We start from the raw sequence: 111,575 nt of genomic DNA on the forward strand, positions 1-111,575 counted from the left end.
ACAGAACAAACATGCATGCACACCAATTAGAAGAAAATGAGAAACCAATTAACCTTACAGTCATGTTTTTGGACTGTGAGAGGAAGTTGGAGAGAACCCAGGCATTCACAGGGAGAACATGCAAACTCCATGCAAAAAGAACACAAGCTGGGAATCGAATCCAGGACCTTCTTGCTGCAAGGCAACAGTGTTACCAACTGTTCTTGCTAATTGTATTTCATCTATAGTTGAAGAAAATAGTTAAATAATGTTATTTATTTATTTATTTATTTATTTATTTATTTATTTATTTACTTGCATTTATTGGAAAAGTTATAAAGTTGTACATGTCTACCTGAACTTTTTAATATTTTTAAAATATGATAAACTTGCCCCAAACTCCAATATATTTTAGTATTTTCATAATGTGACCAACGCAAAGTAGTATACAATTTTCAAGAAAAAAAGATAACTGTTTATTTTGTTTTACTGAAAACAAAAATAAGTTTGTTGTGCATTTGTAAAATTTAGGTCTGAACTTTGACTTGGTCATTTTAACACAGAAGTATGCTTTGATCAACTACACGATTGTAGCTTTGGCTATGTGTTTAAGGTTCTGGTCCTATTAAAAGATGAACCGCCAACACAGTCCCAAGTATTTCACTGCCTGTAAAATGCTGCAAATGTTTTTCTTTCGAGATTACCTTGTGTTGTCTCCATACATCCTCTCTAACTCTGACCCCCTTCCTTGTCCATTCTGGGTAGAATGGACAAGGAAGAACATCATCTCCACAGCATGATGTTCAGTGTACAGTGGTAATTTTCTGTCACTCATATCGTGAGTGTACTTGTAACGCATCAGTTTACACTTTTTTTTTCCTCTTTTACCAAGGCAAAATTTTTGAAAAGTTGAGTGGAATGATTTTTTTGAAGCCACTGCGCCTGAAGATGTTATTCAACTACCTTGCATTACCCAGTAGGGGGAGCTCTTAGTTTGGCAAAAAAGATGCCCAAGCTGAATGCTAAAATAAATTGTGTATTTTTGTATTTATAATATTCTTTTCTTCTGGCGTAACTCAAAAAGGAGGTATGTGAGGTTGTGAGGAGCCCATAAAAAGAGTAAAATGAACGTAAATAAACAACACCCTCCGCTCTAGCTCATATTATGTGCAGCTGAAAGCCAACCCCTGGGGACTTTTACGAAAGTTAACCCCTGCATGTACAGAGTATACAGCCTATATATGTCTGCCTGGTTGCAAGCTACCTTTACTTGCAATGCAATGCCTGCTGTGTATGTGCGTGTATGTGTAAGTGTAAGTGTGTGAATGGGGGTTGGGTGTGTAGAGGGGGCAGAGAGGAAGAAAAGGCACAAGGGAGCAAGCTGAACCCCAATTTGTTCGTGATTTAAACGTCCATGTTTGTCGCGAAAAAAAACAACCCCTTCGTGTTTTATTGTAATCACCAATGCCGACAGTTGGATTCACTTCTGGCAGCTGCTGCTGGAATATTTTTGCATGAGCTGGAGCGTTAACTATTTGCAGTCCAGTTCCGATAAGAGTGAAATCCACAATCCGTCTTTTCATGTTTTCCCATGCCATTATTTTATTTACTAAATGCCCATATCACTCCGCAGGGTCAGAGAGTATTTTGAAGAAATTGTGAAACGGTCTGCTTCCTATTATTTGCTGTCTCGTCTTATCGATAGATGAATACATTTGCTAAATATTTGAAATGCGTATTTTTCGACCATTTAAATCGATCTAAAAATAATCGTCCGGTGTAGTTCTGCTTGGAGGAGGTGGATCTATTTTGTTGGGAGCCTAGGGGGGCTGTGCTTCGGTGCCACTTATCATTAGATATGGCCACCGTTATAGAGTACACCGAAGCGTCATCTTCAACTTGGTTTTGTCATGTTTATTGCTGATATTTCTACTCGGTCCGTGTGGCAGACTGAGTGTCATTTTTAGGGAAGCCAATGTTTGTTTTTGCACATTTTTGGAGCCGGTTGTTACTGCGTGGCAGGCTGGTTACGAGAGTCTTCTAACTGGCCGCTTGGTCCCGCAGCTTGTCGCAGCTGAAGAAAATAGAACCAGTTGCCAAGCCAGCGGTCCGTACCCAACATTTGCTTCAGCCGCAGCCATACTTTCCCCGAGGATTCGCATTTGAAGTTTACGGGAAGCTGGCTCATAGGGCAGCCTGAATTTCGGATTTGAGGGCGTTTTGTATGTTGGTGGAGAAATTGCTGCTGGCCGTAGACTTGGGTGGCTAACAGCAACTAGCTGTATTATAACCCGAACTCGACAGCTGTCATTGGAGAAAGGAAAGTGATCCCCCGCAAATGAGCGAGCCAGCGAAGTGCTTTTCCTTTGGATTTACATCAGCTGCTTTTCCATCAAATGGGCAAAGTTGGGAATACCATTGCAACGCTGGGATATAATGATATGTGCTGTGCATTTTTGAGAACTGCAGTGTTGTTTCATTGGAGAGAGGCTAGCTAGCTCCATTAGCTCGCTAGCTTGCTGGCAAATAAAAGTACGACGTTTCATCCCCCCAGTATTTTGGGACATGACGAGGATAATTCTCTGTCCATAGGACTGGAAGGTAAGATGTAATCTGAACTTTCTTTCCTATCGCTGTTGGCTTGATTTCTGTAATGAATTTAACCTTTTTGAAGTGAGTCTGAGCCAACATCATCATCCTCCAGTCTGATGGAGGGGAGGAGGGGGGATTTGTCGCCGCCTCGGCTTTTCATGACTCAGACTATTGAACGGAACGTTAAATGGAAAGGTTCATTGGTGCTATATAAACCGAAAACGGGGGTTTATTCCGTTCCACACAGTGTAATACATGAACAACCATACACAACGATCCCAAGTTGTCTAAGAGAAGTAGAAATCAGATTTAGCGTCGTTGTGTAATGTAGCATTTTCACTTTTAGAGGGGCATTGTAGTTCTTTGGAACAGTTCCGTTCCATTGAATAGACCGAGCCTTTGTGTGCTGGGCACAATTCCGGATCATTGCCTGCTTTTCGATTGGTCGTTGATTATATGAAAAAAGTTGCATGTTATGTTTCCCGTCCTATTCAGACATGAAGAAAATCGCGTTCGTGTGAAATGTTTTGTTGTGGGTTGTAGTTCGGATGAGTTGGTGAACTATCTGCATCCACTGGTAACCTGTTTGCTCCTTTAGCCTCTTTTCAGAGTTGTCTTCCTGAAACTAAATCCAATCAGCTGTGTGTGGGTGGCTAAGACATGGTGGATATACTTTTGCAATTTTAGTTAAATTTGGTCGATGTCAGTGTCTCTTTAGTCTTTATGACCGAGGAAAGGCGACAGAGTTCCAACACAACAGGCTAGCTCTAGCTGTGGTTAGCTCCTGTGCAGCTGCTTTGTGCCCAAGATGTGGGTTAACAAAAGCTAACGTTAGCATGTTTTAATTTGCACCCCTGCTGCCCATAACCGCTTAAAAAAAATCTATGCATTGCAAGTCCCTCCAGTGCATGTCGGTATATTCACATCTAGTGTTGTTTTTTGTCTTGACTTATACTCTAAAATCTCAGTAATCCTGCCATTTTTGAGAACTGTCTCCATACAGTGCATCGCCGGGTAATAACCACCTGTTTCTTAAAACATGTCCATGCCAATAATTTTGTAATATGTATATTATATCATAGCAAATATCAGGTAAAAATATTTCGTAGTTTGAACACTGGGCTAGGCGAGTAGTAGAGGCAAATCCAGCTGTGAAAGGTGGTTTGGCTGTGTAATAATTGCTCTTTCAACACTTCACATTACTATGACGTGATGTCAATAAAATTTTGTTTTCTCTAATGTTCTGCGTGATTTTGTCCCATTCATCAGTTTAAAATTTCATTTCATATCCACATATTGCCATTTCATCTCTTTTCTATAATGTCTTATTGAATGCCTATAAGTGCATATCAGCAAATAAGAATATACTTGAAAAGTTAATGTGTTCTAGTAATCCTATTGGAAAAACAAACTGGTATGTCACACACAGACTGTTTTAACCATTCATTTATATTAGGTTTGATTGTGAAGGCTTAAAGCTAACAAAACCTCAAAATATAGCTACTCGGAATACTGGAATATTAAAATCAATTTAAAGAAATGTCTTTAGTAAATAAATGTTATGTCATAGCCTACGTAATCATGCGGAAGACTGCTGACCTGACAGTTGTCCAGCTCGCATTCATTGACACCATCTCTATAGATGGTAAGCCACAAAAGATAATTGCTAAAGAAGTTGTCTGTTGAGAGTGGTGTATTTTACATTTCATTGTATACTATCTTATTGGAAAGTTAAATTGAAGAAAAAAGGTTTGGTAGAAAATATTGCACAACCTTGAGACAGACATTTTTGTTTTGGAGAGGTTCAATCAGCACACGCCAACATTTTCAGGACATATCCTACATTCCTATCAAAGGAATTGTTGCATTCAGCTTCAGAAAGAGTCTTATCTGAACGAAGGAGAAAAAGAGCTGAGCTGTTGCCAAGCGGCCCAAAGTCATCCTTTTCAGATGAAAATAAAGAGTAATTTTTAAAAATCATTTCAGTTGAAATTCGTGATCCCAGAATCTGGAGGAAGTGAGGCTCAGAATCCATTTTGCCTGAGGTCCAGTGTATAGTTTTCAAACTCGGTGATGATTTGGTGATTCTTGTCATTTTGTGGTGTTGCAGAAGTGCCAGCTGACATTAAAGGAAGCTGGGCCTCCTTAAAACTTCAGCAGAACTATAGATTGATACTAATCTTCCATATTAAAGTTTCCAGAGAAATAAAATTTTTGTTAGCTGTAAAACGCAATCAAAAATATCTGAAACGTATTCATTTGAGTGTAATGGGTCATAAAAATATTAAAATCCCATAATGTAACTTGCCTATATTCAGTGCTCTTCCTGAACACCTTTTATGACATGCAATTTCCATTTATTTTGGTTCCGATTCCTGTTGGGCTAGTCGACACTTATGAAATATGACAAATTATAACCCCATATCTAACCAAAATAGCTCCAAGTGGCCTCAAGCTACTAGAGAATATTTATTGCAGTCAGATAATTACTTTTCCATTATGTAGTTTGTAGAAAATGGCTTGAAATCCTTAGTTGTCGAAGTGGGTACAAAATTGGGTTGTACAAATTGGTGTACAGGTGGTATGGAGCGTCCCGTTTTTAAACCGCTACATTTAATACCCCCACAAAAAGTTGAAACGATCAAAATGCATCTATATGAAATAGCTAAGGGCCAAATGGCCTATACCCTGAAATCTTTCCTCCATGCATGTACAAATGAGATTGTAATTGAATGACTGCTTTTGGTAAAAGTACCAATTTTATAATAATACGTTATTTAAAATGAGTTTTCAAGTGCTTATTGTGCTGAATAGTAGTAGAGTTGCAGAGCTATAACTGGTCGGGTTATTAATGGGGCTAGCTCTTCCGGTGTCCAGCAAACCAACCACCTTGTATGAAAATGGCATTCCATTAAGGAAGGGGATGGGTGTCCCTCTATTTGTTTCCACAACGTCACTGTTTCTTTCATAGCTGTGCAGCAACCGGTGGGGCAAGGGTAGCACTGTTACTCCATTCTCCACATAGTGAAAACTCCGATCACCCCTGTACTTTGTTAAAAAAAGACTAAACCATTGGAACAATATCTTCAAATTATTCAAGGCAATAAAATTGCACCTCTTTTAAAACCTTTGTATACTTTTGTAATTGTAACGCATCAGTTTACAACACTTTTTACCACGGAATCTTCAGACGTCTTAAGGGAAAAAGTAGGGAGTCTTGTCAGAATATAGTGTAAAACAGTGATGAAAATTGAGGTTTAAGTTTTTTTTCAAAATAGTACAACATCTTGGTTCAGCTAGCAAAGATTGAATTTGTTGTGGTTTCACCATTATGAGAAAAATATTTATTGCGGCAGTAGCCCTTCATTCTTCGTGTTGTTTTGGAAACAGACCCCATTTTTCACAAAATGATTCGGTGGACAGTAACAGTCAAATTTGTACACATTTCTCCTGTCTGACTTGTGTGTATTGGAATAAGCATTTTTGACAAACCACATTTTTTGGGAAAATGTGGTTTGTCAGAAGTTTGAAGTACATTGATGTATTAATTAAAAGGATGATATGCAAAGACCAGTATTTTTTTTTAATCTGTCCTTTCAGTTATTCTTGTGGTTAACCCTGGAAATAGTTCCAAGTACTTTGATTAAACCGTGTTCACAGTAAACAAAAAAGTCAAAATATTCAGTCAGCTCTGTCCTTGGGCATACAACAGCTAATAAAGCATTTTTGTAACTTGTTCCGCTATGTCCTTTGGTGATCTGAAAAATGAATAAATGGTTTCAAAAAAGATATTTGAGAAAATGTACAGTACTGTGTTGCACAATAAAGAACCTGTTACTCTGTAGTGATTCTGTTTGCGCCCAGAAGGTCGGTCTTGTAATCAGGTTTTTTTTTTCTTTTTTTTGAAACCACCTTCATTTCAGTGCATGCAACTTTGTTTTTTTCCATTTTATTGCACTGACTGTGTCTTTGGCAACATATTGAATCGGGCCTCAGATCATTTTTAGCAATATAGTAGGGAAGCTGCACTTCAACAAAATCACATCTGCTGCAGTTCAGCCCCTCACCTGCATCTCACGCATCCCTTCAAAGTTTGACAAGCGGACTTTTTCATTGTATTTTTTTCTTTTTTGAGTTAGCATTCCTACTCTTCTTCACTCTGTCACAGCAACACAGTGTACAAATTAGAGTTGCATTTAAAACATTTCAGATGACACTTTTATTTCTATTAAGTAACTCAATTCTAAGTAAAATGTATATATTTACTACACGCATATGAGTCCTAAAGAGATGCTGCCTCAAAACAGCATCTTTATTTTTACATGCCGTCCTCACCTGGAGGTGCCATCATTATTTTGATGTGGACCAGTCTCTCCTGTAGCATACTTACCCTTACCTTACCCCACCCAACATTATGCTACTTGTGAAAAATAAACAATGCTAAATAAATAGCACCTTACCTTTCACTTGTCAGTTTCTTTGGCAAAATGAAAAATATCTGGTGCGGGGATCTACTGCAGTGAGACTCCACCACGCCGACTACATGACAAAGTAAACATGAATTCCAGACGATTCCATTTCAGAGTCGTTGGTGTATGTCTTATATTTGGGATGTAAAGTAACACTACCTTAGCAACAGTGTTACGTTTATAGTGTTGTTGCTTTAGAAAAGTTTATTTTAGGCCAAGTTTGAATTTATTAATGCCAGTCTGTGCTGCACTACAGCACAGATTGACAATATTACATCGAATGTACTCAAAACCTAAATGTGTAGTTTAATTCCATGAATCTATAGCACCAAATCCCCATAAATGCTTACAGTACGGTACTTTTAAAAACTGATCCTGATCATATTCAGTTATGGGATTAGTTTTACTTTAAATTTAATCTTAACTAATCTAATTAATTCCAACACAGTCCATATAGTCGCATTCTGATCCAGTTATTTACAGTGCAAATTTATTTTTTATTTTTTTGGCTCAGCCGGCCTTTATTTGAGAGTGGTTAGACAGGAAAGTAGGTAATGAGAGAGGGGGAAGACATGTGCCAAAGGTCATCAGGCCGGGACTCGAATCTGTGTCGTCTGCGTCGAGGACTAAGGCCTCCATATTTGGGTTGTACTTTACTCCTGTGCCTCCACAGCTCCCCAATAGTGCAATTTGATCCTAATTATGTAATGGTAAAATTTAAAGTCAGCTGATCATAAAGTGCCAATTGGTTCAAAGTTGGTTTTGGTCAATATGTCCTTTTGCTGCCTGAACTTTCTTTTGTAAACTTCTGCTCTGGCTACTTTTGTTGACCTCTATAAGACAAAGGTCAACCAACATCATTCTGTCTCTTAAGCTTTTCACACATGATGCCAGGATGCGTCAATAACTTGGCCGAATTTGAAAGGTGATTTCTGAAAACTGATATTCCTCAAAGTGTAATAACTTTTTTTAAGAAAGCAATTGTGCACATCACTGTAAAATTACAATTTAGATTATAGTAACTAACAAATTATGCAAACAAAAGGTTAAAATACATGGGAGAATAATGGTTTATTAAAAAAACAATTCAAGCACAGATGAGTGAAATGAAGCATTTTTTTAAAAATAAATTGCAAATAAAAGACTTGTACAGTATTCTATTTCCTTTAGTATATTATATGTTTATACTTGGTGTGTGTCTATGCTGTGAGTGTGAAGCTGAAGTCAAATTCCTTGTTTACACAATCTTGACAAGTAAAGCCAATTTTGATACATTTTTTTATCCTTTTTTTTTAGGCAATATATGCTTAACATCCAAAGCAGTTGGAAACATGAAAGTTGGTTTTATTTTAAAAAAGGACCTGACAGCCAAAAGTTGTGCTTGTCTTTCCTGGAAATCAAAGCAATAACGAAGAGACAAAGAAAGGAAAAAAAATATTGTCAAGTTGAAATTGAAGATGGGTCACTCGTGTGTTTGTTCTGGATGTTTTTGAGATTCATAGTTTGCATTTGAAAATACCAGATTATATTTAATACCTTTGAAGAATTGGATTGAATAATTTTTTTTTTTTTAATTGCAACAAAAGCAAACACACCGGTGTTGGTGTTGCTCAGAGCTGTATGTTATGGTATTGTATCCATTTACTATTAAAATTGGGTTAAAATATATTAAGACAATGTACATAAAATGAAGATTATGATTAAGAAATTGTGTTCTGGTTAAGGCCAGATGCAATCTTGGGTCAACGCTAGTCATAAAAGGGACTTTATAGCGAACTGGCTGAACAACTGGGCTCCAAACTGATCAACAGTCTCTTGTGAAACACAGGTTAATGTCCACTAATGTAGCATTGTATACTCCTTAAATGCACATTTTTATTTTAAGTGTTCTTTAAATAGCTAAAATAACTATTAAACATTTGTGGCTGCCCTTTTTTTTTCATGCTGAACAAAACTTTGTTGCATTACCAACCTTCAAGACGTCAGCCTCATTCATATTTCAGTACAAAAAAAGTAGTCTGCTGAAGACTGCATGCAGATGAACATACACTTATTATTTGAGCATGATTAAAATTAAGTAGATTTAAGAAATTTCTTGTGTTTTTTTTATTGATTTTTAAAGGTCACACAGGCCTGACCATCATTGCTGCCTGTGTTTGAAGACAAAGGTCAAATTTGCTACAGAATAACTAATTATATATTATGGAGCTATATCTGATGTGTCACTATACAAACAGCTCTGGTAATCATCACAAAAATCAAGTGAATTATTTTGAATAGTGCATTTTTCTGTAATATACATTTACTCAAAGTGCTTGAAATTCCAGGTTTTTTTTTTAAACCTTACATGTTCTGTAAATCATTTGAAAACTCCCACTATTCATATGATATAAAGTACATTTTAAGGTAAAAGACATAAATGAAAAAGAATAACATGGGCAATTAAATATTTGTTGAACTGTTAAGTCCCAGGCTTTCATTCTTCGAGTCTTGAGCTGTAAGTCGTAGTAAAATGTTTTTAGCCTAATCAAAAAAAATAAAAAATATCAATTTTAGCTCATATGTATTCTTCATTTAAAGGTTGCAGGGGTGCTATGGTGGTGCAGGGGCAAAGCACAACCCACATATTGAGGCCTTAGTCCTGGTGCTGGTGGTCACAGGCTCAACTCCCAACCTGGTGACATTTGTCACATGTCTTCCCCCTCTCTCATTACCCTCTTTCCTGTCAAACTACCTTCAAATAAAGGCCAACAAAACCTTAAAAAAAATTAATATTATGGCATAGCGAAAGCAGCCATCAAGAATTTAAAAAGTAGAGAAAATAATAGTGACATAAAGAGACATTCTAAAAACTCTAATGTGTCCTGCAGAAAAGCTATTTTTCCAGATTGGGAATTTTAGAGAAATTAGAAAGAAAACACTACAGGATTTGCAAGAAGTGCTGGCTGTGTGGTTGAGGGCGCTTAGCTCCGCCTCCTGGCTCTGGTTGGTTCACTCCAGTTAGCACTGGGAGAAGGCAGAGAAGCTAGATTTTTCACAGATTTTCTATCTCATACCACACTACCACAAGGTCACATGGTGACAGTTTCCAAAATATGTAAAAGTTACGTACTCCAGCTTTAAGAGCATAAAGTTGATCCATTTCTCGAAAGGCTGTTTCTACTGCGCACATTGTCAGTTGAAGCACCAGAAACCCCTAAATAAAACCCATTAATAACAAGCAGAAGGCCTGAGTATTAACCATCATGTGCAGTCTACTGCCTCCTTCTCTACCACCTGCTATATGTGACACATTATAATTAACAACTGGAATGTAAATTTAAGCAAATACTGTTTTATTAACATTACATGATTGCAAATATGGTGACATAAGAGGTAATGGGATATATCAAAGTACATGCTGAAGTACAGCAGCAGTTTTTCTTCTGTTCAAGCACTGGTGTTAAACAAATGTATATTTGCATATTTAGATTTTATAACTTTATTTACTTTGTGCAAATGGATGTCTTACACGTTTCCAGGTTTGCCTCCAAAATGCATTTTTTACAGAAATCTGTTCAGTACACTGACTGTATTAGATGGCTGTTGTCCCCTCAGTATATTACCCAGCCACACTAGTCGACACTCGATGCTTAGTAACAGAGAGTGTGCTCATCTTCCTGGGATGTAATGAAAACTTCTCTATACTGTTTTATCACATTTGTTTTTACACCCTTGAATCCAACAATCTCCAACCATTGCGGTCCTCTTATGTGCGATCAATGAGATGGAGAGCTACTCCCGTACTATCAAGATGGCGACAGAGCACCCAGATGTAGGAGTGACATATTGTGGGAACTGCCTATTCCAAGTGATGTTGGCACAAAAACACTACACATCTCTGGAAGTGCACCAAACCCACAGTAAAAGATTGTGGCAGCATATCATCTTTTGAGATCACCTTTGTTTAGGTAGATCTTGCTTATTTTTATAAAGCAGAAGTTGAACATTGATTTTATTTTTGCATCATTTTGCGGGGCAAACATAAACCAAAATCAACAGCGAAATTACTTCATGAAAAGACATTTGAAGGTTTTAATTGCCTCGTTAAAATTCAGAAGTAAATCTGACCGGTGATCTATGAGGTCACCTAAAGAGCTGTAGACGAGAAATGTAAATAACTGCATAGATCACAGAAACTTAATTGCTTCGTGGGTCACCATAAATGTTCAAAATGTTTTCTAATCTGCATATGGATGTTTAAATTAGTGTAAATTTGTCTGCATTTGGGAAGGGGTACCCCACACATGCACTATAATGGTAAAATTCAAGTATCTCTTTCACTTGTTAGATTTTAACCATAAAAAAGAAAAAAAGATGCACATCCTATGATTTAGCAGCTTATGGAATCAACTTTATGATCTTCACTTTCACATTCCTTTTGAAGTTTCCGCTGTCAGGCCCATTTGTCTCGACAGTGTTGCCTCAGTTCATTGAGTTTGTTTATTCACAGCCTCCTGGACATACAGTCACAGCATTCCTGTCTGCTTTAGTCCTGGACTTTGACTGGACCACTGCAACACCTTGGCTATTTTCTTTTTTCACTCCTATTGTTATGGGTTTGATGCTATCTGTAGAGTCAGAATCTTGTTGCATGACCCTTTTTAGGCAAGGCTCTGTTGTTGAACAGATAATTGTCACTGAGGTGTAGAATACATGCAGGAACTGGTTCACAGTTGTTCTTTGGTTTTAGGGATAAATGCATTTCCACCGACTGGGAAAAGTCTCTTCATGTTCTGATGGAATTAAAACTACTACCTTTTTATAATGAACCTACAGAATGTTTTTTTTTGTTTGTTTTATAGCCAATTTTTGTTACATTTCACAGTTGAATTTAAAACAAAGTTTCCATGCATTAGTTTTAATATGTTATAGCTCTTGGATATTAAACCAGATATTGGCTAGATCATATTCCTCAGAAAACAAGAAATTGTTATACAGCAAATTAGGAGGTATTATTAATTTATCCAGGTAAAAAAAAAAAATCAGAGACTAAAATCTATTAAATATGTGAGAAAGACCTCAAATATTGAGGAATAGGAAATATAAAAAATATAGTAAGAGTCTAATTGGTGCATCTTGTTCTTTGTGGTGAAGCTTTTATATTTTGGTCTTTTTTACCACCGCTGGCCAGCTTCGTGTATAGGTTTTAAGATGTTTTAATCTAGATAAATATTTAGAAAATCAAAAAACACGACATACTGAAAGTGAACAGTGGTTTTGAACAACGGAGAAGATCATTGTGACTCCACTCCCCTCCATCCAGAACATTGCACACAGATGCTGCTTAGCCAGAGCTCACCAGATCCTCTCGGATTCCACCCACCCTCTCCATGGTCTGTTCATCTAGTTGGTATCTGGCAGGAGATTCCGCAGCATCTGCTGTAGAACAGCCAGACTCAGAAATAGTTACCTCCCATTGGCCTTCATATTGCTCAACATCAATAATCCCCCCACTAAGACTGTCTGAAAATGCTAAGTTATACATATTTAGCAATGCATTATTATTTGTGTATTCATAGGCACACCTATGATTTTTCTTTTTTTTTGTTGCAACATTTCGTTGCCAATTTCACTATTGTCTTTCTGCAACAACAACAAAATGAGCCTCTCTGACATCTGTTTAAAAATAATTGTATCTATAGTTTTTTTTTTGTTTTTTGCAAAGAATCAAAACGCTAAAACAGAACTACTTTTAGGTTCTACATTCACCCTTCTTGTTATCTACCTCTAATTTTACACTCACAGCCTGTAGGAACCGCAAATATGTCTCATCATGCATCATGCTGATTTTTTTTTCCTAAATACTTTCATACACCTGTGCTTACTGTGACTTATTTTCACAGAAACCGAAAAAGGTTTGATTCCTCCAACTTTAAGAACATCCATCCCAAATATTGTTTTTACTGTGAGCCTGAATTACTTCTGTAATTTTCACTTGTCAGGCCAGGGATCTGTTGGAGCTGATGAAGCCTAAAATTGTCAGATTCTAGTTGCCAGCTGGTGCATCTCTAGTAAAATTGTGTCGCAGTGGTGATGAAAACTGCCTAATTATGTTGACTTTTACACAATGTATTTTAATGCGAATCATTCACACTCTACCATTATGCTTAAGTGCATGTACTTTAAGGCCTTAACTGCATGTTTGAGATTAGTGTAAAAGCATGAACCAAATCTAATGTTTTATGACAGTCATTAAAAAATATTTGCAGTTTTTTGCATCCTCAAAGTAACATAAAAATTTGTGGTGGTAAAAAATTATAGAGAGGTAATGCTTCCTGGTTCATTGGCTTTTGGGGTATTGTGTGGCATGTATCTCCCACACTGGCAGAAACATTGCTTTGCTTTAGTATATTGAGGCTTGTGTGAGTAGATTTATTTTATCCACTGCTTGTCTTGCTATTTTCTTACATAATATTAGAAATTCCGGTGATTTTCAAGTAGCATATTTAGACCTAAATAGAATTAGGTCTAAATATGTAGTATGTTGGCTTCCACTTTCCAATTTTTAAAACTTAACTTTACTTCTTATTGTTTCAGAATGTCATCAGAGGATAAGACTGTGGAGACCTCTGACCAGGGACCCTCGCCGTCATCCAGCAGCGCAGGGGCCACGTCCACAGGAAGTCCTGCCAATGCAGACAAGCGACCACGTGGCAGGCCGCGCAAGGATGCTGCTGCGGCCGCCGTCCTACCACAACCACCACCCCTATCAACTGCTAAAAGCAAGAAAAAGTAGGTGTCCATTGTATTACCAGTGTTCAATGAAGTAACTTTACCTTTAGATCCTCTTAAGAAATGACTTTCTCATCAAAATGATGGAGCCGCTGTGACAAATGGAAAAGCAGTTTAGCAGTAATGTCAATATTTTGTTCAATTGGTGGTTAGTTTTGGTTGCATGCCTGGAACTGGAAGTCTTCCAATTACTGTGGCTAAAGTATTGTTGGAATAGATTGTAGTGCAGGTTGACCTATGTTTTATATAGCTATGTAGTTACACTCGTTTTTTCCCCCTTTATGAATACTGAAATAATAATAGATGAAATTTTCTTCTGGACAATGTTTTCCATTAAGTCTTGATGAACCTTTTGGGACATGTATGCAGTACTTCAAATTTCAGGCTTGATCTGACAATAAAGAATTATCATATTGCACTTGTGGGTTGCATAAGTTTGTAATGGGATAAAATGGGTAGCTTTGGAAGAAGCTTTCAAAAATTCATACCGATCTTTGGCAGGGCAACACGTTTTGACACACTCTGAATATGCTTCTGATATGAATTTTGAAAGCAAATGTACATTACTGCAGAAAATGTGAAGCTATTGCTGTGATTTGATTTGCATGGTATCAAGAATGTGTAAATATGAGTTGTTAGAACTTCATGTGAAGAGTCGTAGCGCCTTTATTTCCAGTAATTCCAATTTAAATGCTTTACATGGGATACTGGTAGGGTGTTATGTGTCTGACTATCATAGCGCACACTATGGACTAGGACTGCTCTGTAAAATGATGCCGTCTAGCTTCTTAACTCCTAAGTCTGTCCTCTCAATCAATCTTAATACCCTGTTCCCAATGGATTGCTTAATCTGTAAGCATGCAGATGATGTGTCAATGCCCCAGTGGAAAGACAACTTTAAACAGAGTTAAGTTGCTTGATCTTGATCATCTGAAAATAAACTGCCATTCAGCAAATATGTACTTGCTTCAGTTCCACTTTTAATGATCACTGTTGCTATCTTAGTTGGAGGTACATTCAGCTCAATGTTCATATGTTCACATCTGTCCAACCTTCCATTGTCTAAAACCCTGTGGTCATAACTGTGGAGGATTAGATTTTGCTCTTATCTCAAAGCCATTTATCTGCAGTTAGGAAACTCACTTCACATTTTAAAACTGTACAACATGTAACAAGGAGGATGTTGGATATTGTTCTCGTAAACCTGGTTGTTGGAAATTACTCGATTTGCCCACGCTTCATCTGCTGACCGGTCCATTTCAGAGCAGCATGATCCTGGTCTGGTTTTCCAGGCAGCACTGTGCTGGCTGGGACTACTTACCACAGCATTATTTTCACCTTTTTTTTTCTCTCCCTGTGGTGGGACTGTGGGGAAGGTGGGGGGGATTTGTGCACGATATAGGATTGAGCCCTAGTCCTGAGTGTTTTTCAGTGAAATAACTGGCAGTCTGAACACTGAAATCTGATGCTTCCAGTGTAGTTATATATAATTACAGCTGAATGTTGTGTGGGAGGCTATGTAAAAATATAAAAATATAACCACAGTTTACTACGTTGTGGCATACTGAACAGTTTTTTTTTTCCTTTTATGTAGCAGAAATTGTATTGAGTTAATTTGCTATTAAAATCCATGCAGATTACATCCGATAAAAAAACTGGAGGATTTGTGAGCGGTGTGCAAAATGGAAAAACACAGAGGCTATATTAAAAAGATGGCAATTTAATCCTGAAATATTTGGACATCAACATAAAACTAAAGCATCAAATGTTAAGATCTAGAAGATCATGATGATTCACTTTTCTTTTGTGAACCTTTGACATATTGTTACTACAGCAAGGTCCAGTCATTGTTTGTTTTTTACCATGACTATATTGTGATTTTGAGTTCATTTATTTATTTTAATACGCCTTTATTGCGCAAGAAATAACGCCAATAGTGGTGTTATTTCTTGTTATGAAGCTGAATGCATTTTTATTTTTGGGGGAGAGTGTAAATTGTCTTATAAGGAACGTTGTTCTTTTATAAGCCCCATGTAGAGTCCCCCCACCAGTGCACCATTGTAAGCTGGCCTTAAAGAGTTGTAATAGTTGCACTTAAAAATTTTTGTTCATAAAGGAAAATTTATCTAGTTTTCTTTAAAGATGGACCTAAAATAATCATTTTTAGGAGCTAACGTGGCACGCTCAGTTTGTGAAATACAAAGCTATAGACTTGTTCTTAGAAATTACAACTTGAATTTAAGTGTTTCTACTCAACAACCAGTAAAATATGAAACACGTTTTATAAAAGGTTCTGAGGCTTCTTGCTTTATATTTTGTTTTTGCCATCTTAGAAACATAAAGTTGCAGTTATCAATAAGGTGGATATTTTTTGTATAAGGTTGGCAGAAGACAATAAAACAAATGCACACATATATTCTCATTTGTCGCCTGTTTAACTTATGTCATTTTAACCTGCATTTTAGTTGACTCTGAGCACTCTTTAAATTACACATGTCCTGATGTGCAAATTGTGATTGATATTGATACCCAATATTATTACTGCTGGTGTGGCAGATAACCAATATTTATATTTATTGTAAAATTACCACTGGCATACAGTGGTGTGAAAAAGTATTTGCCCCCTTCTTGAATTTCTAAATTTATGCATGTTTGTCACATGCAGTACTTTATATAAAATTGCCACATACATTCTGTGACAAAAATCTGATTCACTTTTTAAAGGGGCAGTAACTTGATATAAAATTGACCTTTTGGAGCTTTACGTCATGTTATAATGTTATGGAGTATTGCCTTGAATCTTTCATGCATGTTTGAGAAATCCTCTAACCTCTCGTGTCAGCCATTCAGCTTGGGGGAGACCGAGCACCACATTTGAGGATGAAGCTCCTCCTCCGAGCTGCAGTTTCCAGCCCAAACTTCTTGCCCTCTCTTGCGACTCCCCCACTCAGCCCCTTCAGACTATTCAGCAGCAATTAGCAAACACCTGGTGGAACTGTGCATCTGCTGAGCTCATTAAGGACCTATTTCTCAGTTAAACTCTGGTTTAAAAAGTTACTAAAGGGTTAATATAGGAGCGCTGTTGTGATGACTTCCTGAAGGGCCAATGTCTCTTTATTTATTTATTTTGGTTTTTTTAAGAGAGAGGCCCAATTTCAAGGTGTTAATTTATGAAGTCAATTTTCTTAATTTTCTAACAACTGAAAGTAATATAGGAAATTGATTGTGCTATAAACTGGTACTCTGTGCCTGGAAAATAAATAGTTCTCCCCCTCTAATATCTTTCACTGCCACAGAAATATTTTATTTTTCAATTTAAATTCAGAAATACTTTATTTATCCCAAAAGGAATTTAAATGTGGGCTGCACAGTGGCGTGGTTGGTAGAGCTGTTGCCTTGCAGCAAGGAGGTTCTGGGTTCAATTCCCAGCCCAGGTCTTTCTGCATGGAGTTTGCATGTTCTCCCTGTGCATGTGTGGGTTTTCTCCAGTTTCCTCCCACAGTCCAAAAACATGACTGATTAAATGGCCTCTCCAAATTGTCACTAGGTGTGAGTGTGTGTGTGCATGGTTGTTTGTCCTGTGTGTCTCTGTGTTGCCCTGTGACAGACTGGCAAGGTGTACCCTGCCTCTTGCCTGGAATGTTAGCTGGAGATAGACACCAGCAACCTTCCCAACTCCACTAAGGGACAAGGGTGTAAAGAAAATGGATAGATGGATGGAATTTAAATGTTGTAACTCATTTATTTAAAGAGTTATTGTAGATGGTGATGGTTGTGGGCAGGAAAGATGTCCTGTCGGTGTTGCAATGAATTTTAAGATCCCTACATCAACATTAAAATACTAAAATTCTGTTTACCATAGGATTTTATGGTAAACAGGATTAATAGAAACATCCTATTAATATTTCTACAGTAATTGAAATAATTTTAATCAAACTAAATATACAATATATCTGGAAAGAAACTACAAGAAAATTTTAATGAAATAAAGCTGACTGGTGTGTTCATGTTGGGGAAAGCATTGTGCTTTAAAGGTCACAGAAGGCTAAACGAGCCTCTCAACAGGGGCTAAATGGACTGACTTGTCTGTGTGTAATTTTACTTTATTTTTTCAGAACAGTGGGAGTTTCAACCTTACCAAGATATTCATTTTCAGTGGTATGACTCAAGCTTTTTGGTAATTATGTTTTCAGACAAAGTTTCCTTGAGGCTTCTTCTGTCATTCTTGTGATTAAGGTTTGCTTCCCATGGAAGTCATTTAGAGGGAGGGGTTGATTTGGCGTATAGCCATTTGTGATTTTTCTCTCCAGTGGCACTGAAGATTACCCCACCACCCCCAATCTTTTCTCTCTCTTAATTCTATGTATCTTCCTGAGCACATAAGAAACATTGCTCTCTCTTGGACTGTTTTGGCTCTCCCCATGTATCATGCTAACAGTGGATGATTTTTAGTGTTGTATTTATGTTGATTGTCATCTCAGTATTCTCACCTTTACCATAAATGGTGTTTCCAGACTTAGCTTGGCTGATTCTTTGGTGGTAGTTGCCGAGGGTATTTGTACTGTTTATAAAGAAGTGTGTTAGGGTGTTAAAGTCTATAATATGCAAAACGTAGTGTTGTATTGTTGACTTAGTATACACCTACCTATTCTTTTCTTTGTTTTTTCACTTTCAATTATACTACAACCAGAGTCATCTTTTATGTTACTTTCCTTGATCAGCACAAAGTAGCGTACGGTTAGTAAATTCGTTTTTGAAAGTTTTCATAAATAAACCTCTTTAAAAGTCACCCTCCTTTTACTCGTCTACCTCTGAATAAATCTTAGGTCAAGTAATTGCCTTCAGAAGTAACCTGGTTGGTAAATATAGTCCACCCAGATGTAAGCTAAGGGTACATTCACACCAGCCCTGTTTAGTCTGCTTTAGTTGAACTCTAGTTTGTTTGCCTAGAAAATTTGCTTCATTTGGGTTCAATTGAAGTGAACTCCAGCGCAGTTCGAATTCATATGCGAAGAGACCGTTCCCAAAGCAGGAAGGTAACTATAGCGCAGGGCAGTCTGGTCAAATCAAAACAAAACAAAGCCTTTTGTCTAGCTGTTTCTCCTGTTAGGGGGAGAAACAGTTTGTAGTCTTTTGCAAAAGTGAAATCCTACAAACTGATGGCACTCCAATTTGTTTACATTTCGTGAGAAAGGAAGTTGCGCTCGATCTCTTCTTTAGAGGTTTTTGTGTCATTTCCTTCAGTGATTCTTGGTACACCGCTACCACAGGCGAGGAAGACAAGCAGGTTTTGCAAAGTGTTACATTAGTTCGAAACGGTACAGTGTGAAAGCAAACAGCATTGTCTGAAAATGTATCAAATGTTGGACTTTTGGTCCCCAGTCGAACCTACCGGACTATTGGGTGTGAAACGTCCAAAATCATAGTGTAGATGCATCTGTTCTGCTAAGCCCCAGAGGATTGTTGGAGAATGTTATTGTGCCAACATCATCATGAAGACCATGGAACAGCAGACACCTCAGGGATATAAAGTTGTGGGAAAGTTTAAATCCTTGAACGTCTTACAGATCATTGCTCAATTCATCCTCTCAAAGTGCAAAGTGTATGGGTTTTAGTTTAAGCCTACCAAAATATGACTATTCTTACTTAAAAAAAAAACAAAAAAAAAACTTAATGGGGCCTCTTCAGAGTAGAAACCAGTTGTGGCTGAAATTATTGAACATGTTTTTGAACATAAGTTCTATTGATACTGTTCAAGTGTCAATCACCATCAGTTATCAGAATAGTTAACTTTCACCTTTATATTAATTAGTCAAGTTTATTGTGAAGGAAGGCAACTTAGTCTGTTTTTTTGGGGCGACTAGTACAATGCAGCACTTTTTTGCTTTGACTTTAAAATGTAAGACCAGTGGTCAGATGGATCAAGTGCCCTTTGTTGAAAGCCTGGATATTTACTGCCAAATGACTGAACTAGAACTATTCTAAAACGGCACCTTGAGCAACAAAAACTTTTGCAAAATGTATTTGATAAGAAAAATTGTCTCAAAAATTAGAATTCAAAAGGTTTTTCTATAGAAATATTTTTTTGAAACACTTGTGGCTTGCTTTATATGTGTTCATATTTAAGTAGGACATGTGTGTGTATTTTAATCACACTCATGCCCACACTCATGCATTTAAAACACACACACACACACACACACACACACACACACACACACACACACACACACACACAGACAGACAGACACACACTACTATCTTTTTGCCTACCCAGCTTTGTCGTATTTGTGGTTGTATCTTGGGTGCAGTACATTATATATTAATAGAATAATTCTGTTTATAACTAGCTGTGGATTATACATAAAGACATCTTTTGATTCTCACAAGTTTCCACTGTGCTGCTGGAAGTATTTTATGTGGATACTTTCAGTGGTGGTTTGTGGTGTTTTCCATTTTGTTCGTGTTGATGATGACTATTGTAATCCCCTGTCACTACTTAGCCTCTGCCTTGCCCTGGGCTCTATTACCTCCATTAAATCACCTTCGAACCTGTGGCTATATTTAACCAATTCATAACCACACCATTAGCTTCACTTTATTAGCCAACCTCTGTTTTTGATTTTTGTTTTTTTTTCCCCCTTTTGATTTCCTCTGTTTGTTTGTGTGTCTTCCTTGCTATAGGGGTCGCACCAGGGGAAGGGTTGTTGTGGATGAGGAGGACAGCATGGATGGTACAGAGATAACGGAGACCACAGACCCTCAGGATGCAGGTAAGACTTTGTAGTCCCCCTTCTTGATCTGTTATGCACACATTGGTTTTAGTAAGCTTCTGCATCCAGGCAGCCCGTTGCCAAGAGTGCATCAAGAAGTGTGTCAGTAAAGGTAGCAGAGTCCCCTCACCAGGAGAACTATGAGTGAGAGCTTTTTCTTAGCACCCCATGCTTCGTCTTTAGGGCTATAATTGAAAGGGTTTAAATGGAACTGCGATGCTGCATTGGGTGTGCATTTTTTCTTCTCTCTCCACTTCCATCATTCCTCTTGCTCCGAGATTGGCATTGAGGTGCAGTGGGAAAGAGCCCAAGGCTAATGCCCTCTAAAAGCTTTTTAAAATCCCATCAGTCTCCTCAGACCCATTTATGTGCTTTTTTATGTGTACATCACATCACATGACCAGGCCTTCCATTCTCATACATCTTAGTGCTTCGCTGGTGCCGTGCCTGAGATATTGGGAAATTCTGAATCTGTGAACTGGCTCGTCTTTTGTTTTACCTCAAACCACAGTCATTTTTTATTTAGCGAACAAAACAAAGTATGCGCTTTTATCTTTTTGGGTTCTTTTTCTTTTCTGACTGTGGGCTTTAAAAATGACGAACTATAGTGATGTAATAAATTAGAATATATTCCAAAAAGTACATTTACTTATTTAGAAAGTGAAATGCATTATAGAGGTTTTTTTTTTTGTTTTTTTTAAATTCAGTGATATATTTCTAACATTTATTTCTGCTATGTTTTAATGCAGTTTATGAATACCCTAAATTCAGTTTCTCAAAATGTACCCCTTCCACACCAAGCCACAGATGGATATTGCCCTGGATGCTGGCTGTTCAGAATGCTTGATGCCAGCATAGTCAGGGTTTCCATTAAATAACAATTATCACTTATTGCTTTTAAGTTCAACCAATAAAACTTCATTCCTTATTAGTAAGTGCCACAAAGTCTATTTGTTTTGGCTGCTACAGCTTTAAGGAAAATTTTTTTATTTTTTTTTGGAATCACAACAAGGCCTGGTGTATTTTATTTTATTTTATTTTTTATAAAATGAAGCAACGCTTAGCCTATCGGTTATAGCTTGGCAGCCCACCAGGCTTATAATACACATGGGGAAACCCTGATAGTAATAGAAAGTTGACTGGAAGGAAAAAAACTGGTGCATAAGCAACAGTGATGACTGAGGGGAATCATGAAGGAGAGGCTATTTAAATGTTTGTGGGAGTGAATTTGGCTGGAGTCAGAGATTTAAGAGGCACCACGCAGACATATTCAGGACATTGGCTACAAATCTCACATGCATGTGTTAAGCCTCTCCTGATCCACAGACAGAACCAGAAATGTCTTAACCAGGCTAAAAAAGACAAAGAACTGGATCAGTGATTTGGGACGCCATGTCATCTGCTGGTGTTGGCCCACTGTGATTAATCGAGTCCAAAGTCAAACCCAGCCGTCTACTAGGAAGTTTAGAAAAATTAATTCTTCCCTCTGCAGACAAGCTCCATGGAGCTGCTCATTTCATTTCTTGGCATGGCTTGGTGTATACCCATGCTGCCAAAAGACACTGTGCTTGATTGTCCAGATTAAAGTCAAAAGGAGGAAACCAGCCCCAATAACGCAGATGAGCTAAAGGCTGCTATCAAAGTACCCTGGGCTTCCTAAACACTTCAGCTGTGTCAAAGGCTGATCGCCTCTATGTCACTGCATTGATCCTGGAATTCAAGCAGAAGGTGCCCTGACCAAGTGTTGAGTGCACAAGCTGTACAACAGATGAACATAGTTTTAGTTTTAAATCAATTACGGAAATAACCTTTTGTTAATATTGTTCTTTATTGAAACGCGCCTGTATGTAAAATATATTTGAATATTAACGTCAAAAACTGTTATCTAGTTTCTTGCACAACTCTTTAACTGACTTGATCGTTAAGCTTTTTGGATGTAACGATCTTTAAATTGTCAGTGTGAAATTTCACATGATGTCACTGAATGTTTGCTGCACTGACCTAGTTAAATGTTACTCCTAAGTAATAATACAGGTTTTCAGGTTTTTTGAATTGAGTCATCATGTAATGGTATTAAACACAGGATGTTGTCAGTCTTGACATGACTTATGAGTAAGCATTGCTACTTGAGAAATGTTTGTTTTCTGTGCCTCACTTGTGGGCGAGCTGTAATCAATGCTTGAGGTTTTGACCTCAAATCTGACTTCCGTGCAATTAACCTGCAATAGTTATTGGTATGTCTTAATATGTATATTTGTAAATCATGATAAGTTATTGGTAGATATTTGACAAACCAATTTATTGGTTTTGTTGTTTATTTCCACAGAAACACAAATCCAGCCAGTGGAGACTGTGGAAGTGGAGACCACTGAGACGCCAGAGGAGGAGAAATGCCCTTCCCCTCTGGCCCAGAGCCCCCCAGCAGAGAGTTCAACAGGACCATCTGTCCCGGCAAGTGGAGAAATCAAAAGCAGGTCAGTAACGGTAAACTTTGCCTGAACCACAGTTAATATTGGTTACATGTATGTGAATAAAAGAAACGTGCAGTTTGTCCGGTGAAGAATATTGGTTTTTGCCTTGCTCGTGCACACACGTGTGGAAGTCATCGGGTGGTGGATGCAGTCCGCTCTTCCCAGGTGTCACTTTGTTAAAGGCTGTAATCAATCTCGTAGCGTGTCTGTACCATTGATGTTAGTGACCGAGGTCAGATCACCAGCATCTCCTGGGATCTTATTACCAACGCAGCTTTGTCATTTGAACGATGGCTTTCTTCTTAAGAAATCCGAAACATTTTAATGTCCAGATGTGTGTACGATTTATGTTTTTCGGTTCAAATTGGGGAAAAAGAGAGCCATTTAAATGCCTTTTGCCAGAAGTGAAGAAAGTTTAAATTCACGCTCGCATGCATTGTTTTGTATTTATTCACAGTAGGTTTCACAGTTAAACATGAGCATTTTCTTGATTTCAGGGAGCGTCTCTGTGCCTTCTGTTACTGTGGTGGTCGTAGCCTTCTGGGTCAGGGGGAACTACAAGTATTCAGCACCACATCTCAGCATGAAACACCCGTCAGCCATAATGGTGAGGAAAGCTCGACAAGCGACGGCAGTGACGGCGACGTAACCGCTCAGCCAAAAGCGGCTGTTGACGACACCTCAGGAGAGAAGGAAACCAAGTAAGCCCATCTTCGAAATGTTTTTGTTTAAAAGATTAATCAGAAAGGTAGAAAAAAAACTAAACAAAAAATGTACCGTATTTTCCACACTATAAGGCGCACCGCATTATAAGGCACATAGAATAGACGCTACAGTTAGGGTTGCCACGCGTCCCGTACAAATGTGGATGTGTAATAATAAAGAAGTGGCTGCCCCCAGTCATTGTTTCACTCACGGTGTTGGTGTTGCGATATTGCGCCCAACTGCTTTCTGGGTAACACAGACCAACCGGCACGCTGCCGCCACAGTCTCTGTCTCTCTTCCCCCCCTCCTCGGTCGGCGAGGAGAGCCTTCCGTCACTGGGCCGGGGCGTGGCCTGACGATGGTCACCCTTCTCCGTTCGCGCACAGCATGTTCGTGGAGTACATGGTGCTAAATGATCTGCAGACGACCTGATTATTAGTAGGTAGATAGGTCAGTCAAACTTTATTAACACACCAGCATGCTGACAACTATCCCAGCATGCACCGTGCGTTTCTATTTCTACGGGCAAAATGAAGTTGGCGGCTGCTTAACGTAGTTGCTAGACCTGTTGTGGCTCAATATTGGTCCATATATAAGGCGCACCGGATTATAAGGCTTTTGAGGAAATTGAAGGTTTTTAGGTGCGCCTTATAGTGCGGAAAATACGGTAATTGGTTTGTAAATGTTGCTTCCAAATTCAAAAGTTTTGAACAACGTATTCTAAAACTTTTTCTTTTGTGGACAGGTTGCTGAATTTCTGACTGTATAATAAAATAAAGCTGAAGAGTTACTCTTATTTTTAAATTAATCACATCTTGATCCTGATTAAAGTATATTCTACCTTTTAGAACTGACACATTTTTAAATTACAGTATCTTGAATTTATTTCTTGCCACTTTGTCAACACTGACACTTTGGTGCCGCACGGTTGGGTCTGCATCATTATTATAGTGTTTTTTTTCCCCGGTGGAATTGAGATGGGGAGACTGGGGGCCATTTGCATAAAGAAAACTCATTATCCAACCAATCTGAAGGGTTCATGTTATTTTCCTGTTGGATGTTAGCCACTTTTAAATATTTATTTAAGTCACATCGGTACACAAGTGTTTTTAGGTTTAATCCCTTGTGGTACCGGAGGTTTTATTTTGTGACCAATTCATGTTTATTGATTTTCCTAATATCCAAAATCATCATAGTTCTATAATAAGAAAATTTATTGAATTAACCACCAATCTCCTTAGCCTTTGTGCTCATCCTTTTTAATGCTTGGAGTGCTCTTCAGTTTTTTTCTTTCTGATCTCTTAAGACATTTTCTGGAGATAAATCGATTATAGTTTGCCTGATTACTGATTTTTGTTAACTTAAGTTTGTGATTTTGAGCTATAAATAAAAAAAAAATCTATATGAATTTTAAAATATTGTAACATTAAAATCTATGTAGGTACATTAAAAATTGCGTAAAAAAGCTACAGAGCCGTCTCCCTCTGCATCACTGAAAATATGAAAATATAGGAAATCCTTATAGATTATTGGACAATTAAAAACCCCAGACCCTTAGTTTTAGCATAATTCCTCAACTTTCCTGAAGACTCCTGTGACAGATTGACAGATTTTGACTCTTCTAAGGATAAAACGGAGTATCCTTGCTATGATATGTTCGGCATTCCTGTTATCTGCTGAAGGTTTTCCACGTTCAAAAAGTAGCAGCCTGAAGAATCCGCTAACACGCCATCTGTGCCTGAAAGGAAAATTCAGCTTACTTTTCCACTTCAGTTTTGCTTTCAGTTTCACTATGGGAATCCCCTCAGCGTGACCGGCAATTCCCAAAGTGAAACACCACACTCTGTTATCGAAGAAGCAGGGATTACGCTATGTAACCCTGTGGTCTTCCTCCCTCTGTAACTTCTTCTTCACTGAATATTGTTGTTAGGGAGGGATTGGATCTGGCCGGTCACTGCTGTCTCTGACTTTCTTGCCTAGTATATTTGTTGACTTTAATAAGCTGAATTCTAGTTTTCTCAGTTCCTAATATTGTCATGAGAGTAGAGCGGTTTGGTCTGGCAGTCTGCCAGGCAGTAGGTACCTTTTATGTTTTTGTTTTTTTTCCTTTTAATTAGCATGATGGACAGACACGGTGCAGTTGTAAGAAGAAAGGTGAATATAATTACATAATTAGGCTGTAAATAAGGCGTCTTATAATGAGTGTGCAATCTTGTCAAAATCAATCTTTTTAAATATTTATTTATCTTTTTTGTCTGTTGATTGAAATGAAGGTCCCTTTGAAACACTAATGCTTTTTCATTTATTTTCTGTGTTGTATAACGTAAAGAAACATCCTTTTTAATCATTGTATAACTCAGGACAACCAGACAACTAGATGGCCAAATACTTTCCCCTCATCTCAGTTTTCTTGTCTCCTTATTTCAGCTTTTTGAAAGTATACGTATAATTATCTCGCTTTGAAATTTTTGAAGCTTCCTTTCTGTATTAAATTTCACCTCGTCCTCCCCCCTCCAGTGGGTCTGAAACCTGCCATGAAGAACCAGACTCTGCCAGTCGATTTTGGGATGAGCTTTCTCATGTCGGCCTTCCACAAGGTCTTAAAGTCCAGTCTCTGTTTGAGTCAGGTAGGATTGGTGATAACTTAATTTTTTTTGAACCAAGCATTTTTTTTTTTTTTTGCTCTGTTAATGAAACTTTGCATTTGAACCCCATTTGATTGCTGGTTTTTGCCTTGAAGGTTTTTATTCTTATACTTTATCACTTGAAATTTTTTAGGGCAATGTTGGGCACATCAGAATTGTGCCATGTGGTCTGACGGTGTTTGTGAGGGCGAGGGACAATCTCTTCTTAACGTGGACAGAGCCATTGACTCAGGGAGCACAAAGGTAAGTGGAGGGAGAACATCTGTAGATTAATCGGTGTTAACACCATCTTAATGCGCCAGGGCAGCAGGGAGGGACTGCTTCATTGAGTCACAGAAAAGCGGCTGGATCAGGCTGACTGGTAAAGGTCAGAGAGGCAGCGTGGATCTCTCAGCTGTGAAATGGAAAAGGTCATGCCACTCAGCAGCGCACAGCTCTCGTAGCCGGTTGGCTGTGTCTGGTAGCAGTGTTGCTGCTCAAAGTTCTCTGTTTGCAGCCCATCGGTCCAGCAGCTGAATAGCAATTCTGCCACTTGATCTCCACTGTGGCTATTAGTACACACTCATGGAGTTGGCGGACAATAGAAGGTGTTTGAGATTTTGTTGTTTTGTTCTTGAAGCTAAAATCCAGATTCATATATTTTTTTTCCCAGAAATGTTGAAGGATCTAAACCATCCTCCCTTTTTTTTTTAAGTCAGTATTAGACCTTTAATGAAGCTGGTATAATTAATATGCTGTTGCAGGCAAAGACTGTTTTTAAGAAAAGCTATTTTATTATTCTTTTTATTTTTCTTTGTCTCCACAGCACTGTGCATACTGTAAGCGCCTTGGAGCCTCCATTAAGTGCTGTGCAGAAGGATGTGCTCAACTCTACCATTACCCCTGCGCAGGGGCAGCTGGGACATTTCAAGATATCAGAAGTCTTTCACTCCACTGCCCAGAACATATTGAATTGGCAATTCACAAATGTAAGTTAAGAAGTTGCACAATTAGACAAAGAATATCATGTGCTAGATATTCACTGATGTGCTTGTTGTGTTTGGTTTGATAGTTGTAGACGATGTAAATTGCGTGCTGTGCGATAGCCCAGGGGACCTACTAGACCAGCTCTTCTGCACCAGTTGTGGTCTGCATTACCACGGGATGTGCCTGGACATAGCAGTGACCCCTCTAAAAAGGGCAGGTTGGCAGTGCCCAGAGTGCAAAGTCTGCCAGACATGCAAGTGAGTCATTTTAACCTCCCACCTAAATGAAGCCTTACAAAGAATCTGTCTCTTTCACTGGCAGTCCTTCTTAGTTTCTGCACCGCTCCCAGGCATGATGCACGTTGTTTTGTTTGCCTCTGTGGCTTGTGAAAAAACTAACTGGGAGTTTAACCCTGAAGCTTAATTCATGTAACCCCTGACCTTTATATAAACTGAGGCTTAAGTCATATATTTTGTATAGAAAGCCCAAATGTTATATTTGAAGTTACATTCAAATATTTTGTAAGAAACGTGAAATCGAATTGGATAATTTAAAAATGAAATGTACAAACCGTGCTTGTATATTTGTGCATAAAAAAACCGGCAAGCTAAAATGTGCAAATAATGGGACATAAACACGTTCTGATTCAGTTGTTTAAAAATTTGCAACAGCAGGAATGTAAACAACTTTTTGAGCTTGTTGGAATCAGTGATGTTGATAAAGTCTAACAGCTGCCACATAGAAGGTCCTGCAAATATCTAAAGCAGTATTTCTGTATTCATGTCTTCCAAAACTAGTGTTGGCATTTGTCTGTTGTTGTAACCGTTTGTGTTTCGACCTAAAAATCGTAATAAAGTGGCACACACTCACAATGTCCATGCAGATCAAGTATACCTGATTTTAGTGTAGTTTTGAAATATGACTCAGTGAGAGAAAATACTTTGAATCTGACAAAAGGTTCTGATTAGGACATCTCAAATCTTACACAATATCACTTGGTTTTCTGTTTTGCCTGTAGGAACCCAGGAGAGGACACTAAAATGCTGGTTTGTGACATGTGTGACAAAGGCTACCACACCTTTTGCTTGCAACCGGCTATCGACTCTTTGCCAACCAATGGGTGGAGGTGTAAGGTAGGAGTCATCCTAAGCTTCTCGATCCCCTGACTGATTGAAAAAAAAAAAGTAATTTTTAATTGCGACGTAACTGTAATGAAAGCAGTGAAACTTGATACACAATGTCAGAGTGAGAAATTTTTGCGGTTGATTTAAATCGTTGTTTTTACATAATGGCGCTCCATTTTCCTTCCTTTTTTTTTTTTTTTTTTTTTTGCAGAGTCATGTTGTGTTCAGTGTGTGTGTGTGTGCGTAGATGGGAAGAAAATAAATACACCAAGGCTCTGTTGCTGGGTAGAGCGACTTAGACCCAAAGGAATATGCACATTGTGTGTGAAAGAAATGACTCGCAGCAGCTGATCCCTTAAAGGTTTCAGTTCAGCCTCAACGCCAAAAGATAGTACAAAGGGTACTTGCGTGTACATGCACAAGTGTTGTGTTGGAGTAGGTCACAGAGAAGGAAGGAGCAGGTGAAGAGTTCCTCCACATTTTGGCTTCCGTGCTTGACTCGGCACAGAATAGTGACGCCAACACAAATCGTTGATGCTCACATCTCCTTAGCATGAGCGCCTGTCTCAGCGCCTGTCTCCATATGTGTGTCAGTTTTGATCTGAGTTGTGTGGTCTGTCTGACATACAGATTGAAAAAAAAATAGTCATCTTTCCAGTTTCATTGCTGTGTGATGTTCCTCTGACGTCGTCTTTGTTGAATTGAGTTGCAGAATCTTTTCTTTAGAAAGAAAAAATGAATAAACATTGTCGATTTATGTGGGTGGTTGGTCTCATAAACTGCAAACTCAGTTGTGTGATTGTACATTTCATGAATAAGCTTTAAGTGGATGTTAAAAAGAAATTAGGTGATGTTGTTTTTTAGAAAATATTTTCTAACCAAATTTTCTGAGAAACCTTTTATTTCCATCATTGGCATGTCTTTGCATATCAAATTTAACATAGCGGCTTAAAATCTGTGCCATACATTTTTGAGCTTCAAATGTATCTTGTCTACATATTCACACTTTCATGTTTAGATTCCTCATTCTCATGGACAATAGCAAAAAAATGCTATTCCTCATTCCCAAGCTTTAACTCCCATTTTCCTGTAAACGTTTTATTATAAACCATGATTGCAGATTTAAAACAGCAGCTTGTTGCTCTTTCCTATTTTCAGTCTTTCTATCAACTAGCCTGTATTTTTTGATGTGGCGCTTTTAAGTGAAATAAATAGTTAAGATTCAGCATAAAGCCAAAACAAATATAAATGAAACTATTGATATAATTAAGGTAGATTTAGGATTAAATAATCCTTGCATATATAATGAAATGACTTCTCTATTTTTTGTACTACACTTGGTCTAAATGGCTCTAGCATATTATGCCACTTTCTCCACAGAACTGCAGGGTTTGCATCCAGTGTGGAACACGAACCAGTGGACAATGGCACCATACCAGTCTGTTATGTGAGAACTGTGTCCAGAACCAGGACCCTGCTCTGTGCTGTCCAATGTGCTCCTGCATCCTGGACCCTGAGCATCACAAAGACTTACTACTCTGCCAGACTTGTAAAAGGTAAGGGGAAAAAAAGTGCTTGGCCCTTTTGCTTACCATTTGTGTTGTAGAAATATTTGTTGAACAATCCCTTGAATTCCTTTGCACTCCTGTCAGATGGCTACACCTGGAATGTGAGCGTCAGAACTCAGGCCTTGGAGAAATCCACCCCAGGGAGGACTACGTTTGCTCCAACTGCAAGTCTCCTGTTGCAGAGCGGGCGCTGGAGGCAGAGGACATGGACATTGGCCCAGAGCTCAGTCCTCAACCGGCCCCCATGCACATAGACTCTGAGTCTGGCCTACCGCCGGCTCAAAAGCACAAAGACCTTGAACCTGGCGTTCAGCTGTTCCCTGAAATGCACAATGATCCCAAACCGGAATTACTCGCTGTTCCATTGCACTCTGATCCAGAGCCTGCTCAAGCCACCGTCCAGGAGGAGAAGTTGTCCATGCCAGACCAAAAGCCTGGTGGGTCTTTGTTCAAAAGATTACACACACTTTAGTCTCTGATCCTCTCTATCTTTTTCTCCCTTTCTCTTTGTTGATCGAACAATCTCAAATTCGTATAAGATAAGCCCAAAAATTGTTGCATTTTTGAACATGTTGAACAATGGCGGCATCACACACACCGAGCTTCAGCTTGTGTGATTGAAAATGAAACCCAGGGTTTGTGGTTGAGAATTCATTCAAAGAACAGCTGGCCACAGAGATACAGTTCAGAGAAATGGTTTGCCATACCAGCTTGTTAATCAGCGTTAATTAAGTTGTGTGAAAGTTACTATTCATGAAGGTAAAATAATTGAAAGGAGTGTTGTGTGTACCGCAGCAGCACAGAAAGAAACACTACCTTATTTTCAAGGAGACATCTGAGTATTCGCACACTAGCATATGGTGTCCCACTAGTTGCAGATTAAAACAGTGTTGTTCTTCATAATTCTCTGGTTTTAAATTACTTTAAAAGGTCCTATTATGTGCAATTCAATTTTTGTACTTCCTTTATGGTCTCTACTGCTTCTAGAAACAATCCAAGTGCTTAAAAAAACAACTAACCATTTTCTGGCAATAAAGTAATGTTTTTGGTGTCTGGAAAATGAGCCATTTAAATACTTCTCACTGCTGATGTCAGTCAGTGGGCACCTTTCTACAAGCAGAGCTAGTCAGCTAGTTTTACCGCTGTATGCGCTGTACAATGGCTGCTGAAAAAGCAAGTGTTTTGTTGTTGACTTGTTCAGTCATTGATGGTTGTGCAGGAGCCCCCACTCATTCTGGGTCTGACTCGGGGGCTAAGATGTACAGCTGTACAATTGTACAGCCATTTTCATGTGTCTAAAGTGCGAGTGTAAGCGGAGTTTACGCTTCCACTGCTGTTGTGTGGCCAACAGTAACTTATTTACATAAGAGACAGGAGGCCCTTAAACAGCTCATTACAAATGGAGGTCAAAATGGGTAGAACTGTGCAAGTGAAATCTCATTATGTGAGAATGATTTTGTGGAAAAATGTAATGTTTTGTATAGCCTGTAGGTCTATCCTAACTTGTATAAAAGGAAGTATAATGGGCTCTCTTTAATGTATAGGGATGCTGGGATGGATTGCCTTTGAGCAAGAATGAAAGATTTGTCTTCTGTATTCATTTAAGAAACATACGTAGGTAATAAATGTCAAAAGTGTAGATTTCAGTTAAATCACTAAGTAGTTTTTCCATTAAGGTAAAGTCTACCTGTATTTTACTAGATAATGACATCTGATAAACCTACACTCAAGATTTATACTTGCCCCATGGGCATGTGGGTTTCTAATTTTTGTTAGAAACCCACAAGCCCATAATCTGATTTGCACCAAGAGTCATTTCAGAGGTGCACTTATTCCAAAACTAAGACCAACACCTATGGTTCGACAGTGCATTGCACTGCAATCTGGTCCAAGTGAGGTCAGCCAGGATTGAAGTGCAAAATTCCTCCCCAAATATGTACGGCAAGCGAGGTTAGGGATGTCAGTGGCAGCCCACTATCCTGCCCACTCTTGTTGAGGCAGCCCGAACTGACTGTAGAGAATGGATGAGAGTATTATGATTATATCACGGGTCCCCTGTCTGCTAACCTGCCTTGAAGCAATGCTGGCTCATTCATTACTACTCACACTGTCTGTCTGCTTGTTTTGCACACTAGGCACAGATGCTCACTCTTTTTCTACTTCTGGTCATTTACAATCCCCTTATTAGATTTGGCTGAAAAAGCACAGCTTTCCCCGCTTTTCCATTTTTTGAGATATGCTAGGCCTGTTTGGCCAATCTTAATTAAGGAAGGTTTATTCTGCAAGTGTTTCTCATACTTGTGAGTGTAGAGCTCGTTCAGCCAGATGAGTTGACCAGTTCATCACATCAACTGTCTCCTTCCTCAAGTGCCTTGGTTTGCTGTAATTTTGGCCCATTCCTCCTCACAGAAATGGTGCCACTGAGTTGGGTTTGCATGCTACCTTGCTCACACACACACATCTTTTAAAGTCTGCCCCTAAATTTTCTATGGGATTGGATTCAGGGCTCCAAATCATTAACTTTGCTGTTTTTAAGCCATTTTCTAATGAATTTAGTGAAGCTTGCGGTCTTTGTCTATTCGGAAGAAGCATTTGTACAAAGCTTTAACTTCCTAAATGATGCTTTGAAATGTTGCTTTAATGTTTCCACACACTTTACTTATGAAAAACACCCATACAACATGATGCTACATCTCCTGTCCTTCACAGTCAGGATGGCATTCTCAGTATTTCAAGCTTCACCATTTTTCTTTTGTTTTGGCCAAATACTTCACAGGACTTGTCTCCAAAAGTTAATGTCTTTGTGCCTCAGTGGATTCATAAAAGTAATCAAGTGTTTCTATGTTCAGTATGCCATAATAGCTTGCCTCTTTCTTTGTGGCTTTCCATATAGGTACAGAATTAATAATGTGAACAATGACTGTTGTCAGCTACAGCCAACATCTTTTGCTTTTATGTTCTGGGGATTCAAAGAGTCTCTGGGACTTGGAACACGACTCCTCAAACTTTAAGACGGCGGATCATTTCCCATTGTGTTTATTCTTGCATAATTGCTGGAACAGATAAACATGGCGACTTTAAGTATGTGGATATTTGTATCCAAGGATGAACCGGAGTCGTGGAGGCACACTTTTCCCTACCTAATCCCGGCTGGTTGCTTTTAATTTTTCCGTGATGTCACACAAGAAAGTGGTGTATTTGAGGTGTGGCTTTAAAACACATTAAAGTGTGCCTCCAAACAACTGTTGTGGTTTTGATTTAGTCTTAGCACAAAGTCATAAAATCATAATATCAGCTAGGCTTTCTCAAATTGTTTAAAAGCATGGCCGTGTTCCTGTATGTAGTATACTGACATTTAGCAAATAGAAAAAGTTGCATGACAACATTTACAACATAACGGTCCACAACAAAACAGTCTTTACTTTATTATACTGAAAACCGTGATGTTGTGATTGACCGTTGCCATTTGCTGTATTGCGCAGTTCTACTTTAGGCCACAATTCTTGTAATAGTCTTCAAAATTAATTTTATATTAATCTGCTTAATGACACATCAGGCTTGTCAGACTACAGCAACGACATCACAGAGCGCAAATGGCCTATTTTGATGTTCTATTTTAACTTTACTGTTTACCAGTAGCCAATATTTATATACTTTATGCTCTCTAGAAACCACTTTCTGGTGTTCTTACTGACGGATAAGTGAAAACGGTACAAATGTTTAAATAGCTATTGGTGTTCTCTTTATCTGTGCAGTAAGATTTAAGTAACTGAATCAATGCTTTAGACTAATTTAAATATTGTCTGTATCAGATGTAATCAACTAGCAGTGTAATACTGTAGATATACTACTGGTATTAATCAATGTAAAACTCTGATTCTCGCTCATGCAAACCTCAGTTGTATCGCTATAGATGGAATTTAATATGACATTAAACAAGATACCAGCTGCAATTATAACTCATCTGGCATACACCCAAATGGGTACTTTAATAAAATTCTTTATTTGAGCTGTTTGACTGCCAGTTTTCGCACCGCTCCAGGTTTATCGATGTTTAATAGATGCTATTAAATCTGCCCTGCATGTGCAAGTTAGTCCTGACTAGGATTTTTTATTGCAGAGTTTTAGTTATGTAATAATCTAAACTGTTTAGTTTGCTTATTCAGTGAGTAAAAAAAAAGAGTTTATTACAATGAATGTGTGTTCAGCTTGGTCAATAGCTGATGGCAAGAGATGGTTGTAGGCCCATCTTCCTAATTTACTTTCCGGCATGAGCACCGGATGAGCACCTGCAAGCTGCACAGTCATGAGCCCAGAGCACACAGACCCTGGGATGTTGGTTGTCATGGTTACTCCCTTCCCTGGCATTGATGCGTAGCAGGTGCATGCGTGTGTCAGGATCAGTGTGACATGGGAACTTGTGGATTGAAATAGTGGGTGCCTCCTTAAGACTAGGCTGTCTGTACTGTCAGATGCTGTCTGGCAGAATATTGGCTCGATGTGTGGATCCCTGATAGCCAGGGATGACTGGTTCTATTCATACAGCACGAGTTAAATGAATTGATAGCTTTTAAACAAAACAGACATGGGACATAAAAAAACTAGAGTAAGGGCATAGTAGTCACCAGTTTGTTAAAAAGCAAAACAATGATTTCAAGTGCATTCTGACCAGTAGCCCCTCCCAGTAGCAACCAGTTGCACGGTAGTTGCTTCTGTCTGAAGTAGTTTCTATTTAGTTTTTTGTCTTTTTTTGTTTTGTTTTGTTTTTTTTACTTTTCTATTGGTTGTTGTGGGTGTTATCTATCTCCTTAGGGTTCTCTTCAATAATAACGAGACTTACACTGATCAGAGATTTTGTGCTAGATTTCTGATTGCTGTTCTTGCAAAGCTCTGATGGACTAAAATCAATTTGAATCAATTTTATAGTGTCTGAGAGCAGTCAGTGTTGCGCAGGATTTCACTAATATTTCAGGACAAAGATGGAGAAATGTAAGAATTATTGTTTTACAAGTTTTTTAGCAACTCACATCAAATAGCTACCTTTAACACAGCAGCAGCTTGTACATTAAAGAGTCCTGTTACCGGAACAATTTGGTACTTCCAGGATGTAGTGCATTCACTGATTGGAAAATAATTGGATTTTTAGTGTTCGGCCTACGGATCTTTCATCAGGGCTAGTTAAGGCAGTGAAAACCTGAAACAATTCCTTTCATTAGCTCGCTTGTTGGTGATTTTCTACAATATGCTATTATCCTGTCGCTGAAGTATTTTTGTAAACTAATAAGTGTGTTCCACTTTCTCTCTTTAGAAGCCCAAGGAGGAGCAGATGCTGTTGAGATGCAGGGCACTGAACCCTCTGTCAACAAAATTACAGCAGAATTCAACCCAGGTTTGTACATTTCGACTTAATTTATTGCGAACATGACTGATTTAGCAGCTGAAAGGGTTGTTGGTTTTCATGCCCGTCAATTTTTGCTTTATTTGTAAATATTATGTTGAATACATTTATGTTCTTAACAAATATATTTTCCACACTATAAGGCTATAAGGTGCTTATAAATGTAGATGTGTAATAATAGAGTATGGAACAAACAACCCAAACTGAGGTCCATTTATATATATATACGTGGTGCATTTATATATAGCACTATAAGGCTATAAGGATTATAAGTTTTAAAATAGGCCAAAAACTTTTTTCATATATAAGGCGCACCGCATTATAAAGCGCATAGAATAGACGCTTCAGTTTGGGTTGCCAATTTGTTCCATACTCTTGTTGTTACACATCCACATTTATAAAGAAGTGGTCCCCGAGTACTTTATATAGTAGGCTGTGCCAGTCATTGTTTCACTCACGGTGTTGGTGTTGCGATATTGTGCCCAACTGCTTTCTGGGTAACACAGACCAACCGACACACTGCCGCCTCAGCCTCTGTCTCTCTTCCCCTGCCGTCCCCGGCTTTAAATGTATAGGGGCTGGTCCCTTGGTAACTCTAGTCGAAGCACCCCGGATGAATATCTAAAGCCACTTTGTTGACATAAAAAATGTCAACAAAACAGTCCGACTCGGGTCGGCGAGGAGAGCCTTCTGCGACTGGGCTGGGGCGTGGCCGGATGATGGTCACCCTTCTCCGTTCGCGCACAGCATGTTGGTGGAGAACGTGGTGCTAAATGACCTGCAGACAACCTGATTGTCAGGTCGGTAGGTAGATAGGTCAGTCAAACTTTATTAACAAACCATCGTTCTGACAACTATTCCAGCATCCATCGTGCGCTTCTTCTACGGCCGAAAATGAAGTCGGCGGCTGTTTACCGTAGTTGCTAGACCTGTTGTGGCTCAATATTGGTCCATATATAAGGCGCACTGGATTATAAGGCACACTGTCTGCTTTTTAGGAAATTGAAGGTTTTTAGGTGCGCCTTACAGTGCGGAAAATACGGTATGTTCTTAACACCAACTTTTGTTTACTCTTTTACAGAAACAAAACCAGCAGCTAGACCCCAGCTCACGTCTACAGAAAGTTCTGCGTCATTGTCATCTCCGAGCCAGGAACCCTTTCTTGTCCAGCAGCCCATTGAGGCCCTACAGACGCAGGATATCACATTGCTAATCAAACCAGCAAATACAGAGGCCTGCCCCGAGCAGGGCACGGTCGACCCCAGCACAAAGGATTTTAAGGCCATCATCTCAACCACCAAAGAACCAAGTACTACATCAGTAACTTTCATGGAACAACCAATGGAAGTCGCACTACACCAAACTTCAAGTATGGACGTAGTGAAGGCTTCTTTCTTGGAAACTGCTCCTAAGCAACCTAACAAAGAGAAGAACGAGGGTGCATTTCACATGAACTTGGCAGAGACTGTTAAGCCTTCAACTTCTAGTAGATCAGAGGAGATGAACTCTACACTGGACAGCAAGCCCAATGTGTTATTTCCTGGTTTGTCTTCAGAGGAGAAACCTGTCAAAACAGCAGTGGAGAGATTGGCCGAAATGGTCTCCTCTCCCTCGCACTCTTCTCCTCTGGCCAGAGGGATGCCTCTCAGAGACCCGTCACAGACCCAGGTCCTACCCACGCTGAGTGACCACAGCAGTATGATACCAACAACAAACCTCATACCGTTCACGCCGAAGATCGGCATGGGAAAACCGGCCATCACAAAGAGGAAGTTTTCTCCCGGGAGGCCTCGGGTGAAACAGGTATGACGCCAAACTGCTAATCATTGAGCTTACTACCATTCATTGGCACAGAGGGAATCACTCTACTTGATTCCCTGCTGCAATTCAGCTAAAACTTCAAAGCAATTTTAATAGGTATCTGCACCTAGTTCACCTTCTCTTTCTGTTTTACCTGTGAGTCACGCTCTTTGAAACATGATCAGAGTTTTTCTGTCACTGGTTTCTATGTGATTGAAGTAGCTTCAGGCCTGGGATAGTAACTTGTTTGTTTCTGTCTATAACATTACTTTACCTCTTACAGTGCCCTACACAAGTAAAAAAGTGGCTATTTTTCTACTCCTTTTGTAACACAGCGTTCAAAACTATGCGAGAAAGTCTTTTTGTGTGTGTGTGTGTAAATCCCTATAGGAGATGGAGGTTTTGTGGATTGAAGATATTTTGCTAACATTGACTGCTGGTATCCACCTCAAACATCATCATCATCATCATCATCTATCTTTCTATTCATCTCATGATCATGTCATAAACATGGCATTGGGTCATTGTCTGACTTAGGATGAACATCCACTGAGTCAGAAACAGCAGAAGTAATTCCTTTTATTATCTACTTAATATACTGCGTGTGGCTGAGGGAGATTAAACACCAAATATTCAGATTATTTTGATATTGGAGTCCTAAGTCTGCCTCATACAGAACGTAGAACTTTCTCAAAAAATATTTGGAATTGAATTGTGCCATTGGAGCTAGTTCAGTTGAATAAATGTATTTTTTTTCTCTTCTAGAGGTAGTATATCTTAACTCTTAAATAAGCATTACAGGGCTCAAATTAATTTACTACACCCAGTATGGGAAAATCTTTTCTAAAAAGCATAAATCAATCTCTTTAGTCAAAGCATGGCTAATGCGCTGATGTTTTGCTGTGCGAATGCAGCTGCTTGCTTGTCAGCATGCCAAACATATGATTGCCATAAAGAGACGTAACAGGTCTATTTCCCACCCTTTTCTACTTTATAATGCCACGCTATTGCTAGTAAATTCTTCTACACAAACTGCAACTAACACATTTGCTTGTCCAAGTTTTGCTCTTTAAACTAGGCGCATGGAAAATGAGGATTAGCTTTAACTGGTCGCGTCACTTAATGACTTGTAGATGTTCTGGCTTTTAAGATCCTCCCTTAAGTGAATGTGTATCTCAACTTAATCTAAAGTTACTACATGAGAACCTCACCACATTTCTTTAACATCCTTCTTCGTATGTTTTGGTTTCTTTGCCGGCTTTGTTTTTAAGTTGCTGCATTTTGTCGCCCTCCTCCCTCCCTCCTCTTTCTCTCTCTCACTCTCTCTCACTCTCTCTCACCCTTTCACCCATCCCTTCTTACCTTAGGGTGCATGGAGCCCCCATAGCAGTGTGTGCTCACCCTTTTCCTGGTCACCAGACCAGCCAGAGGGTTGGGACCCAAGGACCAGGCAGTCTTATGGCAGCCCCGGTTGGAGCATCAGAGTGGTAAATACAGTGGCTCACCAGAGATGGTAGGGCAGCAGCTGCCCTCTCTGACCGTATTTATTGTGACGCTCGCTCTCTGAGTATTCCTGAGCTTCACTGGTCTGTAATGCAGCCAGCAATAAATGATGACGTACACTTTGGAGTAAGAAGAGGCATAAGAAAGCCAATTTGTTTACTAATATGTGAGGAAGAAGATTTAAAATATTTGTCATATTGGAGTGGAATTTAGTGAACAAGGGTATTAGGTTTTTCACAAAATATATAATCACTTTAGCACTGAATTCAGACTGCCTTTGTCAACTGTACACTGTTGTGTTTTCTCTCTACTAAAAAATACCGTTGTGTCATGCTACTGACAAAAACAGAAAAGTCACTGTTACGGTTATAATAATAACCGTAACATTATTTGTCATTTTGATACATAGGCAGGAGCAAAAATAACTTGTGAATATCAATTCAAAATTATTTCACATTTCAAGTGCTGACTGCACAGATTTTTTTTTCCTGTTCTAGACTTTATAGTTTAGCACAAATATAGCAAGTATGTATTAGTTTCTGTTTGGGCTATCTACTCAAGTAGCCAGTCTGCTTCTGGCTGCTTAACAAGCATGCTCTGCTCATACGTTGCCAAGTGTGGTTTAATAATTTTTTTGTATTATCTATAAGAGTCAGATTTCTTTTTTCCAAACAGCCATGTTGACATTTTTCTTAAAGTTGGTAAATCTGTTGGCGTCTTCATTCAGCACAGCTGCCTGGCAATGTGCAGCAACAGGTGGGACAGGGCAGTGCTGTGTTGCATACAGCTTGAGAAAACCTTTGGAGCCTTTTTTATTTTTATTAAAATGTTTAACTGTAAGAATGGTACAACATTTTGGTGGATTTTAGACTTTTTCCTTTTTAACCTTTTTCATAAGCCTTTGTGAGATTTCCAGTTCAGGGTTAAATGAAGTTGGGTTGTCAAAAAGAACATTTGAAGTATGTGGCCAAAATGGTTTTTTTTGTTTGTTTTCTTTTTTGGAAAGATTTTTAGGAGATTCAAGCAGATGGAAGCTGACAGTCATGTCAAGCTTTCGAACCCCTGCGGGAAATCTGCCAAAGGCACTGTGAAACCTGTAGAGGAAGAACCTGCCTTCACTTTCTTAATCGCTCTGTATTATGAAGTCACTTTCTAACAGACGCGTAGATCAAGGAGCTTCACACAACCGCGATTCAAGAACAACAAAAAAAGATTATCAGCATCACATAGGCATTCATTTATGGTGTGTTGCGTTGGGACTTTTTGCTAAATGTTAGAAAAATATTGTGTTAACTATGTTTTCAATTTTTATTCATTCGTAGCTTCTGCATATTGTTGAAGGATATATCTCGAGCTTCCTTGTACCTTAAATTTGATACGCACATTATTGCTTTTACTGCCAGAATGTGTTCAATGTACAGTTTAGAGGTGGAAAAGAATGACGTTTCTGGTAATTTTGTGAAAAAAAAGAGCTTGCTTTTGAGGTTTGTCTACCTGATAAGTTATGCAGGCTTGACTTGTTGCAACAGCCTTCCCTTCAGTGATCATGTCAGGGGGAAGGGATGTTGAGTCGTCAGTGGGAGTCCAAGGTGCAGTAAGAGTGTTGGTTTATTTTACTACTGAATACAAATGACTGTTAACGGTCACCCCGTATTCATTCAGAGTGTTGTTTACAAGACTTTTGTTTGTTGTTTGTAATAGTGTAAAACAACAAACTGGGGGAAAAAAAATCACCTCGCATTGGTAGCCTTCTCATGCGAGTTACTCACTCTTTACTCAGTTTTTTTTTTTTTTTTTGGTCAGACCTAACTCCTACAGAAAGCCAACAGTTCAATCTGAGGACTGAGATGACAATAGAAGAACTTTGATTTTACGTCGGATAAACTATTTCTGTTGTTTTGGCTCATTATCCTGCTGAAAGACCATTTTCAGTTTCTGGCAGAGGACACCAGATTTTACTTGAAATTTTATTAGAGGCCATCATGTCATTACATATGGTGTGTAGATTGTGTCACTGTATTGAAAAGATGGTATTTATGGTAAAATTGAATGTAAAAATTGATTTCCTAATAAACATGTTCTGATTGATTTAGTCAAAACGGAAACATGGTTATAATAATGGATGTAGCATTTATTTTAGGTGCACGTAGATTGAATGTGTTGACGTTCACTGTGATAAAAAAGGCGCATTAGAGGTTTCATGTACTTATTTAGCCTTTTTTTCCTAAGAGAAAGTACAGTGTTGGAAGAATAACGCAAATTATAGGATTAATGCTGGCTAAATTTAGTTGAACATTTGTAAACAAATGTGCTTATTATTATGTGCTCTGCTGTTTTACTGTATAGAATAACACTACCAGCTATTTTTTTCAGGTTAATTAGCCAGAGTGGGCTTATTAGCTTAGCTTAACTGAGTTTGCTTAGCTTCCTTCCTTCCTTCTTCCATTCTTTCCACTCTTGCTCCTTTTCTTTATTTTCTCCCTTCTTTTTTTTTTTTTGTTTTGTTTTTTTTGTTTTACTTTCATGTATTTTGACTGGCTACAGTAGAGAGACCTCCACAGACTCATGGTGAACTTTAGTAGTTTATTAAAACAAATAGCCATAAAGGGCTAAACACAAAGAAAAACGTAGTATTTTTTTGACAACTGTTATTCCTACACAACATTTTTTACATGTAAAATGCTGTGTAGGAACAGTGGCTTTGATATATTGTGAAGATCCAGTAAATATTTTGCAGTTCTAATTTGAAGAACAGTCGCTGCCTTCATTTTTATTGAATGCAGAAGCACAGAGTGGTGTCGAGTTAAAATTAGGTTTGCTTTCTTGGAACCATACAATATGTAATATCAGTGTTTAATATTGATTTAAATGTGTCACCCATCATAAATAAATTTTGTTTTTATCCCCTCACCATGACATTCACATCACTCGTGAACCATTATTGCCTCAGTCAATCTGTGAAATGTGTAATTTTAGCATGTGGAGCAAATATGTATTGAAGAAGTGTCCAGTCGCTCCTTTGTCTCGTCAATGAGTGAACTCTCAGAAGAAGCATCTTGGGGAATAGTTGCACCTTTAGCTAAATGAATTGGGCATTTGGCATCCAAAGAGGTGTTTCAGAAAAGAAGCTGACTTTTACAATCAGACGGAGCTTGGGCTTGTCTTTTCAGTTTGTATGACAATAAATTGTGATTGCATGGTTAGACTGAATTGGCCATTTTGTGTTGTTTTTTTTTGTTCATCTGCAGGGTCGAGGATCAGGCTTTCCCGGTAGGAGGAGGCCGAGAGGAGCAGGGCTGTCGGGCAGAGCTGGACGGGGCAGAGCCAGAGGAAAAAACGGAGTGAGTCCCAGCATCAACCCTGGGGTATGATCTTTACGAGATTGTTTAAATACTTCGTTAAGCAAACAACAGCTATTTTATAAGCAGTGATGATGTTCATATTAAAGGTTATGTCATTTTTCTTTGAAAAATTACAGTATTATTTGACAGTAATAAAATATTGTTTAAAGCCTGTGCTCTCCTATTTGTATGTAAATTTTTTGTGTGTTTTTTTTTTCCTTCTTATTTGCAGATCACCACAATAGAAACACAATACCCACTCAAAGAAGAGGAGGAAAATGCGATGCACAGCACTGTCGTAATTTTCTCCAGCAATGACAGTTTCACGCTGAAACAGGTTTGTATGTGTGCCCATCTGTTTTGTGCACATTCAGATTTTAATTTGAAATTCCTGACCATGAATTTCTGTATTCACGCTAAATGGCCTCATAATAAAATGTTTGCTTAAAAATTTGGCCTCCGGAGTTTTTTTTTTTTTTTTCCCCCAACAGCACAGAAGCAGAAATAACCAAGCCTTGTTTTACTCTAACCTCTGAAACTTACTGGCGTAACTCAGCAATTTCACTGAAATTAGTTTACTCACATCCGTCTCCACTTTTAGGACATGTGCGTGGTGTGTGGGAGTTTCGGTCTCGGTGCAGAGGGACGTCTGTTGGCCTGTGTACAGTGTGGCCAGTGCTACCATCCCTTCTGTGTTGGTATAAAGGTATAGTTTTTTTCCCCTTTTTTCATCTAATACCTTGTTACTTTCTCCTCATTGTTCCGCCTTACCTTTCTTTTTGCCTTGTTTCCCTTCTGTTTACTTCCTCACTCCCTCATGTCTTGACTACTTTCCTTCAATGTCTTTCCTTCCTTGTTTTTGTCTTCCCAAACTTGAGTTCTATCTCTGATTGATTTGGACTTCCATCCCTTTCTTCCCCCCACGTATCCATCTTTCTCTCATTGTGGCTTTCCTTTTAAATTAGTTTTTTGTTTCTTTTGCGCATGTATGAACTTTTCTTTCTTTCTCTTCTCAATCTTTCTTTTCTTTTTCTTTATTTTGTTCTCTCTATCCCCTCTTTGGCACAGCTTTTCCATAACCCACATTATACGACTGCTCACTGTCGAACTATTTGTCAAAAATTAATAGAGGACTTCCTATTTTCTATAGGATAAAAATTTTAAAAGACAGCTTGCAGGGCAGAAACTACATTTCTCCATGTCTGTTACTGCTGTACTGTTTACAGATCACCAAGGTGGTGCTCAGTAAAGGCTGGCGATGTCTTGAGTGTACGGTGTGCGAGGCTTGTGGGCAAGCCACAGATCCTGGCCGCTTGTTGCTGTGTGACGACTGCGACATCAGCTATCACACATACTGTCTGGACCCTCCTCTGCAGAATGTTCCTAAGGACAGCTGGAAGTGCAAGTGGTGAGTAACTCTTTGATCATTGTGCTCAAATGGGCTTCAAGCAGTAAGTCTTTTAAATTAGAACTGAACTGGTGCCTTGCAGAGTCACATTCCGGTTTACTTAACTTCACTCTTTCCCAATTTATGACTTTTTTCTGTGATGCTTTCTTTAAGGCTAAGCTAAATAATTGTCTAATGTAACATATGTGGCCTAATGTTTTTTTGTTTTTATCTCTATCCTCTTGGAAATAATTTGGACTAAATAACCATTGTTTTTCTCCCATCTCCTGCAGGTGTGTGTCCTGCACGCAGTGTGGTGCAACCACTCCAGGACTGAGGTGTGACTGGCAAAATAATTACACCCAGTGTGCTCCCTGTGCCAGCCTTACATCATGCCCAGTCTGCCTGGTGGACTACAGCGAGGGCACCATCATTGTTCAGTGCCGCCAGTGTGACAGGTCTGTGTTGTTCCTGCAGAACTGTCATGGAAGGAATGCAGAACCCTGACTAACTCTCTGGAAACTATCTGAACGTCTTCTCCTCTCTGCAGATGGTTTCATGCTTCTTGTCAGAATCTTCATTCAGAAGATGACGTAGAAAAGGCGGCAGAGAGCAGCTTCGACTGCACCATGTGCCGAACATTTAAGACCACAAAAGGTGGGAGCGTAGTGATTTAGCACAATGTTTTGTTTTGTTTTAAATTAAAGCAAATGTGTTGTGTTTTTATTGCCACATGTTTAATAATTATTTTGTTAAATTACTGAGCTGCTTTTGTACTTCTTGGTTCTGCTGCAGTTATGACAAAGACAAGAGATATCACCGAGCCACTACTTGTGACACAGACATTTTCCAAAGCTAAAGATTTTGGTAAGTTTAAAGCAATCCGGAGGAGATGGGTATTTATTTTTGAAGTATTTAACCTGTTTTTCCGTTTTCTGTTCAGATCTGTCTCGGACCTACACCCAGGATGGTGTTTGTTTGACAGAGTCAGGACTTTGTCAGCTCCAGAGCTTGTCTGCTGCTGCGTCACGACGACGGAAACCCAAACCAAAGCTAAAGCTGAAGATTATTAACCAGAACAGCGTGGCCGTGCTGCAGGCCCCCGTGGACCCTCTCTCAGAACTGTCTCGAGACGAAGACATGGAGGACAACAGAGGTATCCATGATCTCATACATCCTGCATGTAATCCCGTTGTACCAACCCATTTTAGGAAATTAAATCTTTTAAAAAATGTGTTTATTTTTGTAATTCAAATAAAGAATCTAATCTTAAGATTAGATATGTTTCTTCCACTAAGAGGGACACATTTCAAGGGTTTATTTCTGTTCTTTCATAGCTTGTAAATAAAGAAGACCCATGACTCGGTGTCTAGCAAAAATAGAACATTATAGAAAATAGAGAAGCAATTTTTTTATGCAGAAATATTGGCCTAATGACCAGTATGTCTACGTATTGCATCAGTGTGTTGTGGCATGAAACACACTGATGCACTGCCATGCTGTTATGGAGGCCCAGGTACCTTTAATAGCAACTTTCAGTTTATTTTGATTATTGGTTCTGGTGTCTCCTGTCTTCCTTGTGATGGGAGTCCTCAGGTTCTCTATGGTGTTTAAGTCTGATGAGTTTCTGACTAATCAAGCACAATGATACTGTGTTCATTAAAGCAAGTATTAGTACTACTGACAGCGGAGGCAGGTGCTGAGTCCTTCTGAAAAATAAAATCAGATTGCTTGTGCAACTTTCTGCCCCAGTTTTTTCTTCCACTCAACTTTCCATTAATATGTTCGTATACAGCACACTGTGAACAGCCAGCTTCTTTAGTAATGACCTGGTGGTGTCGGTGACTATCTGCTTGACAAATGTTCAGCTGGCAATAATCATTGTGTGAAATAATCACGTAAAAAAAAGCAGCTGATATATTAGCATGTCCTCAATGTAACTAATTAAAATTTCACTTGTTTGCTATAGTAGTCTTTGGTCTGTCTTGATCAATGTACATTTAATAGAAAGATATTCACTCTTGGACCTTGTGCAGTTGAAGTTTAATCAGGTGAATATCTTGCTATGGAGTGGGGTTTGGACGAAACTGACCCTGTTACTGTTTTGAGGGGCCTGACTGGGGTGTTCTCAGCTGCTGGGCTGTCACTAATCATCACTTCTCTACCTCTTACAGAGGCGGAGCTCCTTGATTGCGAGACAAAGTCTGACTCAAGCCTGGAGCGAGAGCCAGCGGAAGATGACTCCAAAGGGGCCGACGGCGTCAAGAAGAGGAAGAGGAAACCGTACCGACCGGGTAGGGCACCTGATCCAAGGAGACAGCTCTCCTGAAGCATAAAATGGTGCAGTACATGCCCAGCGTTGTAGCTGCAGAGTTGTGCTGCCATCTCACGGCCTCAGATGCACAGAGGGCTCTGTCGGGTGTTTTCAAGCCTGCATTATTTTGCCACTTTACAGAGACAATAAAAGGCTAGGCTTTAACCTAGTCAGCCTCAGTTTTGAAGAGGAAAATTGCACTTAAATGTAAGTTTGCGAGCAAATCTGTTTTTGCTTTGTTATCAGGCATTGGGGGGTTCATGGTCCGTCAAAGAAGCCGGCCAGGCCAAGGCCCAAGCAAAGCGAAGCGAGCCCTCTGCAGAAAAGATTCGTCTGGCTCTGTGTCAGAGAATCCCATCGGTAAAGATGAAGGTCAGTGCACCAGAACTATGCATATAATTTAAATTTGTGTCGTTGAACTCATAAATTTCTGAAATAATGTTTTGTTTTCAGGTTGGACAGAAGCCCAGCCAGATACTCATTTGGAGGAGACGCCTTCTGGACAAGAGGTCCCGGAAAAGATAAAGAAACGCTACAGGAAGAAGAAGACCAAGCTGGAAGAAGCTTTTCCAGCCTATCTGCAGGTCAGTTATCTGGAGTGTGTAATGGTCTATTTTACAAAAAAATGGTGGTATCTACCACTTATCTGTGTATTATATATGTATGTATTAATCTTTTACATATATAATATGTTTATATTCTCCAGTTGCATAAGGTGGAAAGTAGAGCCACATGTTCTCATTCTATGTCATTGTGCACTGCTGGTCAGCTGACTTCTCAGGCTTTTCCCTGCTCACAGTAAAGTTTGGCTGTGAGGATATTTATGGCTCATAACATGTAGAGGGGCTGCTGGCTTGGAATGTCAAGATGCAGCAACCAGCACCGTTTTTAATCTGCAGCATGTCTAATTAAGAAGCTATCAGTTTATATGCCTGATCAGTATTAATTTTGATTGCACATTTTTAAATTTGTCTTGCCCTGTTTTTGACTAAAATCAAATTTAATTTTGGTTTATAATTTTAGTTTTTAAGATGCTTAATTCGAGCATTGCTAGTCATTTTAGTTGTTAGTCTAATTCTTTTCAATTCACTCTTTCTATATTTCAATCTGTTACAAGTAAGTGTCATAGTTGTGGAATATTGTACAGTACAGAGAAAGGTTTACTTTGGTCCCAGTAGCTACTTTCTTCACCTATGTTGCCTGTCCTGGATTTCATGTCCTGTCTTACTTGTATCTATTCTGTCCAAGTTTTTGTCCAACAGTAGCAGATTAATGTTGAAAAACGTGTCACATTCTGCACAAAGGCATTTTGAACCTGCTAAATTTAGCTGGTGTTCACGTACAAGGTTCCTACACAGTCTCAAAAAATGTAGAAAAGTTTGAATATTTACTGGCCCATTTTTTCAGATCTCATAGAAAATAAGTTAATTGAGTGTGGAATGATGTTGGATTTTCCATGCCATATTTCGGTATTAGAACTACAGAAAAATATTGATTATTATTATTATTGTAACTGTAATAATCCATATATAATTGCCATGGCAGAGATAATGTAGCTTTTGTGTTTCTCAATAAAACCAAGTAGTTTGTTCATATTTTTTTTGGAAATACATTAAAACGGTTGGTTTTTTTTAAACTCAAGATTATCATTGTGTGAGAATCTCTGCCTCTTGTTTATGCCTCCATGTAGCCAGAGTTGGATGTTGTAGTTTAATGTGTGGAATGTGTTGCCAGAATAGGCAACACATTCCATATTATATGAGTTTTAGTATGCAAATTAGATAAAAATGTCAGTGAATTTAACATTTGTTTTCCTTTTCAAATGTACAGTTTTAAGGGGAAAAAAATAAAAAAGTCAGTCTGTTTTGAGCTACGTCTTTCTGAAAATCGTTCTTTCACCCCTGGGGAAGGCAGGGAAAGCATAGTAAGTTGCATTGAAACTACTTTGCCAGTATGCGCCCTAACCCCCTCTGTGGGCTTTTTGGAAAAGATGGAACATCATAAAGTATCTCTGAGTAGAGCATGCTTGTCTGCTATCATAACTTTTTTAAATGGTTCCTTTCTTTCTTGTGAATTGACATACAAAGGCTTAACTGTAGATGGCTGCTTGTCCCCAGCCAGTATCTTAGTGTCACTTTGTGTTGCCCAAAACCTCGATAGGTGATGTGCATTAAGCTGTCACTGCCACTCTTTATCCCACCACATTAAGGAGAAAACCTAAAAGTCTTACACAGTGAAGCAGATTCCATTAATTATTGAGATAACACGTTGAGCTTGAGCGTCTCAGTGCAACAGTGAGCACTGTTCCATGTTCCTGAGGATAGCTGGGATGTAGCTGATTAGTGGAGGTCGGTCCTGAGGGGTCAGAACCATGTGACTGATGGTTTGGAGGAGGAGGACTAGAGGAGGGCTCTCCAAAGTGCAGCCTGGGGGTAGATGTGTCATGTGCAGCCTTTGACCACAATTTAAATATGATCTAAGTTTAGCCCACTAGCACAAAAGGTTGAGGCAGATATATGTATAGGTTTTAGGGTGAGTCTTTTCCCTGATGAGGGGGCTTTCGGAAAAGACACAAATTCAAATGTTCTTCAAATTGTAAATGTAATTTACGAGACAAAGTATTCATTTTTTTATTAAAATATCAATGAGTACTATTTTATAATTTAATTTTTGTGGTCCAGACATGCTTTCTACTTGACCTGCTTGCCAAAAAGTTTGCTGTGTTTAGACTTTCAGTACAGTTGTCGAGGGCCATCATTGTGTATTGCAGTACAGCAGAACAATGTTTGTTACTTTTTTCCTATACTGACCAGAAAAAAAAAAAACAATGATGCTGATCTTTTTACCTTAGTTTTATTCTATTTGTAAAAAAATTTTTCCAGCAATTTTTCTCTTTTGTATTGTCATTCTCATCTTTATGAAATAATCACTCGCCTCTGACGGTGCTTATCGTCGTCGCCATGGCGTTGACTGGTCCTGTTTGTTGTCTTTCTCAGGAGGCGTTCTTTGGTAAGGACCTTCTGGACAAAAGCAAGCAGAGTAGGCAGCAGGGGGTTGAATCAGGCTTGCTGGAGGACGGGCAAAGCTACGTGGAGAGGAAGCAGCCCATTTCAGGCTTCTTGGACTCAACATCAGACCCGCTGCTAAGTGCATCAGCAGCATCCGTTCCTTCCAGGCCGGCAGCACCACGTATGTATAAACAATAATTTTGTTCCAAGCGATTAGTGGTGATGTAATTCACGCAGTGAATGCAATGTTGCAGGATAAATGTTGAATATATGAAGAAAACGGGTTTGTTTTTGATTACAAATTTCTCTCCTCTGTTCTTAAATACACGGCATTCCATAACTACTTATAACGCTTGAACTTAAATCACTTTATTGCATCGTGACCACATACTTTAATGTACTTTATCGGGATTTTATTTGCTCACCTAACTAATGCATGATTTGAAGTGGAAATGAAATGATACATGATTAAATATTTTCTTACAAAGAGATTGTGGAGCCACCTTTCACTGCAGTTACAGTTTCAAGTTTTTACCAGCTTTGCACATACAGTATGTAGAAGGAAATGTTTCTTTTTTTGTTCTTTGCTAGAAAGCTCAAGGTCACTCAGGTTCAAGGCTCGTGTCAAATTCACATTAGATTTACTTCTGGACTTTGATTGAGCTGCTGTCACTCATAGCTCTGTCTGGATGTTTGCCTGTGCTGTACTGGTGGGACATAAAGCTCAGTTTTTAAGTGTTTTGAAGCCATTGATATGTTGTTTTCCAGGATTTGCCTCCTGTTAAATGGGTCCAATTTGCCCCCCTTTACAAAACCATCCTCTCTGCGTGATTCTGCCACCTTCAATATGGGAATTATGTGTTTGGAATAAAAGGCAGGGTTAGTTTCCTCCACACATAACATTTTGCTGGCAAAGTTGAATTTTGGTCTCTTCTGACCAGAGCATCTGGTTAATCATCTGTGGAGTTAGGCGAACAGTCATTTTTTATCTTGTAGGTCTACAGTTGGGCTGTGTTCATTTTCCAATGATATATCGGTTGGTTTTCTGTGAAATCATGAAAGTTTAGGATGTTATTTGATAGCCTGACCCTGCATCATATTTGTCCACTTTTCCATTGACCTTCTTTCTGTGTTCCCTGATCTCTGTGATGCTGTTGGATCCCCAATGACCACATAACAAGTTTCTGAGGCCTTCAAGTAACAGCTGGATTTGTGCTGAGATTAAATTATAGGACTCTATTTTTCCAATTACCAATTATTGGCAATGATTTACCAAATTGGTTGAACTGGATTTTTTTATGATTTCAAAGAATAGAGAGCTGAATACAAATGCACTCATAACTTTTCCAATTTTTATTTATTTGTTTTCTTTTTATTATTTAAAACTATTTTTTCAATTTTTCAAAATAATACATTCCACCAGATAAAATCCCAATAAAATACTTTAGAGTGTGTTGTTCTAATGTGACTTTCTTTCTTTATTTTAATGTGTGACGTAAAAAAAACAAACAAAAAAAAACTGGCTTTTTGTACAAAACATGAAGCCAGAAACCAAAATGATAATTTGTCTAAAAGAAAATAAAATAAAAGCTGTCAACATTGAGCAAACCTATTGTATGGTAGCATTTAAATAGTAACTTTTTGCAAGCGACAGAAATTAAGACGATCATGCTTCTACTGTTTTTTAATCTTGTGGACTTTACTGAAGGATGCTTGATGGTACTGGATTCCAAAAAGCTTTTTTTTTTATTATTATTATTATTTTAAGTGATCCCCTGTCAGTGCTGACCTATCAACCACCATTTTGAAAAATTATGATTTGATTTCAATCATTCTAACTGAACCCGCTGACGCCTTTTGTCAACATTTGTGACTTACAGTCTCAGTAGAGTTCAGCTATCTATCTTCAAACCTGTTTTGTATTTTTAAATCACATTAAACTCCATGTCAGTCAGATATTGTTACGACCTCTTCTGGGGGGGGGGGAACGGCTTTTGAAAATTTGAGCTCATCCAAGGTTTAATCAACAACAAGCTCTACATGTGACATCCCAACAAGCAGCTCAAGATCCCTCATGTCAGTTCATCATCATTTATTATTTGTGACACTTTGGTTTTCCTTTTTTTTTTTTCCTTTTATTTCTTTTCCTTCATCTGCAGAGACGACAGAGGAACCATTAGTTGATCTAGCTGATGTTCTGAACACTGGTGCAGACATCTTGGGAGTGCTCGGAAAGCCAAGCGGTGACTCTGGTGCGTCAAATATCTCACAGGCAGTGACAGTGACAGAATATATTAACAGTCACCTATGATGGGTTCATGTAATTCTCTACTACTCCTTATACAGAAATATCCCCAGGGGACATGTTTGTTTTACTTTCTTCACCTTTGTGATTTTCTTTATTGCCTCATTTTGATTGTTCATTTTGTTTTTTGTTTTTAATCTTTTGTTTAGTTTATTCTGTCTTCACCATTTTATTTTACTTGGTTTTGGGTTCTTGTAGGTCTTGATTTTTGCCCCTTCAAGGTTGACAGCTCACCTCCTCCTTTTGGTAAGGGTGCTTTGGCCTCCAGTTCTCTGCTTTAGTGCATTTCTCCTGCAGTGTGTGTCTCTGTTTTGGGTGTGCATGTTTAAACACTACAGTGACTTCATACCTAGCTTTTCTTTTTTTTCTCTCTCTCTCTCTCTCTGCCATTTCAGATTGCAATAACACTCATGAGCTGCTTAGTATCTGTCTAACACACCTTCAGTTTTTGCCCAAATGTATTTGGTGTGCCAGTCTTTGTGATCGTGAGCCTTCAAATATCCTCTCATGAATTCATATCTGGCTCAAAGAAGATTTCTTCAAAATGGGAAAAAGAAACTGACAAGGGCGTCCTAGCATTCAAAAATGAGCAGTCTAGAGAGTGAAGGGCCTTGACAAATGTTCTTAGTTTCTGAATCCAGTAAAGGGCCTCTATCTTCATGCCTTTGGCTTCCTGACAAAAAGCTGTGCAGTACATTTTGCGGGGTCTTTATGGAATGAAAATTGTGGCAATCTCTAATTTTAAGCGCTCCTGGGAGCTACAGTGCGTCAATTTCTTATACAAGTTTTATGAAATGATTTTTCAAAAGCAATCTTTTCATCACATGAAAAGTGTTGAGGTGTTTCGTAAAAACTGAGCTCGACTTTTAAATAGTTTAGTTTTAATTGCCTTTCTACTTAAACAAGTTCTCATGCATTGACTCATTTAAAAGCAAAACCTGTGGTGACTTTCTCCCCCCCCCCCCTTCTGTGTTACATCTTTCTTTGTTTGTCTGTCTGTGTTTCCACAGCTGGACTGGACATTGGGCCACTTGCAGATGGCTCCCCGGTAGCGCCCCAGTCTCAGACTGGCCGAAGGACGCCTCGAACCATCCCAGAAGAACCCCTGGACGGCATTCTTAGCCCAGAGCTAGACAAGATGGTCACTGATGGTCAGTGGATTTTTCTGTCAGATAAATTTCTGAGACTAAAAAAAATATCATAAGTTAATTAACAAAGGCAGCTTTTCTTCCTTAAGATGCTTTCTAGTCTTATGTCTTGAAAGGCTCTTTGAAATGTAGATCTGTGAATTGTGAATTTGACATTTGAAAATAACTTCAGCATCACTGTAACCACTAAACCAACCATAACCATATTAGTGGTTAGCATAGTTTCTATTTCAAAAACAGCTGTTTTCATGTATTTATTTTCGACAGGGTAGACATGTACTTTAACTCTGAAATTTCATAAACACTTGCAGTATTTGATTTATAAAATACTTTTTATCTGAATCTTCAGTGACAAGTTGAATAATGATGTTTTATGATTTTGCTTTCTTTTCAGAATCAATTCTCAGCAAATTTTACAAAATTCCAGGTTGGTACTTTTTTTAATTTAATTAAATTTTTTTTTTTACATTTTTGCCCACCTACATGTGCAACTCAGTGTTTAGCAAAGAAAGAGAACCAAAATAAATCAATGTTATAATATTATTAATATATTGATAATAAGTTATTTCCCAGATGCAAAGTAGCTAATGAGTTTGAAGAATAGACTAGAAATTTTACTTGATGAAATATTAGATGAGGTGCATTACTTATATGCGCAACATTGTGTTTGCCCCTCTGTTCCAGAGCTGGAGGGCAAGGATGTGGAAGATCTCTTCACTGCAGTCCTTAGCCCAAGCACGAGCCAACCACCTCCACCACAGGTGCCTCACCCTCACGTCCCAGGATCCCTCCCTGCTACACCTGGCACTGGTATGCCTCATCATAATGCAGGTACACTATCCAGTCACTTTGTATTTATTTCAATGCAAGCATCACATAAAGGTTTTTAAAACAATAAATGCTTCATATTTGTGTCTATTATGTGCGCAGGTAACCCAATGTTTCCAAGGATGCCAATGATCAATGGTATGAGGGGACCAAACGCACGCTTCCCTGCAAATCCCGCAACAGGACCTTGCATCCCAGAAAATTTCTCCCCTCTGAACCGCATGCCTTTCACTGACAATCCAAGGTAATGCTCAGCTTGCTGTTAATAAAGCTCTTATTTTGCTGTCTCTGACATTGAATGATATTTCTTGAGCCGCTGTTCTTTTTGTTGCAGGGATCGTAAATTTAATCAGATGGCCAGAGAGGCAGTTGGTCCTTGGCCAACTTCTACCCACGGCCCTGGCCCTCCACCTCCCGGGTCTTTGCCTGATGGGGAAACCGAAGCCATGTCAAACGCCCAAAGGAGCACACTCAAGTGGGAGAAAGAGGAAACGCTAGGGGAGCTTGCCACTGTTGCGCCCGTCCTATATACAAATATCAATTTCCCCAACCTTAAAGAAGAATATCCGGGTTAGTAGTTGGTTCAGAAGCTTTTATTTATCTTTCCAGATTTATTTATTTCAGATTCATTTATTTGAGCATGTTTTGCTACTGCATTATTTAATTTGCATTTAATTTCTTTGTTCTTCCAACAGACTGGTCTACAAGAGTAAAGCAAATTGCTAAACTATGGAGGAAAGCTAGCTCACAAGACAGGGCCCCATATGTGGTAAGATCCCTCTCCTCTCTCTGGCCTCCTGCTTTTTGACAGTGCAGTGAATAATCCAGTCAAACCTTTTAGACTCTTCAGACGAGAACAACAAAATTGCTTATCTTCAGCTTAAGTAAATTGCTATATTTTTGGAATAGTTTACCCTGATAATTAAGACTGTACTTTATCAGTGCATTTTTTCCTTCACGATTTGAGACTTTTGAGGTTTGATTAGAGAAACTGCTGTAAATGTGACAAGTATGTGACAAGTATGTTTCTACTGACCTTGAAGGCGTTTCATACTCACTTTTATAACTGAGGATCTAAAGTAGATTTCTGTAATTTTGCAAATTGTCTAAGGGTGTTCAGTTCCAGTACTCAGGAACCAGTATCCTGCATGTTTGAGATGTAATCCATTCACATAGCACATTAGCAGCAGATTTAAATGGCTGAATTCAGCAGAGTCTGTGGTTAATAAACCAATAATTTGAGTGAAGTGTATTGAACCAAGGACACATCCAAAACACGCAGGACACTGGCTTCTGATGACTGAAGTGGAAAACCTTCCCCTGTAGTTTCAAGCAAAGAAAGGGCGCGTGTGCTTCCTTTTTTATGAGCTATTTGTCCTGTCATCTGTGCAGCTGAACAATAAAAATTAGAATGACATGTTGACAGTCATTGTCTCCCACTGTCTTACTGAATTTTAAATATCTTTTGGGAAAAAAAGATTGTCATAAAAAATTTGATGTGTGTTAGTTCTGGTATTTAACTTTATGTATAATATACTAATGTTAATTCAATCTATAATTGTAAAAACAGGGATCAGATGTATTGTGCAGCCCTTACTTAGAAGTCAATGTCCTGTTAAAAACTCCACTTTAATCTTTATTTTTAGTATGAATGGACAGTGGAGCATACACTGGGATGTTGATGTAGCCACCCAAACAGAGTAACTGCATAACTTGGCTTCAAAATAAGTTGCTTTTTCCAATAAAAGTAGGCGTTCAGTTTCACATGTTAAATTCCCACTTCAAGCGGTTTAATTTCAGAAATTCTTTTAACCACCACAATGTCAATCCTGTGTCTTTGCTCGTCTATTGTTATTCACAAAAACAATGAAAGAAAAGAAAAACCCTAGTTTGATGGAAAACCTTATAAAACTTAACTTCGCCTGTTGGCATTAACAAAAATAAAAAGCAAACATCCTTTTTCTTTTTAGGTAAATAACATTTTACTAATTACCTAATAACATAGAAACTGTTTTTTTAAACACTTTCATTGTGTGAACCATATCATTGTGCTTTAATTTAATTTTTACACCTTTTCTACAGAGAATTTTGTCAGACCCGTAGTTATGAAATACTTATGTGACGCCTGTATTTGTCAATGTGATTGATTTTGCTGTTTAGCAAAAGGCAAGAGATAACCGAGCAGCCCTGCGCATCAACAAAGTCCAGATGTCGAATGAGACGGTGAAGAGGCATCAGCCGCAGCAACATCCCCCTGAGGTGTTTGATCCCAACATACCACTAGACACAGATCTCCTCTTTAAAGACCCTTTGAAACCAAAAGAGTCAGAGCATGAACAAGAGTGGAAGTTTAGACAGGTAAGAGTGTATGCAATGAAGTCAGAGAATGCAGCGCCAGGTCCACTTTATATAAAGACAGCTAAGAAGTGGTCGTTTATTAACGCTTCCTAAACATCTGCACTATCCTTCGCATTAACCGTGATGACATTGGTGGTTAGTAGGTCCAGTTCATTCTTGGCATGAGAATAAATTCTGCATCTTTGTTGAAGTCTAATCTCTCCTTATCTCTCTCTCTCTGTGTTCTGTCTTGACAGCAAATGAGGCAGAAAAGCAAGCAACAGGCCAAGATTGAAGCCACACAGAAACTGGAGCAAGTAAAAAATGAACAACTCCAGCAGCAGCAACAGCAGCAACATCAACAGCAGACAACCAGTCAATCAGAGGGAGATGGTACCAACAGTGGTAACCAGAGTCCAGCCTCTCAGCCCAGTAACGGCAGCTCCTCCCCGATGCAGCAGTTAAACTCGAAAGAAACTTTTGCAAGGCCGCAACTACAAGCAACCCCAACATCTTGTCCTTCAGAGGACGTTTTTGTGCGACCGCCTCCTCCCCCTCCATCTGGTCCATCGTCCCAGCCCCAGTCTCCACAAGTTTTCTCACCAGGATCCTCTGGTTCTGGACCATCTTCTCCATGGGACCCATATGCCAAAATGGTTGGGACCCCAAGACCACCGCCTCTCGGACCAAATTCATGTCGCAGAATGTCTGTGGAGTCTGGCAAATCACCCACCTCTTTGACAGAACCGCAAGAGAGAGGAAGACCCTCTCCAGCACATGAATCATTTGGTTCTCCCACCTCAGTGTGCAATGACCCTTATGCCAAACCTCCTGATACACCCAGACCTACGGGAGAAATGGATCCCTTTTTGAAACCCATAGGACCACCCAGGGGCAGTCAAGCGGCTCAAGGAAGATCCCCAATGGGTTCTCCTGGCAGAGACCCATACTCACGGCCCATGATAAGAAATGATGCCTATCAGCGCATGGCCCAGAACAGGATGATTTTGTCTGACCCTTACTCAAGGCCTCTAATAGCACCAATACCTGGAAGTAATGAATCTGGAGCTGTTCCTCTCTTTAAAACACCAATGCCCCCTCCTCAGGCTCAGGATGCCTTCAACCGACCAGGTCAACATCCCACTGACAGATTCTCCCAAAATCAACCAAATGACCCCTATGCACATCCTCCGCATACCCCAAGACCATCAGCAAATGACAGTTTCACCAGTCCACCTAGAATGGGTCAGCATCACCCTCAGGGGCACCCGTTTTCTCAGTCAGGACCAGTTCCTCAAATGTCTAGAAATCCTTATGCACATGCACCATCCACACCCAGGCCAGATCGTTTCACTTATGACCCCTTTGCCCAGCCCCCTGGTCCCAACAAGCCAGGTCCAGACCCTTTTTCGCAGCCTGCAGGAAACCAGCGATCCATGAATGAACACAGTATTCAACCTCGACCGTTTTTTGAAACCTACGCTCGACCACCAGGCACCCCACGTCCTCATGACAACTACGGTCAGTCATCAAACTCATCTAGTCCGTCCACCGACCCGTACTCACAGGCACCTACTACTCCTCGTCCTAGTGGGATGAACCAGTTTGCTCACAAGCCCCACATTGGACAACGAATGTCACCTTCCCACTCAATGGATCCTTTTGGTCATCCACCAGGTACTCTACGGCCCTCTGTGGGAGAAAGATTCTCTAAGTCACCAGGTAGCCAAAGGGGACCAGTAGAACCATTTGCAAGTACACCTGGACCATCTAGGATAGGGAGTAATGACATGTTTTCACAGCCAGGGGCCCACAGAACAATGGTTAATGATCCTTATGCCCAACCTCCAGGGACTCCAAGGCCTGGTTCTGATGTGCATAACAGACCTATGGTAAGGCCAGGACCAGGAGTAGGTCAAGATCCTTTCTCACCTCCTCAAACCAGGCTTCAAGAACAGTTTCCTCATCCAGACTCTCTCACACCAAAACACCCTGGAGTTTCTGAAGATGGATTTGGCCAGTCACCTTCCACAAGACCCAGTCAGACTCCTGGGCATGACCCATTTGAACAAGTGCCCATGGCGCCTTGTCCACAGTCAACAGAGAAAATGGAAATAAAAGATCAGACAACTGTGGGGAACAGTGGAGCGGGCCCCCAAGATCCCACCCAAATGCCAAACAACCCACAAATGCCTGCCTCATCTTCTGAATCACAAGGTGTGGCTCTCGCTGAGACCGAGGAGAGACTAAAACAGGTACCCCAGAACTGAAACCCTCCAGAAAAAATACTTTTTTTTTCTTTCACATACGGAAAACCAGCTCCTACTGTTGTAGAGTTATCTAATTTATTGTTATCAGGACTGATGAGATGACTCTACAGCAGCAAGTACTGGTTGTCTCTTTGATTTGCTCTTTGACCCTGCAGCTACATAGTCAATTTCTTAGTGAATAGGTATCCATGGAGATTATTGTAGATTTGTCATGGATTATAATGTATTTGATGAAGATGTGTTAAACCCTTCAAATCTTTCATTGCGGTTGCATAATCTCACATTGGAAAATTGTGGAAAAATGTTGGATTTGTATTTATTCAGTGGAAGAAAAATGAAATGATTAATAGTTATTAATAAAGTCACAGTTTTTGGTACAATTTCTCTTAATGCTTTGTACAACCCCCTTTTTGGTAATAAGACAGCAGATATTCTTCTGCTGTAACATTTAACAAGTTGGAGCTTGTAAAGACTGGGTTAGGAACTCTGATAGTCTTGGAAGAATGTCGATTTCCTATTTTTTGACCATTTTGAAAGACCCAGTCATACATTTTCAGTTTTATTGGCTTAGTACACCATCATTTTTTGCCATCCATTCTGTTTCCTGTACATTTGGAAGAGGAAAGGGGCCACAAAGGCATTGCCTTCCAACATGCTTTTCTACTGAGGGACGAGATGCTTTTGTGCTGAGGGCCATGAAGGGCTTTTCTACTCTCTCCTTTGTTTCACACCAACCCCAGCTGGAGTGCTTGTTGTAGAAAAGCTCCATCATTGTTTCTTCTTTCAAGATAAATCCCAGCAGAGTTTGGTAAACTCCACATTTTTATACTTGATAGTAAGACAGGAAATGCCTTCTTCTGGTATCACTCGCAAAGACCTGGTTGCATTTAATTGACCCCTAATAATTTATATGGAGACTTGGCGACCCGCAAGTTGCCACTTTTAGCGGGAGTACCCTATGATATTTCCCAATGTGTTCAATGATGAGAGAAATGTGGATCTTCATCCAGTTTTGTTGCTACTGGAAAAAAGAAATAAGCCTCTCACATGTTTCCTAGCAACCGAAGTGGAACTCCTCCCACTTTATCATTAGAAGAAGAGCATGTTTGGTTAGCTAGTGTTACCCTCTGTATGCACTGTACAATGGCTGCTGGAAAAGACAAGTGTTTTATTGTTATCATTCAGAAACAGCTTTTACATCCTTGATGGTTGTGCTGGAGGTTCCACTCCTTCTGCTTCTGAGTCTGACTCAGGGTGAAAGATGTCCAGTTGTACAATTGTAGATTTTTCTGCAGCCATTTTCACGTGTATAAAGTGCAAGTTTGAGTTGGGTGGGGGTCGTTACCAGCAGCAGCTTATTTGCATAAGTGAAAGAGGCTCTAAAACAGCTCATTCTGAAAGGAGCTCAAAATAGACAGAACTGAGCAGGTAAAAAAAAATCATGATATGAGAATGATTTTGTAGAAAAGAAATGTAAGAAACCTGTTTACTTTGGCCTCTGGAGCCACCTAACTTGCTTTAAAGGTCCCTTCTAAGACTGAATTTAAAAATATAATTTTACTGCTATTTTAAGGCAGTTTTTAGTGTCATAAACAATTTTCTGAGAACGTATCTTTTCTGCAGTGAATAAATGTTCTCAAATTAAAAGTTGGATTTTTCATTGTTATACTTTTACAAATTTTTGCCAATAAATCATCTCTATCTAGGGGAAAAAAATCCATTGTCAAAATGTTTTTTCTTTGCTTAATGTAAGTTTTGTTCTTTAGATCTTTTTACTTGCCTGTTTGCACAACCTTAAACAGAAAATGCGGAAAAATATCCACAATAGAAAATGGCAATGCTGTAAATACCAAGAATGAAATATATATATATATATATATGCATTGAAAAAAATTCTTTGAACATTTCATGTCCCAATAATGCTTTTTATTTTTCTCTGTTCTGTAGCGACAACGAATTAGAGAGCTAATCCTCAAGCAACAGCAGCAGAGGACTGCCAACAGACAGGAGAGGGGCCCTCAGGATCCTGCTGCCAATTTAACCCCGGGAACACCACGACCTTGGCCCCACGAGGGCCCTGGTCAACAAGGGGAAATGTTCAACAGGCCTCCTCCACCCTATCCTGGACAAGGACCCATGAGAGGGTCAATGCGATTTCCTGGAAATTTTCCAGGGGATCAGCGAGTCTGCTTCCCTAATGATGGGCAAATCCAGCGGGCACCACATCCTGGAGATCCTAATTTAAGACATCAGGGACCAAGGTTTGAGTTGCCATTTTGTTTTGTGCAAGAGTTTTTTTTTTGTTTTTTTTTTTTTTTTTTTTTTTTTTTTTTTTTGCAAAATCCAATATGCAATACAAAGCTTACACTTTTATTTATCTTTCAACCTTTTTAGGTTTGGATTTCCACCTGCAGCTTTAGGTCCTCATGGCCCTCAAGAGTTCTTCCTCAGAGGGGAACATCCAATGCAGGAAGTCCCTCCACAGATGAGAATGCCCATGCCCACCGAGATGACAAAAGTCATGGGAGGAAGCCCTATGGGTATGCCTCACCACTGCCCACCACGCAGCCTGCCTATGCAGCAACACAACATAATGGGTCAGCATTTCATCGAGCTGCGACACAGAGCTGTAGAAAGCAGGCCGCGCATGCAGTTTCCACCTGGCGCCATGCAAGGAGGCATGGACCCTAATCTCCATGGTCCGAGGCTGCCGAGCTTTCCCGGACCACATGACTCCAGGTTCTCTTTGAATCAGGGGCCTAAAATGGTGGACTCTCTTCCCGGTCAGTCTGGCCACTTGCACCTGTCTGCCAGCTTGGACAATCTTCATCAGCAAACCCAGATGCCAGGAATAAGTGCCATCAAACAAGCTCCTCTAATGAGATCAATGAGCCAACCTGCTTCAAATGAGACCCAAAACATGACATCATCCATCATCCTCTCTGCACCCCCTGCTGGACAGTCTGTCTCGGTGACTAACAGTGAAGCCGTGGAGGAGAAACTAGATGCAGAAGACTCGGCAGTCAAAGATCTCGAGGACGTGGAGGTCAAAGACCTGGTCGATGCTGACTTAGAAAATCTCAATTTGGATCCAGAGGATGGTAAAGACCTGGATCTGGAGACAAATGACCTACACCTTGATGACTTTTTAACATCTGGCAAATTTGACATAATTGCATACACAGACCCCGACTTGGATGATATCAAGAAAGACATGTTCAATGAAGAACTGGATCTTAGTGATCCCATGGATGATAACGCTGAAGCTACAGACATTCCTAAAAGTGCAATCCCTGAAACTGGGCCTTCATCCAGCTCAGCATCTGCTCCGTCAAAGTCAGAGTCCACAGGTGAGCAATCCGCCTCTGAACTTAAGCCGGAAGTACCTGGGAGTCACAACTCTGACTCGTTGGCACCAGATCAGGAAATTAAAACGGAGTTCAAAGACTGTCAAGGGCCACCTGAAGTGGTAGACCAGCAACGACCTGAAAACCCCTCGTCACAGCAGGGAGTGCTCTCCGACTCCACCCCAGTCCTTTCTAGTTTACTCATTAAACAGCAGCCTGAGGAGCAATCATTAAATCCAATCATCGACTCCGTCAGTCAGGGAGGTAACCTCATGGCCCAGCAGAACCCAGCCGGCGATAATCGGCATACCTCCGCGCTTACGGTGAGTCAAACGATAGCGGACACGGCCACTGCAGGACAACTATCTGCTTCTGGCTTTGGAGCCGACCAACAAGTCGGAGTAGACCAGACCGGTCTAAGCCAAGCCCAGCAGACTTTGTTGAACCAGAATTTGGGTCAGCACAGCCAGCAACAGCGTCCTCTCCTGCTGGAGGAGCAGCCCCTCCTGTTGCAGGACCTCCTGGACCAGGAGAGGCAAGAACAACAGCAGCAGCGTCAGATGCAAGCCATGATCCGACAGCGTTCCAGTGACGCCTTCTTCCCCAACATTGGTAGGGTCCTCGCCAGCCCTTGCAGGATTTTGTGTTAGACACGGCACCTGTGCTTCGATTATAAATGACCGTGCATTTATTTGGCAGATTTCGATGCAATCACTGACCCCATTATGAAAGCCAAGATGGTTGCCTTAAAAGGGATCAATAAAGTCATGGTTCAGAACAACATGGGGATGGCTCCAATGGTGATGAACAGGTAAAGGCCACTGATTTTACACAGCAGTAATGTTCATACTGAAATCAAAATAATTACAGGTGTGACTCGATAAATTAGAAAATCTTTAAGGGGTTTTAAGTCAGTTCAAACATTTTAGCTGGTGTTTTATTACACAGAGTGAGATATTTAAATCCTATATAGAATTCTCCAAAAAGTTACTTTCAATTGAAAAGAGGACAATTAACCAAGGATCTCTTTGATACAAAAACCTCTCCAGATTTCTGGTTATGGTGGGTTTCACTTTTTGAATTCAGCAAACAAATACAATTTTTTCCATTTTTTTCAATGATGCTCCAATATAAGATGCACCTCTACTTCATACTAGTAAATAAGTTACTCTCGCAAGGAGATTTTCAATGATTAGCATTAGCTGCCTAATAATAACAGTACATTCTCCAGCATTAAAATGAGAACATTAACAAGCATTTTATGATAACCTTGTTTCACAGATTCCCTCCCAGTCCTGCCCCACCTTGTCCTGAAAGCACACCCATCCCTCCACAAGTCATTGGACCGGTAATTAATTTTCAAAAGAAAATATCAAAAGTTGGTGTTGTCAGTATAATAATATATTTGTCGATGTTTGTATCAGGATGGCAAATTGACCCAAGTACCAAGACCAAATCCTCCAAACTTTGGACCAGGATTTGTCAGTAAGTTTTCCAAAGACTTTTTTTTTTTTTTTTTTTTTTTTTGTGAAGGATCATTTTTCTCAAGATATGTTATGACTGTAAATGTAAAGATATTTGTTTTTTTTCTGCTGTCAAGTTTTGCTAAGAAAACATCCATCTTTCTTCCATCAGACAACCCTCAGAGGGCTCAGTACGAGGAGTGGCTTCAGGAGACTCAGCAACTACTTCAAATGCAGCAAAAGTTTCTAGAAGAGAAGATCGGAGCTCACAGAAAGTCAAAGAAAGCCCTGTCTGCCAAGCAGAGAACTGCTAAGAAGGCAGGCAGAGAGTTCCCTGAGGAGGATGCTGAGCAGCTCAAACATGTCACAGAGCAGCAGGGTGTAGTGCAGAAGCAACTGGAGCAGGTAAAATGCAAGGCTTGATGAGCTCCACCACTGAGCTCTGTGTGACCTTTATATGCAGGTAGCCATCAGCATAAATATGTTTATCTGCAAGCAAAGCATTTAATTGTCAACGAAGGGATATCATTTATCTGGTATAGCTGCAGTCTCTTCTGTCAAACCTGTAAAGTAACCATACAGAATAATTCAAACAGAGAAGCATATTATATATGCCTCTGCTGGAAATGTCGGTGAGTTCAAAATTCCATATAGTGTAATAAAAAAAAAACTTGGATCCAACAGTAAGAACTGCACAGTCTTCAAATGGTCAAAGTATAAAATTTGATTGAATTATTTCCAGGTCTGGAAAAAGTGTTTTCAGACTTTGTCTCATTGAAGACAAGGAATCTAAACTGGTTGCAGCCATCAAAGTTGCCACACCTCCCTGTAATACAGCAGCTCACAAGCGTCAGTTCTGACCAGTCTCTAGATATTCAATTAGCTATGCATTAATCTGTCTGTCCATCCACCAATTTAAGTCCATTTAACTTACCATCCATTCAGTCAACCTTCCAGTTATCCCAGCCTTCTATCAAGCAACTTATCCTTCTGTCTGTCTGTTCATCTGCTCATCCATCCATCCCTTATTTATCACTGATTCATGTCTCAGGCTAGTCATCTGTTCATTCTGTCCAACTGAGAATACATCTATTATTTCTTTCTATCTATCATTTAAATCGCTGTCCATCCTTTCCTCCATACATCTCTCCAACAGCTTTTCATGTGTTCATTCTCCTTTCTATTCATCCACATGTCCATCTGCCATGAACATTCACTTGTTTTTTTTTTCCATCTTCCATCTTTCTATCCATTTATTTATCTACCCTTTTGGGGGTTTATGTAGGTTTAATCTCTTTATTCAATATCTAAAGCCTTCAAAAAATATTGTAGTCTGGCCAACTTTACCATTCTTACTTAAGCTAAGAATGGTAAAATACAAGTTGTAGCATATTTATACATGTACTGCAGTGTTTATAATGAATATTTTTCTAATTAAATATTAACCAGACATTGACAGGAATATCAAAATATTTTAGATGTATTTTTTTAAGAAGTCTGGTGAAGCACAATGTAGGGAACTCTGAATCCTTCATCACGGTGATGAAACCGTTTTCATCTTTCATCAGATTCGCAAGCAGCAAAAAGAGCACGCTGAGCTTATCGAGGAGTACAGAGTGAAACAGCAGCAGAACAACATGACCCCCATCATGCCCGCTATTCACTCAGCGGCGGGCAATCACGGCATGGTTCCTGGCGGCCCGCCGATGGTCCAGCCTCCCATGAACCCCATGATGCAGATGCCTCTTCACCCTGGCCAACCAAACGCAGCACCACGCATGCCCAACCCTCCGCCGGGCTGGCATTCTGGGGCTGCAATGCCTCTGGGTGGACCGGGAATGCCACCCATGATGCCCCCTCAGGTAGCTGCTCCAGGTTCGGCTCAGCCCCTTCAGATGCCGGTGGGTAGCATCTCTCAGCACTCACAGATGCCCGTTGAGCCCCAAGGCACACCTGCCCCGCCGGGCGCGGTTAAACCGATGCAGGCGGGTGGTGTGAAGTTTGACGACAACAACCCCTTCAGCGAAGGTTTCCAGGAGCGCGAGAGGCGGGAGAGGCTCAGGGAACAGCAGGAGAGGCAGCGCGTGCAGCTCATGCAGGAAGTGGAGCGTCAGAGAGCTCTGAAGCATCGCATGGAAATGGAGCAGCAAGGGTTGATGGCCCCAGATGGCAGCGGTGCACCTCTCGCTCAGATGCCGTTTTTCAATTCTGAGCTGCCGCAAGACTTCATGCAACCCCAGAGGCCCCCGCTGCAGCAACCACAACAACTTGGACCGATGTTTCCCCAGCAGCAGGCCATGCAGCGCAGCTTGGGCTCACCGCCTGGAACGTTCATTCAGGGTGACCGAAGACCAATGATGGGCAATGGGATGATGCCCCCGGACACGGGGCCAGGTTTAGGGCCAGACGGCGTCGCCATACCAGGACCTAACTTCCCCCACGCTCAGCCGAGGCCCCGCCAGTTCAGTGGACCAGGAATGATGCCTCAGATGCCCGGAGAGGGTCCTCCGTTTGATTCTGCCACACCGCTTCCATCCAACTTTCCAGGCTCAGGTCAATCTCTCATCCAACTCTACTCCAACATCATTCCAGATGAAAAAGGGAAAAAGAAAAGAAACCGCAAAAAGAAGAAAGATGATGACGCGGACTCAGTCAAGACACCTTCGACTCCGCACTCGGACCTCACAGCCCCCCTAACGCCGTGCGTTTCTGACACCTCCTCGACCCCGACCAGAAACACCCACGTCTTTGGCGATCAGGACCTGTCCAGGTCTCCGTTGCTGGGGTCTTCCACGCCCAGCCATTCAGAGCTGGAGAGGCAGCTTTCTGGTGGGCAGTCTGGTCATCCCACTCCAGCATCAGACGTGTCGAGGATGCAGGCTCAGGAGCACGAGAGGATCCTCAGTAACATAAAGCTGGAGCAGACCGATGCCGCTGAATGCGATGGGTCCTTCAACTCAGAGATGAACTCTGTGAAGGAAGAAAGGAACAAAGGGAACATGTCTCCATTCCCCGCTGGACAGAGTCCAAACAAGGGAGAGGCTGGCAATGAGCTGCTGAAACACTTACTGAAGAACAAGAACACACCTCCACCTGGCCTGTCACAGCAGCGGTCCGAGGACAGCCTGCGCTCAGAGAAGGAGGAGGCCACCGACTGCAAAACCCTGCTGAGGCAAAGCTCCATGGACAGCAACGGGGTCAGTGTTTGTTTATCCTATAGCTGTAGAGAACAGATCAACACAGTGAACAATATGCAGGCAAATGTTTTACCAATATTTTACATAAACCAAAAGTACAAACTTATATTTTAGAGTTTTATGCGACATGGAACGTAAGCAAAAACCAGAGGTCAGATCTGGTACTTTACCTGTTGCATTAGAAACTGACCAATTTCAGAGGAGGATCGAAAATGTTTCTGTGTGATTTAAATGAAATTGAAATGCACTTTTTGTTTCATTGTCCTTTTACATATGATTCTTAGAAACTGAGATTTCTTTTATATGGATGATGAAGATAAACTACACTATATTTGTATATTTCTCAGTATATTTCAAAAGCATGGCACCTTTGGAAGAGGACCAGAGCACAGAAGAAATAAACTACACTTTTAATGCAACTATTTTTCTTTTCCAAATTCAGGCTTTCTCTGACGGAACCTCGGAGTTTCCTGGCTCTCTGCTTCCTGAACAAGACAAGAAGAAAGGGAGGAATAAGAGACCACCAAAGGGAGGAGAGAAGCCCGCTCGCTACAAGAAGAGAAAGAAGGAAGGAGACGACAGGCAGCTGATCCATTCAGGTCCCGACACCGTTATGACACAAATCAAACAAGTAAGACTGCTTTTGCTGTTTTCTTTCTTCTAGTCATTTTTCTTTGTCAAACAGCTGAAAAAAAAGTTTTGAATTTGCATTTTAATGAATCAGAAAATAATTGAAAAGTGTATTGATTTTTAGCAAAACTTCCATAGATTAATTGCACACAAAGTGACATGTCATCTTTCTGGTCATTTTGATGACTATGTGGCCTAGCTCTATGAATACACCCACAAAAATTAGTTTTTAGGCATATTTTTAATATGTTGGATTGTAGCTTAAAGAATGCTAACTCCAGCTGTCACCGACTGTAAACAACAAAAGGTGAACAAAAAAAAGGTGATTGCTAAAGCAGCTTTCTGTTCACACTGCTGTATCTGAGCATATTGATAGAAAGTTGACTCGCAGGGAAAACTATATCTAAATGAGTTTGCTGTGTTTTCAGTAAAGCTTTGTTTTTTTGTCAACTAAATATACAGTTTCCATGTCCGTTGTTATCCTTAATCTCATAATTGTTTTGTCTCTTTGTCTTCACACAGCAGCTTTCCCTGCTGCCCCTCATGGAACCATTGATTGGAGTGAACTTTGCCCATTTTGCTCCCTACGGCAGTGGCCAGCTCAACGGCGAAAACCTTTTGTCTGGTACTTTTGGCAGCGCCTCGCTGGACGGAGTCTCAGATTATTACTCCCAATTGGCCTATAAGGTGGGTATTCATTCCTGTTGAAAAACAGTAAAACACAAGAGTTTGTGTTCATAACGTGTGCCGGTTGTGAATCTGCAGCAGAATAACTTGAGCAATCCACCAACACCACCGGCGTCTCTCCCTCCAACTCCACCACCTGTGAATCGACAGAAAATGATCAACGGTTTTGCGACGACTGAAGAGCTGGCCAGCAAAGCTGCTGCCATGGGTAAACAGCATGCAGCTACGTTTCTGGAGACGACTACATCACAGCTCACCATTTGCACCAGTTGTTTTTCTATGCACAGTGGACAACGAAAGTATTCGTACCACTCGAACACATTCACATTTTATCAAATCGCAACCACAATTGTCAGGGTGTTTGCATGCTGAGGTGGATCATAATTTGGAAGTGTAAGGAGAAATAAATGTCTTTTACTAAATGTTTTACAGATATAAAATGAAAAAGGTTTTACATTCATACTTAGTGGAATCTTTCACTACAGTTACAGCAGCACATCCTTAGGGGTGATCATCAGCTTTGCACATCTAGAGAAAAATCACCTCTTCATCTTTGTGAAAAAAAAATGCTTAATTTGTTTTTCCTTTTTCTCCAATTACTTTACTATTAAAAACTAATAATGCTTTCAGTGTTGCTATAATATGGAAGTTATTTTTCCATTAATTTCCAGTTTCCAAAGGTCTGGTGCCCAAGCCACTCCACGTCCCGTTTAGAGCTGAGGAAGATCTTTTAGCCCGGGCCATTGCTCAGGGACCCAAAACTGTGGATGTCCCAGCTTCTCTTCCCACCCCTCCTCATAACAACCAGGAGGAGCTCAGGTATCGAATCAGTAACAGTAATTTATAAGTGGATCATTCGCTTCGGCTGTATGGTTTTTGACTGTCGCTTTCTTTCGCGATACCAGCAATAGAGGACAGGAGCCGTGCAAGGAGAGGGATTCACCTGACAGCTTCGTTCCCTCCTCATCTCCCGAGAGCGTGGTTGGCATGGAGATCAGTCGCTACCCAGACCTGTCTCTGGTGAAGGAAGAGCCACCATCCCCATGCTTGTCTCCCGTGCTCCCCATGCTGCCTGCCCCCGACGGGAAAGGTGAACACCCACAACATCCTACATAATTCAATCAAACATAATTAATTACCTTGCAATTAATTAGAATTTATGAGGTAGTTTTAACACAGAACTCAAGCTTCTAAGCTATTTTGTGCAGTTTGTTTTCTTTTTGTTTTTTGTTTTTTATCTGGACCCAGTTTTATTCATTTTTCCGTTGTTGTTTTTTTTACTCTTCAGGGTCAGAGATCAAACTGCAGGATATCAAGACTGAACCTTCTTCGATGTTCTTTGGCTCCCCCTTTGGCCCCATGTCTAACGACTCCAAACAAGGGCTGGTTTCTGTTGCTATCACACTGAGACCAGCTGCAGCTGAGGTAAGCTGACTGTATGGCTGCTTCAGCTAAAATATTATCATCAGATTTAGTCATGATTTGCTCAGATGACGATCACAAACTCATTGGTCAGAATTGAAGTTCCGGTCTTTTGGAGTTTGGAGACTGTAGATGGGGAAAAAAATATATAATTTCAGGGTTAGTGGGACGTTTCATAGCAAATATTTATATGATTCTTACAAGATAAAATGATTTAAATTTGATTGTACATATGCGTGCCTCTCTCTTAGAACATCACAGGTGTGGTAGCGGCCATTTCAGACCTCCTGTGCGTGAAGATTCCCAGCAGCTATGAGGTCAGCAGCACCCCGGACAGGCCTCCTCTGTCTATGGGCCCTCGCATGGGTCCCCACGGGATGGAGTCGCGGCCTCCCATGTTCTTCCACGGGCCGGGGGACCACGGCGTGCTCCATGGCCGGCCCGGACAGATGATGCGTCCCAGCGGGCCACAGGGAATGATGCAGCAGCAGCATCCACATCCTTTCCATTTCCATCCCAACAGCCCTGGTGAGAGAGTGAGACCGAATTAAACAAGAGTGTCGCTGAGAGTGCTGTAATTGAAATGTCATTTCTAATTTAGCTGTACGTAATGAGTCTGTGTGGAAGAATGCAGCAGTCGCTTCGCTGTGTGTAGTTATTTATTTTCTTCTTCTTTTAAACCTGAAGGTGATTAAATTTTGCTTATTTCTAAGCGGGACTTGTACACACAGTAGTCAGACAAGTTCAAAAATGTTCAATTAAATTTGATTTGAGTGAATCGCAGCTGTGACGGTTTGCACTGCTTTCTTTCTTATCCTGAAAGTTCATTCTTTTTTTTTTTTGACATGTTGATTTTGTCTTTCCTACATGATGCAAACGGTGCCAAGGAGAAGTCCACTCACATTAAACATTAGATTAAATTTCAGCATTTTGATGTACTTGAACCATTTTAAATGGAATGATCATGGCAAACAGAATTTAAGCAATAATTCTGGTGAACTCCTGTAAATCCGCAAACTTGTCTTCTAGAGAAACCCGGCCCTTTTTGTCGTAAGCAGCAAACTCCTGGCATAACTCGATCTGGATAGTTGACCACTTTTCTCATTAGAAATAATAGAGCTCACTGAAAATGGCTTCTTGAAACAGACCTGCTTTTAAAGCAGTCGGGACATTTTAAACGGTTTGACGTGTAAGCCATTCCAGAAGCTTAAAACAACCACAACAAAACAACTCCTGTTACGCGTTTATGATCATTATTCTGTTGGAGAACCCAGCTGCTTTGTTCAATTCATTAGTTCTACTTGTAAGAAGATAAACCCTCGGCACGATGCCACCACCGTGCTTAGAAGGTTCATCTCGACTCCTTCAAATGTTTTCGCCAGAATAGATCCAGAATGTTCTTGCAGCTCCAGGCGACTGTTGAGTCAGAACTTTATGGGTTTGATTCCATCTTCTTCTCTACTAAATGTTGATGAGCGCTTGGGCAAGTTGCCTACCATTCTGCATATTGATGTGTGAATATAGAACAGAATAGAACAGAACAGTATATAGAGATTCTAACCCATACCGTCTCTGCTGTTGATTAATATTGATGCCAGAATGCATTTTTAAAAAATCAATATTTGTTGCCTCAGGTGCCGCTGTGGCTCGAGGAGCTGACCATAAGACTCCTGCCGGTGCTGGATGTAAACCCCACTGGTGCTGCCACTGTAAAGTGGTAGTTCTGGGAAACGGAGTTCAGAAAAACATCAGAGATCTCCCTGCTCGCATGAAGGTACCAAACAAACTCTCATCCTACACAAAATATGCATAATCTATCAAAAATTAACCTTCAAACGTGTTCAGTGCTGCGGTATCTAACTAACTTTAAATATTTTTTTTTGTTTGTTTTTTTTTACCCCTCCCTTTTCGGGTGTTAAATTTAATACGTATATCATGCTTGCTTTTGAAACTCAGCAGTGCTCTCTGGGTTAATAATATATCCTTCTGGCAATCAGACACTTGATTGAGATTTCAGCTCTCAGATAGGGAAAAAAAAGCCCCTCAAAAGGCTGCTTCACATTGATTTCATTTTTTTTTAAGAGCTGAATGTAAGATGGTCTAAGGGCACGTTTATTGACCACGCAAGCTTCATTGAATCCAAAATATTATCTGCTTTCATACTGAAGGCCAACATCTCTGCAGTAATACCGAACATATTATTTTATATTATTAGTCCTGCCTGCTGAAGTTAAATCAGTCTCAGATCTGTTGGCTGGGAAAGCATTCAGTTTCTTCATCTTTTTTGCTTTATATTAGGAGTATGAAGGCCGTTTGAGATCGGATGAAAACCTGGTCTTTTGTAGTCAAAGCTGTTTCCTTCTCTACTGTTCCTCATCATCCCCTCAGTCCAGACCCACCACAGAGACAAAGGTTTGTATCGTTCTAATCCTTGCAGTTTAAACCTGCGTGGACCGAGTAACAACTGTTTGCTTCTATTTCCTCTGACATTTTCAGGAGTCGATGTCCCTTCTTCCCGCCTCTGACCAAAGCGAGAGCTTTTGCAAAACTCAGCATCAGTACAACAACAACATGTCCTCGCTGGACGTCCATTGCCTCGCCCAGCTCCAGCCCAAAATGTCTCCTCCATCTACTCCGCCCATCCCCTTCCCTACAGCTGGAGAAACGCCCAAGTCTGAGACCAAAGCCGACGCCCTTAAGGTGACAGTGAAGCTCAAGGCCCGGCCAAGGTCCCACGACTGCTGGCACCAGGGAAAGAGACAGAAAGGTCTCCGCTGGAGAAAGTGGAGCGTTCAGGTGGTTTTACCGCCGAGGATGAATTCGCAACTTCCAGAGGAAGATAAGATTGACGAGCTTCTGAAGAAACTAGGAGCCTCCCTGCGCCCTCCGTCTTTGCTCAAAGATAAGAGGCGGTGCTGTTTCTGTCACCAGTTTGGAGACGGGATCACCGATGGGCCGGCCAGGCTGCTCAATCTAGACCTCGACGTGTGGGTTCACCTGAACTGTGCTCTGTGGTCAACTGAGGTGTACGAGACGCAAGCCGGCGCCCTCATCAACGTGGAGCTGGCGCTGCGCCGCGGCCAGACGATACGCTGCGCCTACTGCCAGCAAACCGGAGCCACCAGCGGCTGCCATCGCCTGCGCTGTACCAACGTCTATCATTTCACCTGTGCTCTGCAAGCCCAGTGCACCTTCTTCAAAGACAAGACTATGCTCTGTCACGCCCACAGGCCCCGGGGAACGGCAGGGCAAGCCTTGGAGCACGAGCTGCGCTGCTTTGCCGTGTTCCGACGCGTCTACGTTCAAAGAGACGAAGTGCGACAGATCGCCACGGCCGTGCAGCAGCCCGAGTTGGGCTACACATTTCGAGTGGGGAGCCTGGTGTTGCAAGCGATAGGACAACTCACCCCGTTACAGATGTCTGCCTTCCATTCACCGACCACCATCTTTCCCGTTGGCTACGAGGCTTGTCGCATTTACTGGAGCATGCGCCACGGCAACCGCCGCTGTCGCTATGTCTGTTCAGTTGAAGACAATGACGGGTTTCCAGAATTTACAATCAGAGTCGTTGAACAAGGCTACCAAGACTTGATCCTGACGGACACCTCTCCTAAAGGTAAAGAAAGTAACATTTTCTGGACTTTTTTTTGTTTTCTGAGTTTAGTTTGTTCTTAAGCAGTTTGTGTTTTATTTCAATTAGGAGTTTGGGATAAAGTGCTTGGTCCAGTTTCTGACAAAAGAGCAGAGTCTGGCACTCTGAGGCTCTTTCCTGTGTATCTGAAAGGAGAGGATCTGTTTGGACTCACAGTCCCCGCAGTCACCAGAATTACTGAATCGGTTTGTACCTAAATTTGTGTTCCTGTTGCTTTAAGAGTCAAAAATATTGGCAAACATCTAAACTATGTCTGTCATCCTTGCGCTGCATTGCTCCAGCTCCCAGGAGTGGAGGCATGTTTCAGGTACTCTTTCCGTTACGGGCGCAACCCTCTTGTGGAATTACCGCTCATGTTCAATCCAGCGGGGTGTGCACGCGCAGAACCAAGAACAAGCTCCTCCCACACTTTGCTGGTGATAAGGTAACTAAGTAAATGAGCTTTTATGCCCGTTTAAAACTGAAGAAATGAAAGAGAATTTTCAGTTATATTTTTGAAGTATATGTGTGTCTCTTTTCATGCATTTCCGTACAGAATAGTGAATACACAACGAGGCCAAGGGTGTGGAATTCACCCCTTTACTTTTGCATTACTTTTCTTGTTACATCACCATATTAAGGGATCAACTGGTCATCTTAAATAAAATTTCAAATCTCTCTCAGTGCCCCCAAGTGGTCAGACATTCATCTACCAAATCAGTCAGTCAGAAAGTAGGTCAAGCTGTCAGTTTCAAGCATCCAACATGCCAAGGTTAGTGGATTCTGAGCAGATAGAATACCGTGCCAAATGCCTTGTAAGCATCGTTTCCCAGTGCCATGCAGTCATTCCACATCACTGAAACAAAAGGATGATGCACAACGCTGTAATAAAGTCAGGAAATTGTATTTCCAGCAAAAGTTCAGAGTGATTCCGGTAAGTTATGTGAACCACACCCATCTGTTGAGGGGGAAAAATACAAGTGTTGTAGAAATTGAAGTGTAGGAAAAATGGAGGGAGCTAAAGGTAGTGATTTAAGACTCCAACTTATTTTAGTTATAAAAAACGTTTAAAATACCAGAATGCTAATAGCACGGTAGCTAAAGTTAATGAATATTTGCTCATTTTGGTCAATTTTTATGGAAGAAAATAATTATTGTGATCACGATAAATGTTGTTGGTTAACTCTAAAATGATAGGAAGCTGTTTGGGATTATAGCTTTTTCTTTCCACCGTGCCATCATCATTAAATATATTATTAAAATATGATTAAATCCAATTAATGAGTGCTGTAATGTAACCATCAAGTAGGCCATTTCTGTCAGCCTGAAAGAGTCTAAGCTAGACTTAATGTATAATTTTATAGCAGTGATTGTGCTTCTGAACCTCTGTCTGCAGTGGCTAATTTATTTCCCGAAAGACAAGCCAATTTAATACTTGTTGTTTTTATAACTATCGTGATGAATGCCACAAAATGTCAAGATAAAATGTTCTATCCATGTTGCTGATTCCCATTAGCTGCTGTAGTGTTGCATATGTTGGCATTAGCTGAATTGCAAACATTGGCCTGTTGGCCAATGGTATTTTAAAAGTAAAATTTTAAAGTAAATTGGCTGAAATAGAAAGTGTGCAGAAGTACTTGAATACCAAATAAACATATGAGAATACCAGCAGAACCACAATAGTATGAACGCTTTAGAAGATGAACTCAATGAGGCAAAACTGTAGCATTGGCGCTAATATGTCTCCTTTTTCTCACTCTGCCTCAAAATGCAGGCCTCAACCACAGGTTGTGTCCAGCAGCAGTGCCAGGTCTAATCAAAATGTGGCGCAAGGAGAAGGCGGTGTTCCTCACAGCAAGACTCCAGTTGTGCACCCCAGGTCCTCCCAGTACCGCTGGATGAAGAGCGAGTGGAGAAGTAATGTGTATTTGGCTTGCTCCTGCATCCAGGTGACTGAACTACATTTCATTGAAGCTTCTGGTTTTAAAGGGCTTTAGGGCTTTTGCAAGGTCTTTAAATTTACAGAGTTCCTGCACCGCCTTGAATTGCTTTAACAATTTTACAGATTTGGATAAGTGACTAAAGAAAAGATAATAGAGAATGTTAAAAGTTTCAAATCTACAGACTTTGTTGTTCTGGTATCCAAACTGTGAAATTTCTAAAGAATAAGGGTACGTACACTGATTTTTAATTCTTAATTTTAATTTACAGAATAAAATAAAAAAATTCAATTCTTGGACCAAGTTTTACTGTAGGCCCTTTCTTTGTATATTTAGGCGATTACATAATCCACTACTAGCTTACAAGTGTATCTTTAACAAGACTGGCTGGAGAACAATTATTTGAAAACTTGGCTAAAAATCAATCAAAAGTAACGCTTAACATGTAAAGTTGGTAACGTTGGTGTACTTAGCTTTGATCTCAGATACCAGAATAGAAAAGCATAGTTGGGCAGACATAGTTAGATGCATCTTACTTTTAATAGAACATATCTTAAATATAATTTTTAAATCTTGTTTTTTTTTTTTTGTAATGTAATAAACACTTAAAGACATAATGTAACATAATGCTAACATGATATCTACACAGGGCCTGGGGCTGTTTGCTGCTAGAGACATCGAAAAGCAAACCATGGTGATCGAGTACAACGGAACTGTCCTCCGAAATGAGGTCGCCATCAGGAAGGCAAAGGTTTACAGATCTCAGGTATAAAATAAAAATAAAAAAAAACATAATTAAGCCGAGTTTTGACTTAATCTTTAATTGAAAATTACAGTTTATTTTCATATTCCTTTACAGAACCGAGCAGTGTTCATGTTCCGCATCGACAGCGAGCATGTTGTGGATGCCACTCAAAGTGGAGGGCTTGCCAGGTCTGAAATTGATCAAATTATATCAATGTAGCTGTAAATCAAAAACCTTAGTTTTATATCTGCTTTTGTTTGATATTAGATTTTTGATGAGTCACTTTACATTTGTGTTGTGTGTGTGTGTGTGTGTGTCTGAATTACAATTTCAAAGTTAGAGACAGTTAAAGTTGATGTTGCTAAAGTTTTGCCCTAAAGGTGGATGTAGCTGTATAGAAGGCGCGCTACAACAGCGGGAACCATTTCCAGTGAACAAAGTAGTTTACTAGGTTGTTATTTTAACCTGGTTGTTTCAGCTGCTGGAACCAGAGCCAAATCAGGTTGCCGTGGTAGTAACTAACCCTGTAAACATCCCTGATTGGGAGGCAGTTTGCAAACACAACATTAAACCCATTCAGTCATACTTAATATCAGTATTTTACAAAGGTCTTCATTAAAATAGAGTGAGAAAAAATTACTACATTTATTGGAAGTATTATTTGCATGAAGTGTGGACTTCTACTTTAGGTTTACTATGGCAACAGAGAGAGTAAACATGCTCATTTAAGCCTGTGTGTAATTTATGCTTCTTTTTTTTTTTTTTAGGAGATGTGCAACGTAGCCTTATAAGGAATCTATAAATATTAAAAAGTTCATCCGTCTTTAGAGTGATCTGAATTCTGTTTCAAAGTGTGACCACGGGGAAATAATCATTGTGTGTAGAGCACTGGTTACAATCTCAGCTGTGATTTTCTCTCTTGTGCTCTAAAAGCAGCTGGAAAAGCTCAGGTTTAAGCGGCCGAGTTTAGGAACCTACCATGCACCATATTTATCAAACCCTTCGTGACATTATTATAGACAGTTTATAGGTCATTCTCTGTTTGCTTCCTCTGTAAAGCATAGCTTGAATTAATTGCCACTACAAATCGTGCTGATTTATCTCATGAGTGTAACGTTAAACTTTATCTGAGGTTAGAACATCTTTAAATGCATCTCTGTTGGCTAATATGTGCTGCGTACTGCTCTTCTTGCTTGTAACACAAACTAATGTTCCTGCAGCCACGCACTGAAAACAGGTGGTTTCAATTGTACTCTGTATAAAAACTCTCCATTAAGGTTCAAATAAAAAAAGTCAGTATTTTCCAGCTCTTAAGTACGGACAAGAATGGAAAAACATTTGTATTTGCAGATCTTAGACTCTATTCCACTGCCCTCCTCCTGTTCTAATTCCATATTTAAAGCCTACCCACTGTGAAATGATGTGGAGTTTTTATTTTAGTATTAGCAAATGCTTGTAAAGGACTGGGAGCTTGAAAGGTTGGAGAAGTGTGGAGTTCTTATGTGAAGATTCTTTAGGAACCATGTGTAAGAACAGATATTTTGTTTTATTATTCTTCCTCAGATACATCAACCATTCTTGCGCCCCTAACTGTGTCGCTGAGGTGGTTACATTCGAGAGAGGCTACAAAATCATCATCAGCTGTATTCGCAGAGTTGAAAAAGGAGAAGAGGTGAGTATCCAGAAGCTGCTGCACGAATACAGTATCAAAGCTCAGTAACAAATTTCCCTGCCTTGTTTTTCAGCTGTGTTTTGACTATCAGTTCGACGCCATCGAAGGCCAGCACAAGATTGCTTGCCAATGCCGAGCTCCTGAGTGCAGGAAGTGGATTAACTGAGCTAAACATCAAAACCATTCCTTGCTTGAGCGAGTGAGTGTCATGATCTCTGCACAGAGGAAAAATAAAAGCTCCACGCTGCAGTCGATGTAACAAAATAAAAAGAAATGTAAAAAAAAAAAAAAATTCAACAGAAGGGTTGAAGGCTAGTTCATGAGGATCATGGGAGTGGAGGGGGGGAAAAACTTGTCTGGAGGAGGAGAAATCCAACACGGTAGCAGGATGTGACTTGTGCCATATGTAAAAGAGGCTTTTGTCGTTCACAAGGCCTCCATCTGTCTGTATGTATCTGCTCGTATATTTGTGGTGTACATGGGGGTGCAGAATCCACCAGCGAATGAGAAAGCACTGTGCAGGGTGCGGCCTTACTGCTAACTAAGGGCAGGCCCTTTTTGTTATATAATAATGTATGCCGTTAGACTAAATGTAGACATCACTGAATGAGGAATGTACAGCAACGAATACCGTGAAGGGAATATTAACTTGCACTAAAGAAAAAGAAAAAAAAAAGAAAAGAAACAAAAACATACACACAGAAAAACTTTTAAATACTTGATTCCATGAGTCAGTTGTATCATAGGTCTCCGTCATGTGATTTGTGTGGAATTTGAGAGGTTTTGTATTTATTACTGAGTGAGTGAATTTTATTCTCAAAATGATGAGATTGAGTTTAAAGAAGGCTATTGTTTTTGAAGATTGAAGATGACATGCTGTTACTTTTGTACAAATGTATATAAAGAAAACTATAGGAATAACCGACCAAATACTACCTTAACCTTCTTGATGTTTGGGTGTTTTTAAAATCGTTTCTTTTTACTGTTTTGTTTTTATTTGTCATTGAAATTTATTTAAGATGGACGTTATTTCAGTTTGAGAGTATATATTATGATTATTCTGTACAGAATTTGTAAAATAACCACAATAATTCACAAAGTATTTTTGTTGTATTAAAAGTAAGGTATTGTAGCGTAGTGTTTTTTGTGACTTACACATACTTTGACCACTCGAAAGAAATATTTTTGTTGACTAACGAGTTATCAGTTACAGAATCGAGAAGAAGAAAAAAAAAAAGGATCATCGTGATCTGTTTGCTGTTAATCAGGTCTGATTTTAAAGAACTGTGAATTAGGAGTTACAACCCCCCCCCAAAAAAACAACAACAGCTTTTTAACTTTTTATCTTAAACGAGAGCAGCAAAGTGTTTTTACTTTACTTTTTCGGGGGGAAAAGGTGCAAACATCTAATCATGTATAACGTAGATGAACCAGTGTGCGACAGAGAGAATTGTATGTGGAACCGACGGTCGTTCTACCGTTTCTTGGACAGAAACGGAGTTCTGCTTAATCAAAAATATTTCTTATACTGACACTTCACAAGTCACATGCTTAGAAACAGGCGAGTTTTTGCGTGCACAATTTCAAGTCGACTGTAAAATTTTGCAGACAGTCTTAGAACTTGTAATGTATATGGCATGTATTTTTTTAACTTTCTGAAAACTCAATTGTATATATTTTCTCAATGAATGGTTGTAACAAAATTGTTTCTTGGATATTTTTCTTCTCTTGTATGATATTACATTATCCTGCCAGTGTGTTTGTGCTACATTTTCTTGGTCGTGTAAAGTAGTCAAGATTTTTTTTTTCTTCTTCTTCTTTTTGTTGTTTATTTTTGAAAATGCCTTTTGAAGTGTACAGAGTACGAAGTTTGGATTTTGTGGAATTTAGAAACATTTACAAAAATAAACTATTTTACATGTTACAAGTTGTGTATCTGTTTTTGGCTCCCCGGATGAATTATAAGTTAATCAAAAATCATTTTCATACCACATTAGAAGTGAAATAATTTGAAATTATTCTCTTAAATCTCAAAAACAAGGCTTGGATAATTGAGATTAATAATGCAAGAATTTTCATAAGGATTCAACATTACATTCTGTTTAATTATTCTCGTCTACATGGATTCAACCCAGAGAAGAAAGTTTGCTTGAGATTTAAAAACCAGGATTGTTAATGTTAGAAACTCCGGAATATTGTCTAAAATGTTTAGAGACACGGATCCTGAGTTTCTCAAGAATTGGACACCAAACCATTGACTTGACTGCAAAAGACTTGCATCAGCCTCTGAGGTTTCACATTCTTGTACGAAAACTCAGGCTGAGTAAGCGTACATATTAAACACTGAAGAGCTCCATACTTGAACTCCAGAAATGCATCATTACTGACCAAAAGCACAAAAAAATTCAGATTCTGTTTGCTCACAGCCATATAAATAAGCCAGGGAGATCTTGGGGATTCCTTTTTGCAGCACAATGAATCAATACTGAAACCTTTTTTTTTGTCAGTAAATCAGAGGAGGAAAAATAAAGATCACACTGCCTACAATGAAGTATGTTGGTGGTCAGAGATCCGCTGGGACTGGAAACCTGCAGCATTAGAGGCAATTCAATCAAGAATCAGAAAATTTCATACGCTTTGAGAGAGCTGGAACTTTGGGTGTCATTGAGGCTTTAAACATAATGATCCCAAACATCTGAAACTTATTTGTTCTGGAAAATGCTGGAGTGGTCATCTAATTTTCTTAACTAGAAGTCTAATGAAAATTATCTGGCAGGATTTAAAAAAAAAAAAAAGGTGGTTGCAGCACAATAGCTGAGTGTAATGTTAAATTGAAGGCTATTGTAAAAGAGCAGTGGGCAAAGATTCTCCAGGAACCCTGCCAGAAACAATCTGTCTACGAATTTTATTTACAAAAGCGGGTTCTAGCAAAAAGAAAGTTGCACAGAAAAAAAATTATTTACACTTTCAGATGTATCCCTGTTTGTTTTATGCATCCAGCCATAACTTTGTCCATAATTCATGCATCCATCTGTTGGTGCATCCATCTTTTGCTATTTGCTAGTTCCATTTTAAAAGCATGTCCTTGGCTGAAATATCAACTCCAAAGATAACTTTTGTGTTTGTAATTTAAAATAAAAAAAAGACAGAAAATAAAAGGTTTTGACATGAAAACCAACCAACCCAAGGTTAAAAAAAAACAACAGCAAACAAACAGTTATGCAATAAAAAGGAAAACATAAAATGAAATTAATTGCATCTTTGTAAATTGTGCTCTCTGCAGTGAATGTATTCTATCAACTTGTTTTAAAATCTAGCCTTGATGTTTCCTGCATGGCCACATGATCTAATGAATATCTGAATCATACTGACATCTGTTGGTGGGGAATTACATTAAACTCGGGCGGTGTTATGTCAAAATTAGTTTCCGTCAAAGCCAATTTTCCTGGCAGTGTGCCCTTGGTTTTGCCTCTACATATATATAATAAAAAAAACCTTTTAAAACAAATACACATATTGTAATAAAGGCGGTTCAAAGTGACCCTGCTACTTTTTCACAGTCTTACTCTATTGAGGAGTAAATTTGCTTAAAATGTTAAAAGCATAAATATGGTCCATTTTGATTCACCTACAGGTGACTGAGCGTCTGAGCCTAAAATGTTACAAAAACATGATTCCTACCTCAGCTTTGATTTAAAAAAAAGGCAGGAACAGGCTGCTTGTGTTCTTTTGGAATCAGGCCCGGAAACGCAGCAGGGAGCGCATTTCCTCTGGGTGACAGATTTCACCAGAACACCTGTAAACAATGTGGCGTATGAGGTGCGCCCTGCCTCTTTTTCACAGCCGAGCCTACTTCCTGGTGGACGAGCCTGCTTCTCGCTTGGTGTTGTAGTAAAGAGTAGAGGGGGCAGCTGAAGTCAAAGTAGGCACGGCTGGCTGAGGCTCTGCCGTCGAAAACAACCAGTTGGTTACTTAGTTTGGAAGTTTATCACACATTTTTGTTTTGCTTTTTTAAAAACAACGAGAAGGAGACAAAAATGGGAAGCACGTTGATGGAGTCCAGCAAGGCGAGCTCAGAGAAAATGCCAAAAAAGAAGAAAGGTCTCCGGATTAACATGCCAGTAAGTCGTTGAAATATTACCCAGTTTGTTTTGTATTGCTAATTTAAAAATATGTACTTTCAAGGAAGTTTTCAAATGAACTTTTAGGTGTTGTGCATTTTTTTTCAGCTGCATTCCGCCTCTTGAGTAACGTCTTCCAAGTTCATCAGTTTATTTGCTTTCACTACAAATGTTCTTAATCTGTGTAAAATGCAGCCTCAAGTTTGTGCAGAAACATCGTTGCATTGCTTGACTATTTCATTAAGCCATTTCTAACTTGTAGGCTGAGCTGCAACTGCAAGCATTTATTGTGATGTCACCGCAGGCAACTCCCACTACTGAGCTTCAATTGTTTACATGTGCAAATAAAATGCAGGTTGCTTTTTGTTTCTGAATGTTTTTGCTTTCTCCCAAACATGCATGGAATTTTCCAGGACGTGATGAGCAAACCTTTCCGTGCTTGTTTTAGTGTTTTGAATGCGTTCGTCAGAATACATTATAACAAAACAATTGGCGAAAGGATTATCATTTCAAAATACAACATATTTGAAATACCAACCCGTTTTTCTTTCTTTGTATTTGAAAACGGATGATTAGAAATGAAAATTTAATTGTAAATCAAATTTATTTAGATTTTCTTTTCATGTGTCACTTAAAAAAAAAAGAAAGAAAAAAAAGACTACATCAAAATAAAAAGGAGAGGAGAGAAAAATGGCTAGTTTTTCAGATTTCACATCAAGGACAGTTAACATTTGAGCCCTATGTAAAAAAAACAAAACAAAACAAAACAACGCTCTTCTCTGCCATATATGGGCAGTGACGTCACGGGGTGAAGAATCTACTTTTAAGTTGTGTACAGTTTGTCTGGAAATGCTTCTCTCCTTATTGGTGATTTCATGTTATTATTTGAAATATAAAAACAAATGGAAAACAAATTTTAATTCCTCTTCATTGACTACAATTCCCTCCTCACGCCCCCTCAAAAATAAAATAATCGCTTGTTATTGTGTATGTCATTTTCTGATTATTAAAAAAAAAGAACACACTTCCCAAAACAAGGATACTAAAGGTTACTTTATTTGAAGTTTTTTTTTTTATATATATACATCATCTTCTCCAGTTTAGAGCTTATACAGTATGACCGAAGATACCTGCGGACTTTGTTTATTTTCATTTTATTAGCCGAGGTTGATACACATATATTACTTATCAGTTTTTACAGTTGCTATCTCAGATTGTGGGGATAAGCAGAAGTTATTGTCAGGTTTTTTTTTTTTTTACTATTTGCCAGTTGTCTGGTGCTGAAGCGGAAAACGTTCCAGTGCGCTGTAATGTTATGAATGTGACACTTAGATGCAACATATTGGAATTACACAGTGCTGTGTGAACGTTTCCACCCTCAAGTTGGACAAGGAACAAAAGACAACAACTTATAATTGCCAGCCAGCTAAAACTTTGTAACAAAGCTGCTTCTTTGCCGCATGATGTCTCAGCTAAAGAGAGCAACACCTAACTCTTTGCATTTTTTTGCACAGGTTTCCACAGCAATTGCCACCTTAGGCCTGATTCCACCCTCAGGTCTAGATCTATTCTGTAGAAAAACAGGCTGTGTTGAAAATGAGCACATCATGTTACATGCTGAGACATGCACTTTATTTACTCTGCTGTATTTTCAGGAAGCTGACAGTCAAATCTCTGCTTTGTGCAGGACTTTGGTGATTTTACTGCCCCTAAATTGGAGACCAGTGCCTCAACCAAAAGTGGCCTTCAGAAGGTACATCTAATCCTGCTTCTGACACACTTTGTAAATCGCTTTCCAACTGTTTGTTTGCTCAAGCTTGCACTTTTCTCGCCCTCCCCCTGCCGATGATTTATGGCGTCTGTTTTGATGTGTTTGTTTGGCTTTGAACAAATTAACGTGGATTTGGAAGAGCAGGATATTACACAAGGTCGTCTTCTTTTTTCTGCCAACTCACTTTGGCTTACAGTAACATCACGCCCACAGTGCCCAGGCGCAGACTCGAGCGCATACAGCACATTGATTTTTTTTTGTAAACGCAATCCATGCTGTCTGCTTCTATCCATCATTAGAATAAGCAAATTTACAATCTGAAGATGCAGATTGTAAATTTATCTGTGGAATATTTGTGCAGCAGAGATAAAACTCCGTGCTGGCTTGTGTTTTATGAGTGCAGAATATTATCAAGGCAAAACCCTGATAGCTGGTTTGCATGCTTTAACAAGCTCTTGCACAATATGAGATTGAGATTTGTTGGCAAATAGGGAGGATGGGTGTGTGCTCTCTCATTCCTCCAGTTTGCCAAATGATTGGGTCAGGCTGAAATGTGCCCGTGAACCAAACAAACATAACAAAACTGCCCTTCCTTCTCCGGTTTACTTTGTCACAAATTAGGCTTTTACCATCTACATGTTTATTTCCTGGAGGACAGCAATAACACCAGGTTCAATAAAAGTAATATTTTGTTTTTCCACATACCGCATCAAAACGTTAATGTTTCATTTTAGTGTTTGCAGTAAAGACACTCCTCCCTACTGGAGATCTCTGTGTATTTTAATGTGCCAGTGTATCAGGGCCAACAAATGGTTAAATGAGTTGTTGTTGGTTCATTCAGTGCAGGCAGGAGGCAGTGGTAGGAGGAGGAGGCGCTCTCTGTCTCCTGGTCGACTGGCTTCCACTTCTCATGTTTTTTGTTTTGGTCTCTATACAGCAAATAGTGAAGGGTTTCGCCATCTGTTTGTGTTATTGACCTTGTGAAGAAAAACAAAACAAAAAAAAAGAAGAAAAAAAAGAGCTAGACTGAAATGTAATGTTTATACAGTTTAACTATATTGTCCAATTAGAGTTCTGTTTTGTTTAGTTTTTTTTTTTTAAAGTATAAACTAACCAACCATTTTATTTAGTTTAATAGCTTGATTACCCAAGTAGTCATTTGCCCAATAACATTTAATCATGTAGAAATAGTGAATATGGCTTAAAGTTTGCTCGGACCACGAGAATGAGGAAGAAACGGGATTAAGTGGTTCTGAATGTGTCACAGTTGTTGGTGCCAGATGGGCTGGTCTGAATTTTTCAGAAACTGATTTCCTGGGACTTTTTATGCACAAAAAATCCCTGATGTTTACAGGAAGGAAACGTCAGAAAATATCATACAATTTTGTTGCTGAGAATGCCTTTTTGCTTTCAAAGGTCGGAGAAAAATAAGTCGAGACACAAATGAAACGGTTGCTGAAATAGCCACTAATACATTCTAGGTAAACAGAATACCATCTCTGATTGCACAACTAGTCGAACCTCCCAAAAGTGTTTCAAGCTCCGGTCCTAAAGGGCCCTTGTCCTGCCACTTTTAGATGTGTTCCTAGTCCAACCCCCCTGTTTTCGATGAATGAGTTACCACCTCAGTGTGCAGTCAAGGTGTCCAGAGTTATACTAAAGACCTAATTATTTGATTCAGGTGTGTTTGGCCAAAGATGCATCTAAAAGTTGCAGGACATCATCCGTCAACGACTGGAGTGTGTCAACCCTGTCGGCCTAGAGCAGGAAACCGACACTAAGAGTCATACAGGCTCAGGAAAACTGAACAGTTTAATGATATTAATAGTATCATCATTATCTCTTAATCTGCAGAGGGAAATACCAATAAGAGATTAACACAATCAAAAGAAATCTCTGTGCAACAGGCGCAGAGCCAAAAAAAAAACAAAAAAACTTCCAACAATACATCCACGTCACAGCGCATTGCCTTCTATGGAATAGTTGGCATATTTTAAGAAACATGCCTTACTGTACGTGCATGCTGCTTTTCACATCAACGTGGAGACAATAAACACAAATTGTTTTTCAGATTTAAAATAAAGAAAATTGAAAAGGCTGCAAAAAAAACAAAAAACAAGATGGAGTTTTCACTGAGAGAACTTCAAGATGGCCACTATTTAGTGCTCCTTTGATAAAGTGAAGGACATCACTTTGATTAGTTCTAAGCCCGATCAGATGAATGCAATGTGATTATCAGTGCCTGATAAACGTAAATGTGCCGTCACCTTCATCTTGTTGTCACTTTGTCCTGACTCCAGTTGTTCCACAGTTATTTCCAGGTCATATCTGCAGGAGGCAGCTTAAAGAAGGGCTTTACTTGGATGTTATGTCTGGTTGCTCCAAGTCAAGCAGAGGCTGTTTACAGATTAGAGAGTCGATCTTGGCTTATTCTGTCTGCCCTCAGCTGCAAGAGAGATAACATTAGCTTGAAAGAAAATGTGTTTATGTGTATAAGGTGAAATGACAAAAGTCAGCCTTGCAGGTGCTGCAAATCTTTCATTAGTCTATCTTATTTTACCAACAAGTGGGCAATATTCTTGGAAAACATAACATGAGTACATTGTTCAGGGTTATTACTACAAGCATATCACAGCTTCGGTGTTCTGCAAATACCAACGAACCCATAAGCCTCTGTTTTTTTTACCCTCTGTTCATCAGACAGCACTATAATAAAGATAGACATAATTATGTTTTTCGTGCTGAATGGAAAGTCTCAAGTACACTGCAAACCAGTGTTACCTTACCAAACAGTTTATGACTACTTTGAGAAACAGAACTCCTTTTTATCACATAAAGTTAAACTATTGACAAAATTCTATTAAGATGGGGGTTTATTAGATGTTCAGATAGTTTAATATGAGCTCAAGTAAACAGATCTGGAGTCTGATGAACCAAAACCTTGAGGGTCTTCTAAAGATCAGCTTTGCTCAGGCTGAAATTTTTACTCCCTCATCTTTGCAAAGTATCTTAAACATAAGCCGTTTTCGCACTGCAAGGAAAGGAACGGTACGGAATGGAACGGTTCCAGCCCTGTTGTGTTTGCATATACACCGAGGGTGCCATCGAAACTGTACCTGACGTCATTATTTTTGAAACTAAACAATCGTTTCGATCTAGCGGTCGAAGCCTTTTCCTCAGAGATGCGGCGGAAAACTTTCTCTTTTCTCGTTGACCGATGTAGCTCATTCTGTACTCGTTGATCAGCGAGTAAGCGAAGGAAAAAAATTACCTCATCATTAGACCAGGTGATTGCACTATATTGAGACGAATCCATTGCTAATTAAAACTAATAACAAAAATATTGAAAAGAGCACTCTTTACAAAATACAGTTTAGTGAGAGCCAGCTGTCAACGGAAAATCAATGTCTGACTCCATAACAACCAGCGGCCAATCAGCTGCTGGTTCTAAGCAGAACCACTTGGCCGGCCCGATTGGAACCACAGCTCTTGTGGTTTCAAGGGGCCGGGTGGAACCGGTCGCAAGTTGTAATGCAAACACGGTCGAAACCATTCCGTACCGTTCCTTGCAGTGCGAAAACACCTATAGAAAGATTAGATCCAGGTCTGGTCTTTATCTAGGCCATTCTAGCCTTATATTTCTTATGCAAAACATTCTTTTGTACCTCTGGCTGTAGATTTAAGGTCCTTGGATTGTTGAACTGTGAACATTCACCACAGTGTCAGATCTTTTGCTGCCTTTTCTGTCAAGGTTTCCCTGTATTTGCCTCATCCCCACAACATAATACTGCCACCACCATATTTCACCTGGGATTGGTGTGTTTGTATTTGGTGGGAGACATGCAGAGTTAGATTCTCCACTACACAGCATTTTGCATCTTGGACAAAAAGTTCAATTTTGGTCTTATCCAACCAGGAAATCTCTCGTCACATGTTTCCTGTTTGTCTGAACTAATATTGTTTTAACTGAAAGTTCTTTCAGTAGTATCCTTCTTTTTGCCACTACTGACCAAAACCCAGATTTACAAGTAGTTGTTAACTAGTGGTTATGTGCAGCTCCTCCAGAGCCACTATGAGCCTCTTGGCTGCTTTTCTAATTAATGTTCTCCCTGCCCAGCCTGTCAGTTTTGATGGACAGAAATGAATTTGTGCTACACTTTTTCCCCTCTTTTGGACTGAACCGTACTCTTTCAAACGTTTGAATCTATGTCCCCTAAACTTGATATAAATGTCTTCAGAACTTTATCCCTGCCCTATTTACTTTGCTCTTTGTTCTTCAAAATGCTGTTTATTCTCTAATGTTCTCTAACAAATAAAACAGCTGGATTTATACCGAGTTTAAACGAGACGACGATAGATTGTTAGGCCTGTCACGATAGCACGTTTTCTGGTCGATTAATTGCCCAAGTAATTATCGCAATAAAGGATAATGTTGTTTTGAGAAATGGTTCAAGTAACAAATTCATTGTGGCGTAATAATGCAAGTTCAGCTTATAAAAACAGCAGTAAACATTCATTTTGTAAAGAACCATTAACACTGGAATTGGAAGACATTATAAATATCCAAAATAAAACACAACAAAAACAATAATGAAAACAGGAATAAAAACCACACACAACCAGAATTATAAATAAAATAGACTCTGATGTTTCTAAACATAATTCTCCTTCATAAAATGATAATCGGAATGGAAATGTTCAAGCTCATTGCAATTTATTATGCAATTAATTAATTACATTTTACAACAGGCTGACAGACTAGTGTTACTTTGTGTATATGTCAGTAGTAATATTTACATCCAGTATCTGAAATGTTTAACACTACCTCTTTTGCAATCTGACAGTCTGGGCTTTATTACAGGTTTCACATGGGACTCAGATTTGTACACAGCTTTTTATGAGGCACCATTAGCTGCTGCAGTGTAGAGATCTAAACAAAAGCCTGTGTAAAAAGGAGAAGTGACACAAAATGTGCCATCAACAGACCTTGTTTCACAATAAATCTTTTCCTGACTCTTGCTTTCTTCGCTTTCGTCCTTTGCTTTGCTGTTTGTGTACCAAGCAGCTCTGCAGCCTCTCGCTCATAATGAGCCACACATTCACTTAATTGCAGGAGAATAAAGCTGTCTCTACTTTTATTGTCTCTCAGGGGGATCGTCTCGTCCGCTCAGCCAGCCCCACAAAAGGGGTTTCTGCCAAGAACCCGGCCAGCAACCCCTCAACGCCCCACTCTGCTCCGGTGCCGTCAAAGGCCGTTTCGTCGTCGCCCAAAACCATTTTCCCCTATCCCTCCCATCAGAACGCCTCGCCCAAGTCCCCCCATCGCCTCAGCTTCAGTGGCATCTTCCGGTCAAGTCCCACGTCGACGAGCATCAAAATTTTCTCCAGAACCAGGAGAGGTAAGTGGATAAGTCACGGTCGTAACCAAGGCTCCGCTTGTGCGTTAAATGACGCATTCTTATCGTTAAAACTCTGAAAGCAAAACACTGATTTCATGAAGGAGAAAGAGCGGCGAACAGGAAGTTCAACTCAAGTGGGGAAACTTGTGTCACATTATTTGGGTTTCCTGCACTGGTTAAAGCCACATCCAGGCCCCTGGTGCTGCTTGTGATTGAGGTTACACAGAACATGTCTGCCTTCGTCTACTCTGCACTGCTCGACATTTGGCGCAGACTTAAAAGAAGAAACGTCCACCTCGAAGAAGAAGAAGAAGAACACCACTTCTCTTCTCTGTGGTTCTCTGCAGCTAAGCAATCTCATGACGGACAACCTGCGGAGAGATTTTCCGCGTTATTGCCGTCAACAGTTTTTCCCTAGGAAAAAGGAATCAGTTGTCTTTGCTGTTTGAAGGCCAGTTTGTTTTATGAAGTTTGGCATCTGAACCATTGGAGGCCTGCCAAAGTGCATTCACCAGCTACTACTGCAGCTCATTAGGGCATAATCAAAAAGCAGGGAGAAATGAGACCGAGTAGGTAGAACAAGGCCCGGCTTTATGAAGCACAGACCTAACTGGCAGACTTTAAGCTTTCGTGTCTCCATGCATTTGCGGGTTTATCGTTACATAACAGTTAACAGCCTTGTCTTCATGGAAACAGCCCTGCTGGAAGCTTCATCAAACAGCTACACGAATGAGTCATGCGTTTTTTTGGCGCGCACATGAACCCATTCTTCTGTGTTTCCTCGCAGAGGGTCAGTTTGGCAGAGGCTGGTGGAACATCTCGGCTCGGGCCAAACCTTATCATGCTCAGCTTCCTCTGGAGAACGGCATCGATCGTAAAGCAAACCAAAAAATAAATAAATAAATAAATAAGTAAACAAAACAAGAACACACTGCAGCTGATTCACTCCTCCAAAGGGACCAGCTTGGGTTTATTAGTGTGATTTGCTTCGAGACGCAGCTTAATCGCTGAATGATCAGCGGAAAGAGGGATTTAAACTGAATGTCAAAGACCGAGTGAGTGCGCGTTTCAAAATGTCTCTCTACATCGCTTTGAAAAACTATTCACACCCCTTGAATTCTTCCACATTTTGTTAGTTTACAGCCACAAACTTCAGTGCATTTCACTGCAGTTTTATGTGATTGACCAACAGGAAGTGGTGTGTAACCAGGATGTGCATTATTGAAATATTTTTCTGATTTAAAAATCTGAAAAGTGTGGTGTGTATTTGTACTCTGCCTCCCTGAGTCAGTTGGACAGATGTTTTATTGCATTTAGAGGTACAAACAAGTCTTTTGCCATGTGTCTCTACAAACTATGCTAGAGACTGAAATTTGTGTCTCTTATCTCTGTGAAATGTCTCCAAGTCAGTCAGGAGAGGAGGAAATACAGACGTTAATTTTTAGGTAATTTAAAAATTCTCAATTTAATTTTTAGGTCTGGACTTTAACAGGGCCATTCCAGAATTGCGAAGTATTGAGATCTCCATCCATGTCATCAATTCTAATCAGCTTCCTTGTCTCTCCTGAAGAAGAACATCCATCCCCACAGCATGATGCTGCCATCACCCGGTTTCACCAAAGAGATTATTTCATGCAGATTTTTCTTGTTAGATTTTTTTTTTTTTTTTTTTTTACCACACATCATTTTTACTTGTTGGCTAAAAAGTTCAGTAATGGTTTTATCCGACCTGATCGTCTTCTTTCACATTAGCCTTGTCCCCTGCTTCAGTTTTTTAACTTATGTGCTTCAGAACTGGTCATCTCATGGCTTTTCTACAATAAGGCCCTTTTTCTTGCTACTGTTTTGTAAATGGCAGATTTATAAAGTAAGTAGTAGTTGTCGTAGCAACAGATTCTCCTGTCTGAGTTGTGATTTTCTCCTGGTCCTCATGTTACCGTTGGCCCTTGGCCTGCTTCACTGACTAACACTCTCCTTGCCTGACTGGTTAGTGCAGGTGGTGTTGTTTTTTTGGGAGGTTTTACACTCTGCCATACTTTTTCCATTTTCAGATGATGGATAGAACAGTGACGTTCAGAGTTCAGCCTTCTTCCTAAGCTGACTCCTGCCTGTTCTGAGCCCTTTACAGAACAGCAGGATTTATACTGAGATAAAAAAAGGGACTCTAGTTTCTATTTAGATGGTTTCTGTTTACATTTGGTTGAACTTTTTTTTTTAATTTTATTTAGAGGTAGCAGAGTAAAGTGAGGCAGCATTATAACACCCTGGCATACTTAAACGTTTCCTTTCCCTTCTGCCTCATAATTATATACTACTTTGTTTCAGTCTACCCTAAAACATCCCATTAATAGATTGTCACTTGTGTTTGTAGCGAGGCAAAATGTGGAAAAGCTCAAGAAATTATTTTCCAAGTCATTGAAAATCAAGTGGAAGTTTCTGTTGATGCTTTGCTTTCACCACAAGGGGGTGCTGATAGCAAAGTCACTTCTATGGCACCTCCTCTTAACGCCACAGAAGGGTTTTTTTTTTCCAAGCTCCAGAGTTTGCATCTTTTTCACATGTCACTCAACAGACAACAGCATTGTCTTTGATATGTTTGTATATATTCAAATATGACCAGAATGTTGCCCCATTCTAGTCTGTTTCTAAATATGTTTTCCCCGTCGCCTGGACATTGTCAGCCTCTTGCTGCTGTTGCTCTCCCATCGCCTTATCTGGAAGTGACCAGACTCTCAGGAGCTCCCTTCACAGCCATGTACAGTTTTTTTTCCCCCTCCTTCACTCTCCCTTTTGGTTGCCAATGTGCCTTTTGTTGTCAGTAAATAAAGCAACTGGGTAGCTTTGACCTTCTTCGTTCTTGCACGCCAGCCCTTACAAGGTATTATTATGTTTCTTTTAGCTAAGGAGAAATCTCGCCCACAATGAAACATTTTCATTTTCTTGTGAATTTAATATCTGGATTTTTTTTTTAATTCTTGCTAAGAGTGTAATAAAATCCTAAAAGCATAAATCATTGATTAAATTTGAGCTCCGAAGTCATGTTGGCCGTTCACCTCTTGCATAACATGTTAATTGAAATCTATACTTCCCCAGATTGAACTATTACGAGCAGTTGGGGGGCATCGGCAGAGGGTAGGAGAGGGCACTAGTATTGAACTGCAGCTTTCTGATCAGCTGACAGAGCATGGGATGTCCCGCTGCCGTCATCTGACAGGGGGGCTGTTCTCAGCACTCTTAAAGGTCAGGTTACAGACACCGAGCCGCACAACTGTCCCCGAGCCGGGCAACCGCATTGTGTTAAACTGCAAGATCAGATGAATGCGTTTACCCCCAGTAGCAGCCTGACGAAGTGACCTCACGTGATGACTGAGCGAAGCAGATGTTCCTGTGCTGAATTTACTCCGTGAGGAAGAGGGAGGGCGGGGAGACGGCCCGCCTCGGCCAATCAGCAGGGATTTTTGTGTGGACTCGCCTCCTTTTACAGCAGTGGAGCGACTTGCTATATTAGAGAGATGCCACCCACAGCTGCACCTGACAATTTACAGCGCCAGCGCCTCTGAGAGAGAAGGAGAGGCACCCTGACCCAAGCATCACTCTGGCTCTCTGGAATTTACAGCTTTTACATGCTTGTCTTTTTATTTTGAATTTATGACCTGCATACCGCCTCCTGCTAGCTCAGCACTTACTTTTTCTTCCTCCTTCTTATTTACTGTTCACGCCATATTTTATATTGGAGAGTTTCTCTAATTAATTCCATCAACTATCGTTTTTACTAATCTGGATTTATTCTCGGCGAACAAACAAAACAGAGCAAAAACAAAGTAAATGGAGTGACTGTCACTCGGGGCAGTTTTGAGAGTGCGTTCCCATCGTGATGCGAATGGTCATGACCACACTGAGTCTTGAGTCAACCACCCATTGCTTTCCATGAAGCGGTTTGGCAGCCTAAGGAGGAGCAAGAAACGAAAAGAGCAGGATGGGCTAGAAGGGAGGCATCCGTCCGAGGCTTCGTGTCTGGCCGGTAACGTTCCACACTCCTCACTTGCCTCACCTATGACAGGATTTCCAGCTTTCTTAGACACTTTTTCTTGTTCTAGTGAGACTCTCATGTCATGAGAATACATTTTGCATCAAGTATTCTTAACATTGAACATCAGGGTTCATTTGTTAAAGTTTTCTAAACTGACATTCAGCTTTCACTAAGTCTGCCGCTATGCTGCTGTATTTGGCATCAGTAGGACTGCTGTGGTGTAAGTGAGCAGTGAGCTACAATGTCTGAAATGTGGCTTAAGGACTCACTGATGCAAACCAATTCCGTTTTGTTATTTTATGCTTTATCTGGGGGCTGAACTATTAATGTTTCTGTTTTATCTTGTGCTTATTAATCACGGTTATTGGGACTAAGAACTCTATTAGCTGAAAGTGCCAGAATAGAGAGCCACAGACTACAGCCTACAAAATAACCAGCAACATCAATATCTCAATGGAAACTATTTTGAGTCACTATCTGCAAATCTACTTTTATGCACAACAAGAACAGATCCACACACAGATTGTATTCAATGTTACAACATTTGAAAGTGAAATCTTTTATCTTTGAGGAATGCAAATGACTGACGCGTTGCTAAAAAAAAAAAAACAACAACTATGCCTGCCTCAGTCTGGATGCATTATGCCAGACCTTTTTAGTTGTCAGCTTTTGTTTGTTTTTTCTGACACAGGTGTAACATGTTTTTGTATGCTGGTCAATCTGAATAATACTGAAATAACTTTCACACAAGGTAACAGCCAAGCTCTTCTTGTAATCACTCTAACCTGGTTGTGTTTCTCTATCTTATTGCCATTTAGAAAAGACAAGAGGGCTGCAGATTGCATAGGTAACAATGCTGTTTATGATCACCATTACAGCGACGCATAGAGTTGAGGCACCACTGGTGCAGCTAATCTTTAATTTCACACGTGCCGCCATGCATCTGCATCAACAAACGCAGTACTGGGACACAAGCTTATATGCTATGGCTATGTGCACGGTCCAGGCAGTCAGCAGGTTGTTTTTTGTTTTTTCTTTGCTGCAGAGTTCATATTAAATGCACCTTTTGTAGTTTTTTGGATTAAATATTATAGCCAGCATTGTAGGATTTTGATAGAATGATGCAAACTGAAATCAATTAATCTGTTTTCTAGCACCAGAGTAATTAATAGCTACTCTACTTTGTGTCCCTTCAATGTCATTTTTTTTTTCTGTCCTGTTATCCGAGGGGAGTTCAGAATAGCTGCTCCACTTGGAGCACGTCACTAAAATAGAGTATAAGCTGTCATATCGAGATGAAGTAGATGCTTTTGGGTAAAGCAGCCTGCATCATGTTTTTCTTGCACATTTGGATATTTAATATTAATTTGAACAATACTTGGAAAGTAGAAGTGATATAAATAATAATAAAAAACGGACTTACGGATCTATTGAAATATTCTATAAATTACAAGCCACAAAATTCCAGCCTCTGTTTTGGCAAAAGACGGGAAACTGACTGTTTTCCCAGCTTTAAATGGCTAAAATTGCACACAGGCAAATCACATCGTGTGCACGTGAATGTATGCTAAGATTAAAAGAATCCTAGACTTGTACCAGCTTATGAGGCTCCCAAAAGATTTTTAAAAATAGTGAAATTAAGAATGATCAACTTTGTTGATATTGGTTGAACAACCAGAAAGAGACTAGGCAAGTTAAGCTCTGATGGAAGTTCTGCAGGGAGAAAACTTTTGCTCTCTGAGAAAAACACAAGACCCAGACGGAAGTTTGCCAGAGAGAACATTGACAAAGTCCAGAATAGTTCTGTGGACGAATGAGTTTGAAACTTAATTACTTGGACACAAGAACAGAGATATTTGGCAGATTCCAAATCCAGTTTTCCAGAAAAAAAAAACTCCTACCTATCATAAATCATTAAAGTGTGATGGTTCAGAGATGCTTTACTGCAGCAGGATTTGGTCAGCTCACCATCATAAATCCCACCATGAGGTCTTAATATGTATCAGAGGAAAAAGTGACCATCTCTGCAGCATGACAATGGCTCTGGACAAGAACTGTTTAATCCACCAAGCTCTGGCTGAGAATTAAGAGATGGAAAGCCTGGGATTGGCAGAATCAAAGCCCAGATATCCACAAATATTCTGGGATTACTTGAAATGGGCTGTACAACCCCTTAAATATCTCACAGCAGAAAGTGAGGAGCAGGGAACATTTTCCCAAGTGTCTCATTTTGGTTTTGTACAGCCAAGCCACCATCATGGAGGATGTTATAACAGGATGTCTTAACATCTTTTAGAGATTAAACAAAATCATTAGACATTGATATGTTAAAAAAACAAAACAAACAAAAAAAAAACAGAATATTAATGGGGTGTCCCAGTTTTTTGTTGTTGTTTCTTTTTTCACCTAATTATATGTGGGAAATATCACTTCCCATACATAGATTGTTTCCGACATCAACTGGTCTCAAATAACTCTCATAGCTTTTGAATGAAGTTTTTCTTTTATGAAGTTAATTCATTTGAAGAGTTTTTTTTTTTAATTATTTGACATTTCCAGGGAATTTGAATTTGAACTGCAATCATTAAGGAAAGGGAGGAGATGTCTTAGAATCCCTTCAGATTAATATTTATTTAAAGAACAAACACAGAACAGTCTACTGGTCTCTTGACACATGATTCTCACCATCCTCTTTTTTCCAGCGCTGCTGACAGAGGAATCTCTGCACAGCTGTTTAATCTGCCCTGATGGTCGTTGTGGGGAAACAGAGTTGGTTTATCTCTCAAGGCGTTTGATGGTTTTCCACCTTGAATTGCTCCAAAGAAAAATTAGACGAAGGAGAAAAGGTCTTCGAGAGAAGAGAAACAAAGCAAAATAGACTTTGCTGGAACTTTTTCTGAGAAATATATTGCGACCAAGTCTTTGACCAAGTCAGTGAGGCTGGATAAAACTGATTTGTTGAGGCCGTTTTCTAGTGTCTCACTGTCAATACCATTAATTAGCAGTATCGTAGAGGTCATCTTATCAGAATGTAATCAGACTGTGGAGTTTCATGAATGTGTTTTCATAGAATTATTACTCAGTCAAGGCCAAAATCCAGCCTACTTTTACGAATCCTGTTTACTTTTCAGAGAAGAAACAGTTCCAAGTCACAAGATAACAGTATCTTTCTGGCAGAAACCAGAAGTCTAATTCAAGGTGTTAGGGATGCACAGCAGTTCTACGAAGCAGAACCAAAGAATGCTCTCATTTCAAAAGCTTACTGTGCTCTAAATTAGTAGATGATTCACTTCAGGAAATCTCGACATGCATCTAATTAAATATTTATCACAGTTTTCTACAATGTCATGCACACTGCGTGATTTAACAAACACAGGAATGATATCTGTGGAATAAAAGATTTTTTTCAGCTCAATCCAATGTCACGATGAGCGTCGTCTTTATGAGACCTGGTCAGAGCATTAAATCTGCAAAAGTTCACATTTTGACAAGGTAAATATTCAGCATTGAACCTGGATTACTTAATTAAAGAAAAACAAAACGTTTATCCGTCGCAACCTGTTGTTCTTTTGCTAATATCAGAGAATCTGACACAGCTGCAGATTACTTTAACTTAACAGGACAATGGAGCAGCTGTGCAGAAAGTCAGAAAAGCCTCTCTTATTTTGAGAGACTAGTTTCTTGCTTTATTTTGGCTCAGCCAGGAGGAGAGGGGCAGAGAATTCACATTGCTTAAAGTCCAGTGAGAAGTTTGCACAGTCTACGATGGTTTGGGACGCCATGCCAACGGCTGGTGTTGGTCCACTGGGTTTTCTGAAGTCTGCAGTCAATACAGCTGTCTACTAGGAAATTCTAGAGAACTTTACGCTTTCCATCTGATGACAAGTCATAAGTAGTTGCTAATTTTATTTTCCAGCAAGAGTTGACACCTGTCCACACTGCCGAAGGTACCAGAAGCCGGTTCAATGGCCAGTGTGTTGCTGTTCTTGATTGGCCAGCAAAACATAGAATAGAAGATCTATATGCGGTTATCATTAGGAAGATGAGAGACAGGAGAGGCAGTAAAGCAGATGACCTGAAGGCACCTGTCAAAGCAATCTGGGCTTTCACTACACCTTTGCAGTGCTGATTTCCTCTATGCCGTGATGCATTGATGCAGTCATTTTTCCAAGATGAGGCCCAATCAAGCATTGTGTGATTGGAAATGTACGTATACATTTCAGAAGCCTGACATTTGTGCTTAAAGCATCTGTTTCTGATTGGTCTAATGTGATGTTCTGGTTTTCTGAGATTCAGAATTTTGGGTTTTCTTTACCTGTAAGCCATAATCATTAAAATTGCAAAAAAAATAAAACCTTTAAATTTTGTACTCTGCGTAAAGAGTCCCTATAAAGAAGACAAATATTGTCTTCTTGACTCGACGCCACTTCAGTCCTTTGATCCAGAGCCTGGGCACTGCAGAATCAAAAACCACATTCCTCCTATTGTTAGACAGCATCCTTTGGGATTTCATCTTCTGCATGTGAAAATTAATCGTGGCCTATCAGAAAGCGTCTTAGTACTTCTTAGTAATACTGTTTAAAAATCTGGTTGTGATACTGTTTTTATATTTATATGTATTCTAATATGGGGAAGTGATTTAGTGTAGCTGACATATGACTATAAATTATTAGTAAATGAGCCGCAGGAGGCCCTCCTACCTTTGCCCCAGTTTTAACTAGTGTATAGAAATGCTGTCCTTCTTGGACGACTGAGATTCATAGTGCAACATTGCTGCAGAAGTTTGCTCACTGAGTGACAAATAAATGACTGAAGCTTTAGTTGCTGGACTGAATTCAAATGGTAAGTTTCATATTGCTCCAAGAGTCAGGACTGTTCAAGGGCTGAGAGGATCCGCTTTTATGGGTGTTGCACTAACACGTCGCTGCTGTAAAACGTGTTAATACAGCCTGGGTACAGACCAATGCAAAACTGCAACCAAGTTGGATTTTGTGATTTTAATTTGGAGCTGCTAAAGACTTTAAGGCAATAACATTCACTAATAGTTTTGTTCCGAGATAATTTGCTTTTTTGATTGAAATTGTTGTACTGTTTATTGTCAAAATAGCTCAGGAATATTATTTTGTAAGAAAATTATTTGAAAAATGTGTCTATTTGATTTGCTTCACTAGGAACAGTAAATTGCTACCAGAATAATTATAATCTCATTTTATGACTTTTTCTAGTCCAACTAAGCATCCAAACGTCCCCCCGCCCCTCCCCTCATTAAAATAATCAACTTTCCATATATTTGAGAAGCTGAAATAATGTGCTCATCTGTATTAGGTATACCTTTCTGTTAGTTTTAACTAGCAGCCAACGTTAAAGCATAACACCTTGGTTTGATTTTTTTTTTGTTTTTGTTTTTCTATACAGTTAATTGCGTCAGAATTGATCTCCTCTTTGATAACGTTAAAGTTAAATTAGATGATTGTTTGCTTTGGATCAGGATGAATTCTTTGCAGCAACGCATCCATGTCCCATTTCCCGGCTGGTGCCTAACTGTCCTCTATTACCCAGACAGATGAGAGGGCTCGCAGGCCCGCTGTTATCTGCTCCTGTGGAATGTGCCTCAGCAGCGTGGCTAAAAAAAGACAGCGGAAGCTGGGCACACCAAAGAGGCCTGCTGAGCGCCAACTAAATGTCAAGAGATAGTGTTAAAGGGGAAAATAATCAGGATCTGCTTTGACTAAAATGTTTCACGACTTAATACTGTTATGTTTAAGTTTGTGTCTAAATATTATTTTAAACCGCTCTCTTTTGCGGTACAGAAACATGAGATGTTGCCTGAACTCACTAATATCCAAGTGTTTAAAGCGTTTATATCTGTCATAATAAAAAAAAACTAAACTCCCTTTCTTCTTCGGCTTTTCTCATTCCTTCGAAATTCAGGGCAAAGAGATTGTAATGTGAACCATGTAGCCCATGTCGTAGCTTATTGTCAGGTCTCAGAAATATGTCACGGGGGAGCACCCGTAGCAACGTGAGGGTCGCATGTCGCCCCACGCAAGCTTGCCAGGCCTGACGTGAAAGAGCAGGCAGGCTGTCATGTGATAAACGTCCCCAGTCTGACGAAGCCGCTGCGTCACAGACAGCTGACCATTACATGGGAATTTAAAGTCACTCTCTCAACAACAGGAGGCGGGATCTCCCCCGGTAGTGATTTATGCTCAGTTAATCCATTATTCATCACCTTTTTTGTTTTTACAGCACTTGCTTGCTTTTGTTTATGAGCTGACCTTTGAACTCCCTAAAGCAGATTTTTTTGTGAAAACAATCAGGAGGATGCAAAACTAACTAAAATAATATTTTAACATTTGTTTTAAGCAGATATGTTGACCAAAGTAGAGATTAAGATTGTTAAAGTTTATGTCAAATTTATTGGTTCTTTAAGAAAAAAACTAAACTTAATCAGACCAGTTGTCAAATATTGCAGAGAAAGAAAATACACCAATAGTGCCAACTAGTGGTCAAGTAGAGATGTTATGACTTGCTTTTGCAAAATATTGTGAGGGTAGCTTTATTTATAAAAAATACACTCATTTTTACCCAAGTCCATTCTGAGTTGGTAGCACTGTCACCTTGCAGCAAGAAGGTGCAGTTGTGGGTTTGATTCTCTGGGTCTTTCTGCATGGAGTTTGCTTGTTCTCCCTGTGCATGCACGGGTACTCCGGATTCCTCCCACAGTCCAAAAACATTCAGCTGGCACTGCAACAGACGGAACATTCAGCTGTTGCAGTGGTATGGTTTTAGGCTTAATGTTTATTTTGCAATTATTAATAAGTGATTGCTGTGATACGAGGAGAAAACTATAAATAGATCGCTGCGCTTAACTTTACTGTATGGCTAGCTCGCTGTTACTGTGTCTTACTCTGCAGTTGTGGAGGTACAATGTCTGGGATCATGAGCGCCCCCTGCCATGAGGCAAGAGAACTGCCTGCTTCACCTCGAATCTGTTCTCTGCCGTTTCTGATCGCTCCTCAGCACACGAAACATGTTACACACACATTTTGTGACAAAAAGCACTGTACATTATATACATAAGCTAAATTATGGAAAATCAGTTCATATGTTAAATGTTTTTTAACCATTTTATTGGCAACGTTCAGACAGGAGGAACATGCTCTCATTGAGAGGCAGCCAGCGCAGTTAGCGAGAGGTTGAGCAATCAAAGGTGAGGCTCAGCTCACTGCTGCCTCACCGGCTTTGCTTCCGAGCATTTGAATGGGAAAATGAGAAAATTTACCAATTTTTGAAGGAAAAAATGATCAGAATTGGTTAAGCTAAATAAAAAATAAATACTTTAACCACAGGGTGAAAATAGCAACATACATTCTTTTATTATTATATTTTTCCATTATGACAGGTGAGGCTCTGCCTCACTTGCCTCTCCTGACCGCACGTCACTGGTGCAGAAATAAACTGGTGGGCCGGTCTGTCAGTCAAACCTCTCTCAAAGCAAAAGAGGAGAGTGGTTTATTTTAGACCTTTGCTGAGATAGATAAGATTGGTGGATAACATCGGCTTCACATTCAAGTATCAGCCGATCACCGATCTCCCAAAATTGAGGTAAATCAGCTAGTCGATAAATCGGTGCAGTCCTGCTTAGGTATAGTATTTAGACAACTGATGTCCTCCCTGGTCATAACGGCAGCACCTCTGTGATGCATATCTACATTGTCAGCCAGCTTTGCTTAAAGGAAAAAAAATGGGTACAAATGCAAAGAAAGAAAAGATGAGATGACTTATCTGTCGTGAACCTTATCTCTCTCTCTGCAGCTTCTGGGTTCTCCACACCTCCCACCACTCCGACCCAGGCATTGAACCAGCCTGTGTTCAGCCAGGAGGCCCAGCAGCAAAGCGGCCCCAGCCCAGAACGCCTGGAGCCCGGTACCCTAGCCCGCTCCCTGTCCACGCCTCCGGACACAGGACAGCGCTTCAGCCTTCCCCACACCAAACCCCCGATCCCATCAACCAGCCCTGTGCCACCCATCTCTACCTCACAACATGTGAGTCATGCTAATGTAAAATGAATACTTCACAAAGTCCGTCTTTTATCTTTTTTATGAAGCCGAATTATTTCACAATTATCTGTGACACCCAAAGGACAAAACTAAAATCAAATGGCAAGGACTCTTGTAAGTTTTGGAGAAAGCAGCGTGAGATGAATGCAACAATTATCCTGCATGGGTCATGGGATGTTTACTCTAACCGTTTTCCCTTTTGGATACACAACAGCAGTCTTAAATTCTTCCTGTCTATGACTCATGCACTTCTTTCCTCAGACTCATAAAAGTTTATTTGGACAGTGGTGGCAGTGAAATCCGCCAATGCAAATCTCAAGCTCTGTTACTTGAGAGCAGTTCAAGTGACAAATATCTGTTGACAAACAGGACACCTTGTGACTATTTGTCCAGGCATGACAAACAGTCATGAGATGTTCCTCTTACAGTTTTTCCCCTAGCTATGAAGGGGACACAGTATACCTGTGGTAGAAGGTGCTTTGCTCAGATGAGCAAAACCAACACCGTACATCACCCTGAACACATCAACCTTGTGCTGACATATGGTGGTGGCAGCTTCATGCTGTGGGCATACCTTTCTCCAGCAGTCTAATGTGCTAGACTGACTGAAAGTACATATTCAGAGATACTCTGTATTAAATCTATTTCACAAAGAATTGGTAGAAACATACCCCAAAAGTTTCTGCGGTTCTAATTCTTGCAAAAGGTGATTCTGCTCAGGGTTTGCTGAATACAGATGCGTCCCAGACTTTTTTTTATTTTTATTTTTGCATTTATTGGAACACTTTGGGTTTTTCTATGTCATAAAAATGATGACATGTTGTCAAAACTACATGCTGCAGTCTGACTACATTGTGAAAACGTCCAAGGCTTTAAAACAGTTACTGTGTGCTCTCTTCTCTTCTCAGACTGAGTTAGCTTTAAGGTATAATAGGATTCCGGCAGTCTTGACAGAGTATTTCATATCTTATCTCCTTTGGCTAACGAGGAATTACTGATGACTCTCGTGGCTTTAGAATAAATAATTATCTAAAAAGCTGTCTGAACCCATCCGCCTGCAGTGATGGTGGATTCCAGCCAACCAAGGTGAATCAATATTTAACTATTAACGCCTGAAGACTTGTGGTTCCTCTCTGCCACCTCAAAAAAAAAAAATCATAATGTTATGTTATAATTCACCTTTCGCCATTTTCCATTTTAAGTGCTATTCGCTGAATGGGTGTGTGCCTCCCAGAGGCTTGCCGTAGTATAAAGCAGGCCACATGCCTGGCGTGGTGCAGCGGGATCTGATTTATGAGAGTGCAGGGGGAGATTTTGGCTGGAGAAGTGCTGTGTCATCATTACAGAGCACCGCTGGGGAGACTGTGGAGCATCCCAAAGCAGGTGTAGAAGACCCCCCCCCCCCCCCTTCCCTCTTATCCTCCCCTCCTGCTGCAGAGGGTTGCTGTGAAACTGCTTGGCAGCACATAGGGCGGACAAACGTGCATTAACAAGCAGACTTTGCGTATGCTAATCTCGCAGCATGACGCAGCGTATACCCAGCTGGGACCTGGAAGAGATCTAATTAACCCACTTTGTGTTACATGATGTCATAGCTGTGCGATCGGGAAGATGTTTCGTAGATCTAGGTCGTGTTTGTTTCAAGTAATGAACGCTTGACGAGGCATCCCCAGCTTCTTGCTGCTAGGCAACGGGAAGGATTTCCTAATATGGTGAGGCAGTCAGGTTGTCCTGCCTGGAGGGGCGTGTCGTCAGAGCGCGGAGCTTCCTGCTTTTTCCACCCGCTTCGTCCTTCGCTCTTTTCCATTTGGTGAGCTCCCTGTGACTTTTTACGCGTTGGACGACGTCTAAAGATGGTTCGTTGTGTCGGGGTTTAATTTACACACGTCTCTGTGAACAGTACAGCGGCCCCGCTCCCCGCTGCACCAAATAGATCAGGACCGATCCACTGTGTGTTGTTCAAGAGGGGGTGTGTACGCTCAAAATATTATGCGCCGCTGAAGATGTATATTTCTGACAGGTTGTCTGCTTGTATTTAGCACACTTGGGGAGTATCTTTGAGGCAATAGACGCCGCTCAGCTGTCTTACACTTGCTGGGAGTTTTTTTTTTTCTTTTTTTTTTTTTTTTCTCAGTCGGTTTGATCTGCTGTAAGTTGCAGAGAGGAAGAGTCGGCGTCAGCCTGCTGCTCACTACCAATTTACTGCAATTTTTTTTTTTTGGCTGCACTGACCCGCTGCCGCGCTCCTCACTCCCAACTTCTTGCCTGTTTTCTCCCACAGGTCTACGGCTTATTCGAAGGTATGCTGGAGAAACTTGAACTAGACGATGATGGTGAGTGTCCCGCTCAGCCTGCGCTGCTCTTCACCACTTTTAACGCTGTAAATCTTTGCTTTAACGCGGTGCGAAAGTGTTGGAATCTAGCAGGTATTGCAGTTGTTTCCAGTTTCTTGTGTTGGTCCAGGCAAAAAAAAATTTAAAGGGTCTTAACGCACATAATATTGTAAATTGTCTGTTCAGAATTGTTTCCAATATATATTTTACACTGTATGTTGAAGTTTTAACGATACTAACCAGTGCTATTTTATGTACAAATTTAGACTTGACACATTTGGGTAAAGAAAAAAAAAAGGGGTTCAATTACAAGATTTTGAAATGACACCAAGTTTGTCCTTATGTGTGCCAATGACATCACAAGAGGGAGAAGTAAGATCAGCTGGTATTGGTAAACACTAAAGCGGATGAATGACTGGGCTTATTTCCACATAGGTTCCGAGACATTTGAGTTGCAAGGTGATTAACCTTGCAGGTCTGAGTCATGGCTTGGTGGGTTAGAGGATTTGACAGGATGGGGGCAATGCATGCAGTTTGAACAATTACTTATTTAGCTTACACAAACTTAAGACACATTCAGTAAATTGGAATACTATTGAAAAGTCTTTTTTTTCAGCATCTTTATCACTGAGTGAAACACTTTTATATAGATGATTTAAACACCAATTGTTTGAAAGCCTTTATTTCTGTAAAGTCATCTAATTATGGTTTTCTGTCCACATTTGATGAAAACATGACCTTTTGAATTAGATTATTACATCAGAACAATAAAAGAAAAACATTTAATACAGAAATGTACCCTTAGTAAAAGAAAAAAAGTTTAATACCTGGTGAAAGATTTCCAAAGGGTGCTTTTAAATCAACAAAATGAGTCTCATCAGAGCGCATATTCTAATTTATTGAATATAAATGTACTTAAGGGGAGATTAAGCACAGTCGGCCTAACTCAAGGCTGACCTAACTAAGTCAGGCTTGGGTCGGGTTGATTATTTTCAGCAGAAGTAGCAGTGGATGCAGCAGTTCTGCATCAAGCCTGGCCATTTCTGTCTCCCCTAGTATTCCCAATGTCAGATTTTCCCAACATCCATGCAGGATTCTCGCATCATATGGCTAAAACCTTTAGCTGCATTCATACAGAATACAGTAATCTCCTAAAAATGAAGAGTTTGATATAAAAACAAGAAAAACGCAAATGTACAGACAAAAAATAATGCTAATCAGATGCTATATGCCTTATTATGTCACAATAGGCACATGTGTGTGTGTGAGATTATTTTTCAGGTGATATATTTAACCTGATGTACAACAAAAGTAGCAAAACAAGGAGACACCCAGCTGTAAAACATTCTACATCAAGTTATATTTACAGTTTTGTTATTACACAAAAAGCATGGGTAGTACAATTTTTAAAATGGAATTTAAGCACTGTAAAATACAAGGAAAAGAAGGTAAAAAAGAATGTGTAGTGAACTGAAGTAATACAAATAAGGGAGTATATTTTAGGACTGTTTGCATTTAAAAAAATTTCATGAAATAGGAAAGTCTTAACTTTGATCAAATGTCCTACAATCTCATAAAGTGGAAAAAACATCTGTCATTTATTCACTTTAGTAGCTTTGTGTGATATCATCGAATATTGGAAAAACAATTTTAATGTTTCTCGCTCTCACTGTTAAGACTTTGAGACCACAAGGACTTTTCCTTCCCAAGATTTTCCACTGTTTGTTTGTTGACGTTTAAAGCAGTGGGTAATTATCAGTAAGCTGGAGCAGGGAAGTGGCAGTAAGTGGTCCGTTTTGCTCGTAATGGCTGTTTAGGCTGTTTTGCGCGTGCGTGTGTTGTTTATGTGTGTGCATGCGTTGTTTCCAAGCTGTCATTACGCATTCCTCAGGAGATTTTACCTTACTTACAAAGTATTTTTCTTTCAGCTGCTGAACCCGAGAGTGATATTTACATGCGCTTTATGAAATCCCACAAGTGCTACGACATCGTCCCCACAAGCTCCAAGCTGGTCGTGTTTGACACAGCGCTTCAAGTTAGTACATTTTTCTCCCGACTTGAAATGCGTGCTCCGAACCCCATAAATAAAAGCTTTGTTTCCGTTTCTTTGAAGTTTTCGTCTTGGGAATAGAAACAGACTTCCGGTTTTAGTTAATGTACAACAAAATGCAATGAGTTTACCTTAGAGCAATTTCTGTGAAATGTTTCGCTGTATTGCCTTGAAGCTGTTAAACAGTAATCCAAGGAGAGTAGGACCTCGTTGACTTGTCAATCTTTAACCGCTGAGAGTTGAGATCGCCTATCTGAAGGTGTTGGAGGATCAACCCAAAGACATAAAAAAACGCAAGACCAAGAGCTATGTTACAGCCCCAAGTTTTTGACCATTCATTTTGCCATTTAGTTTGTTTTTATAGTTAGTGTTGTCATGATGCACTCACATTTTTACATTAAACGTTTATTATATTGGACAGTTGCTTTTTTAACTTTAATAACAGAATGAGTAGATAAGTTTTTGGTTAGTTTGTTTTCCTGAAATTGGCCGGAAAATCCTGAATGTCCTTACACAAGTTGGTGACTCAAGTGTACTTGGGTTGTGAAGCAGAGCAATGACCCATTGCAGACCAGCAAGTCCATTTCTAGGTGGCTCAACTTAAGGGTTTGTAGTGACATAATCAAAATCTGGACTTGATATGTTCAAAACTCTTCCACTATGTCTCAAGTAAAGCAATTCTGAAAAGAAAACTGAACCAGGATTCCTCCAGAAAGACGCAACAGACTCAATGCCAGCACTCCGAACACTTGGTTGAAGTTGCTGATGTTAAGGGTGGAAGAATCATTGTTTGTTGTTTTTAGTGAGCAGATTCTTTTTCAAATAGGGCCAGACGGATTTGGAAAAGAAGAATTAGGATCCCTCACAAACTAAAATGATTCTGACCAACCTCCTCTTTCTAAATGACATTTAGTCACGTAACCAAATCTTCTAGATGGAAGGAGATTAAACAAAATAGCTTTAAATCAATTAGGCTCAACCTGAAAACAGGTTGTTTTCATACTTGAAGCTAATAAAATGACAAACGGATGAAGTGACCAGCATGTGACGTATGTGTGGTTGGCAATGTGTTTTTTTTTATTGGATAATTAATCTTTATCTCTTCTTGGCAGGTTAAGAAGGCATTCTTTGCCTTGGTGGCTAACGGTGTCCGAGCTGCTCCTCTATGGGACACAGAGAAGCAAAGCTTTGTGGGTAAGTGCAATTAAATGTGTCAACAGACTCACATTAAACTGTGTTTAAATGATTTCGTGTATTGAATTAAATTAGAAAATCCGTCAAAGGAGACAGTGCGTTTAGCTCTCTTAGTTTGCTGGATGAAGACAGTACAGTGCAAAACATAAATGTAAAGGAAAGATGGTTTTATGCCTTTAGGTCTATATTTTATTTAAGCCTCATTGGGATCTCTTAATTATTTCCTTTTACTGAGACGGAAAATGTCATTGCTGTTCTGGTTTTCCATAAATAAACAACGAGGCTGCGCTGTGTGTTAGCGGTCATGGCTGGCAGAGCGTGTCTCCTTATTGAGTGGAGAACACTAAAGCCATCCCAAGCTATTAAAGCGCAAGAGATGACTCATTTATATCGAGTGTAGAAATGTCAAAGAAGCATCTTTGTCTGTTCTCCGGAGTCGAAAGAGGAGCAAGTTGTGAATTGAGTTTGAGCTCTGCTGCCTGTGATGAATAATGAATGTCAAGTCAACGTGAGAATAAAGCAAAAAGGGGAACCAGCGCCGTGCTTGAACGAACCACGCCCTCTTTCCAGCTGCATGATGCCTGCAGGCGTTCCTCTGAGGTGTTTATTGACTTGATCTGTTTTCGCTGCAGGAATGCTGACAATCACAGATTTCATCATCATACTGCACAGATACTATAAGTCACCGATGGTGAGTTTAATCAGCATATATTTAAATATGACTTTTTTTTCCTAAGACTGAGATCGTTTTGTTTTTGTTTTTTTAGGTGCAAATTTATGAGTTGGAGGAACACAAGCTTGAAACTTGGAGAGGCAAGTATCTCCAAGTGTTGACGCACGCTTACAGTAGTAATCTTCTGATCTTTGGGGGGTTTAATAATCCAGTATTTGCCTCATTCTCTCCTCTCAGAGGTTTATCTTCAAGCAACGTTTAAACCTCTTGTGAACATATCACCGGATGCAAGGTTTTCTAAAATCCTGCTAAACTTCACACATTGTTTTTATTCTGCACCTCTTGATTGTTGCTCTCATGATGCGTTTCTTTGTTTTCCGTTTTTGCAGTCTGTTTGATGCAGTGTACACCCTCATCAAAAATAAAATTCACCGCCTGCCTGTCATCGACCCTGTTACAGGGAATGCACTTTATATTCTCACACACAAGCGGATCCTAAAGTTCCTCCAGCTGTTTGTGAGTTCAGAAATGTTCTCGGTCATCGCATTCTGCTTAGATGAATTTACAGGATTATAATCTGTAAAACCTAATTAGGTGAAATGTAAAGGTTCAAGTTTTTCCTCATTTTCATATGCCTGGCTCCCCCTTGTGGTCAATGTTGGAATTGATCAAAAGTCTTTGGATTTATCCTCCCATATCAGAATATCAAGTTAATTCTTCTTAGTTATTCCTTAAAAAGAGACCTCCATATTTCTCTCTCTTTTTAGAGATATAATATAAAACATGTATCAATGCCTTTTACAATGCAGTAAAGTGACTTTTCAAGAAACAAAATTTTTGAGGTGTGTGTTTAAAATTCCCAGGTGTGTGAAATGCCAAAGCCAGCGTTCATGAAGCAGACCCTAGGTGAGCTCGGCATCGGGACGTACCATGAAATCGCTTTCATCCACCCAGACACGCCTATCATTAAAGCCCTCAACATCTTCGTGGAGAGACGGGTGTCTGCTCTCCCTGTGGTGGATGACTCGGGTAAAACAACAATGATCCATCACCAAAAAAATCCCTTTAATAATTCAAGATTTTACCTTAATTTTGATTTTGTTTTGGGTTTTTTTGTCTTGCAGGCAAAGTTGTGGATATTTATTCCAAATTCGATGTGATTGTAAGTTTACGCATTTTGCTTTTTGAAGAAATGCATAGTTCTCCGTGCTGACCCGCGTCGTAATTGTGTCCGCGTGCAGAACTTGGCCGCAGAGAAGACGTACAATAACTTGGACATCACGGTGACGCAGGCTCTGAAACATCGCTCGCAGTACTTCGAAGGAGTTGTTAAGTGCCACAAAATGGAAACAATGGAGACCATTGTGGACAGAATAGTCAAAGCAGAAGTGAGACACAAAGACCCGTTTGTGCCTTTAGCCGCTCAGGAACACCTCGAGGACTGGTTTCAGCTGCATCTCTCGTGTTTGATCCAGGTTCATCGGCTGGTGGTGGTTGATGAGCGCTCCAGCATCGAGGGCATCGTTTCCCTTTCAGACATCCTCCAGGCACTGGTGCTCAGCCCAGCAGGTATAGACGCTCAGCATTGGTAGCCCTAATCCACCCCACCCCCCCCACCCCCCCACCTTCTCTCTCATTGTCCTGGACCCTGAGCTTCCCATACCCACCAATCCTCTACCCCTGCCCCAGGTAGGAATAGCACCCGTTTGCCTCGTGGCTGATCATAGCCCGCAGAAGGCATGATGTTTGTCCACTTTCTGCTTGTCCTGCCGGATCATGCTTTCTGCACCGGTGCTTGTTTACACAGAAATCAACTCTCTGCACTTTACTAAAACATACAGTAGGAAAGAGATCTGCTAGTTTTTCACCTGGTAAATAACTATTCCTCGTGTTTAAAATTCAACTCCTGGAGGTCTTGGCTTGTACTGTCCATGGCTGCGTTTTGTTTATCGCAGACGGCTCTTTGATGCGAAGCATGTTTGGTATTGATGTGCTTGGGTAGAAAATAACAAGCTAGCTGAGCTTTAACCAGCTCTGCAGGGCAGCTCTGGGTCTGGGCCTTAAACCCCCAGCAGATCAGAATTGGTGGGATGCACTTCGAAGAAAATGTACACACAGGCACTCATTAATTCATAAATTCGACACAGTATCCATCGACTGTTCTTACAACCGACTGCGGCGTTTGGGCCTCCACTAAGGGTGAAAGGTTTGGTGTAATCAGACCTATTGTACAGTGTTACTGCTTACCGTTTAAATGTATTTATATGTTTAATCTATTATGGTTGTGCTTTTAAAATTTTACTCCTCTGTAAACGTTGTTTTCTTATCTTGGGTTTAGTGGGAACATATGAGTCTTTCATTGTTTTGGATTTTAGTTTTCATACACCAGAAATTTGGGACACCTCTAGCCAAGTTTTCCTTTCTGACATATTTTTTTAGGAACCATGGTAGTTTTCAGAATCCATTTTAAAGCCCACTTCCCAAATCTGTCTTTACACCACATCTGCCGCAGTTAAAGACTGACTAGGTTGGCTGAAAACAGCCCCAGGGTGGTAATGTTTATTGCCCTGGAGCTTTAGAGTGGAGATTTTTTAAAGAAGGGTTGTAACATTTCTGTTTGGTAGCATTTTTGTTTTTTTGCTGTTCCAGCTACCCCAATTTAACCCCATCTACAGTTTTATATATTCTTTGGACTTTTAACTTCAACATATTTTAAATGAGATGTCTACTTTTGGTCGTCTGGGCAGCCAGAGGGAGCAGAGCCCAAGCAGTATAATATCAATACCTTGTTAGAATATTTTATCAAATTTATCTTCCAAATCACATAAATAAAAGTATAATTCTTTAGGAATGTGCAGAATGACTATAAATATAATGTGATGAGTTTCCCGGCGTAACAGATGTGAAAGAATCAGAAGTCTCGGCTGTAGACGTCCAGGTTTTTATCCCGCTTCAATTCCGCTTCAATTCCTTACAAATCTGTCAGAAAATTCATGAAATACATAAACCAGTCAGAGCTTGGACTGACTTCTCCCAAGTTATAGACGTTCATAGTCTTATTGCTGAAAATTGCAGGTTTTTATTATCATGTTAGCGACACACAAACTGCAACACTCTTGCTAGACATTGGCTGCATAGGAGTAACACTTGTAGTCAAGGCCTAATTTACATGAACCCAGAGGGTTGGAGGGTTCAGGTGTTCTGGGTAATAAAGTTCCAGCTGATAAAAGTCAGGGTCGCTTAACTCAAACATGTCTTCTCTCCCCAAAGGTCTAGTTTTGCAGAACCCCACCCTGTTTATCTGTGCAGAAACATGTTGCCCAAACATAACATAGGGACCAAGCAAGTACTTTCCCCAAAAACACAACAAAGAACGAAAAGCTTATTCCAGTTTCAAAATTTCAAAATGTCTTCAGCATCCCGATGGTGTTCTGAGAGAAGTCAGACCACCAAGTATATAGCACATCTGTCGACCACTGTTGTAACAATATTACTCTAGCAGTTTTAATGTTTTGCCTGACTGGTGTGTCTAACATTTAAATGCATATTACTTTTGACATCCTGGTGCACGATTCCTACACAGCTCTTAATTTGTGAAAACAAGTTTTAACTGTTTGCAAAAGGATGCCTGACGCAGTGATTGACTTTACTCTGCTGTTTTCGTTGCAGATGCCTGTAAGGAGGAGAATCTTACTGAATGAGTTTGTGGTGCATCAGCTTTTGTAATGGAAGTGAGTGAACTTACGTTTAAGGTTTGATTGTGCGAAGCCGGCGTGGAAGTCCTGGAGACCGTCACCATCAGCGGGGCTGTAGCGGCTCTGAAAGGCCTGATGCAGCTGAGTGAAGTGGATTTTTTTTTTTTTTGCACTGACGAATGAGTTTTCTTTACTTTCTTCCAGTTTGTTTAAACACTGATCAGATGCAAACACATTAAAGATATATTATAAAGTATATGCAAACACATGCATACCGTATGGGGGAAGTGGAGGATGTTTTCTGATGGGTCTGGGTTTCAACTAGTTACAGTCATGCAGCTCTCGTCAGATTTAAAGTCACACTTCAGCATCCGTAAAGCAACTCATTTCAGTTGTGAAGCTATATTTCTACCCACAGAGATTGGACGACTGCTGTCATTAGGAGAATAATGGCCAGTGCCAACATAACTTCGCTCAACGCCCAATTATCCGTGCCTTTTTGCGTCCCTCGCGCCCCACTTCACTGTGGTCCTTTTTGAGTTTACGGTTTCAAATGAAAGCTGTAGTTTCAGCATGTTGCTGCAATAAAGAAAAACACAGCTGACATTTTCAACCCCACGCTCCAGAGGCTGTCTTTCATTTAGTTGGGTTATTAAAAAACTTGTTTTAATGAAAGGATTTCTGGAAAATCAGACAAGAAGAGGAAGTGTAACATTTTTGGAGCATTGGTTTGGTTTCTCGCTGTCGGCATGACTTCAGAGTGCTTTTTTTTTTTTGTAATGAAAATATAAGATTGAAAATGTATTTTTAGGGGTTTGAAGACATTTTTACAGTGTATCCCCAGTTGTTTGGAGGCTTCACACAAACGTGCTTGTGTGTTTCATCTGGATTTCAACAGGACTCATCTCCGTCTTCTGTAAATGAGATTGTTCTCAGAAACCATGTCACAGAAAGCTTTATTTTTATGAATGTGTTAACGAGTCTAAAGATACTTCAGTTTTAATGTTATTTTTGTAAATATATTGTGGCAATATGTCTAATACAGAGAAACTTTGTATTGAATCAACATGTACTGTAAATGTGCAAAGCATGACAAACTACACTTCAGCAGAATGAATGTTCTTTGTTTTACTTTTTCTATTTTTCTGGCTGCAGAAAAATAAACAGACACTGAATGTACTCTAAAGCCGAGTCATTTTCCTGCATTACTGATTTCTGTATTTAGTTACTGGGAGCAGAAATTTTAAATCCTTGGTAACATCGCAAGTTCTAATGGACATCAGTCTATGTATTTTATCTGTGCTTAACCTTATACTGTTGCGGTGGTGGACTGGTGTCTGTCTCCTGCGTTCAGACTGTAAGTATTATAGATGTTCTATACAGAGAAAATTAACATCAAATGTGTACAAACTAAAAAGTACAATCGTTTTGTTTGAAATTACATTGAAAAAAATTGAATAGTACTCTTTAGTTTTGAATGGCCTTTATTTTTATATTCTTACATTTTAACCAAATCTGATTTTAAATTATTTTTGTTTTACGTACAGTCATCTGCACCAATAACCTAAGCTTTTCATGTTGAGAAACTTTTAACCAGCCTCCAAAAACTAATGGGAGACACACATGTCACGCTGTGTGTTCTCAGAGTTTTCTCTTTTCACAGCTTGAACACGGTTTAGGTGTTGATGCCAGGGAGTTGGAGCTGGCAGACACCCCACACAGACTTCCCCCCTCCCCAGTCATCTCTCTCCTGCCGATTATCATGTGAGATCAGGATCCTCATCTCTCTCACAGAGCCAAGGCTTCG

The 111,575-nt window shown here is 39.9% G+C and overlaps 2 protein-coding genes across 11 annotated transcripts; both read left to right on the forward strand.

Annotated features, from left to right (window-relative positions):
• The first annotated feature begins 1,684 nt into the window (after positions 1 to 1,684).
• Positions 1,685 to 78,366, forward strand: kmt2cb (lysine (K)-specific methyltransferase 2Cb). Of its 7 annotated transcripts, none has more exons than XM_017309999.2 (61): positions 1,685 to 2,580; positions 13,620 to 13,814; positions 20,499 to 20,587; positions 22,914 to 23,061; positions 23,556 to 23,759; positions 26,281 to 26,390; positions 26,542 to 26,651; positions 27,214 to 27,376; positions 27,460 to 27,631; positions 28,393 to 28,507; positions 29,879 to 30,054; positions 30,151 to 30,503; positions 35,375 to 35,455; positions 36,546 to 37,267; positions 38,632 to 38,751; positions 42,016 to 42,132; positions 42,341 to 42,445; positions 42,710 to 42,814; positions 43,335 to 43,516; positions 43,789 to 43,953; positions 44,046 to 44,152; positions 44,291 to 44,362; positions 44,439 to 44,651; positions 45,670 to 45,789; positions 46,056 to 46,181; positions 46,263 to 46,393; positions 48,806 to 48,998; positions 50,977 to 51,069; positions 51,321 to 51,368; positions 52,133 to 52,273; positions 52,665 to 52,697; positions 52,955 to 53,101; positions 53,201 to 53,342; positions 53,433 to 53,668; positions 53,794 to 53,867; positions 55,259 to 55,456; positions 55,693 to 57,690; positions 59,653 to 59,966; positions 60,100 to 61,664; positions 61,752 to 61,863; positions 62,334 to 62,400; positions 62,477 to 62,537; positions 62,688 to 62,920; positions 64,084 to 65,712; positions 66,155 to 66,343; positions 66,865 to 67,029; positions 67,111 to 67,237; positions 67,701 to 67,848; positions 67,935 to 68,119; positions 68,318 to 68,454; positions 68,703 to 68,979; positions 70,086 to 70,225; positions 70,750 to 70,863; positions 70,948 to 72,067; positions 72,152 to 72,288; positions 72,385 to 72,527; positions 73,857 to 74,031; positions 74,672 to 74,788; positions 74,882 to 74,955; positions 76,331 to 76,439; positions 76,513 to 78,366. In XM_017309999.2, the coding sequence occupies exons 2-61, from the start codon at positions 13,621 to 13,623 to the stop codon at positions 76,603 to 76,605; spliced, it is 14,934 nt and encodes a 4,977-aa protein (XP_017165488.2). In that variant the 5' UTR covers positions 1,685 to 2,580; position 13,620; the 3' UTR covers positions 76,606 to 78,366. The 7 variants fall into 7 exon arrangements, with proteins under 7 accessions (XP_017165488.2, XP_017165487.2, XP_008432316.2 ...); XM_017309998.2 differs by having other exon boundaries at positions 66,868 to 67,029; positions 67,108 to 67,237; XM_008434094.3 differs by having other exon boundaries at positions 1,686 to 2,580; positions 67,108 to 67,237.
• Positions 78,367 to 80,208: 1,842 nt separating this feature from the next.
• On the forward strand, positions 80,209 to 110,954 carry LOC103479581 (5'-AMP-activated protein kinase subunit gamma-2-like). Of its 4 annotated transcripts, XM_081598788.1 has the most exons (16): positions 80,209 to 80,560; positions 82,248 to 82,313; positions 87,481 to 87,730; positions 99,579 to 99,808; positions 102,105 to 102,156; positions 104,085 to 104,191; positions 105,319 to 105,400; positions 106,033 to 106,091; positions 106,168 to 106,213; positions 106,311 to 106,365; positions 106,463 to 106,589; positions 106,937 to 107,102; positions 107,198 to 107,235; positions 107,315 to 107,461; positions 107,549 to 107,642; positions 109,743 to 110,954. In XM_081598788.1, exons 1-16 carry the CDS (start codon positions 80,477 to 80,479, stop codon positions 109,772 to 109,774), a joined length of 1,635 nt encoding a protein of 544 aa, XP_081454914.1. In that variant the 5' UTR covers positions 80,209 to 80,476; the 3' UTR covers positions 109,775 to 110,954. The 4 variants fall into 4 exon arrangements, with proteins under 4 accessions (XP_081454914.1, XP_008432312.1, XP_008432313.1 ...); XM_008434090.3 differs by lacking the exons at positions 80,209 to 80,560; positions 82,248 to 82,313; positions 87,481 to 87,730 and adding an exon at positions 90,855 to 91,751; XM_008434091.3 differs by lacking the exons at positions 80,209 to 80,560; positions 82,248 to 82,313; positions 87,481 to 87,730; positions 99,579 to 99,808 and adding an exon at positions 101,307 to 101,633.
• The last annotated feature ends 621 nt before the right edge of the window (positions 110,955 to 111,575 follow it).

This window comes from Poecilia reticulata, chromosome 17, assembly GCF_904066995.2.
Source record: "Poecilia reticulata chromosome 17, P_reticulata-male-v2, whole genome shotgun sequence".
In the NCBI taxonomy this organism is placed as follows: Eukaryota; Metazoa; Chordata; class Actinopteri; order Cyprinodontiformes; family Poeciliidae; genus Poecilia; species Poecilia reticulata.

Excerpts from the sequence above, each read along its gene's own strand:
- kmt2cb (XM_008434094.3), top strand. The coding sequence starts at position 13,621 with ATGTCATCAGAGGATAAGACTGTGGAGACCTCTGACCAGGGACCCTCG. Across the intron at positions 30,504-35,374 it reads CATGCCAGACCAAAAGCCTG|AAGCCCAAGGAGGAGCAGAT; the intron begins GTGGGTCTTTGT and ends TTCTCTCTTTAG. Across the intron at positions 43,517-43,788 it reads GACAGCTGGAAGTGCAAGTG|GTGTGTGTCCTGCACGCAGT; the intron begins GTGAGTAACTCT and ends CATCTCCTGCAG.
- LOC103479581 (XM_081598788.1), top strand. The coding sequence starts at position 80,477 with ATGGGAAGCACGTTGATGGAGTCCAGCAAGGCGAGCTCAGAGAAAATG. Across the intron at positions 87,731-99,578 it reads TTTCTCCAGAACCAGGAGAG|CTTCTGGGTTCTCCACACCT; the intron begins GTAAGTGGATAA and ends CTCTCTCTGCAG. Across the intron at positions 106,590-106,936 it reads TAAAGTTCCTCCAGCTGTTT|GTGTGTGAAATGCCAAAGCC; the intron begins GTGAGTTCAGAA and ends TAAAATTCCCAG.